At 39.5% G+C, this 144179-nt stretch overlaps 1 protein-coding gene and 1 long non-coding RNA gene across 2 annotated transcripts; one reads left to right on the forward strand and one right to left on the reverse strand.

Moving 5' to 3' along the window:
* Positions 1 to 31912: 31912 nt before the first annotated feature.
* LOC144340279 (uncharacterized) lies at positions 31913 to 101971 on the reverse strand. The gene is made up of 3 exons (XR_013416213.1): positions 101829 to 101971; positions 58324 to 58434; positions 31913 to 34133 (listed from the first exon to the last, which is right to left on the reverse strand). It is a non-coding gene; the product is annotated as an uncharacterized LOC144340279 (long non-coding RNA).
* Positions 99467 to 102295, forward strand: TCF21 (transcription factor 21). The gene is given in 2 exon segments (NM_001260958.1): positions 99467 to 99974; positions 101855 to 102295. Coding segments are annotated over 2 exon segments (540 nt in total). The 5' UTR covers positions 99467 to 99524; the 3' UTR covers positions 101945 to 102295.
* The last annotated feature ends 41884 nt before the right edge of the window (positions 102296 to 144179 follow it).

A 144179-nucleotide genomic window follows, 5' to 3' on the forward strand; every position in this document is an offset into this window, starting at 1 on the left:
ACAGGCGTGAGCCACCGCGCCCGGCCTTTTCCTGCATTTTGAATAAGGAGCCTAGCATTTTTCTTTTATAGTCAACAATTTATGTAGCCAGCTGTGGGGACAGGAGATATTACTTTGACAAAAAGGGCATGTATGTATATTTCCAGTTGAGAAACACCATTCCCAGGTTTACTTTCTCAATTAAGACATATTATCACCCAGTGGATGGTGGTGCCTAGGTGTCTTTTGCTCCAGTTAGACTTTTTTATAACTGACACGGAGAGTTACTTCTTTTCAACTAAATTAAGCTGTCTTGATACAAATGTGATTTTACTAAAATGTTAAGAATAAATATTAACTATTTTATTGCAAAATGTATTTTATATCACAATTTGAAGAATTGCATATAAGCAACTTATTCCCTAACCCTTATAATTATAAATTTCTATTCTTCGGTCTTTCTATTTCAAACTTATGTTGTTCCCCTCCTCTCACTACCTACAATACCTAAAGACTTCTAGCTTGCTTTAGAGGAAGTTCCAGTAGCTTCTAGTTGACGCTCTCGGCTTGTCTGTTGTTCAACCTCTTAAGTCTATGCCCAAGAGTTTTACTTTCTCTAGAGTGCTCTAATCTTCCCTCATGTAAATTTACAGAAGTCTCTCAAGTGTTGGGTGTCAGCGGAAAACCTCAAGTCCCCAAGAAGTAGCCCATTTAACACCAAATGCTGAGATAGCTAAGAAGTTGCCTGGGAAATGCTGAGCCACTTGGTTTAACAATAAACTCTGATACTGAAGCAGGCTATGCTGAGACAGCTTGACCACCAACAAGAAATACCAACTATTGTTCTTGACCATGTCTCAGTCTTGCCTCACTGCTTGTGTGGTTTCACCAATATGTGACCACAGTTTCATGTTTTAGGAGCTTGTTTCCTGTCTATCTGCCATGCCATGTATCTCTAAGTTTCTCCAGAGGGGGCTGTTTATCCAGCAAAGGTACAATTTTATTCCCATTATTGGTTATTCATGAGCAATGACCTCCCTTTTTCCATCACTCCTAGCCAATTAGGGATTTCCTGATCTTGTTCTTAATTCTACTCACCAAGCTTAACCTGGAGTGCCTAATCCAGCCTCCTGTCATCTGTAAAATACACCTGTGTACCCTTCACCAGCAGCAACCGACAGTCAGTTACTTGATCTTGCCCCAAAATCTATTCACCAAACCCCAGTCTACAGCACCTAATTCAACTACAGGCAACTTGCATAACACTAGCATTGAGCAAGTTGGAGCACAATGCTAGTGTGCACCCACTTCATGGGTACCCTCTGGGCCCCAGAAGAGGGGTATGACCTCTCCCCATCAAAATGAATCACAGCTCCAAAGCACAGCTTTTCAATTCTGATTTATTTCTAAACTTATGATCTTTCTAACAGGTTGCAGGACCAGAGCTCTTCTTGATGGATAAAACCATAGAAAAGTGTTCAAAATCCTTATGAGGAAGTTGTGCAAGTTGCCTCATGCTTAGAGGATGCTATCTCATTGGGACAAAGCCTACTTGGCAGACCAGACCAGGACAGCCTTTGTGAACCCAGGTGGGTAGGGTCATGTCCTTGCTGATCCACCACTGCCTTTGGATCTAACACCCAATTTCCTATAGGTGCAGATGGGAATGGCTGACAGAGAAGAGAGGGAACAATGATGAAGGCAAATTACCATTTATTTATATTTTGGATGTGAACATTATACCAGGGCCTTCTCTAATAAGCACTGGTCTTTTAAGAGAAAAGAAATTCTCAATACTACTGTATGGAAAACTCATGTTCCTGCCCAATACCCATGGTCCTGTCTAGGATCAGCTCATTTTTTTCTTTCTTTAACTATAAACATCCAGGAGCTCCATCTTCCAGACTGCCTCTATCATTAAATCAAGAGCTTCTAAAGGTCCTTAAAGCCCTTGGAATTGTATGTCAAATAATGTGTCCATGTTTGCTTAAGAATTTTTTAAAGGAAGAAGTGCAATAGATTTCATTAGATTTTAAAGGGTGTCTATATTTGTTCATTCTCATGTAGCCACAAGGACATACTGCAGACTGGGTAATTTATAAAGGAAAGAGATTTAATTGACTCACAGTTCTGCAGGACTGAGAGGGCCTCAGGAAACTTATAATCATGGCAGAAGGGGAAGCACACACATCTTTCTTCACCACATGGGAGGAGAGAGAAGAATGAGAGCTGAGCCAAAGGGGAAGCCCATTAAAACACCATCAGATTTCATGAGAACTTACTCACTATCATGAGAATAGCATGGGGGAAACCACGCCCATGATTCAATTACCTCCTACTGGGTCCCTCCCACCATACATGGGGATTATGGGAACTACAATTAAAGGTGAGATTTGGTACAGTCAAACCATATCATTCCAGTCCTAGTCCTTCTCAACTCTTGTGTCCATACATTTCAAAACACAGTCATGCCTTTCTAACATCCCTCAAAGTCTTAGCTCATTCCAGCATTAACCCAAAAGTCCAAGTCCAGAGTTTCATCTTAGACAAGGCAAGTTCCTTCAGCCTACGAGCCTGTAAAATCAAAAACAAGTTAGTTACTTCCTAGATACAATGGAGGTACAGGAATTAGGTAAATACTCCCAATCCAAATAGGAGAAATTGGCCAAAACAAAGGGGCTACAGGCCCCATGCAAGCCCAAAATCTGACAAGGCATTTATTAAATCTTAAAGCTCCAAAATAATCTCCTTAGACTCCTTAGACTCCATGTCTCACATCCAGGTCATGCTGATGCAAGAGGGGGGGCTCCCATGGCCTTTGGCAGCTCCAGCCCTGTGGTTTTCCAGGGTACAGCCCCCTCCAGGCTGTTTCACAGACTGGTGTTGAGTTCCTGCAGCTTTTCCAGGCACAAGGGTATAAGCTGTAGATGGATCTACCATTCTGGGATCTGGAGGATGGTGCCCCTCTTCTCACAGCTCCACTAAAGACAGTGCCCCAGTGGGGACTCTGTGTGGGGGCTTCGACACCACATTTCCCAACTGCACTGCCCTAGCAGAAGTTTTCCACGAGAGCTCCACCCATGCATCAAACTTCTGCCTGGACATCCAGGCACTTCCATACATCCTCTGAAATCCACGTGGAGGTCCCCAAACCTCAATTCCTGACTTGTGTGCACCCACAGGCTCAATGCCATATGGAAACTGTCAAGGCTTAGGGCTTGCACCCTCTGAAGCTATGGCCTGAGCTGCACCTTGGTCCCTTTTAGCCACATCTGGAGTGGCTGGGATACAGGGCATCAAGTCTCTAGGCTGCACACAGGAGGGGGGCCCTGGGCCCTGACCCATGAAACAATGTTTTCCTCCTAGGCTTCTGGGTGTGTGATGAGAGGAGCTGCTGCAAAGGTCTCTGACATGCCCTGGAGACATTTTCCTCATTGTCTTGGTAATTAACACTTGACTCCTGGTTACTCATGCAAATTTCTGCAGAGGGCTTGAATTTCTCCCCAGAAAATGAGTTTTGCTTTTCTACTGCATCATCATCCTGCAAATTTTTCAAACTTTTATGCTCTGTTTCCTCTTGAACACTTTGCCACTTAGAAATTTCTTCCACCAGATACTCTAAATCATCTCTCTCAAGTTCAAAGTTGCAAACTTTCCCACATTTTCCTATTTTGTTCTGAGTTCTCCAAACCATTCCAACCTCTGCCTATCACCCAGTTCCAAAGTTGCTTTCACATTTTCAGGTATCCTTATAGCAGCACCCCACTCTCTGTGGTACCAATTTACTGTTTTAGTCTGTTCTTGCACAGCTATAAGGACACGTATGAGACTGGGTATTTTATAAAGGAAAGAGGTTTCATTAGTTCCAGAGGGCTGGGGAGGTCCACAGGCAGGAGGAGAAAGAAAAATGAGAATCGAGCCAAGGGGGAACCCCCCTATAAAACCATCAGATCTCATGAGAAATTAATATCACAAGAATAGCATGGGGGAACCACCCCCATGATTCAATTACCTCGCACTGGGTCCATCCCACCACACATGGGGATTATGGGAATTACAGTTCAAGATGAGATTTGAGAGAGGGCACAGCCAAACCGTATCAATGTCCCTGATCCAAAAATGTTTTAAATCTCAGTTGAATTGTGAACAAGTGTCTTTATCAACCAAGATGTCAGCTATGAAGACATTTTAGACCAGTGCCATTCTTGTAGTCTTAGAAGACCCTGGCCAGTGGGTATCAATCAAACTTGAATCTTATAATTCATGAGCCCCCAAACTATGAACCATAGTCAAAAGTCATGTCAGGACAATCATCTGGGACAGTGGTTTTCAGAATGTGTCAATAGTGGTTAGGATTCCGTGGATGGTTCGGGATTTTCTGTATGTTTGAAAAACATAAAAACATTAGGACCAAGATGGGGAGAATCCACTTCCAGCTGCGAGCACATTAATTCTTTTGTTATATGGTTTATAGACTGCAGTTATGGTTCATTGCCAGTTTTTCAAAGTTATATTAGAGAAAGAAGGTATTAAACTTTGTTTTAAGGTTTGAAAGTTACAGCTCTAAGATATCACAGCTCGTTTTTTCACTGACGGGGACTACATAACTTCACCAGCAACCATTACTGAATTTATTAATGGATGCTACTATCAGCATATACACTACCTATGCTCACATTGGCAAATAGAATTCTTCTCATGCTGACTGTAGCCAATTGGTGAAGGACACCTAGAAGACATTCCTCAGAAGGATTCTGAGCCAGGCTGGCTCAGCAGAAAACAGGGCTAGTAATAATAATGTCTACCATGATCTCATGAAGGTATTGTGTATTTCAGACTCCTATTGTGGGTCATCTGGGGAGAATAGCTGGCCTGAGCCTGTGCCACACAAAATATGAATTCCAACATGGTTATATTGTCTCTGTGAAAACCACAACCTAACCTCATAATGATTTTTTATTGATTCCATAGACTAAGCTCCAGAGCCTCCACCCTTCTCAGCCTCACTTCTGCTGCTTTGCCAGACTTGACCTTGGGCACACAGTTATCACAATTGAAGAGAGAAACACCCTGACTGTGTTCTGCACAGAAAAGAGTATTAACTTGTAAATGGGGAGTGATGTGGCTCAGATTGTCAAAGCAGTTATTAACTCCTAGTCAACCTTCCAGTCTGAATTCTAGGGAAGTCACTTCTGACTCAGGCTGATGAGTGATTTCCTTTACTCCTCTCTGTTGAAAATTATGTGTGTGTGTTCACACGCATGCATGGATGTAATCACGTATGTCTCTCCTACTAAGCTTTAAGCCCCAGGAAAGTCTTTTTTATGTTTGTAAAAGTGATATGTCATAATTGTATATATTTTGAAGGTGCATGCCATATTTTGATACAATGTCCAATTATTAAATCAGGGTAATTGAGATACCCATCACCTCAAACATTTATCTTTTCTTTGTGTAGGAAACATAATCTTTTTCTTCTAGTTAATTTGAATAATACAATAAATTATTGTTAACTGTAATTTCTCTACCATGTTATCGAATGCTAGAGCATATTCCTTCTATCTAACTGTACTTTTGTACCCATTTAACTAACTTCTCTTTATTCCTCCTTACTTTCCTTCCTAGCCTCTGGTAGTCACCATTCTACTCTCGAGGTCCATGAGATCTACATTTTTAGCCCCTGCATATGAGTGACAACATGTGATGATTGTCTTTCTGTGCCTGGCTTATTTCACTTAGCATAATCATCTCCAGTTCCATCCTTGTTACTGCAAATGACAAGATTTTAATCTTTCTTGTGGCTGAATAATGTTCCATCATTTGTTAGTCCATTGAAAAACATTTCATATTTTGAATATTTTGAATAGTGCTGCAGTAAACAGGTAGCCCTCTGATATACCTATTTCCTTTCTTACAGATATATATCCAGCAGTGGAATTCCAGGATCATATGTTAGTTCGATTTTTAGTTTTATGAGGAAACTCCATATCATTTTTCATTTTGGCTGCACTATTTTACATTTCTTCCAACAATGTGCAAGTATTCCCTTTTCTCCATATCCCCACCAGCATTTGTTATGTTTTGTCTTTTTGATAATAATCATTCTAACTGGGGTGAGATATCTTATTGTAGTATTGATTTTCATTTCCCTGGTGATTAATGATGTTGAACATTTTTTCATATACCTGTTGGCATTTGTATCTCTATTTTGAGAAATGTCTATTCAGGTCTTTTGCCTATTTTTATTTTTATTATTTATTTCTTTACTTATTTTAAACTTTTAGGTTCAGGGGTACATGTGAAGGTTTGTTATATAGGTAAAATCATGTCATGGGAATTTGTTGTATAGATTATTACATCACCCACATACAAAGCCTACTACTCAATAGTTATTTTTTCTGATGTTCTTCATCCTCCTACCCTCCACCCTCAATTTGTCCCAGTGTCTGTTGTTCCCCTCTTTGTGTCTATGTGTTCTCATCATTCAGCGCCCACCTGTAAATGAGAACACGTGGTATTTGATTTTCCGTTCCAGCATTAGTTTGCTAAGGATTATGGCCTCCAGCTCCGTCTATGTTTGTGCAAAGACATGATCTTATTCTTTTTTGTGGCTTCATAGTATTTCATGGTATATAAGAAGCACATGTTCTTTATTCAGTCTGTCATTGATGGACATTTAGGTTGATTCCATGTCTTTGCTATTATAAGTAGTGCTGCAGCGAACATATTTGTGCATGTGTCTTTTTGGTAGAACAATTTATATTCACTTGGGACTATACCGTAATGGGATTACTCGGCCAAATGATAGTTCTGTTTTTAGCTCTTTGAGGAATTGCCACAGTGCCTTCCACAACTGTTGAACTAAGTTACATTCCGAACAGTGTGTAAGGGTTCCTTTTCATCACAACCTTGCCAGTACCTGTTCTTTTTTAACTTTTTAATAATAGCCATTCTGACTAGTGTGACATGGTATCTCATTGTGGTTTTGATTTGCACAACTTTAATGATCAGTGGCATTGAGCTTTCTTCATATGCTTGTTGGCAACATGTATGTCTTTTTTTTTTTTTTTTTAAAGATGGAGTCTGGCTCTGTTGCCCAGGCTGGAGTGAAGTGGCACCATCTTAGCTCACCCCAACCTCCTCCCCCTGGGGTTCAAGTGATTCTCCTGCCTCAGCCTCCTGAGTAACTGGGACTACAGGTGCACACCATCACGCCCGGTTAATTTTTGTAGTTTTAGTAGAGACGGGATTTCATGATATTGGCCAAGCTGGTCTCAAACTCCTGACCTCGTGATCTGCCCACCTTGGCCTCCCAAAGTGCTGGGATTACAGGTGTGAGCCACCGCACCTGGCCGGCAACATGTATGTATTCCTTTGAGAAGTGTCTGTTTGTGTCCTTTGCCCATGTTTTAACTGGGTTGTTTGTTTTTTACTTGCAATCTAAGTTCCTTAAAGATGCTAGATTTTAGGACTTTTGTTAGATGCATAGTTTACAAATATTTTTCTGCCGTTATGTCAGTTGTCTGTTTACTTTGTTAATGGTTTCTTTTGCTGTGCAGAAGTTCTTTAGTCTATTTGTCAATTTTTGCTTTTGTTTCAATTGCTTTTGGCATCTTCATTGTGAAATCTTTGCCAGTTCCTATATTTAGAATGGTATTGCCTAGATTGTCTTTCAGGGTTGTTATGGTTTGAAGTTTTACATTTAAGTCTTTAGTCCATCCTGAGTTGATTTTTGTATATGGTGTAAGGAAGGAGTCTAGTTTCAATATTCTGCATATGGCCAGCCAATTATCCCAGCACTGTTAATTCAAGAGAGAAAGGGAGTCCTTTCTCTCTTGCTTTTTATTGTCTGTTTTATCAAAGATGGTTGTAAGTGTGTGGCCTTATTTCTGGGTTCTCTATTCTGTTCCATTGGTCCATGTGTCTGTTTTTGTACTAGTACCATGCTGTTTTTGTTACTGTGGCCCTATAGCATAGTTTGAATCAAGTAAGGTAACATGATGCCTCCAGCTTTGTTCTTTTTGCTTAGGATTGCCTTGGCTATTTGGGCTCTTTTTTGATTCCATATAAATTTTTAAATAGTTTTTTCTAGTTATATGAAGAATGTCATTGGTAGCTTGATAGGAATAGCATTTAATCTGTACATTGCCTTGGTCAGTATGGCCTTTTTAATGGAATTGATTCTTGCCTATTCATGAGCATGGAATGTTTTTTGATTTGTTTGTATAATCTCTGATTTTTTGGGGCAGTCTTTTATAAATCTCATTGTAGAGATATTTCATCTCCCTGGTTAGCTGTATTCTTATGTATTTTATTCTTTTTGGGGCAGTTGTAAATGGGATTGTGTTCTTGACACTTGACTTGGCTGTTGTTGATGTATAGGAATGCTAGTAATTTTTGTATGTCAACTTTGTATCCTGAAACTTTGCCGAAGTTGTTGATCAGCTGAGAGAGCTTTTGGGTTGATTCTATAGACTATAGAATCATGTCATCTGCAAGCAAGAATAGTTTAACTCCCTCTCTCCCTACTTGGGTGCCTTTTATTTCCTTCTCTTGCCTAATTGCTTTGGCCAGGACTTCCAATACTGTGTTGAATAGGAGTAGTGAGAGGGGGAATTTTTGTCTTGTTCTGGTTTTCAAAAGGAATGCTTCCAACTTTTACCCATTCAATATGATGTTGACTGTGGGCTTGTCATAGATGGTTCCTATTATTTTGAGGTATGTTCCTTTAATACCTAGTTTATTGAGAGTTTTTAACATGAAGGGATGTTGAATTTTATCAAAAGCCTGTTCTGCATCTACTGAGATGATCACTTGGTTTTTGTCTTTAGTTCTGTTTATGTGATGAAATCATATTTATTGATTTGTGTATGTTGAACCAACCTTGCATCCCAGGAATAACCTACTTGATCAGGGTGGATTGGTCTTTTTGATTTGCTGCTGAACTTGGTTTGCTAGTATTTTGTTGAAGATTTTTCCATCAATGTTCATCAAGGATACTGGCCTAAAGTTTTCTTTGTTTGTTGTGTCTCTGCCAGGTTTTGGTATCATTCATAGAAAGAATTGGGGAGGAGTCTCTTCTCAAATTTTTGAAATAGTTTCACCAGAAATGATACCAGCTCTTCTTTGTACATGTGGTAGAATTTGGCTGTAAATCATCTGGTCCTGGGCTTTTTTTAGTTGGAAGGCTATTTATTACTGATTCCATTTCAAAGCCCCGATATTGGTCTGCTCAGGGAATTAATTTCTTTCTGGTTCAGTCTTGGGACAGTGTATGTGTTCAGGAATTTATCCATCTTTTCAAGGTTTTCTAGTATTTTGCATAGAGGTGTTCATAGTAGTCTCTAATGGTTATTTGTATTTCTGTGGGGTTAATGGTAACACCCCCTTTGTTATTTATAATTGTGTTTATTTGGATCTTCTCTCTAGTCTTCTTTATTAGTTTAACTAACAGCATAGCCTATTTTTTTTTTTTTTTTTGAAACGGAGTCTCACTCTGTTGCCCAGGCTGGAGTGCAGTGGCCGGATCTCAGCTCACTGCAAGCTCCGCCTCCCGGGTTTACGCCATTCTCCTGCCTCAGCCTCCCGAGTAGCTGGGACTACAGGCGCCCACCACCTCGCCTGGCTAGTTTTTTGTATTTTTAGTAGAGACGGGGTCTCACCATGTTAGCCAGGATGGTCTCGATCTCCTGACCTTGTGATCCACCCGTCTCGGCCTCCCAAAGTGCTGGGATTACAGGCTTGAGCCACCGCGCCCAGCTATTATTTTTTTCAAAAAACCAACTCTTGGGTTCATTGATCTTTGTAATGGTTTCTTTTGTCTTGATCTGCTTCAGTTCAGCTCTGATTTGGGTTATTTCTTGTCTTTTGCTAGCTTTGGAGCTGATTTGTTCTTGCTTCTCTAGTTCCTTTAGTTCCAATTTTAGGTTGTTAATTTGAGGTCTTTCTAACTTTTTGATGTGGGCATTTAGTGCTGTAAATTCCCTCTTAGCACTACCTTAGGAGTATCCTAGAAATTCTGGTATGCTGTATCTTTGTTCTTATTAGTTTCAAAGAACTTCTTGATTTTTGCCTTAATTGCATTATTTACCAAAAAGTCATTCAGAAAGAGGTTGTTTAATTCCCATGTAACTGTATGGTTTTGAGCAATTTTCTTAGCCTTGATTTCTATTTTTATTACATTGTGGCTCAGGAGAGTGTTTGGTGTGATTTCAATTCTTTTGCATTTGCTGAGGATTGTCTTATGTCTGATTGTGTGGTCAATTTCAGAGTATGTGCTATGTGGCAATGAGAAGAATGTCTATTCTGTTGTTTTAGGGGTGGAGAGTACTGCAGAGCTTTATCAGATCTATGTGGTCCAATGTTGAGTTCAAGTCCTGAATTTTTTGCTAATTTTCTGCCTTGAAGATCTGTCTAATACTGACAGTGAAATGTTGAAGTCTCCCACTATTATTATGTGGGAGTCTAACTCTCTTTGTAGGTCTCTAAGAACTTGCTTTTTGAATCTGGGTGATCTTGTGTTAGGTGCATATATATTTAGTATACTTAGGTCTTCTTGTTGATTTGAACCCTTTACCATTATGTAATGCCTTTCTTTGTCTTTTTAAATCTTTGTTGGTTTAAAGTCTGCTTTGACTGAAACTAGGATTGCAACCCCTGTTATTTATGATTTCCATTTGCTTGGTAGATTTTCCTCCATCCCTTTATTTTTATTTTTATTTTTATTTTTTTGAGATGAAGTCTTGCTCTATCACCCAGGCTGGAGTGCAGTGGCACAATCTCAGCTCACTGCAACCTCCACCTCCCAGGTTCTAGCGATTCTCCTGCTTCAGCCTCCTGAGTAGCTGGGATTACAGGTGCATGCCACCACACCCAGCTAATTTTTGTATTTTTAGTAGAGACGGGGTTTTACCATGTTGGTCAGGCTGGTCTCAAACTCCTGATCTTGTGTTCCGCCCACCTCTGCCTCCCAAAGTGCTTGGATTACAGACATGAGCCACCGTGTCTGGCCAATCCCTTTATTTTGAGCCTGCGGATGTCACTGCATGTGAGATGGGTCTCTTGAACACAGCATACCATTGAGTCTTGCTTTTTTGTCCAGCTTGTCACTCTGTGCCTTTTAAATGAGACATTTAGCCTGTTTACTTTCAATATTAGTATTAATATGTGTGGATTTGAACCTGTCACTGTCTTGTTAGCTGGTTATTATGCCGACTTATTTGCGTGGTTGCTTTACAGAGTCACTAGTCTCCCTCACTGAGGAAGCTTAGTTTGGATGGATATGAAATTCTTGGTTGAAGACTTTTTTTTAAGAATGTTGAATGTAGGTCCTAAATCTCTTCTGGCTTGTAGGATTTCAGCCAAGAGGTCCACTGTTAGCCTGATAGGGTTCCATTTGTAGGTGACCTGCTTTTCTTTCTAGCTGCCTTTAACATTCTTTCTTTCATTTCAACATTGGAAAATCTGATGATTATATGTCTTGAGGATGATCTTCCTATGTAGAATCTTGCAAGGGTTCTCTATATTTCCTGAATTTGACTGTTGCTCTCTCTAGTGAAGTTGGGGATGTTTCCATGGATGATATCATGAAATATATTCTCCAAGTTGTTTACTTTTTTCCCATTCTTTTCAGGGATGCCAATAATTCCTAAATTTGGTTTCTTTACATACTCTCATATTTTAGGGAGGTTTTGTCCATTCCTTTTCATTCTTTTTTCTTTATTTTTATCTGTCTAATTTCAGAGAGCCAGTGTTCAAGCTCCAAAATTCTTTCCTTAGCTTAATCTATTCTGTTGTTAATACTTGTGGTTGTATCATGAAATTCTTGTAGTGTGTTTTTCAACTCTATCAGATCAGTTCGTTTCTTTTTTATAGTGGCTATTTCATCTGTCAGCTTCTGTATTGTTTTATTGTGATTCTTACTTTTTTTAGATTGGGTTTTGCCATTCTCCTGAATCTCAATGATCTTTGTTTCTATCCATATACTGAATTCTATTTCTGTAATTTCAACCAACTCAGCCTGGTTAAAAACACTTGTTGGAGAACTAGTGCAGTTGTTTTGGAGGACATAAGACATTTTTTGGAGAACTAGTGCAATTGTTTGGAGGACATAATACATTCTGTTCATTTGAGTTGCTGGAGTTACTGTGTTGGTTCTTTTTTATCTCTGCATGTGGGTGTTCCTTTAACTGCTGGGCTGCCTCTGATTGAAGTGGTCAGGTGGGGTCAGGGTGGTTGTGCTGGAGTCCCAGGTGAGATGACCCTAACCAGTGAGGACTAGAACCTGCAAGGAGAACTGTCGGCCTCTTTTCCATGAAGTGAATGCTCTGTGCTGGGGGTCCAGACCAGCTCCTGGTCCCTGTGGACTCTCCAGAGACTGTCAACAACAAGGGCAAGGGCTGTGAAAAAGCAAAGATTGCAATCCACCCCTCCCACTGGGAATTGCAGAGCTGCTACTGTCCCAAAGGCCCCAGCAGAGTGTGCCTGGAGACCCAGGACCCTCCCAGTGAGGAGATACAAGATCCGGGGCCCATGTAACAAAAAATCTGCATGCTGGGGTTCCACTCCAGTCCCTAGTCACATTAGATTCTCCAGCACCTAAAGGTATTAACAGCGAAGGCTGCAAAACAGCAAATATACCAGCCTTCCCCTTTCTCAGGAGCTCCGTCTCAGGAAAGTACAGACCTGTTGCCAGCCTAAACACACCAGTAGGGGTGGTTGTAGTCCTCAGTCAGGAGATTCCACTCAGTGAAGAGAAACAGGATCTGAGACCCCTGTGAAAAAGCAGTGTGGCTACTCCTCTGTAGAACTGTTGCACTGTGCTGGGGGACCACTCCAGTCCCTAGTCACCTCAGACTCCCTACAGCTTGAAGGCAACAATGGATTAGGCTGTGAAACAGCAAAGATGGCAGCCCATTCTTCTCCCTGTGAGCTCCATCCCAGGGAGGTTTCAGAAACACTGCCCGCTGGAAAACACTTATGGGGGTGGCTGGTGACCCCAGTTGGAAGGTCCTACCCAGTGAGAAGAAGCAAGGTCAGGGATCCATATGAGAAAAGCAATCTGGCTGCTTTTCCTACAGCAGCTTTACTGAAGGCAACGAGGGCTAAGGCTGAGAAACAGCAAATATGGTGGCCTGCCCCTCCCTCTGGGAGTTCCATCGCAGGGAGGTGTAACACTGTTACTGTGATTGGCTGGAGTTCCAAATCAGTGGGCCTTATCCTACAAGGTGCCATGGAAGTGGGGCCTGAAGATCATTGCTGCTCAGCCCCCTGAATTCAGCCCCTTTCCTAGGAGTATTTAAAGGGGTCTATCCTCCTGCTTTGCCACGGTTGCAGCCACTTTTGCTGGGAAGCTCAGATATCTAAAGCTCCCACGACTCCAAGTGTGCCTAAGCAGCTGCTCTGCTGAGACTCCACATAGCTCTTCATGTCAGACAGCAGGCCCTGGTGGAATGAGTTCACAAGGGGATCTCCTGACCCCAGAGTTACAAAAATCCATGGGAGAAGCATGGATCCCAGAGTCACTCACTGCTTCCCTGGGTAGAGGAGGCTCCCCTGGCCCCATGTTGCTCCTGGGTAAGCAGTCGTCCTGCCTTGCTTTTCTCCATTTTCTAAGGGTTGAGTTGTTTTCTTGATGAATCCCAATGTGTGTACCTAGACGTTTCAGTTCAAAATGCTTTATTGACTTACACTTTCTATTTCTCTCTGTGAGAGAGGTACACATTAGCTGCTTCTAGTTGACCATCTTGGCCAGGTTCTTATTTATTTTTAAAAGATGAGGTCTACTTCTGTCGCCTAGGCTGGAGTATAATGGCGTGACCTTATATTGCATCCTTGAACTCTGGGTTCAGGTGATCTTCCTGCCTTAACCTCCCTGAGTAGCTGAGACTACAGGTACAGGCCACCACACCCAGCTAATTCTTTTAAATTTTTTAGACACAGGATCTCACTATGTTGCCCAGGCTGGTCTCAAACTCCTGGACTCAAGTGATCATTCCACTTCAGCCTCCTGAGGAGTTGGGATTATAGGTGCAAGCCACTATGCCCTACTGTTTTGCCCATTTTAAAATCAGATTATTTGTTTTCTTGCTATTGAGTTGTCTGAGTTCCTTATATATTCTACTTATTAATCTCTTGTCAGATTAACAGTTTGGAAACATTTTCTCTGCTCTGCCAAAGCTTTTAGCTTGATATAATCCCAATTGTCTCTGTTTGCTTTTGTTACCTGTGCTTTTGGAGTCTTAAACAAAATATCTTTGCCCAGACCAGTGTCCTGAAGCATTTCTCCAAAGTTTCCCTACAGTAGTTTCATAGTTGCAGGTCTTACATTTAAGTCTGTAATCCATTTTGAGTCCATTTTTGAATATGGTGAAAGATGGGGATCTAGTTTCATTCTTCTGCATATGGATATCCAATTTTTCCAGCACCACTGATTGAAGAGACTGTCCTTTATCCAGCATATGTTTTTGGTGTCTTTGTTGAAAATGAGTTGGCTATTAAGTATGTGTCTTTATTTCTTGGTTCTCTATTTTGTTCCATTGATCTATATGTGTTTTTATGCCAGTATCATGCTGTTTTGGTTACCATAGCTTTGTAGTATAATTTGAAATCAGATAGTGTGATGCCTCCAGCTTTGTTCTTTTTGCTCAGAATTACTTTAGGTATTTGGAGTCTTTTGTAGTCCCATACAAATTTTAGGATTGTTTTTTCTACTTCTGTGAAGAATGTCACTGGTATTTTCATTGCATTGAATCTGTACATTGCTTTGGGTAGTAGAAACATTTTAACAATATTAATTATTCCAATCCATGAGCATGAGATACCTTTTCATGTCTTGTGTCCTCTTATATTTTTTTCATTGATATTTCATAGTTTTCCTTGTAGAGATCTTTCACTTCTTTAATTTATTTTTATTGAGGTAGCATATACATATGTAATTTACATCTTTAACATTTGTAGTGTACAGTTCAGTGGTAATAAATAAATTTATATTTTCTTAATTTCCCTCCTGTCCCTTTTTCCAGGCCTCTGATAACCACCAATCTAGTCTTGTCTTCATGAGATCCACTTTTTTAGCTTCCACATATGAGTGAGAACATGCAATATTTGTCTTTCTGTGCTTGGCTTATTTTACTTAACATAATCACTCTAGTTAAAACCATATAAGAACCATATAAGAAATTAAAATGATTCTATTTCTTTTTATGACTGAATAATATTTCATTGCATATACATATGACATTATCCATTTCATCCATTGATGGGCACTTAGGTTGTTTTCATATTTTGACTGTTACAAATAGTGCTGCAATAAACATAGGAGTGTAGTATCTCTTTGATATACTGATTTCTTTTCTTTTGAATATATAACTAGTAATAGGATTGCTAGATCACACTGTGGTTCTATTTTTAGTTTTTTGAGAAACCTCCATACTGTTCTTCACAGTGACTGTACTACCTTACATTTTTTTCAACAGTGTATGAGGGTTCTTTTTTCTCAACATTCTCACCATCTCTTTTTGATACAAACCGTTTTAGCTGGGGTAAGATGACATCACATTATGGTTTTCATTTGCATTTCTCTGATGATTAGTGATGTTAAGCATTTTGTCATATACCTATTGGCCATTTGTGTGTCTTCTTTGGATAAATGTCTGTTCAGATTTTTTGCCCTTTTTTACATTGAATTATTTGGTTTTTTGCTATTGAGTTGTTTGAGTTGCATGTATATTCTAGTTACTAATCCCTGGTCAGATGAATACTTTGCAAAACCCCCATTCTGTGGGCTGTCTCTTTATTAATTGTTTCCTTTGCTTTGCAGAAGCTTTTTAGTTTGCTATAATCTCACTTGTCTGTTTTTGCTTTTGTTGCTTGTGTTTTTGAGTTCTTAAACAAAAAATCTTTGCCCAAATCAATGTTTTACAGTGTTTCCCCAATGTTTCTTCTTCAATTAGTTTCATAATTTTAGGTCTTAGATTCAACTCTTTAATCCACTTTTATTTGACTTTTGTGTATAATGAGAAGTAAGGGTCTAGTTTCATTCTTCTAAATGTAATTACCCAATTCTTTGGTTAAATTTATTCCTAAGTATTTTATTTTTTGTAGCTATTCTAAATGAGATTGCTTTCTCGATTTCTTTTTCAGATTTATTGCTGTTAAGTGTACAGAAATGCTGCTGATTTTTGTATGTTGATTTTGTATCCTACAACTTTACTAAATTTGTGTATCAGTTCTATGAGTTTTTTTAATGGAGTCTGGTTTTTCTAAATATAAGAGTATGTCATCTGCAAACAATAATAATTTAACTTCTTTTTTTCAAAATTGAATGTCTGTTTATTTCTTTTTCTTGCCTCATTTCTCGGGTTACGACTTCTAATACTATGTTGAATAAAATTGGTGAAACCAGTGCAATATATTAACTGTGTGATTATTATATGTAGCCTTTATCATGTTGAGGCATATTGTTAATAGAATCAAAAACAAAAACCATATAATTTTTTTAATAGATGCTGAAAAAGTATTCAATAAAACTCAGAAAAGTCTCTTTTGCTCACCATTTTACCTTCAGATTCTTGCATAAAACATCTTATCATATATATTCTATCCTCTTAAGAGTTACTTCTACTAACTTGTTAAAATTAAACCTTACGAAGTACAAGGGCAGACAACAGAAGGAGAGAAGATGACAACAGAAAGAGAGATGACAAAAGAGGTGGAAAATAAAAGTAAAAGCTTGACATGAGAACCTCATCTACCCACCAGAGCATGTTATCTTTAAGATGGAGAAAGATTGCTCCAGAACATGACTGGGAAAGCCTGAGCCACTCCATTTTAAAACCACCACTAATGTTCAGTTTTGTTGTTTCTGTAAGAGAATTCCCAGGGGCAACTCTGACCCTAGGTTGGCTCCAGACAAGCTGTCTAGACCTTGAAATTTTCTGATAGCCCCTCTGACTTTCCCTGAGCAGCCTAAATATTTCCCAATTTTTCCAGCCTAGCAGTTCCCTATTCCTTGGCCCCATACCATTCTGTTTGAGTTATGCAACAGGAAGTCTGAAGTCAGGTTGGGAAAGAGATAAACAATACCAAGAAAGTGGTGCCCCAGATGCCAAGAAATAGAGGTGTTTTTATGAGAGAGTAATGTAAATATATCAATGAATAGAAATTTTATTAAAAGAGATTTTTAAAAACACCAAAATTGAATAAATAATTAGAGTCAAATGGTGATAAGGGATATGAAGAAAATGAAACAGGGATGGGGAGAGAAAATGGCAAATAAAAGGAGGAGGACAGCAATGTGTTTAATCATGCAATCAGGGAAGGCCTCTTCGAAAAGGTGATGTCTGAGCAGAGATCTGAATTATATCAAGAAGTGGGAGAAGAGCATCGGCATTAAGGGAAGAGGTGTGGAAAGGCTCTAAGGCAGGAAGGAGCACAGATGGTTCGAAGAATGTCAAAATGGTAAGTACAGCACAAGTGGAGGGAGTCAAGGAGAAAGTAGTAGGAGAGATTGACCACACTAGATAATGCAGAATAACAGGCTTTATTCCAAATGCGATGGGAACCAATGAGAAGCTGATTACAGAAATGGCACAAAAGAAACATGAAGCCCAGTGAAGAGGCTATGTTGGGAGGCCAGGCCTAGCATGACAGTCAACTGTTCCAGAATGGATGGGAGCAGTGACAACAGTGAGGGGTGATCAGATTCAGGATGTATTAGAAAAGCAGAACCAACAGCGCTGGTTAACGGATTGGGTATGGAGGGTAAAGAAAAGAGAGAAATCCACTATGCTTCCTAGTTTGAGGACCAGAACAAAATATAATGCTACTTATTCAGTTGGAGAAGCTTAGGGAATCATATGTTTTGGGTAAGAATATAAAGAATTATGTTTTGGACACGCTAACATTTGAGATCTCAATTAGACATTCAAGCAGAAACTTAAAATAACCAGTTACACCCACAAATCTGAATCTCAGGAGGGAAGTCGTGACTGAAGAATATAAACTTTAGCATACTGAAGGTGTTTAAAACCATTACACAGGGCTGGGCGCAGCGGCTCATGCCTGTAATCCCAGCACTTTGGGAGGCCGAGGTAGGTGGATCACTTGAGGTCAGGAGTTTGAGACCAGCCTGGCCAACATGGTGAAACATCGTCTCTACTAAAAATGCAAAAATTAGCCAGGCATGGTGGCAGATGCCCTGTAATCCCAGCTACTCAGGAGGCTGAGGCAGAAGAATCACTTGAACCTGGGAGGCGGAGGTTTCAGTAAGCTGAGATCACACCACCACATTCCAGCCTGGGTGACTGAGCGAGACTCCATCACAAAAAAAAAAAAAAAAAAAAAAAATTTACACAGAATAAGGTCAGCTAGGAAAAGTGTACAAATGGAAGAAAAAGGAGAGCTGAGGCCTGAAACCTGAGGTGTGCCAACATTAAGAGGTCAGGGTTGGGAAGGAGCAATCAGTGAGGTAACAAATCCCAAGAGAGTGGTGTCATCTCAGATGCTCAAAGAAGGAAGCATTCAAAAAGGCGAGAGTGGTTGACAGTGCCAAATATTACACAGGGCACAAGCCAGGAGGTGACACAGAACTGACCTTTGGCTTGTCAAAAGGGGAGGTGAGTGGTTTTATGAACAAGAGCAGTTTCTGTGAAATAGTGAGGGTGAAAAGCTGATTACAGTAGGTTCAATATATTAAGAATATATTGAGTATACCCAGTCATGGCAGGAATTTTACTAAAGAAGAGCAAAGAAGTGGGCTAGACGTGGGTATGCGGTCAACAGAGGGTTTGTTTTTATTTAAGACAAAAGGCCTTATACTTGAAGCCTCATGGGAATAATTTAGTTAGATAAAATAATGATGCAAGAGAGAGATGATAGTTGTGGAAGGATGGATGGGACCAGTGACCTTAGAAGAGCACAGGACTCCTCATTTGAACAAGAGAAAAGTTGATATACAAGAACATGTAAAGGTTGGTCAATTTGGTGATGCAAGGATGAGATCATATTCTTCTGAATGCTTCTGTTTTCTCAGTGAAATAACAAATGAGGTCACCAGCTGATAGTGAAGAATGGGAAAGTGAAGTTGAAAGTTTGATGACAGAGGAGATGACATCAATTTGCCTTCTCAGAGATGAGGAAAGCGAGTACACCAGGGAAATGGAGTAGGGCTCACAGAGATCACTTTCCCTGATTCCTTTCACGGCTCATGGCCAATCCTGAACAGACTGCCCACTTCCACAAAAACATGATTGTTTTAGAAAATCTAAAGAATCATCGTTCAGAACTGAGATGGGCTTTGAGTAACCATAAGCCTCAATTTACTCATTGCCACGTGCATAGAAAACTTGTTTCTTCCTAGTTTATGAAAAGGCACACTGATCATAGGAATAATGAGTAGGAAATCCTTTGAGAGGAGAATCATCTTCTGTATGTACAAGACAGAGGTGGGATCAGCCAAATACCCTTTCTGCAGGAGGAGTATCCTTCTCTTCCTGAGTGAAATTGACTAGAGATGTGAAGTGAACAAAAAAAGGTAACCTTTATATTAACACTAGTGTATCAAATTTTTATTTTTCATATTTTTCATTTAACTAATGAAGCATGTCATGATTTGATTTCCAGCTGTTGACATTAGGGTTAAAATGAAAATGCATTTGAAGCAATTTAGGGAACTCCATAAAAAGCAGATTAAACCCCAGTACTATGTTTTGTCAACTTTTGGGGGCCCCCAAATAATTGAAATGCAGCAGTTACTGTATTAAATTTTTAGTTAGAATCAAAATAAATTTTTACACATAGAGTCATCCAGCCAAATAAGTCTAAAAGATAGGGAATAATATGATTAATGCCTTTTACATTTTTTACTTCTGGTTATATTTGGAAGATTTGAAATAAACCAGTGTCCATTATTTCTATGGAGATATGTGAGAATGTAGTTTTTAGAGGAAATCTGCCTGACTTAAATAATAAACAGACATGATATCTTTCTGTTGGGAAACGAAGAACAACTTGAGGTAAGAAGCAAACACAAAGAGAGTGTGTAAAGCCAAAGGTCCATAAATGTCCTCTGAGATGTTTGTAAATATTTTGTTTACTTGTCTGCTTTCTCTGTAACTTAGCAGTGTTATATGAGGGAAATGGCCAAAATTCCTAGAAACTGCATTATACACTCACACACATTGAAGTTTAGCAAATCTTACAATCCCCTTGGCAAACCCTTTATGTTTTCCCTTTGGAAATATGATAAACTTGTTTATTCTATTTGTCAGTTTTCGGTTTCTGAGTTTCTTCATTGAATTTGTTATCTTCTTTATGTAACCAAGCTGTCCCAAGCATTCTATGGCCACAACTGCAAAGAGAAATTAAGCATATGCATAATAATGAGGAATAGTAGTTTGCATAGCACAAGGTTTTGTTAATTGTAAACAAGATGAAGCAGTTATTTTAGCTTTAAATCATACTACGTATTACTTAAAATATGTCTTCTGAATTGCCTTTAGGAAGTACATTTTCTCCATCTCTGTGTAACAAGATGGAGTTTTTCCCCTGCACTGAATGTCACATTCTGATGCTGGGATGTGAAGGTTTGGGAGAAGGCTGGCACAGTTTGTCACCGACATGGTTAGGCTTTGTGTCTCCACCCAAATCTCATCTTGAATTGTAATCCCTATAATCACACGTGTCTAGGGAGAAACCAGACGGAGTTAATTGAATCATAGGGACAGTTTCCCTGATGCTGTTCTCATGATATGAGTGAGTTCTCATGAGATCTGATGGTTTTATAAGGGGCTCTTCCCTCCTTGCTCTTCGTTCTCTCTTGCCTGCTGCCATGTAAGAAGTGTCTTTTCCACTTCCACCATCATTGTAAGTTTCCTGAGGCCTCCCCAGCTCTGCTGAACTGTGATTCAGTTAAACTTCTTTTCTTTATAAATTACCTAGTCTCGAGAATATCTTTAAAGCAGTATGAAAATGGATTAATACAGTCACATAGGCTGGAAAGCCCGCAGACCCAACTCTCTTGGCCTTCAGGTATGCCAGAGAGAAAATGATGGTATAAGCATGCAACTAAGGCAGGTGAAAGCAGCACAGGGAAACCAGACTGGAGAAACCACAAGTCAGCTAGCCATGGCAGTGGAGACTCTGTCATTGAAGGACTTTTTTATTTTAGTAGACAAAAATGAAGATACCACTAGAAAGACCACAACATCTGTGTTTCAGTGACAGTCACAGTGAGACTCCTAAGCTCTCCTGTTCTCTCAATGGGACAACAGGAAGTAGGACAGACTCATTGGACTATATAAAAATTTCAGGGAGGATCTCGAAGTTATTGTTGGAAGAAGATCTCTGGGAAAGAAGTAAGACATTTTCTTATTCGTAGACCACATGCTCAGTCATTTAATCTAAATACTATATACCCCAAGGTGAAATAAGAGATATCAGTTATATCTGCTAACTTAGAAACACAGGGAAAATAAATTCCTTTATTATAGTAATTCAGTAAGGGTCTAATAAATAGATTCTATCTAGATTTTGTAATACATCAAAAAAGAGGATTAAAGAAGTAGCACCAACCTTCTGAATCATGGTATTAATTAGATTTCCCTCTTTCCTTTTAAGGAAAAACAATTCTTTGCACATCATGACCACTCAACATTTTTTTAACTGAAGTATTCTGAGATTTTAAAGAATTGTTGAAACACGTTGCATTATCCCTAACTAACCATCTCGTCAGCTATAAAACAATCAATCATCAAGTTTAACGAGGATATTGTTGAATAAGTCCTATAGTTCCTTGAGAAACATTTTTTTGCATCAAAATGAATCTTTATGCTTAGATCTGCATATAATTTTGAGTTTGAAATACTTAATACACTAATTAAATGTATACATTTTCTTCAGTACACAAATTAGAAAATCTTTGGATTAAGTTAATAAATTACTTCCAAAAGATAATTGTTAATGTGTGCTCAGTATTTTAGGAAGTGCTTTCACATACATGATCTCATTTGTTATTCACAACAACCTCATGAGTTGGGAATTTCCGTATTTCACAAAAAAGTTAACAAAGGCTCCAAGAAGATAATTAACGTAGACATTAGTAAGAGGCTAAATGTGGTTTCTTTGTATCCAGATGCCACGTCTTTCTTATGTTAATGCATAGTCTGACATAAAATAATGCTGTAAATATGTGGCAAAATTAAAAGGAGAACATAAGCATCCTTCTTGTAATCCCAGGGTTTACCCAGTCGTCTAGCCTACCTTGCTTTTAAGCTGCCCGTGAGTCCTTTTGCTATATGACATTTCATGGGTGATCAACCCTTGCAGTGGATCTGGATCTCTATAGTTAACATCTAATAGGACAGCTTCCCTGTCATATTTCTCTGGCTCCCTGCCACACATTTACAACTGGTAGCCCTATTCCACTGGTCCTAGCTTATTGACCCAGAGGTAAATAGCTTCTTCACGTTGAGCCCATCAAATTCCTTCTAACTGAAATTTGGAATTGGTACAATAAAAGAAATAATCAGTGTCTCCTTTACTCAACCTAAATCATATATATCTTGAACCATGGAGTGACCAAGTTCCTCCTTCTAGACTTCAGGAAGAAAGAAGCACATATGTGAATTTCATGAACTTACCCTCCTAATAAATCCCACTTTTTTTCTCATACCAGAGCTGCAGAGATTTTATTATTTGTAACTAAAATCCCAAATAATGTATCTGATAATCCACCAAATTCATCTAGTCATCTTAATCACTTCATCCTCAACCCTTGAACAGAACTTCCAAAATTCATTTAGGTAGGTGATTATGAGCAGACAATAAAAATTCAGTTACTATAAACTGTGAGAATTTTTAAATTGAAAGTCCTATAGATGAATTTGTGGTAAAGAATTTAGCATTGCCCAAAGAGAGGTCTGGCCTTGCCCATGGCTACTTGGAAGGAATCTCAGCTCCTGGAATATCATGCTCAATAGGAGTGTCTTTGTTTGTCTGGCAGACTTGAGTCATACTGGATAGCCTAACAATTTGATTTACAGTGGGGGCTGGAAACACCAGGTAGTTTTATTAGGCTACTGATTAAGTTAATAATAACAATGTCATTAGGGTAGGGACTTTGGGGTCATGTGGTATCAATTGACCTCTGGAGAGACGGGAGACTGAAATCAGCTATATGAGCAATCAATCATGCCTATAGGATGAAGCCCCAATAAAAACTCTGGACATCAAGTAAAAATCCCTGATTGGCAGTATTCCATGCATATTGTCACTCATTGACACTAGTGAAGTAATGTTGTCCTGAGTCAACCATAGGGGATAACTGGAAGCTCCCTCTTTGATGTACTCCTGTACATTTCCTATGTGTCTCTTCCTTTGGCTGATTTTAACCTGTTTCTTTTCCCTTCCAAAAACCATAACTGTGAGCATGACAGCTTTTAGTAAGTTCTGTGAGCCCTTTTCACAAGTTATCAAACCTGAAGTAGTTTTGGGAATCTGCTGAATTTGCAACTGGTATCAGAAATGACGGCAGCCTTGTATGCCCTGATCCCTCTAACTTCACAGTTAACTTACACAATGGATGACCCTACTTTACTAGACAAAGCAAGCTGTTTTCTATCACTTCTTTTAAAGTCTAAGAATAGTCCTCAAGTCTATTGGCAGTCTAGAGATCCAGAAGACTTTGCATTTTATGCATGCTTCTACAATTGATTTGATAACTGTGTTCATTGTATTTGTTACATTTCTCTCTGACCTTCTTGACTATAATGTTCTTGAAGACAGAAACTATGTCTTCTTACTCATTACAGCTCTAGTTACTAGCATAATACAGATACATAGGTGGCATTTAAAAATGCCAGGTGTCCTATGGATGAATGGCTTTTGGAAGGAAGAAAGGATGGATAGGTGGATGCATAAATGAATGGTTGGTTTCATATCACAATCTTATAAAGTTATATGTACAATGTCCCAGTGAAATTCCTGTGAGGATCAGAATAAGAGCTCTCCTCTTTTACCTTTATAGCCAGGTTTATAGAGGAACTTACTAGGGGGTATTAGGGAAAGCCTGCCCTTTAATTCTGTGCTTTCCCAGGTTCAGAACCAACCTGAATAGTGTGAGAAAAGTGAGTATTGAAACCAAAATCACTTCATGGACACCAGTCCCAGACATGCCCGTAAAGAGATAATTCAGTCCTAGACTTACAGGAAAATGCCTAAGTCAGCATTGAAAAACATTTATTTTGATTTTTTTAAAGCCCTGATATGTAACTATTTTCATTATTACTTCCAATAGCTCCCATTAATTTGCTGAATATGTTATACATTCTTATTTACTTCTCATGGCAACCCAATGGCTTCAATATTATTAGTCCTGCCCTTAAGGAGTGTATGCCCCAACATGGGAGGAGAAGAGGATGCACAGAGGATGGTCCAATACAAACCGTGGAAAAGGCTGAGCAGCAGAAGAAAGTATCACAGGGTTCCTTAAAGGTCCCTGGTTAATGTGATCAAGGAAGATTTCCTAAAGGGAATGGTATAGAAACTCATGCTTGAAGACAGAGCAAAGGGTGGCCAGGTGCAGTGGCTCACACCTCTAATCCCAGCACTTTGGGAGGCCGAGGTGAGCAGATCACCCAAGGTCAGGAATTTGAGACCAGCCTGGCCATGATGACGAAATCCCATCTCTACTAAAAAATACAAAAATTATCTGGGGGTGGTGGTGTGTGCCTCTAATCCCAGCTATTCAGGAGGCTGAAGCAGGAGAATCACTTGAACCCAGGAGACAGAGGTTGCAGTGAGCTGAGATCGTGCCATTTCACTCCAGCCTGGGCAACAAGAGCCAAACAGAAAGAAGAAAGAAAGAGAAAGAGAGGGAGAGAAAGAGAGAGAGGGGGAGAGAAAGAAAGAAAGAAAGAAAGAAAGAAAGAAAGAAAGAAAGAAAGAAAGAAAGAAAGAAAGAAAGAAGGAAAGAAGGAAAGAAAGAAAGAAAGAAAGAAAGAAAGAAAGAAAGAAAGAAAGAAAGAAAGAAAGAAAGAAAGAGAGAGAGAGAGAGAGAGAGAGAGGGAGGGAGGGAGGGAGGGAGGGAGGGAGGGAGGGAGGGAGGGAGAGAGAGAGAGAGAGAGAAGGAAGGAAGGAAGGAAGGAAGGAAGGAAGGAAGGAAGGAAGGAAGGAAGGAAGGAAGAAAGGAGAGAGAGAGAGAGAAAGAAGGAAGGAAGGAAGGAGAAAGAGAGAGAGAGGGAGGGAGGAAAGAAGGAGAGAAAGAGAGAGGAAGAAATTAGGGGTATTTAGGCAATGTATTTCTTTTTTCCTATAAAGGAATGTCTGAGACTGAGTAGTTTCTAGGGAAAAGAGGTTCCTTTGGCTCATGGTTCTGCAGGCTGTACAAGCATGGCACTTCTAGTGCCCTAAAATCTTCTAGTGAGACTCAGCTTCTACTCAGCTTCTCAGCTTCTAGTGAGACCTCAGGAAGCTTTTACACATGGCAGAAAATGAAGAGGGAGCAGGCGTGTCACATGGCAAAAGAGAGCAAGAGAGAGAGAAGCGGAGGTTCCAGGCTCCTTTAACAACCAGATCTCATGTGAACTAATAAAGCAAGAACGCTCTCATTACCACAAGGGTGGCAGCAAGCCCTCATGAGGGATCTGCCCCCAAGACCCAAACACCTCCCACTAGGCCACCTCCAACACTGAGGATCACATTTTAAAATGAGATTTGGAGGGGACAAATATCCAAACCATATCAGGCAGAATAAGCAGAATGAAGAGAATCAGTATAAAATAGAGCGTGTTAGCCCAGTTTGGATGAAGTATACAAGTGAACATTTTGAGCCAGCTCTCTTTCTCTCAGTAGCTATGTAACTTTTTCACTTTCCTGAGCCAAACTTTTCTCCAAATATCTATATTTATAAAAATAACACCTAGCTCAGGCAGTCGTTATGTGGATTAAATAAGGAAATAACAGAGTGGTGCAGACTCAATAAATACATATTGTCTTTTGTTAATGGTGTAGTCATATGAGTTCTCAACCAGGGACAGTCTTCTGCTCCCTTTTCCAAAATTTGTGGACATGTTTATTATTTTATAAAGCCCAGAGAGTTCTCCTGGCATTTAGTGGATGGGCTCAGCATGGCTAAATGCTCTATAATTCCTGGGAAGTTATGGCTCAACAAATAATATTCCCTCCCAAAGGCCAATATTGTTCGCATTAAGAATCATGGGTAAGAATGGTAGAAGAAAAAGCTAGAGATGTAAAATGAGACTAGGTTACAGTAAACTTTGAATACAAGGCTACAGAGTTCACTTTGATAGATAAGGAGAAGCCACTGAACTTAAGCAGGAAGTAATAACACCAATGCTTTCAGAAGGCTAATGTAACAGGGGCTGGCAGCATAGACTGAAAGTGAGGGAGGCTGCTGGGAATGTTATAAGTTAGCAGGTGATCACCATTGCCCCTGCATGAAGCTCTAGAGGATTGCAGTGAGCCAAGATCATGCCACTGCACTCCAGTTTGGGAAACAGAGCAAGACTCTGTCTCAAAAAATATACATATAAAATGAAAATTTAAAATAAAAAGTCTGTGAGGACAGAGAATATATTCGTCTCCTGTACTTTAACTTCATCACCTTCTGTGGTATCTGGCACCTAACTAGTATGCAACATTTGCCAAATAAAGATATAGGTGAAGCTATAATTGTGAAAAAAAAAGTGATCTCAAAAATAACTATTTAAAAAACATGTGAAAGAAAAGCATATTCAACAATAAAAAAATTATTACTTATTATTATTGCTGTTGCTACCATTTGCAGAGTACCTGTTACCTAATCTTCACAACCACACTGCAAGATTGTAGATCTTATTACCCACAGTTTAAACAGGAGGGAAATTGTGTCTCTAAAATTTACACTACTAAAAAAATTCAGGGCTAGCATTTAGCCCCCAACCTTTTGACTCCCTATTCCAAAATCTTTCTAGAACATCAACTTCTCTTCAGTGAGGGAGGGATGAGGAACCCTGACTATTGTGTTGCAACCTGGAAAGAGGGAGAACACATCAAACAGTTGCAGAGATAAGTCACGTGGCTTGGCAGGTTTAGCTTTCTAGGGTTACTTTGGTGAACAAGCAGATCTGCCTGAGAATCACAAGCCACCCCATATAGAGCCTGCGTTGAATGTCAACTTAGTTGCTTCATTCAAGGAGCCTTCCTAAGAGAGATCCCAGCTGTTGCTGCTGGCCTTAGCTTGGCCACTATCTTGCCTTAACTTTGACTCTTCTGTTTCTGATTGAAACTTCTGGCATACAATAGCCTATTACTTGTCTACCTTCTTCAGCAACCGCCTCTGCTGATGTCACATAAATGCCGTTTACCTTTCAACAATGAGGAAGATGGGTGCCTCATCAAATTAGGCTTTTGCCCATACTTCTAAGGTTCACTATGTGAGAACTCTAGAAAGTTTCCTATCGATTTTATCTTCTAAAAATCTCTTGAAACTCTCTACTTATCACTTTCTCTCCACTGCTACTATTGACAACTCTCCCCTGTACCATTTGAATAGCCCCTGATATGGTTTGGCTGTACCGGACCCGAATCTCATCTTGAATTATAATCCCCATAATCCCCAGGTGTCATGGGAGGGACTTGGTGGGAGGTAATTGAATCATGGGGGCGACTTCCCCCATCCTGTTATTGTGATAGTGAGTGAGTTATTAAAAGATCTGATGGTTTCATAAGCATCTAGCATTTCCTCTGCTTGCTCGCATTCATTCTCTCTCCTGCCATCCTCTGAAGAGGTGCCTTCTGCCATGATTGTAAGTTTCCTGAGCCCTCCCCAGCCATGTGGAATTGTGAGTCAATTAAACCTCCTTTCTTTATAAATTACCCAGTCTCAGGTATGTCTTCATAACAGCATGAGAACGGACTAACACTGCTCCTTATCTGGATTTCTGTCATCCACACCTATTTCCCTCTCTAATTTATCCTCCACGATACAGCCAGAGCAATTTTTTAAATGCTCATATGGTCTTTCTCCATTTTTTCTTAAAATACCTTAAAAACTTACTTTGGGCTTAACATAAAATCAAAATATTTAGCACAGTTTCAGATCCAACAAGATCCAGACCTGGCTGAACTCAGGGGACACATCCTCCCTCACCTTCTGTGCCATGGGCACATTCACCTTCCTTCAGGTCCTCACAGATGCTGTGCTCCTTCTCATGCCAGGACCATGATGCATGCGGTCCTGGTTTGCTGTGTGCCTGGTTGACTCCTACTCATCCTTCACATCACAGCTCAAGGGTTACTTCTTCACAAGGTTCTTCCCAATTTTTCAGCCTCAATCAGGTCTCTCAAGACTCCCAACTTATTTCCCTCATCATACAGATCGCAATCTGTGATTGTAGAGTTGTGTGTGATTATTTCATTAATGTCTAATTCCTCCACTATTGTATTATCAGTACCAGTACAGTGCCAGCTGGACCTCGATGAGTATTTGTTGAATAAGTAAATGAATGAGTTTACAATTTCAGAAAACAGAATGTGTTTCCTTAGGAGAAAATCCACACCATGTGGACTGCTTCAAAAGGACGTTCAATTTTGAATGATTTCATAATATTACTTTGTTTGTTACTCCATGAGTAATTTTATGTTAAGTAAAAAAATTTCTGTGGTTGAAAAATCAATAAATTAGTATGATTCGCAAGAAGAACAACAAAAATTTAACTTTCCAGTATTGATGAGGTTCTTTTCTGAGTATGTAACTTTAAGCTACTTTCTATTTATTAGTAAAAAGATGATATTTTAAAGTGCTTTTCTGCTTATCTAGATTTACAATATTTAAAAATCTTTGCTCTTCAAGTTTCATTTTTTCCTTTAAGGATTTTCAATCCAAAAGTTTAGTAATGAAGCATATATACAGTTCATGAACATGAACATATTTTAAGACTTTCGGGAAACACTCAAAACAAAAGCTATTTTGAGAATTAGGAAATAGCTTGTCTGAATATTGCCAAGTGAATTTGGAATAACCTTTTTGTGGGATGCAATAAAAAAGAAAGACAAAAACTTCAACATTCTCAGTTAGTTCAAGGTTACAAGAGAATGTGAACAAAAAGTATTTCTCATTCTGTTAACACTTGGACACACAGAACATAAAAACAGTGTCTTCTTTCACTTAAAAAAATTTGAAACACACACAAGGAAACTTTGACCTTCTTGCCTTTTAGCTTCTCTGGGAGAGTTCTGCATAGATTTTGACCCCTTTTTCTCCTGTCCAACTTTTTACTGTGTATTTAATGAGCCTTGGATACCTGTGCATCCCAATATATCCATAATGAGTTGGCAGTGGGAGAGGAAGAACAGGCCTGCAGATGCTGCTTGTATAATGGACAATGCTGTGGTAATGTCAGGACTTCCCTCTCAGTTGCAAATGGAAGGAGAAGGAAAATGTTTCATTCATGACACATTAAACACAAATACCATTTTTATTTGTTTGTTTGATCGTTTTTATTTTTGTAGAGACAGGGTTTCCCTATGTTGTCCAAGCTAATCTTGAACTTCTGTTCTCAAGCGATCTTCCAGCTTCAGCTTCCTAAGGTGCTGGGATCACAACTGTAAGCCTCCATGCTCGGCCAAAATACCCTTTTTAAAAATAGATGGGTGCTGGCAGAGTCAGACCAAACAATTGCTCAGGACAACAGCAAATATTTAGGCAAAGATGATTCCAGCTCTTAAGAATTAGGAGCCTTATTCTGAACATCTATATCTTAATCAAATGTTTTACTCCATAATTAAAAGTCAGAGCCTCAAGTACTATTTTGTTCCTAAGCAATCTGCTAACTAATGTAAAAGTGTTATAAGGACTTTAAATAAGTAGGTAAAATAAATTACAGATTTAAAATAAAATAAAAATGTGTTTCAGGAGTGATTGCAGAGAGAAAGAACGTTACACAATATGCACCCCAGACCCAAAGGGAATTTAGAGTTTAAACCAAACATAGTGTGGCTGGCGCCCCTACTGGACAAGTGAGGCTCTGCACACGCAGCCTGTTGGGCTTGGGCAATACCTATCTACCTGGAGAAGTACACTTGGACACAAGAAAGGGAACATCACACACCGGGGCCTGTTGTGGGATGGGGGAAGAGGGGAGAGATAGCATCAGGAGATATACCTAATGTAAATGACGAGTTGATGGGTGCCCCACACCAACATGGCACATGTATACATATGTAACAAACCTGCACGTTGTGCACATGTACCCTAGAACATAAAGTATTAAAAAAAAAAAAATTCTCGCATGCCAGTGGTGTGCATCTGAAGTCGCAGCTACCCCAGAGGCTGAGGCGGAAGGGTAGCTTGAGCCTGGGAGACGTAGGTTGAAGTGAGCCGAGATTCCCCCACTGTGCTCTGGCCAGGGCGACTGAGTGACACTGTCTCAAAAAAAAAAAAAAAAAAAAAAAAAGAAAAGAAAAAATGCCAGGACCTGGGCCCTAGAGTCAAGGTATTTCCTAGAACCACAGTGCCAGCATGGTGCAGTAGAACAGCACAGTTGCAGAGGGGAGAACTGAGAGTGAAGAAGAAATCCAAAAATTGTTGGTATGTACTGGATTAAAAAGAATTATCCCGTGAAAGCAAAGACTCCCAGCTTGTGTCTGTCTTGGAGCCGACTGGACAGTCTGCCTCTTCTTTGCCTAATGCTTCCCTTTTATAGCATTTCGGTAAACTTCCTCCTGTAAAAATACATCTCAGTTTTTAGAAAAGAACCTTACAGCAAATAATCCAGCTCATTCATTATGACCTAAACACAGACATGAGGAAAATGCGTTTATTCAATATGGTGCCAAATATTATTAAATGTATTTGTATTAGTCCATTTTCATACTGCTGTAAAGAACGTCCCTGACACTGAGTAATTTATAAAGGAAAGAGTTTCATTGACTCACAGTTCCATATAGCTGGAGAGGCCTCAGGAAACGTACAATCATGGCAAAAGGGGCAGCCAGCAACTTCTTTGCAAGTCCGCAGGAGAGAGAGAGAGAAAAGCCCAGGGGAAACTGCCATTTATAAAACCACCAGACCTCTTGAGAACTCACTCACTATCATGAAGACAGCGTGGGGGAAACAGCTCCCATGATCTAATCACCTCCTGCCACGTGGGGATTATGAGGATTACAACTCGAGATGAGATTTGGATGGGGCACAGCCTAAACCACATCAGTATTAAATATGCTACTGAATAGAAATAAATAGATTTATTTAGCATACTATTAAATGTGTAAGTCAATACATTTATTCCATGCACTATTAGTTTTATAAATTGGAAAATATACTAAAGCAAGAGACTGAAAGAAAGCTAAGTAATTTTTTTAGAAAATCTGATGACATTTTACTTATAATTCACAAAGTATGAACACTGTGTACAGTAACAGAAGCAAGCTGTGATAGGACAGAGTTAATAAAAACCCAATGATAATCTCAAATTGCCCAAACAACTATGGCAACTCATCAAAAATAGAGTATCTTCCCTAATTTTAGCCTTTTTGGAAGTAGCAGTAGGTTAACCTCTTTCAACTGATGAGAAAACCATAGCCAAGCCTCCTGGGATCACAACTACTTAAGCAGCAAAACAAGGAATAGAACTCCAGTCATGTTAAGGCACCAAAAATCAAGATCTTTACTCAACATACAGTCTCCATCCTATGAGTTTGCTCCCAGAAATCTCATTTTTCTAAAATCTTTCCCATCTTTGAAAGTGGTCATTATATCAGCTACTTTTTCAGACTTTTGTAGTACATAGCATATATATCTGTTTCTACTTTAATTATGTATTAGCATTTTAATGATTGAATAATTAATTTTCATGTAAAATAAATAAGTTAAAATCTGTACTGGTTAAAATAAACTAAACTCATGTAATCAATAGACCTGAACATTTTAGTGAGTTAAAGCAATAGCCGTTTATTTCTCACATATGTAGCAGCAGAGGGCTGGTATTCATACTAGTGGGCCTCTCTCCACAATCTACCATGTGGCTCTCCTATCTTCTAGTGATGCATCATCATCTGTATCCAGTGGGCAGAAACTGGAGAAGAGCATGGAAAACCACACAGGTACACTTATAAAAAGCCTCAGCCAGCCCAGATCTGACACAAGTCACTTTCACCCAAAAGCCAAGGAAGAAGTCTTAGCGTTTACCTGGCAATATTCCCTTCACTAAAGCAGAGAAGAGACTGGACTCAGGTAGACAGCCGACGACCACAGTCATTCTCTCAAATCCAGTACGTAAGGCTTATGTCTTAGTCAATAAGGTAAAAAGAAAATTGATAAGGTAAAAAGTCAAATCTCAGAAAAATGCTGAGGTTTTACCCTTGTACTTACTGAATCCACCCATTATTTATTAAAAGCTTGTGCTGAATGCCATAATAAATCCCTGACTTCACACAACTTATATAAATTAGCAAAGAATATAAGACTGTACAATTAAAGTTGCACAAATAAAATTTTTAAATCAAAAGCATACTCAAATTGAAATGAACTTTCAGTATCACCCAAAGCATAAAATTACTACTTAAAAAAAAGTAGTCAATAATACACATTCCCTGAGCATATGATTTGCACAAGACACTGTTCTGCAGTGCTCTGAGTACACACAAGTACAGTATTTGCATCCTAATAGTTTCTCTCTAATTGTGGAACTAATCATTGAAGGCAGTCTACGATTTGTTTTTCAATTTTAAAATCGGCAATGCTGCTGCCACACATCTGAGCTAAGGTTATTTCCTTGTTATATGTAATCCTGCTCTCTTTTCACTTTTTGCTTCTGTTTTTGATTATTTTTATTTATAGAGTTCCCCTGTCCTGAACACACTACTTCTTCATCAAATATATCAGGTATATATATAATTCAGTCTTTGTCCCTTCTATCACCACATCTTGTAGACAAAGCAAGAAATGCCACAGTCTTGGTCTAATTACTGCTTAGCCAAATGAGTACATGCTGAGCCGTGTAAGCCCAAATCAACAGGCCACCCACCAAGAGAGTAAAAAGAAGACCCTGAGTCCTCCCACAGAGACCTGGAAGAGCTTTTGATGGAAACAGGAGATAATTGTGTTTTGCCATTGGCAAATGCATATAGTACCTAGCACAGCAACACATATGTTTAGTGTTTAATATATATTACTGAAAGTGTGATAATGAAAAGAAAAATAGTGGTTTGACAGACATATAGCCCAGTGTCTTCCTCCAAACTTTCTCCCCACATTTCTGAAGGAGCAATTCTAGGAAGAAACTAGTGGAGAAAAAATATATGGTCATTTACATTAGGCCACTTATATTTGACTGAGGCTTTTCAAACTAAGATTCAAGACACATTTAAATTAAAAGGTTGTGAGCCTCTAACTGGATTTCAAAATATTAAAAAATATATACCTTTTTTCTACTATCTTGTAATGCTCTAGGCAGTTTTTCACTTCACAGAATTCCTAGTTTGTTTTTAATGTTACATTTTGCCAGTTGGAAGCAAGTAGAAACTTGGGGATGTGCTACAGATAAGTAAGTCTCAAATGTGAGCTGATAAAGAATATCAGAATCTCTGCAGAGATAATGGAGCTAGGAATGTGTAGTTTGGAAAAACTCCCCAAAATGATTCTACAACTCCCCCACCCTCATCCTCATGTAGAACTACTGTTTGAGCTGTTACTTCATAATGAGATCAAACTGCTGTCATAGATGTGGAACACCAAGACAAATGGCTAGAAATCTTGTACATGGAAACAGTGGCCCACCCAAAGTTTGTCTTTCCCTAGGAAGTTATAGAGAAATGAGGAGGTATCAGAAGATCAGTCAATAAAAGAAAAATTTCTTGAAAAGACATATGGGTGGGATGAGAATGAATGATTCTTACTTTATCTGTAGAAACTGAATTTTGCTGCAACTAAGAGAGACCTGGATAATAGTGATTTACACAAACAAGATTTTGTTCTGTCAAGAAAACTGATATTCAGCAGTCCAGCCTGATGCAGTGGCTTCATGAGCTCTTCAGCAACCCAGACACCTTCCAGGTCTTCTTTGGCAATTTTAGTGCTGGTAACTCCTTCATGTCATCATCCAAAATGGCTGCCAGAGCTCCAGACATCACGTGTATATCTGAGTTCCAGGAAACTAGACAGAGGGAGAAAAGAAGGGCATGCATGCTCACTTTAAAGAAGACTTCTAAGAAGAACCACCTAAAATTCCCCAACCTACTCCCAAAGCTCACTGGGCTGCTTTCAGGCCTGGAAAATGCAGTCTTTAAGCTGCAAAATGCTATGACAAAATCAGGTATTTATATTAAAGAAAGGAGAAGGATAATTTGGAGATAATAGCTTCTGCCTTAGAGACCTTTAACAACCTCAGAATCATTCATAAAATTAAATTTATATAACATATATGTAAATTAGAAATACATAGGAATTTGCATTCATTGGAAATCATTTGGAAAAAAACTAATCCAAAATTTGGGGTTGTATGAGATTTATATCAATCAAATGTCAATGTAAAAGACTGACATAAAATCAGTCAGGTTAGGATCAATAAGCTTATCTTCTCCTTAGCCATAAGTCTCATTCTTAATCTCAGACTTTAAATTGTTTGTAATTATTTTTTCATATAAATTCAATGATTACCATCAAGTTTTTCTAAGCATCCAAAATTGACCTGCAGCACTGATGCTTCAAAGTTAACTTATATTTCTGTGATTTCATAAGTATAAAACAGGACTTTCTCCATTGTTTAAGATAAACAATACATTCACCTTTTTGAATAATTAGGTATCTCCTATCTGATTTTCACAACATAACAATGTGACTGCCCAACACTAAACAATATCTTAAGAATATAAATAGTTCAATAGATGATGGTAAGAAGAGTGATATTAAAGATAATAATTTATAAAGGTAGCATGAAGCCAAATATTAAACAAATAAATAACCAATTTTTAACTGTCTAATATATTTAGGGACTTTAATGAGTGATTAGGTCATCTTTGATATAAACACATCTTAGTTATTGAAATAATACTCAACAAATTCCTTCCTTATTCAATTTGGCTTTGTCCATTTTCATTAGATTTGAAATCCGTATGGATGGAACTCACAAGAAATATGAGTTTAATTGAGGAATTTCAATGAAAGAAAATGCTTAAGAAAAAAATGAATTAAATAGAACAACTTCAGAGTAAAAGACTTCCAGGATCTTGTCCTACACCCTACTCATTTCCATTGACATACCCTAGCCTTTGCCATTACCAATTGCAGCCTTTCTAGAATCTCAACTTTAAGCAGCCCATTCTCTGACCAACAGCTTCTGTTTTTGCAATGTATTCCTTCTACTTCAACTTCACCAATCCATTTACAGTACCGTCTTCTCACTGTCTCTCAATGCCCCCATTTCCTCACATCTCTCCTTACCCACCTAAAATTCCATGGTTGTTAACTGTAATTGCTCCCCTGAATATACCCCCAAACACTTCATCCTCCTTTGCCTTGCTAAATTTGCTAGGAAAACCTCCAACCATGGTTATATGCATCTTTCCATCACTCCACACCTACATTACATCCAACTGAACATAGATGGAGAAAAACACACAACTATGTCAAATCTTTAGCAGCTCTTTCCCCATCCTCGCACTCAGTGGATGACCTGACTTCCATTTTTAATGAGAATAACAGAAGCAACCAGAAGTTCTACAAGCTCTCACCCCACACCCATCTATATCCACGTACTTTCCTTCCCATCCTCTTCCTGTAAATGGACTGTATGTGGTCCTTCATCTCCATCTGTGTACCACATCCCATCTCTTCTGGCCTATTAAATGACATGTCTCCAGCAATTTTCCCTTCCTCACCTGCGTCATCAATTGTTTTTCTTCTCTTGGATCATTTCATTAGCAAATCAGTAAGTGTTCACTTTACCCATCTCACCAAAAAAAAAAAAAAAAAAAAAGCAAAACCCAAACACCTTTTTGCCCCATTTCCTTCCTTAGTACATTAGTCTGTTTTCATGCTGTTGATAAAGGCATACCAGAGACTAGGAAGAAAAAGATATTTTAATGGAGTTCCATCTCCACATGGCTAGGGAGGCCTCACTATCATGTCAGAAAGCAAAGAGGTGCAAGTCACATCTTACATGGATGGCGGCAGACAAAGAAAGAGCTTGTGCAGAGAAACTCCCATTTTTAAAACCATCAGATCTCATGAGACCCATTCACTATCACAAGAACAGCACGGGAAAGACCTGTCCCCATGATTCAATCACCTCCCACTGGGTCCTTCCCACTGGGTGCCTCCCACAACACATGGGAATTATGGGAGCTACAAGATGAGATTTGAGTGGGGACACAGAGTCAGACCATATCACCCAGCTATCACTCTCTGCTCCATATTACAGGAAAGCTCCTTGGAAGTGTTATCTATATTTGCTGACTCACTCTTTTCCTACCATTCCCTCTTGAACCCATTTCATTCAGGCTTTCCTACAGACCACTTTGTCTAAGCTGCTCCTGTCATGGTCATTGGTGACCTCCACATTGCTGCATCACAAAGTCAATTCTCAGTCTTAACCTCACTTGATGTATCAGTACCATATGACAAGCTGATCATTCTTGAGATACTTTTTTCACTTTGCTTAAAGGATAATATGCTCTCCTAGTCTTCCTCCTCTTTTATGGCTGCTCCTTCTCAGTCTCATTTATTCATTGTTGGAATACTCCCAAGCCCAGTTCCTAGGCTTCTTATACATCTACACACTCCCTTGGTAATTTTGTTCAGTCTCAGGCTGATGACTCTCAAATGTAGATCCTTACCCACGACCTCTTCCTTGAACTCCAGCTCTTTATAGACAACCAGCTACTTGACAGCTCCACTTGGATGTCTAATAGGCATCTCAAATCTCACTTACCTAAACTGAGACTCCTGGTCTCTCCATACGCATCCAACACCTGCTCTTCCAGCAGACATCGCCATCTCAGTTAATGCCCACCCTATCTGTATTGGTCAGGCTCAGCTGGGTTCTGCTGCAGCAATAAATGAACTGAACACTGTACCAGTTTCCAAAAGCAAAGGTTTATTTCTTGCTGCCTGTCTCCTGTAGTTGCCATCCACATCAGCTTTACTCCAGGAGCCAGACTGACAGAGCAACTTTTATCTGGAAAATTGCTGGGTTTGTGGCAAAAGGAAAAATGACACATGAACCAAGTGCTGGCTCTTAAAGCTTCTGACCACTTCCATTGATCAAGCAAGTCAAATGGTTTCCCATTTTCCACAGGGAAGGGGTGTATTGTCCCCTTACAGGAAGGGAGCCTACATGGAGTAAAACTAAAATATTTGGTAAAGAGTAAAACAATCTAGCACACTGGTCCCCCAGTTGCTCTGGCTAAAACTCTTGGCTCCTCTCTTGTTCTCAAATCAAATCCATCAATAGATCTGCCACTCTAGGTTCGAGCGCCCTGGTCCAGACACCATGTACAGGTTTCTATCCTGTCTTCTGGTTTATACCCTTTCTCCACTAGCCTATTCTCCAGATAGTGGGCAAAAGTGAACATTTTATTTATTTTAATTATTAAAATTTTAGTTTAATAAATTATCTTCTTTTGGAATTCTACAACACTATTTGATAAGTATTTTCAACTTTTATTTTAGAATCAGGGATATATGTGCAGGTCTAATCATACCTTTGTTATAAAGGTACTGAGCATAGTAGACAATAGGTGGTTTTTCACTCCTTGCCCCTCTTCTTCCCTCCTCCCACTTGTATTCCCCAGTATCTATTGTTCCCATCTTTAAGTCCACGAGTACCCAATATTTAGTTCCCACTTATAAGTGAGAACATGTAGTATTTGGTTTTCTGTTTCTGTGTTAGTTTGCTTAGAATAATGGTTTCCAACTGCATCCATGTGGCCACAAAGGATATGATTTAATTCTTTATGGCTGCATAGTATTCCATGTTGTACATGTACCACATTTTCTTTATTCAATCCGCCATTGATGGGCACCTGGGTTGATTCCATGTCTTTTCTATTGTGAATAGTGCTGCAATGAACATATGGGTGCATGTTTTTGGTAGAACCTGTGGGTATATATACAGTAATCAGATTGCTGGGTCCAATAGTAGTTCTTAGCTCTTTGAGAAATCTCCAAACTTCTCTCCACAGTGACTGAACTCATTTACATTCCCACCAACAGTGTATAAGCAAGTGTCAAAAGTGATCATTTTAAAACACAAGTCAGATTCTGTTATGCTTCTGCTCAAAAGTCTCAAATGGCTCCCCCTCTCACTCAGGGTAAAAGCCAACATGTCTCCAACAACCTTGTAAATTCTGACATGATCCTTTCATCCATCACCTCCCTGACTCCATTGCTGCTTTTTCATCTCCAGTTTGCTCTCTTCCAGCTATGCGGACTGCTCTGTTGTCCTCAAACAGACCAAGCACATTCCAGCCTCAGGACATTCACACTTGTAGTTTCCCCTTCCTGAAATGTACTTCTCCCAGAATTCCACACAGCTCACTCTCCAATCTTCTTCAGGTATTTGCTCAGATGCCACTTTTTCAGTTAGTCTTTACCTGTCAATCAATTTAAAATTTTACCCCCATCCCTCACCCTGAAACTCCCCCTTCTCTTCCTTTCTTGTTTCCACAGCACTCATCCCTATGCAATCTTCTGGTGTATTTTCACTTATTGTCTCTCTGTTCCACTAGAATATAAACTCCTTGACTGTATGGATTTTTGTCCATTTTATTCATTATTGTAGCCCTAACATACTTTATCTGGATCAATTGACAATAACCATTTATTTAATGAATAAATTCGTGAATGATTCAAACTATAGAAAGCTTTGAGGAACTCAAACATAGAAAGATGTAACTTAAAGAAACAGAAGAAAATACAGTAAATATTAATAAGTATTGTGCATTCACACAAACCCAAGAAGCTTGCTGGGTTATCTGTCCCAAACTGGAGAAAATGAAAAGAATCTGAGTGGGGAAATAACACTAAGAAAAAGCACTAAAAATGTTATTTCTAAAACTATAATATTAATGACCAAGGCAAAACTCTAAAGTTCCCTGTTTCATTTATTACAGAATGCTTAATTTAAATTCCAATTTGAAAATATATATATTTTAACTATTTATCTCTGCCAAAGCAAGAAAGTAGTAGACTATCTCATAAATAGCCGTGCCACTCTAGGTGGTAAATCAAAACTTACTTTACTTCTGATTCCAGACTAACAGGAAAACCTTTTGGCTAGATTCATTATCTGCATCCTAGGCTGGTATTGTCTTAGTGCAGGATTTCTCAACCTCAGCACTATTCACATTTGTGAGCTAAGTAATCCTTGTAGGAGGATACTGTTCGCATTATAGAATGTTGAACAACATACCTGGCCTCTACCCACTAGATGCCAGTAGCACTTCCCCAGTTGTGACAATAAAAAATGTTTACAAACATTACCAAATATCTTTGGGGTGGAGGAGGGAAAGGGACATCATCTTCTTTTCAGAACCCTGCCCTAGAGTATGACAATGCCCATCAAGTCAGCACTCTCATATGGTTTCAAGTTGTGACCTATAAAATGCTCTGTGGGATTATTAGAAATTACGGCACCAAACTAGGCAAGCAGATTCTAGAAGTATGATGTGGGGAAACAATGAAAAGGCTCCCTTTCAAATAAAGCACTCCTGATTTTTTTTCCTTAAAATTACTTTGTCTTAGAAGTATAGAAAGATGTTGCCTGGAAGGCATACCTTATTATTAAGGCCTATTGGCCATTAATGCTTTAATGATGGTCTAGGAACAGAGCTCAAAACCAAGAGGAAAGACAAAAGAAGTTTTAACAGAGAAAATGAAAGAAAATTCTAGAGCATGAAATGGAGTCTCTACAGTAGGTAATCTTATTTAAGGAAATACATGAGGTTTCTGGCTTCATGGTAAGAAAGAGAGGATTACTTTCTGAGGGAAAATTCTGCGTGTCAACAATGTATTTAGAAATGGCTCTGCTAGTAACCTCAACTGAGGAAAAAATAAAACTGAAATTATCAATTAAAACTACTACGATAGCTTTTAATCAATATTAAATAACTAATTTTATTATTTTTATAGTCTGTACTAGCATTTCAAGTTTAAATGAATTGAAAATGAAATTATTCAAAACTGATAAGAACTCTGACATAAGTACATTAGTCAAATCTGAAATACTTTTGAAATCTTTTAAATGAACTCATCAAGTATTAAAACTTTTTTAAAATATCTTCTTAAGATTTTTATGTCTAAAAAACTTTTGTTTTCCTTTTCTAGCAACTGTTACATTCCCAAACTTAATGTTAAAAAAGGAAATGAGTAAAATAACTGTTTATGCCAGAGAGGAGCCCTTACTCTGAGCAGAACAACCAGCAATACTGACTCAATTCTTCTTCTGGAAACCACAAATAAGAGTTATTAGATATTTAAAGCATTTGAAGATTTTAAATAAATCAACTTTTAACTCTTTATAAAGTATATTATCAACGTCAGAGAAATGCAAATTAAAACCACAATGAGATACCACCTCACACCAGCAAGAATGACGCTTATCAAAAAGACAAAAATAACAGATGCTGGTGAGGATGCAGAGAAAAAGGAACCGTTACACACTATTGAGGGGAATGTAAGTTAGTACAACCTCTATGGAAAAACAGTATGGAGGTTTCTCAAACAACTCAAATAGAACTACCATTCAATCCAGCAATCCCACTACTGGGTATCTATCCAAATGGACAGAAATAATATATCAAAAAGATACCTGCACTTGTATGTCTATTGCAGCACCATTCACAATAACAAAGATAGGGAATCAATCTAAGTGTCCATCAGTGGAAGAATGGATAAAGGAAATGTGGAATATATACACAATGGAATACTATCAGCCATTTAAGAAGGAATGAAATCATGTCCTCTGCAGCAACATGGATGGAAATGGAGGTCATTATCTTAAGCTAAACACTCCAGGAGCAGAAAGACAAATATCTCATGTTCTCATTCATAAGTTGGTGCTAAAAACAAACAAAAAATGTCTTAACATGGATGTAGAGAGTAGAATGATAGATAACAGACACTTGAAAGGGTGAAGGGGTGTGAGGGAGAAGGATGATTTGGAATTAGTTAATAGGTACAATGTACGTTATTTGGGTGATGAATACCCTAAAAGCCCTAACTTGACCACTACACAATCTATGCATGTAACAAAATTGCATGTGTAGCCCATACATTTGTACAAATTACAGGAAAAAAATAAAATATGCTATCAAATTATTGACTCTGTATTTCTTTCTCTCCAATGAAGACATTCTAGCATTGAAATATGCATGGTTCCTATAATTTAAATCCATTTTTCAATTCTACATTGTAACTGGAAGAACTGGTGTAAATAAATCTAAATGTACACATCATTAGAAACTTTATTCCAGTTTCCAGAGTAATTTAAATCTTCTCAACTCCACCTGACTTTGTACTAGAGCTATATTCAAGGAGCAGAATTGATTTGCTTCATTTTTCTATCCTCATCCTGAAAAAATACACAAATTAATTACAACAAGACCAAAAGTAAAAAGTTAATGACATTTTTTAAAACTTCATATATCTTTGAGTCCACAAATTGGATAACTGTTCTCTAAAATTAAATACTAGTCACAATTATATGTACTTTAAAGTACTCTTAGACTAACATCTAAATATAAATTAATAAACCAAAAGAATATTTGCCTTCATCTGTTTTAAAAACTCTTAAAATATGCTTTTGTTTAATATACGTCACTTTTATATGTGTACTTTTTTTTTTTTCTTTGAGATGGAGTCTCGCTCTGCTACCCAGGCTGGAGTGCAGTGGCCCTATCTCGCCTCACTGCAATCTCCCCCTCCCAGGTTCAAACGATTCAAGTGCCTCTGTCTCCGAAGTAGCTGGGTTTACAGGTGCACACCAAAATGCCCAGCTAATTTTTTTGTATTTTTGGTAGAGATGGGGTTTCACATGTTGGCCACGTTGGTCTCGAACTCCTGGCCTCAAGAGATCTGCCCACCTTCGCCTTCCAAAGTGCTGGGATTACAGGCGTGAGCCACCGCACCCCAGCCTATGTTTACATTTTACACTACAGTTAGAAATCAGTTTTAAAGGGAGAAAATATATGGCTCATCCATCAGTAGTGTGAATTAAGGCTGTCAGTTTAAGAAGAAAATTATGAACACAGCCCAAGTTCTCAAGTACCCATTTACAGAGGATCTTCCATTCTTCTGCCAAAGCTGATTTTTTTTGTTTTTTGTTTTGTTTTGTTTTTTTGAGACGGAATCTTGCCCTGTAGCCCAGGCTGGAGTGCAGTGGCGCCATCTCGGCTAACTGCAAGCTCCGCCTCCCAGGTTCACGCCATTTTCCTGCCTCAGCCTCCCAAGTAGCTGGGTTTCACCGTGTTAGCCAGGATGGTCTCAATCTCCTGACCTCGTGATCTGCCTGCCTCAGCATCCCAAGTAGCTGGCACTACAAGAGACTGCCACCACACCCAGCTTTTTGTATTTTGAGTAGAGACGGGTTTCACTGTGTTAGCCAGGATGGTCTCGATCTCCCGACCTCGTGATCTGCCCTCCTCGGCCTCCCAAAGTGCTGGGATTACAGGTGGGAGCCACCGCACCTGGGCCCAAAGCTGATTTTTTAAGAAACTGTGTTAAGAAATAGAGCAAAAACAAATACGCAGCGGTTTCCTATGAAATGGCTTACAATGTGCATATTCTTGAGTGATTTTAAAAGTCTCAGCTTTTATTTAGTTGTATTTGCAACTGTTTAGTTAATATTTATTGACTTGTGCATAACTCTCAGGAATAGGAATGTATCTGTGAGTGGAGAGAAGTTTCCTGGTGCACTCAAATGAACTGTTTACTTCCTTTGCTAACTCTCATGTCTGGTTGGGGATCTAGAAGTTTCTAAGGCCCAAAACAGTCACCTGGAATACTGTGCCCAGGGGAATGGGTTACATTGTTTGGGTATGTGTCCTATTTGAATCATAGAAAGAGCTTTCTTTGTTTTATTTTAGTTGGTACTAGCCAGTTCTATTGCTTGTGGCTAGCATTAAAAACTAAGAGCCCTGAAAAAGGTACACAACATTCCATAAGAGATGAAAAATGAATGAGACCAGCCATGAGATGCGTGACACAATGCAAATACAAGTTAAGAGGATGCTGTGACTAGCTGAATACCATAGACAGTAAGGCAAAGGTAGTTTTGGTTGCATGGTGACAAAATATTTAAACTCAAAATACTTTAATCTGAATTAGCAATACGCACATCCTTGCCAAGCAAAAGCAAAGCATAAAACAAAAATAAACTTGTGCTGTGTTTCCTATCTCAGATAATATTACAAACTCAAGCCACTTTATCCCCAATTTCTAGCTCCCTAGACCTTCACAGTTATTAGTCACCATGTCTTGTCTATCATACCTCAAAATGTTTATCAAGTAAATACTTTCCTCTCTATTTTCATCATCATTGCCTTGTTTTCAGCTTTATCCTTTTTCCAGTCACATATCATGACAGTCTCCACCATGCAACCTACACTCCTGCTTCACCAGACTATTTACATGTACCAGAAACACCAAGTATTCTCTGGCTGCTCTTTGAGTTAACACTGTGTTACCTCTGTTCATCCTTCAAGATCACCCACACTCCTTACTTCTAGAAGAATTAGCCCTTGTCTTTTTAGCATCCTTCTGATCCTATATTCTCATAGCATTACCATGTGCATTACAATTAAAAGATGATAACTTCTATCTCTTCTAATACAAAATGACTTCTATTAAGGGCAGGACTTGTCTTATGCGACTTTTTATATCTAGTCGCTTTAACAAGGTTCAGCACCTGATTTTTAAAAATCAGTAATTCGTTTAGTTTAAATAATCAACTGACCACAGAACAACTGATTAACCAATAAAGCACTTAAAATTAGCAATTTGAGGTAAATCTATTCATTGATAACTTACATAGGATTTAGTTTGGTTTCAATGCTTTTCACAAGCTTTATCCATACTTTACAATGCTCTCATAGGTATCAATTCATGTTAGAAGAAATCAAGGAAGAAATTGCAGTAAAATCTTCATTCTTATCAGATGTGCTTGATAAACCACCACTTTCCTCATCTTAAACAGCAGGTAGTTCCTGGGGTTATGGACCTTACACCATCTCAGCATTCAAATGAGTGTTATTACCAAAACAAATAAATAAATAATTTAAAAAACCTTCACACAACATTTGGACAATGTCAGAAAGAAAAATTGATACTAAGAAAACTTAATAAATTCACTTCCTAAATGTTGAACCTGCTCTTAATTTTATATTAACTTTTATTTCACTAAATAGAAGGGTTTTTCATATGCCATGTACATTTATATTTTCATCAAGAATAAGAAGCATCATTTGACTAGAACTGTAATTATGTGTTCTTTTCCTCAACATGATAAAAGTGTTGAAGTAGTTTTCCTAAGTGCTGTATAAAACCGGTTAAGAAACCAGTTTTCCACCCCCTTTAGACTTTAAACGATGAGTAGCCAATATGAAGTTCCAAATATGTACAAAAATTATTTAAGAATTTACAGAGTAAACAGACAACCTACAGAATGAGAGAAAATTTTTGCAGACTATGCATCTGACAAAGGTCTAATATCCAGCATCTATACGGAACTTAAACAAATTTATAAGAGGTAATAAACAGCCTCATTAAAAAGTGGGCAAAGGACATGAACAGACGCTTCTCAAAAAAAGACACATGTGGCCAACAATCATATGAAACAAAAGCTCATCATCGCTGATCATTAGAGAAATTCAAATCAAAACTACAATGAGATACCATCTAACACCAGTCAGAATGGCTACTATCAAAATGTCAAAAAATAACAGATGCTGGCAAGGTTGTAGAGAAAAAGCAATGCTTATATACTTTTAGTGGGAGTGTAAATTAATTCAATCATTGTGGAAGACGGCATGGTGATTTCTCAAAGACCTAAAGCTAGAAAGATCGTTCAACCCAGCAATCTCTCTCTCTATATATACACAAAGGAATATAAAAATACACAAAGGATGTATATATACACAAAGGAATATAAACCTTTCTATTATGAAGACACATGCACGCCTCTGTTCATTGCAGCACTAGTCACAGTAGCAGAGACATGGAGTGAACCTAAATGTCCATCAATGATAGACTGGATAAAGAAAATGTGGTGCTTCTACACCATGGAATACTATGCAGCCATAAAAAAATGAGATCATGTCCTTTGAAGGAACATGGATGGAGCTGGAAGCCACTATCCTTAACAAACTATCACAGGAACAGAAAAGCAAACACCATATATTCTCACTTTTAAGTGGAAGCTAAATGATGAGAACACATGGACACATAGAGGGGAACAACACACACTGGGGCCTATCGAGGGTGAAGGGTGGGAGGAGGGAGAGGATCAGGAAAAATAACTAATGGGTACTAGGCTTAATACCCGGGTGATGAAATAACCTGTACAACAAACCCCCATGACACGTGTTTACCTATGTAACAAGCCTGCACATGTACCCCTGAACTTAAAAAAAAATTATCATGTCTGCAAATAATAGTAATATTTAACATTTAATACTATTTTATTATGAATGTCCTTTAGTTAATTATTTTTGGCCTCATTTTACAAATGAGGAAAATTAAGGAAAATAAAAGCTAAATAATGTGGGCACTATTACACAACCAGAAGGTGGCAGAGCCTGGATTGAAACGAAGCTATGAGTTCCAGAGTCCATGCACCTAATTGCAAAGTTTTGTATGGTAAGGGTGGGAAAGACAGGGGAAGAGATGCCACCAAGCAGCTTAACCAAATTGTATTATTCAGTAACAACATGTGTTCTCTTTCAGTGTGTGTGTGTGTGTGTGTGTGTGTGTGTGTATAAAAATACACACACACATTTATTTTACTCTGAACTATCTAGGATCTTTTTTCTAGAAAGGAGAAATATACAAATATGCAAAATGTATGAATACATTTTGAAGAGGAAAACAGTTTTCAAAGACTTTTAAGTATTCTAGAAATCTTAGAAATGACAAGTTTAGATATCATGAGATTAAAGAGAAATAACCATGATTTTTTTTTTTAATGATCCTGGGAATGAAAGAGGTGGGTCTTCAATACACTAACATTTAAATTCTCAGCTTCAGGATAAATTGAGTTTTCATTCATGCTCTGAACCCTCTTCCTTTAGCAATGAAGCCTCGGCATCCTTTTGCTTCTTCTGTGCCCTCAAGTGAGAACTGAGTTATGGCTGGCTGTCTCAGGAAGAAAATAACTATTACAAGACATAAGATGGGCTGGGGTGGGGGAGGGCTAAGGAAAGGCCTGCCATTTAGCTTGTAAAGTGCAGCAGCTGTGGCCTGTTTTCACTAATATCTGACATGTTTCTTTGGCCACTTGCCAAATTGAGCTGTACCCAACACTTCTCCCATCCTTCCTGTGCCTCCAGGATCCTTTGTAAATGCTACTTGAGACTCCAGTCTACACCAAATCAATCCCCTTGGTTCCTTCCTCCCCTTAATGCACAGGCATCCCACCCTAATTAATTAACCCAACACCAGCTTCATCCAGGACCTTCCCACACTTTGCCCCTTCACGCAGCCCAGAAACATCAGCACATTCCTGACTTCATCACTTGTCAACTCCCTTTCTGTTAAAGACCAGTGTCCCCTTTCCCTGACCTGGCCTCTGATTTGATCTCACTTTAAAGTATCCCACTTTAAGAGACAGTAACAAATGCTGCCTTTTTCCTGTTTGGTTTGTTTATTCATGCTTACCCAGTCTATTATAATTAAAGACCAAGGGAATTCTAAGAAGAGTCCAGGAAGATGGTTTATGTGTTTGATAGGTGGATAAATCCAATACTGGATTTGTAACAAAGATCACTTCACCTATTGCTAACTGTGTGAACTTGGGTGAGTTTCCTAAGCTCTTGTCATTCATTCGAATACTTATTGAGTGCCTGTTACTATGCTACATTCTATTGTAAATGCTGATGCTGCAATTTAAACAGGGAAGCAAAACCCACCCTCTGTGATGTTTATATCTTAAAGAGGAAGAATAACTGTTAATAAATAGATGGATTTAAAAACACAGACATTTAAGAAAAAATATAAGGAATGAGAGAAGGATAGGGAATGTCAAGATTAGGAGTAGAAAGGAAGGTAGCAACTTGGAATAGAGTAGTCCCTAACTTCCTGATGTGATGCTTCACCAGGCCTGAGGTCATGCAGATAGCTGAGAAAAAAGCATTCCCAAAAGAGGAAACAGCAAGTGCAAAGGCCCTGAGACAGAAGAGTGTTGCCTGGCATGTTGAGCAAAGAGACAGCTATGGCTGGCAGAGAACAAGAAAGCAGTAGCAGGTGATGTCAGAGTAACAGGGAACTAGAACTCAGAGGGCCTTGTACGTGATAATAGAGAATGTGGATTTTACTTTGATAGAAATGGGAAATCACTGAAGGATACTGAATAAGAGTAACATGATTTGATTTACCTCTAAAGAATCTCAACTAACTCCTCTGTAAAATAGTGTAAAATGTATAATAAATAGAGTGGCGAAGACCAGTCTGCCTGCTCAAATCTCAGTGCCACCATTTACTACCAGTGTGACTTTAAGCTAATTATTTAACCTTCCTAAGCCTTGATTTTCTCATTTTTCCTTTTTTTTTCTTTTTTACAGAGGTAATCAAAAGTGTTCTCATTTCTAAGGTGGAATTGATAGCAGTTCCCATTTTGTAAGGTTAAGAAAAAATAAATGCACTGAAGTGTTTAGTGCAGTGGATACTGAAGTGTTTAGTGCAGTGGATACCACACAGAAAGCCTGAGACACGCTGGTATTATCAGGCTGGAGAGAATCAAGTCCTATAATGTACGTGCGGTATTTGCTTGTGTTGCCCAGCATAGTGGCATAGTGAGCACTTACGTGTCATCTACTATTAGCTACTAGCATTACCAACTACTAACCCACTGGCTGTTTTAAAGTAACTTTGTACATTTAAAAATTTTATAATATACCACCTTAAAAGAATCAGAATAGCAAAATTTCACAGATAATGTTCAGATGTCTCTGAACCTTCTTATTCAAAGTACTCTGCAAAGCACTAGAAAGCCATAGGTACTTGGGTAAAAAAGAGAGTGCACACGCATATGTCTCTCTCTTTCCCTTTTGTTTTATCAAATATATAAAATAAAAGTTATATATACATAATTATCTATATAGTAAACATATATATCTTTATGTATATATCTTCCTCTTTAAAAATTATCAATATATGTAGAGAGAGAATTTTATAGATAATTTTTAAAGCAGGAGAAATTATCTATATATAGATAATATTTTAAAGAAGGGGAAAGAGTTAGTTAAGACAAGTTTCTGTGTGTTGCTGACCCCTGTTGGGTGGAAAAATTAAAATTGGTCTTCTGAAAGAAAGAAAAGTGAATTCTCAACTCCCTGGTCATGATCCTGACCTGGAACCTACTCTCATCCATTTCATTGATTCCATGCTTATGGCCATCAATGGAGATATTGGAGGCCTATTGGTTCTTCACAGCCCTGCTTCATTACCCAAATGTTATGCAGCTCATACCTCATTTCTTTCCTGAGACCTAGGCTACCTTAAACTGAGAGGGTGGATCTCATCTTTCTTTCCCTTGCCCACCATACTCACACACACATACATACTGACATACTCCCAAAACAAACACATGTCCCCCAAGCATAGGTCTCTTAGGAAACAACCCCATACCCTAATCTGGTCTTGATAGTCAGCTCATAAGAAGAAAGGAGAGAAAGATTAATGTAGAAACCTGCACTAAAGGCTGAGTACGGTGGCTCAGGCCTGTAATCCCGGCACTTTAGGAGGCCAAGGCAGGTGGATCACTTGCAGTCAGGAGTTCTAGACCAGCCTGGCTAACATGGTGAAACCCTGCCTCTACTAAAAATACAAAAATTAGGTGGCCGTGGTGGCGGATGCCTGTAATCCCAGCTCCTTGGGAGGCTGAGACAGGAGAATTGCTTGAAACCGGGAGGCAGAGGTTGCAGTGGGATGAGATCACACCACTGCACTCCAGCCTGGGCGACAGAGCAAGACTCCATCAAAAACAAAAAACAACAAAACAAACAAACAAAAAAACCCTGCACTAGAATAAGTCCTAGTTCTTTATTTTCTTTGAAGACAAACAAAATGCGATGTTTTAATTCTCATTTTACCTAATAATAAAGAAAGGATGTACCATTAAAAATCAAGTAGGAAATTATCCTTGTCTTATTGTCACTTTTTAAAAATTGTGCTATTCTGCACAGGACCAGTTTCTCTAGAATGTTCCCTTGCTGACTTTTCCTCTAGTAGTACCAGTTATACTGAAAATCAGTCGTACTCTTACTTTATTTTACTGGGCACCATCAAACTAACAGAAGAGGTATACAAAGGCATGGAGAACTACCACTGATACAAGGCCTCTTCCGGACCGAAACGCGCAGCCGCACTTCTCTGTTCCGGCAGTTGGAATAGGCCCCCGACCTGGGATCTCTACCCAAAAGGAGGAGGTTAGAACACAGGTGTCCTATTCCGTTGAGTCCTCCATCATTTACTAGACAAAGCCGCGCAATTAGAATAACAAAATGCAGTCGGGAGAAATCGCTAACCTCTGTAATCCCAGCATTTTGAGAGGCTGAGGCTGGAGGATCGCTTGAGTCCAGGAGTTCAAGCCTGCAGTGTGCTATGATCGGACCATTGCACTTCAGCCTGGGCGACAGAGTGAGACCCTGTCTTTAATAATAATAATAAAAATAAATCCAAAACATCAAGAAATTGGGTGTGTCTTTTTAAAATACACTTAGAAAGGGAACAGTTAGAATCTTAATTTCAGGGATACTTTACTCCTAAACCTATTCTTTTTGTTTATGCAGAGATTGACCATGCCTACAGGGACAACTGGAAAACAGAAATGAAACCATATAAGCCAAGCACTCAGGCAATCTTTGTCCTCCCAGTTGACTTAAGAACGCTTGCGAAGAAAATGTGGCCTCTTTAGATCTCAGGTAAGGGATCCGGCTGCTCTCTTTTTCCTGATACACCTCCATCCTGCAGGATAGTTGGCAGTGAGGTGTGCTGAGAAGGAACAAGTTGTCCGCTTTAACTTGACAAGGCACGCGTCCCGCCTGCCTCCTCCTTGAAGTATTCTAGTCGCTGGAATAAATGTTCAGGTGTTTTGGCTTTTGTCTCTTCCAGTTCCGCCCCTCTGTGCCTCTCCGGCAGAGGGCGCCTTTTCCACTGGGTCTCACTGTGGTCTGCTGGGAGTTTTATTCGGTTTGGACCGGGAAGGAGCTGTGTTGGATCCGCGCGCCTTGCCTGGGCGCCGCCTTTGGCCGGGTGAGTCCTGGCCCATCCCATGCAGAATCAATCGGGGCTCCTCCCGCGCCTGCTCCCCAGGGGCTGAATCCGCCCGCCCGGGGACCAGGTGCCCGTGAGATCCCAGGCCCTCCACCAGGAGGCCCTGCCTGGATCGAAACTGGCACGCGCCCAGCCCTCTTGTTACCAGTTCTCTCTGGGCTTGTGGAAAGAGTTCCCCAACCTGGGATCTATACCCAGGAGGAGGTTAGGACACAGGTGTCCTATTCCCTTGAATCCTCCATCTTCTTCTACTCTCTGTTATTCTCCTCTTTTGTTAGTTTGATGGTGCCCAGTAAAATAAAGCAAAAGAATACAAGTGATTTTCAGTATAACTGATACTACTAGAGGAAAAGTCAGCAAGGAAACATTCTAGAGAAACTGGTCCTGTGCAGAATGGCACAATTTTTAAAAAATGACAATAAGACAAGGATAAAAAAAATTCCTACTTGATTTTAACGGTACATCCTTTATTATTAGGTAAAATGAGAATTAAAACATTGCATCTTGCCCGTCTTTAAAGAAAAGAGAGAACTAGCACTTATTCTAGTACAGGGTTTTTTGTCTGTTTTGTTTTGTTTTGTTTTGTTTTTTGAGACGGGGTTTCGCTCTTGTTGCCCAGGCTGGAGGGCAGTGGCGCGATCTCGGCTCACTGCGTCCTCCGCCTCCTGGGTTCAAGTTGTTCTCCTGCCTCAGTCTCCCTAGTAGCTGGCATTACAGGCATGTGCCACCACGTCTGACTAATTTTTGGATCTTTAGTAGGGACGGGTTCCACCATGTTGGTCAGGCTGGTCTCGAACTCCTGACCTCAGGTGATCCACCTGCCTCGGCCTCCCAAAGTGCTGGGATTACAGGCATGAGCCACCACTCCCAGCCTTTTTGTTTGTTTTGTTTTTGTTTTTGTTTTCGAGACGGGGTCTCGCTCTGTCGCCCAGGCTGGAGTGCAGTGGCGCTATCTCGGCTCGCTGTAACCTCCACTTCCCGGGTTCAAGAGATTCTCCTGCATCAGCCTCCAGAGTAGCTGGGATTACAGGCACTCGCCACCACGCCCACCAACCTTCCCCTTCTTGCTGCAATCTCACCAAGACCGCTCTTCTCTCCTGAATAGCTGTGGTCTGCCCTTTTCTTGGATTCCTTAAGATCGGCCAGGAGCGGGGAGAGAAAGCGTAGCTAGCCAATAAGGAAACACGAACTGAGAAGTATTTCTGAAACATCACTCCTGTCAGCGTTATTAGAGTACTGATGGCCCATATTACGGTGTCGCTGGTTGTATGTCTTCCCCGGCACAGTGTCCAGTGCACCCTGAGGACAGGACTGCTTTTACTCTACCTTTGAATCCTCAAAAGGTACAGCGCCCAGCCCAGTGCTTGGCACAGAGTCTATTGATGATTGGTAAATAATAATCTACGTCAAAATTTGGATGAGGGTTCTCATCTTTGTGTCCTTACTTTTATTTGAATTTGACCTTATAATTGGAAGTGCAGGGGACAAATATTTGCTACCATGTTGAAAATCTTAATACTACAACCCTACTCATTGACACAAATATTAGTAAGACTATGCTAGCTAAAGCATCTGACTACATGTTGATTGCTATCAGGATAGTGATGGAGTATTTTTGCTTTCTAAAAAATTTAAAGCTTTCCAGAGAAATCTGTCAAAATAATTATTGCATCCTAACACCTTTTATTTTTGTGGGGGAGGGAGGCCTAAAACATCAGAAATTTATTGTCTTACAGTTATAGAGACCATAAGTCTGAAATCAAGGTATCAGCAGGGACATGCTCTCTTAAAGGACCTAGGGAAGGATCCTTCCTTCCTTCTTCAGGCTACTGGTGTTTGCTGTCAGTCCTTGCCATTCCTTGACCATAACTTCAATCTATGCCTCCTTCTTCACATAGCCTTCTCCCCTCTACTTGTGTGTCCAGATCTCTAGGTGTGTAAGGACACCAACCATTGAATTATGGCCCACCCTAATCCAGCCCCACTTCACTTTAACCTGCTTATACCTGCAAAGACTTTATTTTTAAATAAGGTTACATGCACAGGTCTGGGTAGACATAGATTTTGGAGGAATACCACTCAACCGAGTACAACAATTATATTTGGAGATTTTAACACTCCAGTTTCAGTAATCAAGAAAATAGACAAAAATCAGTAAAGATATATCAACCAACTTGATCTAATTGACATATACAGAACACTATAACCAACAGTGGCAGAACAGCCTTTTTAAGTGCATCCAAAACATTCAACTAAAAGGGCTATATAAAAACCAAATTACAATCAATTCCACAGGATTGAAATCATGCACGGTATGTTTTCTGAGAATAACAGAAAGAAAACAGAAAACACAAACAAAAAGAAATATATAAAAACTCAAAATACTTGAAAATCATGAAAAAACCTAATAAGACATTTCTAAGAACTTTGGAATTATACAACAAACTTCTCAATTTGTCCTGTATCCAAAGAAGACATCAAAAGTAAAATTAGAAACATGTTGATCTGAATGTGACTGAAGACAATGAATGTAATATCTGTTTTTATAAACATGTCTGAAAAATGGCATGTCATGAATGCTAGAAGTCAAAAACTGTTGAAGGGATGAGGGTATGATGGTGTCATACAACTGCAGTTAGATAACCTACCTGTAGGTCAGTTGCTTGTTTTAGACACATTCTTATTTCACTAATATATTGATTCCTAAAACTCAGTACATCTACCTGCCTTCTATGGAAGTAAACAATCCTTAGATGCAACCAAGATTTCTGAGCTTTCAACTACTTGAGGAGATTTTAAAGGAAGTTTTTAAAAAATTAAATATATGTATATCCTATAGCATATACAGTGCATACATACATATCTATGAACATGTATCTATATCAGTTTGTCACAGGGCTCTCTAACCTGTGATCTATAAACTTAGAGACATGATGAGAGCTTTACTGAATATTCAGATTTTTCCATTGTGTGTGCCTTTTTCTGGAGAAGGCTATACAGCTTTCATTAGATTCTCAGAGAAACCCGTGAACCCAAAACTTTAAAAACTGGTCTTAAAGACAAAAGTGTATTTCAATACTATTCTTTACTCTTGATAGTATCTCTCGAATAGGGACCCTGTAGGGTCTTGGTTTGTTATTGAGATTTTGGATGCCCAAGTAGTGAACATTGCAAAACATTAGGAATAATCCTAATGCAAAGAACGACCAGATGTGATAACGTAACACAGCCCCGTTTGAGATTCTTGATGTGTTTAAAATTTAAGTAGCATTATATCTCTTTACAGAACTAGCTTAAAATTAAAATGGAAACAGTTTTTATGCTGTCTCTGAAGCCAAAAATATAAATTCAACTCTGCACGTTTTTTATTTGAAGGCATTCACAAATGACATGCAAGGAATAAACGCTGGCCAAAAGCCATAGCTAAGCATTGTGTAAAAAAAAAAAAAAAAAAAAAAAAAAAAAAGTGTGTAATTTTAAGCCAAAAACTATTTAGGAATCAGTTTCTCATGTCCTAATTATTAAATTAGGAATAAAACCAGGAAAAAGATGTTTAAAGTGGCATGCTTTAAATATTAAGTATTCTCTTTAGGTTTAATAACAACTTTTAAAAATCAAACAAAAATCAAACAAAATTGATTTAAAATTTTAAAACTTTTAAAAATCAAACAAAATTGATCAACAGTCATGCAAAATTGTAAACAGTCATGCAGGACTGAAGAAGACTTCTCTATTTAGATTAACAAGAAAATGGTGCTAGAGGCAGCTTGGTGAGACACTGAGAACTAAAGTCAACAAAACAAATGTGTACTGGGAGAAATGATTTACACACATGTTCTGAATGCTTCTGCTTAGATTAATATTTTCCTTCAAATAAAACTGGTCAAGTTCAATAATGCAGCTATAAAGATGTAAGCAAGTCATCTGGTCATTCAGAGCCAACATATAAGAGTTATTCTAGAAAAGTATAAAATAACCAAAAGTACTTTGGAATCTCTAACTATAGCATGTATAAAATTTTTTGCATGTATGACAGTGTATAATGGAACCTCCAAACAAATCCAAACTTACAATGTCTTCAAGATGTAAGTGTCAGCATTATAAAGTATGGGAAAAGCAAGTACCTTATTTGGCATCCCATTTAAACCATATATGGCTTTTCTTTGCCTCTTGAGAAAAATGTCCTGCCATTTACCCTTAATTGTCATGCTAACATCCATCTCAGAATCCGCTTCCATCTTGGGAAAGGGTTAGTAAGATGCACATGAATAGGTATCTCTAACAAATCTTGATAATTTGCCTTCAGAGGGGATACTCTAGAAATAACATCACAGCTAAGACATCCTCTTGACTTTGAACTCAAGTCAAGACTTAGCAATGCATTTTTCACATTGTGGATTAAACGTGCTTTCTTCATGGTGCTGTCAGAGTTAAAAATCAAGTATAAATAACTATATAAATGAATATAAGTGGAAGGTTTATGAGTCAAGGGAAAAAAGACACTTAGAAGGCAATGTTACCTCCTGCTGTCTAAAACTCGTCTCAGGAAAGCCCAATGAGCCAGAGCCATCTCCTCTGCTGCTTTCTCTTTTCTGACTATCCAGGTATCATAGGATTGACAAATCCACATTTGTTTCCTAACTTAGTCTGACACTAAGTGCTCGAAGCTGTTGTTTAGGAATCACCCTCTCACTCTAATAAGAACTTCATTATTACTGAGTAATAGCTCAGTAATGAGGTTTTTTTCACTCTTCAGTAATGATTCCCAAATGACGTAGTATAGGAGGAAAAGAAGCATTCTGAGAAGACATTCTGAGAAATGGTGTTTGGTGATCCTAATTACTATCAATGAAGAATCACGCTCTCACTGTTTCATTGTTTGGGGCCAGTATACAGAAGTTGCTAATTCCAAGGCCTATGGGGCCAGGTGGTTCTTGTGAGATCAATGGAGAACAAATTTTGTGCCCCTCATAAATGGGCAATCCGTGTCCCATTCCACCTGTTACCTCAGGAAAAGAACATGAAGTATGGCTTTTCAAGATTTTTCTCAAGATAACTTAGATATCTGGATTTTTATATGAATACTCCTGATTGTTAAATGCAGACACAAATCCCAAATTCTTAAATATTCATAGGCCTGCAGACCTGACATAGCAGCCAATGTTTCACAAATCTGTGACCTCTAAGAAAAGAACTTCTTGAAACCAGGTTTAGCCATGTAGCCATGTGAACTTGGACTCATGACCTCATAGCTAGGGCTTCAGTGACTTCATCCACAGGATGGAGGAGAAGACTGCCCTAGCAGCAGCTCTGGAGTTCTTTACAAGCTGAGCACTCAACAATTCTTGAGTTATAATCATCCTCCCCACACCCAATTTCAGCTCTCAGATGAGGATGTGGCTTCTGACCTAACTGCTGACAAAGTATAAAGTGTACCTCAATCTATCAAGATCCAGTGTGGCTAGCTTTCTATACTCAATTCCAAAACATGAATTATTTTTAAAATTTATTGTACTTATAAAATCAATTAAGATTCACTGTAGAAAATTTACTAAATACAGATATACAAAGGGAAATCTCCTTAAAACCCACCAAGTACCTTGACGTAAATCCTTTTAAATCTTTTCCTATGTGTATATTGTTTTTAGAAAAATGACATCATATCTAATGCATTTTTTATAGCCTGCCCTTTTTAATGAATATATTTACTCAATAAACACTGATTCTTTAGAGAAGTAGAAATATAACTCTTACAAGATTAATTTCAATTAGGGCTGGGCACAGTGGCTAACGCCTATAATCCCAACACTATGGGAGGCTGAGGCAGATGGATCACCTTGAGGTCAGGAGCCTGAGACCAGCCTGGCCAACATGGTGAAACCTTGTCTCTACTAAAAATACAAAAAATTAGCCAGGCATGATGGCGCACACCTACAATCCCAGTTACTTCTGCCTCAGGAGACTGAGGCAGAAGAATCACTTGAACCAGGGAGGCAAAGGTTGCAGTGAGCCAAGATCGTGCCACTGCATTCCAGCCTGGGTGACAGGGCAAGATTGTTTAAAAAAGAAAAAGATTAATCTCAAATCCTTTTTTTCAACATAAGCACAAATATGTCCAATTTGTCAATAGTATAGGATTTAGGATTAAAAACACAAAACTAAACACCAAATGCAAAGCAATTCTTCCCAAAAAAAACAGCTTTCCCCAAATCACTCAGTAATTTAATGATAGAATTTCCAAAATATTAAGAAATCTAGGACTATTACCCTGTAATAATAAAGCCCTCAAAATCTAAAGAAAAAATAGACCAAAATACATTTATTATTGAGATGTAAGGACAAAGTATTGGAGACTATAAGTTGTTAATAGTCTGAATAATGAATCTAGAGAAAATAGGAGGAAAACTGTGGGGGTCACTGCAACCAATTCTGAAAATTCTAGAATACATATGTGATCGAAAAGAGAAAAAAAAGTACACTTCATCTATATTTATATATTTAGATAATATATTAATATACATTAAATAGATTTAGATAATATATTAATATTAAATATATTTATGTTTATTAAATTTATTAAATATATTTATATTAGTATTAATATATACTAAAGTATATATTAATAATACAAGTAAAATGCAAAGTATATCGAACTCTCTACTAAATCTCTTAATTAAAACCTAACTGTTTTATTACTTTAGGATTCAACAGTGGTACAAATTTAAGTTCACATTTTCCTGGAGGACTTAATTAGTGAAATAAATGACTAGAAGACTAATTCATAGTAGAGAAATAAGAACTTGGCATTTTCGAATGTGGTATCTTTGTTGAATCTCCCTCTATTTCTTGACCTTCTCTTGCACAGTCTGACAATGTTACGAAAGTACATAGCCAAGAGTGAGTGAGGCACAGAGCAAATGTGAAAAATGCTCTTCTATTATACAGCAAGACAGTGAAATGTTTTTCTTAGAAAAAAATTCTCTCCCTATCAATAGTTCCAAATACTAATGCAGACTTTATTTCCAAATAAGTTTCTTATGTCAATCTGTTTTAAATAAATTCTGATCACTTTAAAAGCAAAACTTGGGAGAAAATTACTTGTTAGTGGCTTTGATCTGTTCAATAGTCTCACAGTGTACTCTCAAACTTGGGTGAACCAGGATTAAATTCCAGTAGTCTTACAGAAAAAAGACACAAAAATCTACTAAAGATGCCATATCACTAGTCTTACACTCATAATGAGAAATTATTAGGCCCATCCAAAGATGATAGAACTTGCCATATTTTCAGTCGCTTCATGTTTACAAGCCACAGATAAACTTCCCTGCAAGGCATCCTGTTCTCCATTCCTGAGATTAAATAAATCAATAATAAAAATCATCTTGCAATGCAGATGCTTCCTTCCCCAACCGAAATATTCTTATAAAAATTTAACAAGAAAATTTTCAAACATCTCATAATGTTGTTTTTACAAAGCAACTGTTAGTTATAAACAAGTCTTTTAGGTCTCAAGGAGATTTAAGATACTTCAAAGGCTTGGTCTAAACCCTCTAAATCCAGGTTGCTTTCATATAGTTTCTAAAACACAGTATGTTAAATTTAATGTTTTAAAAAATGTTTTAAGTGTTTTGTTATGCACTGGAAAAATTTAAACAGATCTTATTCTAAGAAATTAGCATTTTCTGGAACTTCCATTTTTCCTAATTCCTTTATAAGAAATAAAGAAACAAGTACCTATGTTAACTGTTTTTCTGTAAATGTTTTCAAACTTATTAAAGAACTAACACATCTCATCTACCCAAGGCAGTGTACATTAACATATTTTTATGTACATTTAAAAAAGAAATTCCTCACACAACCTAGTTGTTGCAGATGTTCCTCTTAGTGACTCTTCTTTAGTTGTTGCAGATGTTCCTCTTAGTGACTCTTCTTATCAGGATAGAGACTGATCTGTCTTCTTTTACTATATCCTATAGGTCAGTGGCAAGAAAAAACAAATAAAGGCCATTTTAATAATTATTAGAAGTCTGTGCAAATATTAATTACAAAAACCTGCTATTCTGAATTGTTCAGTTAATATTGAATGCTACATAATTTTTAAATTCTGACTTGAATAATTTATAAAAACATGCATAGTGGTATTTATTTTGAACTAAAAGTTATAGTATACATTTTTTTTCCTGTCAGCTTTAAGTGATGGTGTAGATTGGGCTTACCCTGACAGGTTTGGGTTATCTGAAATAAAAGAAGTCACAGTTTCTTAGAGCGGTATTTTTTATTTCGTGAGAGTGATTCAATTGGACTGAATAAATAATTTCTCAGTTTTCCACTGTTCTTTCCTGGGAAAAAAAGAGTTGTATACAACAATAATTTATTATTTCTTGTTTTAGTACATATTTTGAAAGTTTAACAACCAAAAGGAACACAGATAATTCTTCAAAGGTCCATTTCCTCTGAAATAAAACAATGTGTAGCTCTTACCACCAGCTGGACGTATTTCCCTTAATTTCAAAATAAAAGAAGCAAATGTTGGTCTATTTGTTATACTTGTTATTATTTCTGTTTATCCATGCAAAATGACAGAAGCTTTAAGAGACATTCATTTACATCAATTTTGCACAATGAGATCCTGTAATCTTTCTGTTGCATGTGTAATATATAGAAGGTGTTAATTACTTAGCACATTGAATAGGCAACCATTAAAAAAAGAAAGATAGTTGTATTATGAGATTTAATCAGAATTGAGTCATTGTTATAATTATCTGTTACTTTATGCTTCCTGAATTTTCAGATTGTTCCAAAATAGATTAAATATGCATATTTTTAAAAGAAGGAAATTAGGATAATAGTTTTTAATGTTCCAAGGACTTGTCTATTGATCTCCTAACCCATCTTTTAAATACACAAAGACATTAAAAACACAGGAGTAATAGAAACCAAAGAGTTCTTTCCTTGAAGGAAAAATTATGTAATTGATTTTCAGTTGTATTTTGTAAGGATTGCTGCTAAAAAAAATACTGTACTATAGTTAAAACTGAGTTTATTCTGTCTCCTATTACAAAATTTAAAATTTAATAATTTTCTCTGTTTGTTCTTCTAACAATCCTAAATATGAAATTTTATTTTGAGTACTATGTACCTAATTTTGTTAGTTACTACAGAGTGGCAAGTTCAAGGTCTTTTAAATCTCCTTTTTTCACACACATGTGCACACACACAAAAGCACAGAGTTGTATATCTGAACACAGATTGTATGTGTATTACTGAACACATAGTAATTATTCAAGCAATCATTGGACATTTACTGGGCACTTATGGTGTTAGACAATAATAGAGCTCGGGTTCCTAAAGTGGGAAGGTCAGTGTTTACCACAGTTGCTTTGTCCTCTGTATTTTCATCAAGATCCAGCCCCCTCCCGTTAACACAGAATCTACAAAAGAATTAAACTAAAACATTTTAAATTTCCAATGAGATGCATGCTTATCTTCCAAATATTCATTCCCTCTTCCCTAGAATATAAGCCTTGAAAGCCTGTGTAGTAAAATAGCCCAAACTGTTTAACTTTCCAGGTAGTAATAATAGTAACGTGTATTCTTATAGTGCAAGGAGACAAGAGAGAAGATGATAAAATGCAAATTTCCGAATTAGATTCAAAAGTCCATGATAAATTTGTTCTTCTCTCCTACAAAGAAAACAGATACCTGGATTTTATAGTATATTTATTCCATCATTCATTCTCTTATTTATTCACTTATCTTTGTGTCTTTTAAGTTTAACTGGACACCATTAGACAGTCTATATAATGGTTTTAGAAAGTGATTTGCATGCTACTAATGTCAAAATATCTATAGTTTAAAAAGACATATGCACATGTATGTTCATCACAACATTATTCATAATAGCAAAGACATGGAATCAATCTAGATGCCCATCAATGGTTGACTAGCTAAAGAAAAGGTGGCACATATACACCATGGAATACTGTGCAGCCATAACAAGGAATGAAATGACCTTTGTAGCAACACGGACACAGCGGGAGGCCATTATCCTAAGTGAATGAATGCAGGAACAAATAACCAAATACCACATGTTCTCACTTATAAATGGGGGGTAAACATTGAGTGCAAAGAGGGAAACAATAAACACTGGGGCCTACTTGAAGGTGGAGTTGGGGAGGAGGGAGAAGTTCAAAAAACTACCTTTTGGGTACTGTGCTCACTATCTGGGTGACAAAATCATTTATGCAACAAATCCCAGCGACATGAAATTTGCCCATGTAATAAATCTGCACATGTATCCCCTGAACCTAAAATAAAAGTTGAAAGAGAAAAAAAAAAGAAAACATAACCCAATTAATTTGGCTTAAAAGAGTTACAATACCAAATTAACTTTGACCTTCCTAGAAAATTCAGATGGAATAGTTTCTATCATATTAAATATCCACCAACTAATTTGTAGTATTTGTAAGATGCTATGCCTTTATAAAAATCACAGAAACCTCATTTGAAACTGATGGTTCATTTATAACTTTTCATCATTTTTTTCAAAAGTCATTATTAAAGAAGTGTTTGTTCAGCCGGGCACAGTGGCTCACGCCTGTAATCCCAGCACTTTGGGAGGCCGAGGCAGGCGGATCACAAGGTCAGGAGATCGAGACCATCCTGGCTAACACAGTGGAACCCCCATCTCTACTGAAAATATAAAAAATTAGCCAGGCATGGTGGCAGGCACCTGTAGTCCCAGCTACTCGAGAGGCTGAGGTAGGAAGATGGGGTGCACCCGGGAGGCGGAGCTTGCAGTGATTGGGCCACTGCACTCCAGCCTGGGTGACAGAGTGAGACTCCGTCTCAAAAAAAAAAAAGTGTTTGTTTTCACACACACACACACACACACACACACACACACACACACACACACAAACATTAATTACTGTATTCTATTCTGAGGACAGTTCGTCAAGATGCTACTTGTCCTATGATATGTAAATAACAGATTTATGTTATAAATTGCTACTTGTCCTGTGATATGTAAGTAACATATTTATGTTATAAATTTCTGTGTCATTAAGAAGATAAATATACACAGCTATAAGAAATATTACGTTTATTTATATCCATGAAAGGAAGTCAGGTCTCTTTTCTTGCAAAGAAAATTACTAGAGAATAGTTGTGCAATGAAGAAGCTTATGTCTGGTGTGCCCAAGTACCTTGTCAAACAGTTCTGACATTCTTCATTGCACCAAAGCACCTTCCTACAGTATTCAACACCCAAATATCCTTGGTTCCATGTAGAAGCACACTTGGAACCAAGCTTTCCAACACTCAAGAGAATGTTTGCTGTGTAGAGTATCTTTTGAAGTGCTAGTCAGTAAAAAGCTTTAGCCAATAAGATGTCAACTGAGTGAAGTATCCTCACCTGAACTCCATACCACAAGAACCATGCTACCATATTTAAAATTCTGTTCTTAGACAACTAGCTGTACCCAATTCCAAAACACACTTCTTGCCTATACAGGTTTTTAAAAAGCGACTTCGAGGTAAGGGATTAGCTTGCATCAAGGTTTAGAATACAGATGCATTTAATCAAGATCACACATGAGAGAAAGGGAATTGGAAAGCTCTAAAATCCTGTTGAATCTCATTGCATTAACTGTACAGCTTACACAGTCCAGGAAAGCCCATATTCTCTTTCAAACAAGATATAATACTGGGTGTGGACTGCTGAGATTATAAAAGAGTCAAAGACATCTTTTTCAGGGGTTATTATTTTAACCCTGATGCCATAGTTGCCTGAATAACTAGAATCTAAGATTCTTTCTTGCTAATTGAAAGAGATCTACTTTATTTCGTTTGAAATATTATATATGTTGAGATTTTTGGCCAAGCACAGTGGCTCACGCCTGTAATCCCAGCACTTTGGGAGGTCGAGGCAGGCAGATCCCCTGAGGTTAGGGGTTCAAGACCGGCCTGGCCAACATGGCAAAACCCCATCTCTACTAAAAATACAAAAAATACAAAAAATAGTTGGTGGCACACGCCTGTAGTCCCAGCTCTCTGGAGGCTGAAGCAGAAGAATCACTTGAACCAAAGAGGCAGAAGTTGCAGTGAGCTGAGATCACATCACTGCACTCCAGACTAGCTGACAGAGTGAGATTCGTCTCAAAAATAATCAAAAAACAAAACTAAACAAACAAAAAAAACATATACATTGAGACTTTTGCAAAAGCGTTGCTGATACTACCAAAGTAAGTTTTCTGAATTATCTGCAATTATTAATGTGTATTAACTATATAGTAATAACCACTAGCTCTATAATTCACTCTGTGCAATGTAAACCTTAATTCAGTTGGAGTTACATTCATTATTTCAAAGACAATAAACTGCTGTGTGCTACAGATCATGTTCCATGTAACTTTTGAGTTCCAAAAAGGTCTCAGATAGTCTAAGAGGTGCTAGGTGAATCTGTATAATAAATAACACTTTTATAATATCCTAAAGCAGAGAGATTTTAATAGCTATAGTTGGAAATCAATAAATATCTGTTGAATGAATGTATAACCCCTTTATACAGAGAACATGTATAAGTGCTAACAGCCGTTCATACAATCCAATATCATACCATGTTATGACCCTGGAGTTCTACTTTGGAAACATTGTTTTAAAATACGTGGTGGAGCCAGATTCATCACCATTGCAAGACAGAATACCAGAAGTATTCTGTTAAACCTCCTAAACACACACACACACACACACACACACACACAAATAAGCCTGCTGCCATAGAAATCAAATATTCCTAGATAGGATCAAACCAAAAAAAGGTTAAAGAAGCTATGCTTACCAAATGGAATAGAATATTACATAAAGTGCAAGATGCATATTCTATGGGAATATAGATACTCCTTGACTTACGATGGGAGTTACCTCCTGAGGAACCCATTGTAAGCTGAAACCATCATAAGTTGAAAATGCACTTAATACACCTAATATACCAAACAGTATAGTTTAGCCTAGTCTACCTTAAGTGTGCTCAGAACACTGACATTAGCCTACAGTTGGGCAAAATTATCTAATGCAAAGCCTATTTTATAATACAGTGTTGAATATCTCATGTAATTTATTGACTACAGTGCACTGTGTAGTATCTGTTGTTTACTGTTGGGATGGTGTGGCTACCTGGGAGCTGCACTGCCCAGCATCAGAAGAGGGTATGGTACATATCCCTAGGCCAGGAGAAGATCAAAATTCGAAATTCAAAGTGTGGTTTCTACCGAATGTATATTGCTTTCACACCATTGTAAAATTGAAAAATTGTTAAGTTAAACCATTGTAAATCGGGGGCCTTCTGCATAGGAAGTACAATAGCAAGCATTCAAGAAATGGGTATTAGTAGGCCGAGCACAGTCTATCCCGCCTGTAATACCAGCACTTTGGGAGGCCGAGGCGGGCGGATCACGAGGTCAGGAGACGAGACCATCCTGGCTAACACGGTGAAACCCTGTCTCTACTAAAAATACAAAAAATTTTCCGGGCTGGTGGCGGGCGCCTGTAGTCCCAGCTACTCAGGAGGCTGAGGCAGGAAATGAACCCGGGAGGCGGAGCTTGCAGTGAGCCAAGATCACACCACTGCACTCCAGTCTGGGCGCAACTGAGCGAGACTCCGTCTCAAAAAAAAAAAAAAAAAGAGAGAAAAGAATTGGGGATTAGCAGAATAAAAAAAATAATCCAAATTGTACCAGATGGAAAGTCCATAAGCAAATATAGGTAGTTCCTAACACTTGAAAGTAACTTAATTTGGTTAATTATATTAATTTGCCTAGATGCAAACAATACAAATATTTTTCTGTTTTCTAGATCCCTTGTTTCCAACTGGTTCAAATAAATAGACAACTCTTCATTCCTATGGTACTTCTTAGAGATAAACCACATGCATGTATCAGAGAAAACAACTCTCAACCTGGTAAAAGAACAGGAAAAACTTGGATTAGAATTCTACTTCTACAAGGTGGGGAGCAAATTTCCATAATATCACATGGACATACAGACCAAGTCATGCTTGGTGCTATCTACACAATCAAGGCAGAGAACACAAAAACTTGGCCATGAATGTTCACAACACCATTATTGATAATAGTCAAAAAATGGAAACAACCGAAATGCCCACCAACTGAGGCATGAATAAACAAAATGTGGTGCATCTATTCAATGGAATATTATTCAGCCATTAAAAAGGATAAATTACTGATACATGCTACAACATGGATGAACTTCAAAAACATATGCTAAGTGAAAGAAGCCAGCCATCAAGGACCACAAATTGTATTATTCAATTTATATGAAATTCTAAAGTAGGCAAATCTATAAAGACAAAATAGATTAGTCATTGCATAGGGCTGGGGTTGGGAGAGGAGAATGGGAGTGACTGCCAATGAGCAAGAGGTTTCTGGTGAAAATGTGGAGAAGAGGTTTGAATAATTATCTGAGATTAGATTTGTTATTTGGAAGCACCGTTACCTACTTAATTTCCTTCACAATTCAAATTCACTAGAAAACTACTGTTGGCTGTACTTTTTTGATAATGTAATTCCTGTATTTCTAAACTGTTTTTAAGGTTTTTCTTAATCTCTCCCTTTAGAAAAAAAAAATACTGAGACAGTTAAAAGTACAATAGACTTTTGTAAATTTTACTTTCAAAAGAAGATAATCAAAAGTGATATAATTATCACAATTGGCGTTAAATTATTGTTTTGATCTTAATATTTTATTCCCCATTCATTTGTTGTTGTTTTTTGTCTGTTCTAATGCTATAATAACTTACCTCAACTTTAACAAAATGAAACTTTGTTTTCATGCTTTATTAACCTGAAGCTAATAATTTTACCTTAGGTGTTATCAAAAATGACTTATTTTTAGGATAAGTTAATATCTCAAGCAACAGTGTTATGCTCTACCACCTACCAAACTCTGGAGTGAGAAAATCCAATCAGTTTAACTGACCTTGCACAATTTAACCATCAAATAAATTCCATATGCGGGCTTGGTGGCTCATGCCTGTAATCCCAGCACTTTGGGAGGTCGAGGCAGGTGGATTACTTGAGCCCAGGACTTCAAGACTAGCCTAGGCAACATGGTGAAACCCTATCTTTTCTAAAAATACAAAAATTAGCCAAGCATGGTAGCGTGCACCTGGGAAGGCTAAGTTGGGAGAATCCTTGAGGCCAGGAGGTTGAGGCTGCAGTGAGCTGTGATTGTACCACTGCACTTTAGTCTGGGTGACAGAGTGAGACCCTGTCTCAAACAAACAAACAAACAAAAAATCTATGATGGACAATTTAGAAATCTAATTTGATAATCCTAATCCCTCATGTTCTCTAAAAGGTTCAAGAAACAACAATTGTAACACTGACATCTAAATGTAATTTGTAAAATATTTCTTATGCTCTCCCTGGTATTCTCCTTAAAATCATTCTAGCTTTCCCAGAACCTAGACGATATTGTCTTCTAGTTAAAATTTTCATATGCTGATGTTTTCTGCCATTTCTGTTTGGCAGAAAAGCAAACTGGAAAACTGGATAAATGAGAAAGACCTCAAGTAACAAAAATTATATGTCATTCTTGGCTCCACTAACAGTTCCAAACCTCTGAAATGTGGTAGATCTTTTTCCAAAGGAAGATCTTACTAATTCTCAGTGTAGATCTGTACCTTATCTTTATCACTGTTTAAAATCCATCTCTAAATAACAAATAGGCCAAGATCTCCAAAATCGATAATGAGGCAACTGCTCAACAGTGTTCCATAAGTAAGAGTGATGCTACAGTAGAAAGTAAACCATGAGGCATTATGCATCTTGACTGAAAATTCCACCCCACACTCACCGAGCTAATCTGAAGCTGCCATAGCAGACAGAGAAGTTGGAAGTAGAGACCTTTGCATAGGCCATCACCCCTCACCATCAATCAAAAGGAATTCTGTGAGCTTCTACTGAGAGCCTAGAACTCTGCTCAGTAGCATAAAGACAGAGCCAGGCAGAAACTCCAGAGCCACACCTCCTCTGAAAGACAATTGTCAGGTGAGATGTTCAAATAAAATCACTGGGGATTATCCACTATCTCCCCAAGAAATTCAAATGTTAGGAATCTAAACACAACACATACATTTTTTCAGTATTTTATAAAGTTCAACAGTTTTGATGATAATCGCATGTATGCCAAATGATTTGTAAAGTGTAAAATTTGAAAAAGATCAGATATTAAATAATAAATTGAATGAGAAAAATATAACAATAAAAAAAGTTATTAATGGACCACCAGTTTTTGCTCTTTTGAAAAAAAAATATTATAATAAGGTTTTTGGTTCAAATAAAACCTACTTGACACTCTTGCAAATGTTTAGGGAGGGAAAGTGTGTCTCCCTTTTATTTACTGTTTCTCTCTGAAGCCAATTTCATTTGTTTCAACATCCTGGCCATCTGCATTCATATAATGTGGTTATTTTCATGGATAATTCACTTTATATATGAAATGTAAAAGACATCTGGAATAAATTCATTGCAAAATTGATGTTACCTAGTAACATCTAGTAGTAGTTCATCTACTAGAAGTAGCATCTTCCTAGTAGTTTATTTTCACCAAAATAAAATGAGTGAGATTTGCTGCTTTCTTCTGATTTTTTTTTTCTACTTCAGTAACAGTTTTAGAAGCAAAACTGCTTCTAATTAAAAGATAATTATCTTTTACTTCAGATATCTTGAAGTTTGCTTGAAGTCATTCTGGACCCCTTTACAAAAGCTACCTGCGGACCAATCCTGGGGCTCATATTAATTTTACAGACGTCGGGCACCCAGGGTTGCCCCGAGTAGAGGAGGGAGGAGCGCTCGATGCCACGTGTAAGTTAGCAATCATCGGCTCTATTAAAGCGGTTCCATATCTTCCAGCCCCGCACTCATGATTCACAATAATGCCTAGTGTTAGCACTCACTAATCGACAATTTGATGGGGAAGGTGAGGAGGAAAACGACCCTGGAAGCAGAGTGCTGGTTTCACACCCGTTGGGTATCTGTTACATGTGAATTTCCTCTGGCGCCAGCAGGTATTTTGAGCAGGCAGCTAGAGGGATCCCAGAGGGGAAAGATGGGAGTGCGTAAGATGGAGCTGTAAACCTGCGGATCAAAGCTTTAAAGATCCCAGAGGAAATCGGTAACATCCGGATTGATTGGCCGAAGGGGTTTAAGTGGAATGTGAAAGATAATTCGAATTTCGGAGGTTTAGAGGAGCAGGGGGAAGAGGGTGGAAAGGTAGGGAGTAAACAAGATCTCAGAGGAGAGCCCATATTAGACAGGCGCACATGGAAGGTGGGAGGCTTTACCCTCGCTTTTAACCTTGGGGACCCCAGAGGGCAACTCCAGTCAGCAGATAGTGCCAGCGTACAGGTGGTGGGCTGCGACCGCTCCCAGTGACCCTACGAAACCCGGAGGGGAGGCTGAGGCTCTGAGGCCAGACAGGGGAGCTGAGGATCGCGGAGAGGCCGCGGCGAGTCTTCCCCGGAGGTCTAGGAGGCAGAGCCATTAAAGCCAGGCTGCCCGCTGAAACGCACAGTAAAAGTGACTGCGATTTATTTGGATTAGTCACTATAAAGGTCTGGGGAGACAGCTATTTATTCGATACGGGACCTTGACAAATTGGGCAGTGCAAGAGAGGACAGTCCCTCTGACCTCAGGCGGTGCTGGGGCAGAAGGTAGGATCCTCCCACCTGCTGCTGACCCCAGGGGGCGTTCATGCCCCGCGGGAGCGCATCTTCACCTGCGGACGCGCGGCTGCAGCCCTGCCGGCCCCAGCCAGCCAGGGTGCCCCCTCCGGCTTGAGGGGCTTGAAGGGTTCGGACTGCTGCCTCCAGGCCTCCAAGGGAGATTTCCGCTAACTCTCCGTGGGTACCTTCTCCCCAGCTTCTGGGACGGTCACCAAATCTGAGCTCCTGCCCAGTTACCTTGCAGGTGACCCAGTACCCGCGAAGGGTTCACCTGGATAAAAGGCATTTGATCTGGCAGCAGCCGGGTCATAGATCTGAGAGGTCGTTTAGAAATCTTTTCTTTTTTTTTTTTTTTTTTTTTTTTTTTTTTGCGCTGACAAGTGATTTCAACGTGAAATTTAATTCCACTTAATATTAAAGGTAACTAAAATATACTGGTTCCTAACAGCAGATAACCCTTGGTGTCAGCGACTCTGCAGTAGATCCGCTCCAAAACCCTGCAAGACTTGCTCCTAATGTGAAAAGAACAAACCACCGCCAAATTCATTCGTTCTGTTTTTCTGAACTTTATTTCTGTTGTTAGCATATTAGGTGATACATTAAAATCCTTTGAAAACAAAGATATTTGTATTAAATATCTACACACAAACATAAATAGGTAAATTTCTAACTGCAATGCAATCAAAATGAATTATTTTTCCGGAAGTCTATTACTTTTAATGTAATTTATTGCTGCCTCAGCTTTAAGGCCAGTGCTGTTTTATCAGAATATGCAGCCTTAGATACCTAAAATACGTAGTTCTGAACAAGAACTCCCCTGTTGATAACAAGTAAACCTAATCACTTTGCTTTCAGGATCTTAAACAGCACTTTTTAGATAGGACAATATCTAAAAAGCTGCGCATGAAGCAGTGAGGTTAATTTGTTTAATTGTTTGCCTTTATTTTGGTTAAAGACCTAAGACCGGGAGAATAAATTGAATAAAATACATTCTTATTCAGTAAAAGGAATCAGATCCCTTGAGTTAAAAAGATGAAAGTTCAATGTGGCCAGAAGATGAGGGTTTTAGCCCTTTTGATGGAGACTATTTGAACCTGAAAATTTTGCGTGGCTATCTATCTTGCTAAAAGTCAGGGTGAGATAAAGTGTAATCTGGCTCTGATTTCGGCTGGAAAGAAAACATTGAAATGACTGCTCATTTATCACTGTGCCCACCCTCCCCCTCCTCCACCTTGGTTTAATTGACAATGTAACACCGAGCTGTTTGTGTCTTCCCTTGACTGTTGGAAATGAAACCAATCCGGTTGAAGGGAGAGTTCTAATTATCGGGTTTATTATGTAAAGAAATTATAAGAAAAAAAGTAGAGGAAGCAATTGTAAAAACTCTACTGTCTGCATGAACACTGGAGAACCATCTAAATTTTGTGAAAATTCATCAGGCTTTCCTTCTTGTATGACTGCTTGGGGAATCTGCACATATAGGTTCCCGACAAAAGCAGCGATTTAAGAGATTAGTCAAGATACTGTTTGTGGCACTGTTGTTAAACTGATTGCAAGACTACCTACTTAATGATTATGGAAAGCAAAATGATCAGTCCAGATACTTATTTTAGCCAAGTAGGCACAGCATTAATTTCTTCTAAATAGATGCCTAAACTCACAAAAGAAAAAAAAAAAACCCAATATGCATATATATTAAAATTCAATCTCAATTGTAATCATTTATGTAATATTAAAATAATAATATTATCTTTTGAGTGGTCTAATTAGTCAAAATTTCCTAATATGTAACACACAATATTGACAAGAATTCAACGAAAGAGCCACTCCCAAATACTGTTTGAGAATGTGTAAATTAGAACCACCTAGGAATGTCCAAAGGCATTAGTGAAAGACTTTAAAATGCATATACCCTTTAAATTTAGCAATTCTGTTTCAGGGAGTTTATTTGATAAAAAATAAGGATAGACACAAAGATTTTACTTAGAGAATATTCACAGTAATAAAAAACTAGGAATAAATATATACAACATGAAAAATTGTTTTGTCATCAATTATGTCATAGAAGAAAATTTTATGACATCCAAAGATGTTTATGATGTTAGATGACAAAATGGATTATCATAAAACATAATTCATTTTTTGTGAAAAATAAAATCATAAAAAAGATCTGAGAAGATATATAGAGAGGTGGTTTATCACAGGATAATGATGTTCTACATTTTTGTTCAAAAGTTTTACGTGTATATAATTTTAAAATACAAAATGATTATACGATAGAAGTATTTTTCCTTTATCCATGTTGCAATTTAAGTTGTTGGCTTTTTTCTTATTGGTTTGAAAATTTCTTGATAGATTAAGGAAATGAGCTGTCTTTCTATCATATATTTCCAAATGTTTTTCTACTTGAAATGTGTCTTTTTATTTTTACACATATATGTAAACACATTTATCAATCTTCTTTCGTGGTTTTTAGGTTTTATATTTGCTAAGAAAGCTCCCTCCCCTGCATACACACACAAACGATAAAATTACATTTTTAAAAACTTTTCTCACTTTCTTCTAGTACTTTTACAGTCTTAATTTTTTACTTTTAAATCTTCCCCTCCCCTGTATACATACACACACGATAAAATTACATTTTTTAAAACTTTTCTCATTTTTCTTCTAGTACTTTTATAGCCTTCATTTTTTACTTTTAAATCTTCAATTCACTTAGAAATTATTTGGGTTCAAACAGTGAAGTAAGGATACAGTTTATTTGTCCTAACACAATTTATGGAATATATTTTTCCATTGATCTAAAATATCAGCTATCCCATAAATTAAATTTTTATTTATATTTGAGTTTCTAGGCTCTTCACATTGGTTGAATAATGTGTCTGTTTACTCAGGTGTCAACACATAATTATTTAAATTAGTATATATATTAGTTAATATATATACTAATATATATTAGTATATATGCTAATTATACTAATATATATTAGTGTATCTATATACATAAAAAAATTCCTCCCTCATTACTTTATTACTTATTCTTTTCTTTAATGTTTCTGGCAATATAAGAACAAGTGTACCTAGCTTTAAAAAATGTACATATATTATGATTGAGATTGCACTGAATTGATTAATTAGATAAGGATAATTGGTGTCTTCAAAATATTGAATCTTCTTACCCAAGATCAACTATGGTTTTATGGCAGAAGGTTTTCTCCCAAGTTATGAAAATGCTCCTTGGTGAGATTTAGATTATACAGGAAGAAGTATATTATACTGATTAAGAGCATAGACTCACGTTTATGAGACCTTGAGTAAGTTGCATAAACACTTTGTACCTCCATTTTCTCACAAACAAAATAGAAATAACAATAGCACCTGCTTCAGAGAGTGGTAATAAGAATGAAATGAATTAAAAGAATTTAAAGTTCCATTCACTCTGTCACCAGGCTGGAGTGCAGTGGCACAATCCCGGTTCACTGCAACCTCCACCTCCCAGATTCAAGTGATTCTCCTGTCTCAGCCTCCTGAGTAGTTGGGACTACAGGCACAAGCCACTACACCTGGCTAATTTTTGTATTTTTAGTAGAGATGGGGTTTTACCATGTTGATCAGGATGGTCTCGATCTCGTGACCTTGTGATCTGCCTGCCTCAGCCTCCCAAAGTGCTGGGATTACAGGCATGAGCAACCATGCCCAGCCCGTATGTCATCTTTTGAGAAGTGTCTGTTCATGTCTTTTGCCTGCTTTTTGATGGGGCTGTTTTTCTCTTGCAAATTTGTTTAAGTTCCTTATAGGAGCTAGATATTAGATCTTCGTCAGATGCGTAGTTTACAAATATTTTCTCCCATTCTTTAGGCTGCCTGTTTATTCTGTTTATAGTTTCTTTTGCTGTACAGAAAATTTTAAGTTTAATTAGATCCCATTTGTCAATTTTTGCTTTTGTTGCAATTGCTTTTGGTGTCTTTGTCATAAAATCCTTGCCCATTCCTATGTCCAGAATGATATTGCCTAGTTTGTCTTCCAGGGTAGTTATAGTTTTGGGTTTTAAATTTAAGTCTTTAATCCATTTTGAGTTAATTTTTGTATATGGTATGAGGATGGTGTCCAGCTTCAATCTTCTGCATATGGCTAGCCAGTTATCCCAGCACCATTTATTGAATAGGAACTCTTTTCCTCATTGCTTCTTTTTGTGAGCTTTCTCAAAGATCAGATGGTCGTAGACGTACGGCTTTATTTCTAGGCTCTATATTCGATTCCACTGGTCTGTGTGACTGTTTTTGTGCCAGCACCGTGCTGTTTTGGTCACTGTAGCCTTGTAGTATAGTTTGAAGTTGGATAACACAATTCCTCCAGCTTTGTTCTTTTTGCTTAGAATTGCCTTGGCTATTTGGAATCTTTTTGGTTTCATATACTTTTTAAAATAATTGTTTCTAGTTCTATGAAGAATGTCATTGGTAGTTTGATTGGAATAGCATTAAATCTGTAACTTGCTTTGGGCAGTACAGCCATTTTAATGATATTGATTATTCTATGCATGAGCATGAGATATTTTTCCATTTGTTTGTGTCTTCTCTGATTGCTTTGAGCAGTGTTTTGTAATTCTCATTGTAGAGACCTTTCACCTCCCTGATGAACTATATTCCTAGCTATTTTTGTGTGTGTGTGTGGCAATTGTGAATGGGAATGCCTTTTTTATTTGGCTCTCAGTTTGGTTGTGGTTGGTGTATAGGAATGCTAGTGATTTTTGTACATTGACTTTGTATCCTAAAACTTTACTGAAGTTGTTTATTAGTTGAAGGAGCTCTTGGACCAAGACTGTGGGGTTTTCTAGATATAGAATCATGTCATCTGTAAACAAAGAGAGTCTGACTTCCTCTCTTCCTATTTGGATGCCCTTTCTTTCTCTTGCCTGATTGCTCTGGCTAGGACTTCCAATACTATCTTGAATAGAAGTGATGAGAGAAGGGATCTTTGTCTTGTGCTAGTTTTTAAAGGGAATGCTTCCACCTTTTGCCATTCAGTATAATGTTGGCTGTGAGTTTGTCATAGATGGCTCTTATTATTTTGAGATATGATCCTTCAATATGTAGTTTATTGAGAGCTTTTAACATGAAGAGATGTTGCATTTTATCAGACGCCTTTTCTGCGTCTATTGAGATAACCATGTGGTTTTTGTCTTTAGTTCTGTTTATGTGATGAATTACATTTATTGATTTTTATATGTTGAGCCAATCTTGCATCATGGGATGAAGCCTACTTGATCATGGTGGATTAGCTTCTTGATGTCCTCTTGGATTTGGTTTGCAATTATTTTGTTGAGGATTTTTGCATCAATGTTCATCAAGGATATTTGCCCAAAGTTTTCTTTTATTGTCATGTCTCTACCTGGTTTTGGTATCAAGATGATGCTGGCCTCATAGAATGAGTTGGGGAGAAGTCCCTTCTTCTCAGTTTTTTGGAATAGTTTCTATAGGAATGGTACCAGTGCTTCGTTGTACATCTGGTACAATTCAGCTGTGAATCCATCAGGTCCTGAGCTTTTTTCTGTTGGTAGGTTATTTATTACTGATTCAATTTCGGAGCTCATTATTGGTCTGTTCAAGGAATCAATTTCTTCCTGGCTCAGTCTTAGGAGGGTGTATGCAACCAGGAATTTATCCATCTCTTCTAGGCTTTCTTGCTGGTGTGGTTAGAGCTGTTCTTAGTAGTTTCTGATGGTTGCTTTTATTTTTGTGGGGTCAGTAGTAGCATCGCCTTCATCATTTCTAATTGTATTTATTTAAATCTTCTCTCTGTTCTCCTTTTTTAGCCTAGCTAGTGGCCTACTTATTTATTATTCTTTTCAAAAACCCAACTCCTGGATTCATTTATCTTTTGAATGGTTTTTCCTGTCTCAATTTCCTTCAGTTCAGCTCTGATTTTTGTTGTTTCTCATCCTCTGCTAGCTTTGGGGTTGATTTTTTCTTGCTTCTCTAATTCTTTCAGTTGTGAAATTGGATTATTAATTTAAGATCTTTCTAACTTTTTCATGTGGGCATTTAGTGCTATGAATTTCCCTCTTAACGCTGCCATAACTGTGTCCCAGAGATTCTGGTATGTTGTATCTTTGTTCTCATTATTTTCAAAGAACTTCTTGATTTCTGCCTTAATTTTATTATTTACCTAAAAGTTATTGAGGAGCATGTTGTTTAATTTTCATGTAATGGTATGGTTTTGAGCAATATTCATTGTGTTGATTTCTATTTTCATTTCGCTGTGGTCCAAGGGTGTGTCTGGTATAATTTTGCCTCTTTTACGTTTGTTGAGGACTTTTTAATTTCCAATTATGTGGTCGATTTTAGAGTATGTGCCATGTAGTGATGAAAAAAAATGTATATTCTGTTGTTTTGGGGTGGAGACGTCTGTAAACATCTATCACATTCATTTGGCTCAACCCTAAAGTTAGGTCCTGAACATCTTTGTTAACTTTCTGCCTTATCTGTCTAATACTGTCAGTGGAGTGTGGAAGTCACCCACTATTACTGTGTGGTAGTCTATGTCTCTTTGTATGTCTCTTAAGACTTGCTTTATACATCTGGGTGCTCAATTCATCAAGAACTCATTATCCTGAGTTGGGTGCATATATATTTAGGATAGTTAGGTCTTCATGATAAATTGAACCCTTTACCATATGTAATACCCTTCCTTGTTCTTTTTTATCTTTGTTGATTTGAAATTTGTTTTTTCTGATATTGGAATTGAAGCCCCTACATTTTCCATTTGCTTGGTAGATTTTTCTCCATCCCTTCATTTTAATCCTGTAAGTGTCATTATGTGTGAGATGTGTCTCTTGCAGACAGCATACCATTGGGTCTTGCTTTTTTGTCCAGCTTGCCATTCTGTTCCTTTTAAGTGGCTCATTTATGCCTGTTTACATTCAAGGTTAGTATTGATATGTGTGGATTTGATCTTGTCATTGTGCTGTTAGCTGGCTATTATGTTGACTTGTTTGTATGGTTGCTTTACAGTGACACTGGTCTGTGTGTCTAAGTGTGTTTTTGTATTAGCTGGTAGCAGTCTTTCCTTTTTATATTTAGTGCCTCTTTCAGGCTCTCTTGTAAGGCAGGTCTGGTGGTAATGAACTCCTTCAACATTTGCTTATCTCCAAAGGATCTTAGTTCTCCTTCACTTAGGCAGCTTAGTTTGGCTGAATATGAAATTCTTGGTTGAAGATTTTTTTCTTTAAGAATGTCGAATATTGGCTCCTAATTTCTTCTGGCTTTTAGGGTTTCAGCTGAGAGGTCTACTGTTAGTCTTATGGGGATCCCTTTGTAGGTGACAGGGAGCCTTATGGGGATCCCTTTGTAGGTGACGTGCTGTGTCTCTCTAGCTGCATTTAACATTCTTTCTTTCATTTCAACCTCAGAAAATCTGACAATTATGTGTCTTGGGGATAATCTTCTTGTGTAGGATATTGACGGAGTTCTCCACATTTCCTGAATTTGACTGTTGGCCTCTCTAACAAGGTTGGGGAAGTTTTCATGGATTATATCCTGAAATATATTTTCCAAGTTGTTTGCTTTCTCCCCCTCCCTTTCAGTGATTCATAGATTCACTGATTCATAGATTTGCCCTCTTTACCTAATCCCATACTTTTCAGAGGTTTTGTTCATTCCTTTTTATTTTTTTTCTTTATTTTTGTCTGACTGTCTTATTTCAGAGAACCAGTCTTCAAGTTCTGAGATTCTTTCCTTGAATTGGTTTATCCTGCTGTTAATACTTGTGATTACATTGTGAAATTCTTATATTGTATTATTCAGCTCTGTCAGAACCACTGGTTTCTTTTTTATACTGGCTATATTGTCCTTCAGCTCCTATGTTACTTTATCATGATTCTTATTTTCCTTGGATTGGGTTTTGCCATCCTCCTGAATCTTGATGATCTTTGTTCATATCCATATTCTGAATTCTATTTCTGTCATTCCAGCCAGTTCAGCCTGTTTAAGAACTCTTTTTGGAGAACTGGTGTAGTTGTTTGGAGGACATATGACACTCCGGCCATTTGAGTTACTGGAGTTCTTTGTGTGTGAGTGTTCCTTTAACTCCAGTGTACAGAGTATGGTCAATAGACTTCTTTTTTGGATGTTTTCACTGGAACAAGGCTTTATGTAGGGTCTCTATTTGAAGCTGACTTCTTGCCTCTGGCTTCAGAGGTATGTCAGTGAAGTATTTTTGGTGTTGAAGCCTTTGGGTGTGATCCAGTGGGTGACACCGAGGCATATTGTTCAGTTAGTAGACTCTTGCCCAGTTGTGTGGCTCCCCTATGTTTCCTCACAGTTGCAGCCATGTTCCCTCTCAGTTCTCTGAAAGTGTGGATTCCTCTCCCCCTTGAGTGCTGCCTGTAGCTCACAACTTGGCACTCCTGGGCTGCCCACTGTAGCTCTGGGACAATCTCAGTGTTTATATTCCTTCCCCAGCTTAGAGGCAGCAGAGGAAGAGATCTTAGTAGTGGCTGTGGCCATGGGCCATTTGGTTGTCTCCTGAGAGCTCCATCCCAGAGAGATGCAGGTCAGCAATCACACAGTTCATTCAGCAAGATGGAGGGTTTGTGCTGTGAGTTCAAGCCAGGGGTTCCCTGTCTAGTGATGAGCCAGGGGGAATGTGTGGGACTTATGGGAAAGGGACTGGCCTCCTCTCCTTAGGTTGACTACAACTTGTTGGAGGTATGGATAAGGCACTTAGGGTCTTTGCTCTTTCATTAGTCTGAGGTGGCAAGGACAGTTCCACCACAGGGGGAGTGGCCAAGAGGCTTTCAATTGCCCCTGAAGGCTCCGTCCAGATAGTTGCTGAGTTGGTACTGGCTCAATAGCTCTGGCAGGAGGTGGCTGGGGGCCCAGGCCTGAAGGACCTGCCTGGTAAAGAGATATGGGAATAGCCACTCATGTAACAGTCTGGCCACTTTTCTGTAGAGCTGCTGTGGTATGGTTGGAGCCCACTCCAGTCTCTAGTCACCTTGGATTTTCCAGAACCTAAAGGTGTCACCAGTGAAGACTGCAAAATCATAAAGATGGCAATCTGCCCCTTCCTCTGGAAGCTTTGTCCCAGAGAGTTACAGAACTGTTGCTGGCCCAAAGACACCTGTAGGAAGTGGCTGGAGATCCTGGATGGGAGGTCCCACCCAATGAGGAGAACTGGGATCAGGACCTGCTTTAAAAAGCAGTCTGGCCATGTTTTGCCACAGCATCTATGCTATGCTGGGGGTCCACTTCAGCCTCCGGTCACCTCAGACACTCTGAAACCCAAAGGCTGATATGACGCCCAAACAGCAAATATGGTGGCCCACCTCTCCCTCTGGGAGAGCTGCTCCAGGAGGAATTCAGATCTCTCTCAGCAGGAGAACTCAGGCAGGAGTGTCTGGAGGCCCTGTTTGGAAGGTCCCAACCAGTAAGTAGCAACAGGGTCAGGCACCCACTTAATGCAGCAGTCTGGTCCCATTTTGGTAGAGCAGCTGTGCTGTGCTGGGGATTCCTTCCACCCCAGGTCGGCTCAGACTCTCCAAAGCCCAAAGGCTAGAACAACTAAGTTGCCTAAACAGCAAAGATGGTGGCCTGCCCCTCCCTCTGGACGCACTGCCCCAGGGGAATTCAGATCTGTGTTGGCTGGAGAGCTTGGCCAGGGGTAGCCGGAGGTCCTGGTTGGGAGGTCCAGTCCAGTAAGGAGGAATGGGATTGGGCACCTACTTAAAGCAGCAGTCTGGCCATGTTTTGGTAGAGCGGCTGTGCTGTGCTGGGGGATCCCTTCTGCCCTGAGTCGGTTCAGACACTCCAAAGCCCAAAGGCTGGAACAGCAAAGGAATCGGGGCCAGATACCCTAAACCATCTCTCTAAGGTTCAAAGTTCCACAGATGTCTAGGGCAGGGGCAAAATGCTGCCAGTCTCTGCTAAAGTATAATAAGAGTCACTTTTGCTCCCATTCCCAACAAGTTCCTCATCTCCATCTGAGGCCAACTCAGCCTAGACTTCATTGTCCATATCACTATCAGCATTTTGGTCAAAGCCATTCAACAAGTCTCCAGGAAGTTCCAAATTTTCCCACATATTCCTGTCTACTTCTGAGTTCTCCAAACTGTTCCAACCTCTGCCTATTACCCAGTTCCAAAGTCACTTCTACATTTCCAGGTATCCTTATAGCAGCACTCCACTCTATCAAAACCAATTTACTGTACTAGTCCATTATCATGCTGCTATGAAGAAATACCTGGCCGGGCGCGGTGGCTCACGCCTGTAATCCCAGCACTTTGGGAGGCCGAGGCAGGCAGATCACAAGGTCAGGAGATCGAGACCATCCTGGCTAACATAGTGAAACCTGTCTCTACTAAAAATATAAAAAATTAGCCGGGTGTGGTGGTGGGCGCCTGTAGTCCCAGCTACTCAGGAGGTTGAGGCAGGAGAACGGCGTGAACCTGGAGTCAGAGCTTGCAATGAGCCGAGATGCGCCACTGCACTCCAACTCTGTCTCGCTTTGAGACAGAGCGAGACTCTGTCTCAAAAAAAAAAAAAAAAAAGAAAGGAAAAAAGAAATACCTGAGACTGGGTAATTTATAAAGGGAAGAGGTTTAATTGACTCACAGTTCCGTAGAGCTGGTGAGGTCTCAGAAAACTTATAATAATGGCGGAAGAGAAAGCAAATACGTCCTTCTTCACATGGCATCTCGAAGGAGAAGAATGAAAGAAGTGCACAGCAAAGGGGGAGAGCCCCTCACAAAACCATCAGATCTTGTGAGAACTGACTCACTATCATGACAACAGCATGAGGGAACTGCTCCAATGATTCAGTCACCTCCCATGAGGTCCCTCTCCCCACACATGGGGATTACAATTTGGATTACAATTCAAGATGAGATTTGGGTGGGGACACAGAGCCAGACTGTGAGGGTTAATACTGAGAGTCAACTTGATTGGATTGAAGGATATAAAGTATTGATCCTGGGTGTGTCTGTGAGGGTGTTGCCAAAGGAGATTAACATTTGAGTCAGTGGGCTGCGAAAGGCAGACCCACCATTAATCTGGGTGGGCACAATCTAATCAGCTGCCAGCGTGGCTAGAATATAAGCAGGTAGAAAAATGTGAAAAGAGAAACTGGCCTAGCCTCCCAGCCCACATCTTTCTCCCATGCTGGATGCTTCCTGCCCTTGAACATCAGACTCCAAGTTCTTCAGTTTTGGAACCTGGACTGTCTCTCCTTGCTCCTTAGCCTGCAGACAACCTATTATGGGACCTTGTGATCATGTGGGTTAATACTTAATAAACTCCCATATATATATGTATATACACATATACATATACAGCGAAGGCATCAGGGCCAGATACACATATACATATATATATATATGTAAATACACATAGACTTTTATATATATATATATATTCCATTAGTTCTGTCCTTCTAGAGAACCCTGACTAATGCACAGACCATAGCAATGACTATGTGACTTTCCTGACATATGAATATAATGAGTATGTTAATAGATAGTAGAGTGCCTGATACTAAAACATCATTTTCATACACATAAAATTGTATAAATGTACTTATATGTATCATATTAGTCTGTTCATATGTTGCTTCATTCTTTTTATAAATATTTTGGTTAGGATTTTTGCAAAGATTTAGATGAAAATAGGCCACAGTTCTTGGATATGGTGGATGGTTGGGTATACGTATGCACAGGTTCAAGTGCACTAGCGTTCTTAACATTTGGTATCAATGTTATACACACTTCATAAAAATAATTTGGAAACTTTATTTTCCCTCTATCCTCTGAAACTGTATAAGTAATAATGGAGTTATCAGTTCCTTAGAGATAGAATCCCATGAAAGAAACATCTAAGCTTGTTGCTTTTCTGATGAGGGGACAGTGGAAAGTCTTGACAGCTTTTCAATTCTTCTAAGAACTGTTAGGGTTTTTTCTTTTCTTTTCTTTTCTTTTTTTTTTTTTTTTTTTGTCTCTTCTAGTTTAAGTTTTGCTATATCATATTTTTCTCCAAAATAATCGGTGTTTACTCTTTAAGGAGAAATTTCTTTAAAGTAATTTAGTAATTAATCTCTTCAAATGTTTCTGATTCCCTAATTATCTGTGATAATTTTCCCTTTCTCTTTTCTAACTTAAATCTTATTTTAACATTTAAGAACAGTGATCTTGCTCAGTTCTCATTTATTGATCTAAGTAATGGCAGTTCGGTAAAATATTTTGTGTAAGTCTTTACGAGATTTTGGCTAACTACTAAAGAACCTAATGAAAACAGCTCTGAGTTACTGAATACCTTTTATGTGCCAAGCTCTCCAAAGCAGAGTTTATATGTATTTTAATCCTCACCATAGGAACTGTTGGTGTCCCTACTTTCCAGATGGAGACATCGAAGCCCAGAGAGCTCAAGTAGGTTTTCTAGTGAGGAAGTAGCAAAACAAGCTGGTTTCAAACATTGGCAGTCTGACTCCAGGAAAGTCTATACTCTTTATACTGTACTTCCTATCTATCACGTTGGTCTTATAAGTGAGTTTTAGTACTAATATGATCGCTCAGAAAATTATCTACAAAAACAAGTTTCACCTTCATAGCAGGTAATAGTAACTTTTCATAATATTAAACCATGAGAAAACACATTGAAGGCACTACTCATTTCTATATATTTAAAACACTAAATAAATAAGTATATGTGCCACACTCAGTCTATCTCCCACCAAAAACCAGTATTGGTTTTTGCTATAGTTTTAATGTTTGTGTCTCCCCAAAATTCATATGTTGAAACCTAATCTCCAATGCAATAGTATTAAGAGGGGGCCTTTAGGAGGTGGTTAGGTTATGAGGGCTCTGCCTTAATGGATGGGATTTGTTCCCTAATAAAAGTAGCCAGAGGGAGCCTCCTTGCCTCTTCTGCCTCATGAGGACACAGAAGGTGTCATCTATGAGGAAAATACACCAAATCTGCTGATGCTTTGATCTGGGACTTTCCAACCTCCAGAACTGTCAGCAATAAATTTCTATTGGTTCTAAATTACTCAGTCTGGGGCATTTTGTTATAGTAGCCTGGACGGACTAAGACTGTTCCCCTGGGAACAGGAGTATCTCAATTTTTAAACTCAAGTAAATAGAGACATAATTAATAAGTTTATATATATATATATATATTTTTATGCAATTAGTAGCTATCTACACATGTTACAAAGATACTAAGCCAAGTCCCTAAAATAGTTTGGGCATCCCAGCACTTTGGGAGGCTGAGGCAGGAGGGTCACTTGAGGACTGAAATTCAAGACCAACCTGGGCAAGACAGCAAGACACCGTCTCTACAAAAAATTTAAAAATTAGCTAGATGTCGTGGTATGTGCCTATAGTCCTAGCTACTCATGAGGCTGAGGCGGGAGGATCACTTTAGCCCAGGAGTTAAAGGCTGCAGTATGCACTCCAGCCTAGGTGACAGAGTGAAACCCTGTCTCTAAAAAATAAATACATAAATATTTAAAATTTTGTTGATAAATAAGTAAAATAAAATAAAAATGAAATAGTTTGAACAATTCTATAAAGATCCAAGAGTCCATCTCTGAGAGAACATCAGTCCCCCTAACAAATAAAGGAATTTGGAAGTTTTTCTACTAAGAAATATTTCTACAACAAGCAGATAATTAGGAAGTGGTGTGAGGCAATGGGAAATATCACTCAGAAAGACTTGGATTTCATCAGCTTCTTCCTGATTTGAAAGAATGAACTTGAGTAAACAATCTTACTAAGTACTGGTTTTATGTGTGTAAAGGGAGATATTATCTACTTAGAAACATTATTATGAGATTGAATATGATGATGCATGTAAAGCCCTCAACCCACCTGGTACACAGTAAATCTTTTCCTTCAAATTACAGGGTTTTTTGAATTGCTAAATTTGCTTTTAATAAGCAAGTAATTAGTGAATATAAAACAGCTAATTCTGTGCAACTTGGTACAAATTATTTTACCACCTTTTATATGAAAACAATACTTTTGGAGGCTAATATTGAGAAATGAGCTTGTACTATTGTAAATACTTAACACCAGATGCAGAAAGAATTGTTACAAAGGATCATATAAAATTTATATTTGTATGAAATTACCAAATGTGTTGAAGAACTGTAAAGTATAATATTATCACAGTGAAATATGGCCATTAAAGAGGCATGGGATTCAGATTTTTCAAATATATTTCTTTGCTTTTAACTTCTTTAAATGTAGAACGGTGTTTTTATATCTGTCACATGTATAACACAGCTCCGTAGTTTTACCAAAATTATGACAACACTGTGGATCTAATTCTTTTATAGCAAAAATTCAAGTATTTTAAAATCTCAAATATTTTGATTGCCTTGAAATTCACATTTTAGTCATTGTTTATTAAAATACATAAATTATATGGGTTTTATAATCATTTTGTTATATAGAGATTTCCATGGTAACTTTGTTTGCTCAAGCACATAGAATTGGGATTGATAGCTGACAATTCATTAAAAGTTCACATTATACAGAGAATGATGATTTCTCTAGAAAGTTTAGATTAAGGTATATATTTAAATAAGTGAAATAATATATTTTACTTAAAAAAATGGCAGAAAAAGACCTCTAACCTGGAACATACAGGAAACACAAATAGAGCATGTAATAATGAGTTAATACTTATTGAGTACTTAAAATGTGCTAATTTTTGTGTGTGTGTTTATTTGTACAACCTCACATCATTCTCAAAACAAGCATATGAAGCTACATAGGTTAATTATGCCCAAGCTCATGCAGCCAGAAAGGAGCAGACTGATCCATTCATCTGGCACCAAACCTAGCTGTACTATTCTGCCTCTCATAGACACTCATTTCCCTCCAGCAGCTAGTTCACTGAAAGAAGAGAAAGGTCACTATAAACTAAAGATCCCCTTTTGCTTCAGACCTGGCTATTTTGCAGCCAAAAAAACTCAATTGTTTTATTTAAGGCACAAATCTAAATTAATAAAACAGACTAAAACAGGAAAATATGACAGTTCAAAATGTGCGTTAAATGAAAGGAGAAAATAAATGCCCATTCAGCATTTCATCTGTTGATTTGCAGCTTGCAAGTACAGCCTGCTGGCTGAAACAAGATGCTGTGCCTTGTATTTCAACCCAAAGAATAAGATGGAAATGGAGATGAACAAGAGACATGCAAACCATAAAAGTCCACAGATTCTTGTACATTACTTGATACATGGAAGGTACTAATAAATATTTGCTAAATGAAAAAGGAGCTTGAGGGGCAGGCAAGAAACATGAGTTGTTATAGGTATTGATAACATTATTTTATATATTTAAGGAGAGCCCTGCTTGGACAGGAATAATTCCTATTGTTTGTACTTTTTGTATTGATCAACTTATTGATATTATGGTTTTATTAATGCAAACCCTACTTATACAACTAATAAATCAAAATTTATAATTTAACAAAATACCTAACATTCAGTAATGATTTCAAATTAATTCAATCAAAATTCTCTCAAATATTTCATTGAAATCCCAGTTATTTCTTCTTATCAAATAGCCAAGTCTTCCTTCTCATCAATGATCAATGCTGACATGTAGCAGTTAGTTTGAAAGAGAAAGTAAAGAGCTTAGCTTGGAGCATGCTGCCTGTGAGACAAGTGCATAAGGAAATGACCAGAAAGCATTTGAAGATTCATTTCTGAACTGCAGGATTTAAATCCAGAAGAAAAACCTAATTGGACAACCATACATGTACAACTACTAACTAAAGACTTGGAAAGTGATATAGCATTATTTGAAATAACATTTTTAAAAGTTAACCTAAATGCCTATCAATCAGGAAATGATTAAATCATGATGTAATACCACAGGATATTACACAACCATTGGGAAAGGTTGTGTAATATCCTATGCTTGCTACCATGGAAAGATTTCCAAGCCCTATTATTAAATCACAGAATAACATATGTGTGGTTAAGTTTCCAAATATGTAACAAGAAAATTTAAAACATTATAAAATATATGTAAAATATATACTCACAAACATGTCTATATATCTATATTGATAGATGATAGATATTCATAGACTACAAGTATTTGGTGGACTTCAAGCTTGGCCACCACATGGAGAAAAAAGGAGCGTAGGACAGCAGTGTGAAGTGAAACTTTCTCATTTTGATTCTGCTTTATTTGAAGCTTTACCATAAAAAATATACTTATGCATTCTTTGTGTAAACTGGTGGTAAACACTATAAAATGTTTATAATAAACCAATAATAAGCCAGCTACCAATGCTGTACGAAAAAAACAAAAAGGATGAAAACCAAGAAAAAGGCCATTGGTATTTTTCATTAGAAATGTGACAGTGGCCTTACAAAAGCAAGCTCAGAATACTGGGAAAGAAAGAATTCTGATCACAAGAGTTAGTATAGGTGAAAGTGGGGGTCAAAGATATGACATGAAAACATTCATCTGTGCCTGGGGGAAAGAGTAGAGAGAACAAGTAACCTACAGATTTGTTCAGGTTTAAGTCTGTGCTGTCCAGTGGGCCTTTCACAGCTGCAAACCTTTTGCTGGAGCTGAAAGAGAAGAGCATTCCCTCTTCTTCCCACCAAGGCTATGCCTGGGAGGAGGTCTGGACCATCAGGCAGTGACTCTAATGCCGTTTGGAGCCTGACACAGAAGTCAACCAGCAGAAGGCAGAGAAGACCAGGCACAGTGGGTCACACCTGTAATTCCAGCACTTTGGGAGGCCAAGGTGGGAAGATCGCTTGAACCCAGGAGTTTGAGACCAGTCTGGCTGATATGGCGAAACTCCATCTCTACAAAAAATATAAAAATTAGCCAGGCATAGTGGCGTGCATCTGTAGTCCCATCTATTTGGGAGGCTGAGGTGGGAGGATCGCTTAAGCGTGGGAGGTTGAGGCTACAGTCAGCCGATATCGCACCACTGCTCTTCAGCCTGGGCAGCTGCAGTGAGTTGTGGTGGTGCCACTGCACTCCAGCCTGGGCAACAGGTGACAGTCTCTCTCGAAAAATAAAGATTAAAAAGAAGGCAGAGAGAAATGTGGACTGATTTCTAATAATTTAAGCTCTATAGTTGGCAACTATATCCTTGGACTTTTGACCTATACAGGCCAATAAATTCCCCATTTCTTTCTTAAGTCAAAATGGGTTTTCTGTCACTTGATGCAGAACCCATCCAAAAGGGCTGTTTTTATTTGTAACTCTATTTAAAGAACACCTTTCAATAGATAGTGAGTTTCACAGATAATCCAAAGTATTTGGTATGGCTATTAATTTCAGAGTCTGTCCCATAACTCTCACCAGTACAGCTTGCTAACCAACACTGAAATAACATTGAGCGTTTTGAATTTCACCTCCTCTCCTTCCCTTTCCCTCCTCTCTAATGGAGGTGCTTAATGAGTAGTGAAAAATCTCAAAAGGTGAATGGAAAAAATAACTTAACAATCAGTCCCAAAGGCTAACGTGGTAAACCCCAAATATATTCAGTCAAGTGGGTAAAAAAAGTGTTTGGTCTCACTGAAGTTACCACTTTCAACAGTTTATTCTTCCTGGCATATGGCTGGAGAGTGGACTGTAGATTTTCTTTTGAATGTTAACAATGGAAATAATTCAGTACTATGAAAGAATGGCTATCATCAACATAAATATAAATCAGTTTCTACATTATTCCAGAAGGTATAATTAATGATTTTATAAAACTTCTGAGGTTATATTGAGTTTCATGGTTTCATATCATACAAGTACAAAATTACACAATATTTGATCCACACAAACACCTTAGCCACCATTCATTTAAAACACCCAGAACCACCATTCAACACCTAAAAACTACATTGCCAACACCTATAAATCTATTTTTGTGCTCCTCCAATCACATACCCCTGAAATCCCAGATAAAATCATATTCTGAATTTTGTTTTCAACAATCCCTTATGTTTTTATATAGTTTTCTCACACACAATATACAATATACAATCATATTGTATGTAGTCTATGGCTTGATTTTTCATTCAATATTCCTATGATTAAGCACATTTCTATGATTCATCCATTATGTTGAATATAGCTGTAGTTTGTCTCAATATCCCTGGTGCATAATATTAAGCTTTTGCTTTCTATCTTGTATTGTTGTTCAGTTTTTTCCTCCTTCTTCATACCTAACGCAATCCCAGAATAGAAGCGGAAATAATATATCCAAGCCAGTGTCTGCATGAAAAGATCATGGTAGTAACATAGTTTCTTTCTCAGGAATTACTGATAGAAAGAAAAAGTTGGTCTATCTATTATAACCTTCCCACAACAAATTACAGTGTTGTAAGAACTGGAAGAAGTAGTCATCACACTCCACTGTGGTTTTCAGAAGTGAAAGGAAAGTACTTATTTTGTTTCTCTTTAAAACACTTAATATATAGTTCTTAATACTAAAGTCAAAACTGCTGTCCTTTAGCTGAATCTGTGTTTCCATAATATGCCAAATATCTGGTTAAAAATTGAAATGCAAGAATACCATGCAACAATTAAAAGGAACAAAATACACATACATATATGCCATAATATAGATGAACCCCAAAAACATGTTAAGTGAAAGAAAGAAGACACAAACGATTACATACTCTGATTCATGTATTTTATAATTTCTATAGTATGTCTAGAAAAGGCAAATGTTTAGACACAGAAAACAGATCAATGACTGCCTGGGGCTAGGTAAGTGAGGATTAACTGCAAATGGGCAGGAGAGAACTTTTGGGGTAATGGAAATGGTCTAAAATTGGACTGTAGTGATGGTTTCACAACTCTAAAAACTTACTAAGATCATTGAATTGTAAGAGGTAATTTTATGGTATGCAAGTTATACTTCCATAAAGCTGCTAAAAAGTGAAATTCTGTCATAATATCCCTAAAATACTAAGTCTGGTTAATTTTTTCTTTTCAGTCAATTAATGCAATCTATACGCTGTTTGCCATTTTGAAGAAAGAGCTCCAGTGCTAAACTGTAATATTTACACACTCTGTTTATGTGCCCATATTGAAGTGAAAGTAGAATTTTTAAAACACAGCAATTTGAGAAGACCTGCTGATGAAGATGGTATCTGAGTAAGAATGAATTGGACCACTCGCTAAGGGGCCTAGAATATGGCGTTGGAAAGATAACCACTATTCCACATAGAAGCAGAGAAATCCAACAACAGCAGCAGATTTCCCAAGGGATCTTATGTCACAATGAGGAAGGATTACAGGAAACTTCTACTAACACTTTATTTTCCTTCCTGGAGCTTGGGGAGAGGTTTCAGTAACTTGGTAGACAGGTCAATAGCTACTTACACTATAGAGTTACCCACAGCCCTCATGATAACTTTTGCCTTGCCCACCTTTTTAAAACTCCTTTTCCCTTTTGTCAGAGGCATTTAAGTTTTTTTGTTTCCACAAGTTTACAACTCTCAGTCGAGTTTGGTTGTGGAGTGGTAGCTGTTAACTGAAGTTAACATTGTGCATGTCATCAAAGGAAATCAACTATAGAAACTAGAAATAAAAAGATGATTTGGACAAAGTGATCCCACTATTTTGGATGTAATTGTAAGTGAAACAGAGCATGTTTACCTCAATCTGGCCCAGACCAAAAATTAAAATATGAGAAAAGAAAGCTAAAATATTTTAGAATATTTAAGAACTTACAATGATTGTGAAGCAGAGGGAGGAAGGAAGGCAATTGTTTAGATAATTTAAGCTCTTTCCCAAAATACCAGTTTGTCTGTTATCTTTATATTTTTGGAGAAAAAAAATTGGCATGGATTATCCTAACGACGAAAATTCCTCTGATGGTTTTGCATATTTAGAAACAATGTAAGTGAAGCATGTTAATGTAGCTTATTTAACATTTCAGAAACAAGCAGTCAAAAAAGATATCGTCCCTCTCAACATTTTTCCTGTCGAAAAAATCTGTGGGATGACAAAGTATGCTGCCATCTTACAAACAGCCATCAGCCTGGTGTATACTACATTTTTCTTTCATGTCACGAAAACAATATTTTTTGAAAAATAGACATCAGTCACTTGATATAAAAATTCATGAGTATTCTAGGATGTGATAAAGAATGTTTTATTCCTATTTGTCATTTTGTATAGGTGAAGGACAAAAAAAATCTGCAGACGCTTTGAGATAAAATTACTCTCTAACTCGTTTCACATGGTATGTGTCAGTAACACTTTCAGTATGAAAGATGGAAGCCCCTTACAACGTGAGTTGTTTTTATATGTCAATGTTTAATTTTTGTAGAAAAGAAAAGAACACATCTTACCAAGCATATTATATTCATGTTGTCTTTTAAGGATTTTTTAAAAATTTACAACACAAATTGAAAGAGCCCAAGGGGAAAAGAAAAGACATCTGTCAGATCAAGAGTCTCTTCCACAGTGAGAAAAGTTATTTAAAAATAAGGGGGAAAAATGGAAATGCTGCCTAACCTAAATGGTTTATGTAAAATTTCTAAGGCTAATTCTTTATTGCTTGGGAAGTCCATGAAGCTTTTATCTAGTGGATAAAAGTCCACAAGGCATGAGGAGATAAACTACAGTTATTCTAAGATTATTCATCATTAAGATACTGACTTTGAACATTTTGTAAAAGATAATTAAAGGGGGAGAAAAGGATGCAAAATAATCGGAATCAAGTAGAGTCACTTGGTAGAAATAAAAAAATTGAAGGTGAAACATTTAAGCCTTTCAATGCTTTTTATGACATAACAATATACTATAATTTTTAAAATTTCTTCTTAAAGACAAAATGATAAACAATACATGCAATAACTGATTTGGTTCTCAGGTGATTTTTAATACTTGAAAATATATATGAATATGAATGCATATATGAAAATTAAAATAAAATGTATATATTTAAGTGAGACTGAAATGGATGCTTAATGATTCTATTATCTGCCCCCATTTAATGGGAAATCATATGTAAATATTATTATTAGAGGGGCATGGATTATTTATTCCTTCTTTCTAAAAGTTTAAAGTTTTTATTCAATAGCATCATTTTTCTTTTTTGGAGAGCGTTTTGCTCTGCCACCCAGACCGGAGTTCAGTGGTGTAATCAGAGCTCACGGCAGCCTCAAACTCCTGGACTCAAGTGATCCTCCTGCCTCACCCTCCTGAGTACCTGAGATTACAAGCACACGCCACCACACCCAGATAATTTTTTTATTTTTCACAGACACAGGATCTCACTTTGTTGCCCAGACTGGTCTCAAACTTCTGGCTTCAAGTGACCCTCCCACCTCAGCCTCCCATAGTATCAACAGCATCATTTTAAAAAGCATTTTTGTTTATTTGGTTGGTTTGTTGATTGAGGGCTTCCCTCATCAGCAATAGCAAATTTGGCTCCATTTTCCATAAAAGATCCAATGCAAGTCTATGTTTTTTCAGGATGCAAACATATGACTATCATCTTTTACTCATTTTGAGTTATTATTATTATCTTGTTATTGCTGAAAGTCTTATGTTCTATAAAATCTTATCCCTGCTATAGTCTATAAAATCTTACCCCTAGCCAAAAATGGAAATGGAAAAAAATGGAATGTTGCTGTTAAAAAGGGCCTAAGAGATGGCAACAACTACCATTACAGCAACCACCAGTATTTATAAATGTTTACTACATGTTAAGCACTAAACAAAATCCCTTTGTATGTATCATCTCAATTAACCCTATGGAACCCATCCCTGCTGTCAGCACATTAAAAAGGACACTGAGACCCAATGAAGTTAGAGGGCTCAGTCCAAGTTCATGCAACTAGTTACATGTATAAGCAGAACTTGGACCTGGTCCTTTGGTTCACAGTCCAGGAGTATTTTCCCACCGCAATAATTTAAGAGAAAAATATAAAATGAACAGAAAATCATAATTCTATTAAGGACTTTCATGTTTTAAAATTTGATAGGATGTAAGCTTTATACTTTCCATCCAACATTTAGTTTACTCTTCCACTCAAATTCATTTGAGAAGTGTGAATCCTATCCTTCCTGGGCAAGTTATTTCACTGTAGATGGCTTTGCAATTAGATTGAGAGGAAAAAGAATTCACTTATTCATGTGAGAGGAAGAAGTGTAGTATCTGCTTAACATTCTAGCTTAAAATAATATTGGCTTTATCCAAAATATGTCAGAGTGACCAGTTGAAAAGACCCCAGTGCAGTCCATCAACTGTTTGTTTTGTCTATGGAGTAACCTACCAAAATCATTTGGCAAATGTTATTAGTAAATTGATCTAACCCATGTCTATTGCTGTGTGGGAGCAGTGTGGTATACTCAAATGCCCTAGATAAAGAATTCCTAAAATCTTCTACTAATGGTTCTTTAAAATTCATTTAGAGCTTCTAACTAAAGAATAGTCCTCCTCTCTCTGCAAATTTTAGGAATGAGAATCAGATGACCTCCCCGCCCCCATCATAGATCATGAATCTAGATGTACAGTTCATCCTAATGATTCCTCAAAAAGGAAAATCAAGACAGCCAATGCTTGAGGATTATTGTTGTTGCCATTATTGCCAATGGTATAAAAATCTACAGTAAATATTCAAACAAGAGAAGAGTCCTAAGCACATCTTCTCTTAATCCTGAATAGGCGGAAAGTTGGGAATAATAATAAAACAAAAACATTGTTTGGTTATAATTTCTAATAGTGAATTTTATGGGTTGAATTGTGAATCTCCAAAATTCATGTTGAAGTCCCATCCCCCGGTGTAACTGTATTTGGTGATAGGACTTTCAGGAGATGATTACACTTAAATGAGGTCTTAAAGGGGGTTCCTAATTCAATAGGGCCAATGATGTTATAAGAGGAAGAGATTTCTCTCTTTCTCTCTCTCTCTCTCTCTCTCTCTGCCTGTCTTTCTCTATGCACTCGGAGGAAAGGCCACATAAGGACACAGTGAGAAGGAGGCTGTTAAATGAAGTTAAAGTTAAAGCTAGGAAGAGAGCCTCCACCACAACCTAATCGTGCTGGCACCCTGATCTTGGACTTTCAACATCCGGAACTGTGAGAAAACAGATTTCTGTTGTTTAAGCCACACGGTATTTTGTTATGGCAGCCTAAACTGACTAGAACAGCACCCTACTATCAAACCTTGAAAATATGTCAGGCCGGGTGTGGTGGCTCCTGCCTGTAATCCCAGCACTTTGGAAGGTCAAGGCAGGAGGATTGCTTGAGTCCAGGAGTTTGAGCCCAGCCTGGGAAATATAATGAGACCTCATCGCTACAAGAAATTTAAAAGTTAGCCACGCATAGTGGCACACACCTGTAGTCCCAGCTACTTGGGAAGAGGAGGTGTGAGGATCGCTAGAGCCTGGGAGGCTAAGGTTGTAATGAGCCAAGATTGTGCCACTGCACTCCAGCCTGAGTGACAGAGCAATTTTTTTTAAAGAGCTGCTCTCAACTCTTGTAAAACAACTTGGAGGGCTTTAGTGAGTACCAATGATTGTTAGTAAATATAACCTATACATTTCTACTGGTCTAGCCTCAAAAGTAGTAATTTTATAAAGCTTTTATTTTGAAGGTAAGTTAATGACAACATTCGTTGGAATGCCTCACATTGGTGTGTGACCTCAAACATGTAGCCAGAGGTGAGTTGTTAAATGTTTTTCAACTGATTCTGAGCTCCAAATGAGACCTGAAGCCCATTAGCACTAGATTTTGACTAATTATAATTTCACAGAGAATTGTCATCTGCATAAAAACAATAAAGCTAGCTTATACAGAAAGTAAACTTTACATCAGGGTCAAACAAAAGATTCAGGTCTTTACATTATAGTTAACTTTATCATTTATGCTATAAATACACTGGCAGATTCTGTGAACAGGCTCCTCTTCTTTTTTCTAATAGATTCCCCCTAACCCTAAGTTTTAGCACAGCATATTTAGAAACCATATTTCCAAATTCCCCTGAAGCTAAAGAAGCCAATGGATGGGGGTGGAACTTATATGTATAACTTTCAGATCCCATTATTACAAGGAATCTGTTTGCCTCCCATCCTCTTTTCCCACCTCCTCAGGGCTGGTGAAGGTAAGCTGGCTTCACTCAGATATGTCACCCCCAAAGGATGACAGACTAACAAGGTAGAAAAAACTTGGATCCCTGGGTGTCCTTGCGGAGCAGAGTCACCCACTTGCCTAGGTCTGCACTGATATGAAAGAGAAAAGTAAATCTGTGGCTTGTCTGAGCCACTGTGTTTTGAAGGTTTGTTAGTACCCTAAATAATTATTATACTTTACAGTTTACAGTGTACCTTCCAAATGTGAAAATCTAAAATACCTGACATTGGGAGCTGAGTAATTTTTTAAAAAGATAAGATATTCATTCATTCATTCAACAACTATAAAGTACATATTATATATTAGCCCTGCTTTAGGTTCTGAGTACCCAACTGAGCAAGACACATCACGTCCCTATACTCATGAAGCTTTGATTATAGTTAGAGAGGGGTTGGCAGAGAGATAATAACAAAGTCAACAAAATTTTAAAAAATAATAATTTTAGAGCATGGTGGTTTAAAGTGAAGGCTCAAGAGTCAGATTGTCTGTGTATTAGTCCAGACTCTGGCATTTATGCACTGTGGTAACCAACTTCCAAGGATGACCCCCACCCAACCCCCCACTTCCCCCACTGAACCATATCTGGTATTCATGCTCTTATACAAGCCCTGCTTTTGAATCTGGGATGGCCCCAGAACTCGCTTTTGACCAGCAGAGTGAAGCAGAAGTGACGTTGTATAACTTCCAAGGCTAGGTCATAAGAAGACTTCCATCTTCCATCTGGGTCTTGTGGGATGCCCACTCTGAAGGAAGCTGGCTACTGTGTTAGAACTTCAGCCACCTAAGATTGTCAGGTTGAGGAAGCCACATGGAGAGGCTGTCTGGAGAGAGATGCCAGCCCAGAACTAGCTGCCCCTGCCATCCCAGCTGAGGCCTGGATGTGTGAATGAAGAAGTCCCCTTTGATTTCAGTTTAGTCCAGCCTTTACATGACTCTAGCCGTGTAAGACGCCTTCTGGTTGCAACACTGTGACAGTCCCCACGTGGGAACCACCCAGCTGTCTAGTCAACCCATAGAACCAAGAGAAATAATAATAACTTCAGTCACTAATTTGGGTATTACACAGCAATAGACGACTAGGACACTAATTTTATGAATTAAATAAGTTTCTTAATTTCTCTGTGTTTGAGTTTTCTCATCTATAAGTTTTCTACCTTATAAAATTGTTTACTAGGGCTAAATTTGTTAAACTGGAAAGGGCTTTATAACAGTGCCTGGTATGTAGTAAATAGTAAATGTTAGCTACTGTTTTTTATTATTAATAAATAAAGTAGAATCATGGAACAAAAATATTCTTCATTGGATGCTCAGGAAAGTTCTCACATGAAAATGACAGTTGAGCTTAGATCTGAAATCTAAGGGCTCAGCCATGCAGAGAGCCAGACAAAAACATCCAAACAGGAAAACCAGCAAGGCAAGGGTGCTGAGGGAGGCACGGGTGTGGTGTCTTGGAGGAGCACAGACATGGCCGGCGTGGTTAAAGGGTAGCAAGCAAACCAGAGTCACCCAAGCCACAATCGGAAGTGTGGACTTTATATTAAACACAATGAGAAGCTTTAAGAGATTTTAAGCAGGAGAATGACTTGAAACACTTTATTGACAATAGATTTTAAGAGGACAAGAATGGAAACAAAAAGACCCTTTAAGAGACTGTTATCATCTGAGTGACTTGAGTGACTTGATCCAGTGTTTAGCAGAGGAGATGGTGAGAAGAGGGCAGATTTGGGGATATGTTAGTTGAATGAGTGGCCCTCAGGTGGCCCATCAGGTTTCTACGGTAGAGAGGAGATTTCTATTTTAACAAAGTCCTTCTGGCGATTACATTACTTAAACCATCTTAGACAGGGTTCTAAGCATTATATCCCAGGACAGCTCAAGTCTATCTCGTTTTGTATAATTTAGGGATCAATGGTTACATATTCTAAATAGGGAATAACAGAATAGAAACTTTCTCACATTTACTATAATTATTCAAACAGCAAAAACCATTCATGGCAATGTGACTCAGTGGAAGGAATAATACGAGGCAAATCAGGACGCAGGGTTAGGTGGGCAGTACTGTCCCTGACATCTCATTGGAACAGAGTTTGTGATTATTTACCGCCTCCTTGGTCCTCAGCCCTATCCAATTCTGACAAACTATTACTTTGTGTCTCTATTTTAAAATGCTTCATTGCCTGGAAATATTTCATCTTCCTAAAGTCAGGATTCACACTCAGTACTTTCCTGCGACTCTTGGTTCCTCAAAGCTGAAAGCACCTGCCACAAGGAAATAATCCCAAAGAGATAATCACCCAAAGGAGCCTTTGATTCCAGTGCCTCCATACAGGAAGGAGGCTGACAGCAAGTTGGCCTGTATTTTTTTATGCCCATCAATAAACTATATGTAACATGTACGTGCACTAAAGGGGTCTCCCATACAATCTAGAAGATTTATTCTTTTTGGGAAAACTTGGGAGGTTTTGCTTTCAAGCTTTATTTTAAGATACAGAATAGTCATCACTCAAGCCAGTTTTTCTAAAACTTTATTACAGGGGAAAGCCTCTGGCATGCATTTCTAATACAATATTCATTTCATGTGGCAGCTCTTTCTTTAGTAGTGCCAACAGAAAGGAGAGAAAATACATGAAACAAGAGAATGGAGGCAAAGGTCCTTGCATGGTACCTGACTCAGGAGTCGTTCAGTCCTTTTCTCTCTCTTTCCTAACACTGACAGGGTCTAATAAAATTATTCTAGTATTAGAAAACTTAGGAGGACATTAAACTGGCTTTGCAAAATTTTTAACTCTCTTTGTCTGCCTGAGTTTTCTCTGGCCCACTTACACCTTAGGGTAAACTCCGACTTTCAAGCACATAGGCTTGGCTGCTTTCAAAGCTGTATAATGGAACATGTGAAATGCAAGATTAATTCTTGGATTCAAAGAACCATGCAGAATCTTTCTCTAGACTTTACTGTTGTTATTTGCCAGCTTTAAATCTTAGCACTGTGGCATCTTATCTACAATTCACTGAATTAAATGTGAAAAAAGGGCGTTAGGGTATACTGAACACGTGGAAGACTTCTGATTACTGAATGGATTTATACCATCCAGGATATATACCATCTCCCAGCTGGTGCCAGGTAAAGGTAGCAGCAACACCTAGCATCACTATTATTGACCTTCTTAGCTAGCCACCAAGCTCACTAGTGCTATATTCACTTTGGCTGCCAAAACATAACAGGCCAGCACCACTGTAATTTAGAATGAGCAAAGAGAGGTAATGCTCACTTTATGAAATAAAGTTAAAATTTAATGAAACAAAGTCAGATTTTGATAAGCATATAGGTCGGAGATAGACAATAATCAATCAGCAGCCAACAAAGGGTATGGAGATAATTATGTAAAATCAAAAAAGAGGCACCTGGCTGGACATGGTGGTTCATGCCTGTAATCCCAGCACTTTGGGAGGCTGAGGTGGGTAGATCACCTGAGGTCAGGAGTGTGAAATCAGCCTGGCCAATATGGTGAAACCCCACCTCTACTAAAAACACAAAAATTAGACAAGCGTAGTGGCAGGCACCTGTAATCCTAGCTACTCGGGAGGCTGAGGCATAAGAATCTCTTGAACCTGGGAGATGGAGGTTGCAGTGAGCCTAGATCGTGCCAATGCACTCCAGCTTGGGCGACAGAGCAAGACAGACTCCATGAAAAAAAGAAAAGGCATCAACTTGCATAGAAAGTTGGCAAATGTTTGAAGTGGTGGTAGTTACCATCAAACAAAATCAATAAAACATCTGGAGGTGCTAATTAGAAATGAAGAAAAAAGAGAATGGGCAGTTTTGCCGATTTGCCAGCCTATGTTTCTCCTGACCAAATGATGAGTAGAAAGAGAAAAGGATTAAAATTTAAATTTAAAGGCATATTTTTCCCCTGAGAAAGATTATGTAATGGCATGTGAAGTCAGTTCAAAGGAAGCCTATGATGTTTTCCTTCTCATAAAAAAGGAAGCAAATTATTCCATCCAAGTGCAACTGAATCAAATTTGAACTTCCTGTAAATGTATCAGTTGATAAACCAGGATTTAAGTTCAAGGGTACATTCCATGCCTAATCTTCATTTTACAGCTTTTGGAGATAAAATTTCCTTAGCACTAAAATCTTTCAAAGATAGTCTTTCTTGCAAAACAAATTGTTAGAAGTGAGCAGCAAATTGGCCAGATGCCTCTGGGGCATAACTGTTTCTTAAAAGTCAGGTAAGAACTTTTAGAAATGATCTCATACTTTCAAATCACTAGTTTTCTGTTTCATGCTTTGGAACAGAAATGGTCAATGTACCAAAAGGGTTAATACAGCTTCTCCAAAGTGCTTCTCTTCTCACAGAATATAGTTTACATTTTGGGAGAATTTGGCACAGCTTAAGTTACAGCTTAACTGATTTGCTCAGTAGAGTCCAACAAGAAGTCATTTGCCCCACCCATTTGTCCCTAAGTGTTTATTAGCAGGGATAGACACAAAATTTTAAAAGAAAAAAGTATTTTTCATATGAATATTCTTTCTCCAAGACTTCAAATCAAGATACATAAGCAACAGCATTCTTCAAATCTTACTCCCAAACTGGAAGCCATCTTTTACAGAATTTTAGAAACACTCCAAAATGTATTATCAGACCACTAGCCTTTCTCAGCCTAAACGTCTCACTGCAAGATAAATGGACATGCGACAATTATTTCTTATATGGCTATAAAGAAAAATAATTGCTAAGCATAAAAACAAGCCTATGACATGAGGCTGGTTTTACATGCTTCCAGAAATTGGTACTTTTAAGTTTCCAACATTGAAAAATATACAGACAACAGAAATCTTTTCAGTGGTACATATTACTATGATTGTTATCCCCCCAGACAGCCTGAGCAGTCCATTAACTAAGGTGTAACAGAGAACCAGAGCCAAAAAGAAAAAAAAAAATGACTCCAACAAGAAAAATCACAGCTTAATAGCCTGGTATGTAGTAAGGCCGTAGTTTGGATTTTTATAATAATTATCACATTCCAGAGCCCAAATTAATTATTTGTAGTTATTTTGCAGATATCTTAGTAGCTACGCGCACACACACACATTTCACAAAGTATTGGCCAATGCCCATTTTCATAGAGCTCTTTACTCTAAAAATAACTTTAACTTTCATGTTTTACCAAGACTGAGAGAAGGGAGAGCAAATCACAGGAAACTAGTTGGGGAATTAGTAAAGAAAATTTTAACAGGCCTGCTGGGTGTTCTCTTACTGCTGTCTTGAACCTCAGATGAAATTATTATACTTTCTGTGTTGTAGTACTGGGTCATTTGTACGTGAAGACAAAGGCAACTTCAACTTGATATTTCTGTCATCCCTGCTGTGGGAAGAGTCCTTTCCTGGTTTATAACATCAATCATTCTCACAATAAATCTTAGGGTGGATGTGGTCATTTAAATCTCCACCTGCACAAACAACAGAAAATAAGAGAGCTCATAAATCTTTACACTGGTGATTAACAAATTTTGGATCCTCAGCGAAGATATTATGGAAGAGGGGTCACTAATTCATTAATAAAGACTGATTTGCTGACAACCTGTTTAGTTTACAGCATAGGGGGAAAGCAAACAAGACCCTGCTAGCAAAACAAAGCGTTAGAGGTTAGTGAATTCCCAGCTGAGCCTAGGATTAGAGATATGATATCTTAATGTAGGAGAAGCCTTCAGACCCTAAGACAACCACTCAGAAACCACTCTCACATTTTGCTCCAGCCCAACTTCAATGCCTATCTGCAAGGGAAGAAAACCTGGCAAAGAAATTGTAAGAGAGATTTACACCTTCAGTTTCCCTGGTTTCATTGCATCAATTTCATCTGGTCCCTAGGTTCTGGTTCCCTGTGATTTTCTACCTACTTCCCAGGAGACTTTGTTATTCTCTAGGAAAGATGGCTCGAGCTGGGGTTAAAGATGGAAAAGAACCTTTCTCAAAAGGATAATCTTGCTTTGTGTTTTGTAGTGTCAGCTTCATGTGAGGAACAATGGCACCAAAGAGGCTGGAAGAGGACAAAAACAGCAGCATTGAAAGGGATGGTGCATCACAAAAAGTGCCAGGCAAGGTGATGTCTGAGAGCAACTAAGACTCTCAAGGCAATATTAAATGCATTTCTAGAAAAAAAAAAGAGGAGAAAGTTTCCACTTATTAGGAAAAGATGATCAACTAACATAATATTTTCCACACACTCATACTGCCCTATCTCATTCTCTACCCACTCCCACTAAGCTGTGTGTGTTGGGTTTGAGTGTGCAAATCAAGTAGGTTTGTGTACACATAGACAGTCCTTTGATGTCTTGAAAATGATCAGGTGTAGGTGAAATTTTTTATACTTACTTTTCCATCACCATAAAGATTCTAGGAAGCAATTGTCCTCATTTATCCAGGGGAAGGTGGAAGGAGATCTTGGTAAAGCCTTGGAGTCTTATGAGGTGTTGGCAGGATGCAGTTGATATTCCCTGTATTTTAACTTGTGTTTTCTTGGGAGGAGAGAGGGAATGGAGTGCTTGTGAGATTCGTAGGTGGAAGGCCCAGAAAGAGCCAAAGGACCTAGTCGTTTTTCTAAAGTTCTCAGTAACAACCAGCTGTGATGTCTTAAGAGGGAAAGGCCTTTTAGAGATGGACAGGACATGATTCTCCTCCGCCGGCCACAGTTGGGAGGAGGTGGCTGGTAAGTACATGATGCAGTTGAGTTGATTTACATTACAAGTTGCAAATTAGGGTCTGTGCAATGAGTTTCCCTCCGGTTGTGAAAGGGGTCTAAGCGCTTTGCTGGGGCCTGGCAGGCCCCTCCCCTGGGCTGCAAAGATCCGCCCCTCTATTCCCCAGATAAATTCCTAGTGTCCACCAAATTCCTCAGCGCTCGCTCACACTCCTCTACGGCCACGACTCTGGGAGTGGGGAAACAGAGAGCCGGTTCCTCTGCTGCAGAAGTCCTCTAGGTTCCTTCTCACAACTCTGCGAAGGGGAAAGGGTTGTGAAACCCAACCAGACCCCAACTCCAGCTCCCAACAGGAGGTGGCTGCGCCACACTCGGGAAGCCCCTTGCTTTCAGGGTCTCTCTCTCTCTCTGCCTCTCTCTCTCTCTCTCTCTCTCTCTCTCTCTCTGTCTCTCTCTCTCCCTCTCTCCCTCGTCCACTCCCCCAAACATGTCCACCGGCTCCCTCAGCGATGTGGAGGACCTTCAAGAGGTGGAGATGTTGGAATGTGACGGGCTGAAAATGGACTCGAACAAGGAATTTGTGACTTCCAACGAGAGCACCGAGGAGAGCTCCAACTGTGAGAATGGGTCTCCCCAGAAGGGCCGCGGCGGCCTGGGCAAGAGGAGGAAGGCGCCCACCAAGAAGAGCCCCCTGAGCGGGGTCAGCCAGGAGGGGAAGCAGGTCCAGCGCAACGCCGCCAACGCGCGAGAGCGGGCCCGCATGCGAGTGCTGAGCAAGGCCTTCTCCAGACTCAAGACCACCCTGCCCTGGGTGCCCCCGGACACCAAGCTCTCCAAGCTGGACACGCTCAGGCTGGCGTCCAGCTACATCGCCCACTTGAGGCAGATCCTGGCTAACGACAAATACGAGAACGGGTACATTCACCCGGTCAATCTGGTGAGTGCCTTGGGGGCTGCTGCTGCAGTCCAGGCAAGCCTGCAGTCCAGGCGCGCCCGCAGTCCCGCCAGCGGTGGGCGCGAGTGCGCGCGGGGCTGGGAGTGGGGTTGCGGGCGTGGCGGTGACTTATACACCTCGGCCACCGCGGGCCTAGAGCCTCCAGGGACCAGAGGCGGGCGGTCTAGACATGACCCTCGCTCTCTGCCCTACCAGCCCAGTGATTTATGCAAGGGTTTGACGTGGCAGCCCAATTAAAGGTTTGCAAGTGTATTGAGCTGGCACAGAGGAGGGATCCCCCGAGCCCGCTCCATCGCCATCCTCCCTGGGGTAGAGTGGCTGCTGCGGAACTGAGAACACTGACAAGACCTCACGCCGAGGAGGCATTTTATTAATCCTTTTTTCTTCTTTTAGCTGAGAGTGGATTTTGATTTTCCTTTCCTTGTAAATAAAAACACCCACCTCCGTTTCTTTCACAAGCATATTTAGGACCATTATATAAGGACACATCTATGCCCCCCTAAATTGTCAATGTAAGCCCCCAACCACTTAAATGTTCTGTGCTTCTCCTATAAGTGGATTAGTATTTTTAAATCCTAGAAGTTCCAGTAATTATCAGCAAAATCAGTAAATCCTCACTAGTATGAGTTTAATAAATATTAAAACAGGTCACTCTCATTCAAGATTTAAGAAAAGTTACCTTTTGTCTTAAAAAGTAATGCCCATTGAGTCTAACTTTTTTAATACAAAAAACTGATAATCATTGAGTCTACTTTTTTCTCAAATGCATTTTACTGTTTAAGAAATACATTTTAATTTTTTTATTTGATTTTATTTTAAAACTTCTAGGATCTAAAGAAAAACAATAACAACAACTTACTAGGGCCTCTGTTTGTATATGATAAGAATGAGAGATTTTTCCTCTTAAAAGGCAAGTCTTATCAGCCAGCACTAGAGCAGTAGTGAGAGAGGTCTGAATTGTCTTCTCACCGAATTGGTTTCTGGAACTGAGGGAGAAGAAGATGCAAAACCACATTTTGCCATGAAAAATAGTTTTCCCTCCAACTGAAAGTTTGGGTTGTTTTTTTTTTTTTTCAATGAGTAAATAGCTTTTTAATATCTTCACCTAAAATGAAAGTGCTGCCTCGAATATTTACAATTGTTACTCTCTTCATCTTTAAATAAGAAACTTAAATAAACTTTATTATAAAACAGCCCAGAGAAAGGAAGAGAAAGCATGCTTTCTCAGTCCAGCACGAAGACGATCTTAAATTAAAAGTCAATGTAGTTTTTTTAGCTTTTTTCTTTTTTCCCTTAAGAGATGGTGATTAATTTAGAAGTTGTAGTCAAAGTCGGTGTTTGCGATGGAAGAAACGAAAGTCGGGGCTAGGGAAATAGATGGCGATGAAAGACGATGAAAGCGACAGGGCCCTGAAACCCGACCACCGCCTCAGAAGAGAGGCCAGGAGGCAGCTTCGCCCCCAACTCGGTGCCCAGCAGGCACAAGGTCATTCTGGGCTTCCCCGCTCAGGCTGCCAGAGCGTCTGCTTCCAGGCAGTGCCACAGCACCACCCACTCTCGGCTTGCCCAGGGCTTCCTGCATTGGGTCTCACAAGGAACCCAGTATGAGCCCTTTTGGCTCTCGTTCTAAAAGACCACCATCAGCACCACCACCACCTCGAGCTGTGACTTGGCGCCAAGGCAGCTTTTTGCTTTATGCAGCCGCAGGGTGCGCTAGGACCGGGAGAACATTGCTGAGATAATCGGTCTCTCCAGCGCACTGTCTGCCCCCACCGCCCCCACTCCTTTCATCTCTGGCCCGGAGCCCACCCCACCCCCTCCGCCACGGCTACTTACCTCCTCCACCCTCTTCTTTCCCGCAGACGTGGCCCTTCTTGGTGGCCGGGAAACCCGAGAGTGACCTGAAAGAAGTGGTGACCGCGAGCCGCTTATGTGGAACCACGGCGTCCTGACCTTGGAGGTGCGAGTCTGGGAAAGGCGCGCTCCCGGGGGGAGCGGGCCCCGGGAAGTCGACCCCTGCCCTCCGTGCTCTCTGTCTCTGCTTCCCCCTCGCAATGCTCCTCTCTCTGTCCCACCCCGCGAGAACACTTTACAACGACGAGGAGATTCGTTTCCAAACCAGAGGAGATCAATTGTACTTGCAAAGATTCCCATCTATTTAACTTTATTAACTTCTACCGTGAATGACTCTGCAAGCCTTGCTGGTCCAAGTGCAATATGTAATTATAAATGTATAAATAGATAAGAGCCTATCAATGTATCTTTTGTACAATATGTTGTAAAATGTAGATCATAGGATAGCTGACTTTGACAGTCACATTTATAAAGTAATTCACTTAAAGATATATATTTTTTTCAAACAAGTTTTGCTACTTTTGAAAATAAATCTTTCTTTATATTGCTAAAAGCTCTGACATTTTGTGTGATTTTTAAAAATATTTGGAATAGAAAAGTGGGAAACTATAGGGAAGCTTGAAAATGATTCTTTTAAACATCAATCTAAATTCTAGAGATAGAAGAAAATTGCATATGAGTTTCATAATGAAGATGCAGATTACGTTTTTTACTGAAACCTTAAAAAAGAAATATGTCGGTTACTTTTAAGGACAATAGAAATTATGTAACTGTAAACAAAGAATGGGCAGTATTAGAGTTATCCACAGTTACACAGTTCAAAAGTAAAAACGCACCAGAAAAAGGAAATCCAGCTTTCATGGATTCCACAGTATGACTGCTGACACGGTCGAGAAAGTAAACTCCACCTTTCGTCACCTTCCAGGTGTGGGTATGGCTGCAAACTAATGAAGAAATAATAGAAGCTATGGAAGATGTAAATTCCATAACCCTTAGGGTGTGTTTCAGGATTTTCAGAGTTCTGCAGCATACATTATCTACATTTCTTATTAATAACCCATTAATTAATTCTAACAACAAACCTGCATGCCTGCCTTTTGGTTGCGGTTAGCCGGCGCGTTTAGCTCCCACCACGACTTCCGGCGGACTGGGTTTTAATTTAAACATTTTCCAGGCTACGGAACAGCTCCTAGGGGAAGATTAAGTTGAGATAAACAGAGAAGCAAGGCAGAGGAGCCTGGGACCCGGCTCTCTCACTGCCCCAGAGCAGCCCGCGGCAGCCGATGCGCCAGATGCCACCGGGGCTGTTTAATGTTCGGGGTTATGACCGCAGTGTTTACAAGACGTCTTCGGTTATTTATACTGTTATTCCTTGCAGAGAGCCTTGAAACTTCCGCTTCATTTGCTCTTTCTTTTCGATTTTTTACCCTTTTTTCTCGGCTTAGTTTGGTACCTGGAGCGAGAGCTTCTCCGCCCTTCCACCAACCCCACAGGCCGCTTCTCCCTCCTCGGGTGGAGCCCTCTGCCTGGCCATAGAGGAGGGATCCTGCTAGGCTGGTCCTGACTGGAGAAGCTGCTCTGCCAGGTGTGCTCTCTGTCAGTTACAGTGACCTCATTACCAAGGGGTGGCGACCACATTACCAAGCGCAATTCCTCATTCTCCAAGGGCTGAGAACTTCGGTGACTTCTCCGCCTGTCTATTTGCACATGGAGGACTTCTCAAGATATCAGGATACCCTTCCATCACCCCACCACCGCCACCCCAACTTGACTTTCAAGAACACATTTCAAGCTCTGGCCAGAGTCCCCTTCCTCAAATTCATGTGTTCTGTCCTTTCTACCAGAGGGGTAGAGCCCATGCCTCAACCTATCCAGAGTTCAAATCAAAGAGTCCCTAGTGTGATTCAATTGTTTGTCTTTCAAGTTTCGCAAATTTTCCAATCTCCCACTCACGTTTTTACCAAAAAAAAAAAAAAAAAAAAAAAAAAAAAAAAAAAATGCGCTAAATTCTGAGGATTCCAGGCAGGCCGTCCATAGAGAAATAGCTTTTTCTTGCTCATTCCCTTACAATGCCAATCTACACATGGGTTTTTAGAAAGCCTTCATGGCTGTCTATAGTTGCCTATCAATAATTTGAAGCCTTTGTTTTAAGCAGGAGGCATGTGGCTATGAATAGGGAACACGTAGATTTGACCCTGGTTCTGCATCCATCTAGCTGTTTCTTGAAAGAGCCTGGATCCTCAGTTTTCCCATCCCTGCAAGCAGGGATAAAGGTGATGAGAATGATAATAATCATTATATGCAGACCTTCCCCTTTCATCTTACAGAGCCTTAGTGGGGCTCAAATGAGATTATATCTGTAAAATCCCTTGGTAAAGGTAAGATTAAATGAAAATGTCAGTTACTTTTACTAAGTTGCGGGTAGTGAACTATCTGTGCCTAGATCCAAACTGAAAGTATCTCAGGCAGGAAGCTCCAAGGGGTGTATGTTTATAGCGTCCAGGCAATGATCTTTTTTTTTTCCATGAACGAAAATACCTCTTTTTGGTATCTATTGACTCTTTCTCTCTCTCTTTCTGTCTCTCTCTCACCTTGCACCTCTCCCCAATGTTCTCTAAATTTGTCCAGAACTTTCTTTTTCCTAGAAATCCAGAGAGCAAAGTCAGGGCCTGGCACCTGCAGGTAGGTTGACACTGGTGTCTGATGATGAGGCTGCCCAGTCCCATCAGGAGCCTCAGCCAAGGAGAGACCTGGGCACACTCAGGTCCCCATGGTTGCCCATTGAATGGAGTGAGGATCAAGGTGGGAATGACTGGGTGGTGGCTGCCACTAGCCCAGGAACATGACAACGTGACCACACCACACATACCTCCAACACTCACTCACAGTCTAACCATCTCTTCTTCTCAGCGGGCCCTTCTCCCATTCCAGATCATCAGCACACCCACACCCACCATAGGTGTCTCTCCTCTGGTCTTCCCAGAAGGGTAAAACTCCCAGCCTACCCTGCTCCAGCTCCAGCCCAGGTAGTTGGTGTGTCTCAATTTGAATAGGGGGTGAGTAGCTTCACAGAAAGAATGGGGAACTCCCCTGACCTCTAGCCAGTATAGTTTGGAAGTTGGGAGTGGGGGGTGCTAAGGGTGGGGAGTATCCTGCCTGTGACCTCTAGGTTATGAAAACTATCTTAGAAGGTGCTTTTAGAAAGAACCAGGAGAACAACCAAAGCATCTTACAGATGCCTGAACGGAGAATGAAGTGTTTCAAGTAAGTGAGTCTGCAAGTTCTCAGCAGCAGACAGATATCCAATCTGGACTGTAGCCAGGGAAGTCCTCTCTCTCTCTCTCTCTCTCTTTCTCTCTCTCTCTCTCTCTCTCTCATTGCTTGTATGACTTTACAAGCAACTCAGGATCCTTCTAGCAGGCTTTCCCACTGTCAAACAGAGACTTCATTCTAAAAGGAGAAGTGATAAACAGAGCTCCAGCTCCGCTGGCTCTATATGTTTACTGATTAGTGGAAAACACTGACCAAGGAGACTTTTAAGCCAGTGGTTCTTCAGAATCACCTAGACGCCTCCACCCTCCAGAGATTCTGAGTCCAGGAGTCTGAAGTGGGGCCCCAGGTGATGCCAGTGCTGCTGGTCCCAGGACCACATTTTAACAATCAATGTTTTCAGATTTCTCATGAGGAACACTACTTAATGCAGTGGGAAAGAATATTTCAGAGGGAATTTTTTTCTTAAAGAAGTTGCATATTCTGGACTCCAATTTAGTTTAATTTTCTATTCACTCCAGGATGGCACGCAGTGGATTCCTAATTCTTAAATGCGATTCAGTCTGGACTTCAAATCACTTGTCTTCAGAAAATAAAAGATTTGTTCCACTCGGGTGTGTGGACGTGGATGCGCTCATCCTGTGTTCTCAGACAGATTTCAGTCATTAGATGATGTTTTTAAGTCCTGAGTGGATTAAAGCCAGACTTCTGTTGGCTGCGTTGCGACCTCTAAGGGAGAGAGAAATCTGGGCGCCCTGGAATCACGTCCCCTGCAGGAGAGTCCCTTTGTCCATTCTCAGGCCAGAAAAAATCTCCCCATCACTCCATTGCGAGTGGCTGACTTTGCTCTGGTCCGGCACTGTATACGTCGGGAAGTCGGCCTGGAGTTCGGGTTGCAGGGAAGCCAGGGCTGGGGGCGAGGGCAGCAGGAGTGCTTGGGGAGCTCGCGGGCAGCGGGAAGCTGAGCGCAAAGGCAGAGGAGCGAAGCAGCCTCTGAAGCTTCCCCGCCTGGGAGAAGAGTTTTTGGAAGGAGGCGAGACGGGGAAAGAGTTCTGAGCCCCAGCCCGAAGAGCCTCCTTTCCGTCCCTTTCCGGGTGCAATCTCCGGGCCAGCGGGCTGGTGTCTCGCCGCAGATCCGCTGGCTCAGAGATGAGGCGCAGGGCAGGTTCTGGGTTACATCCGCACACCGCGGGGAACCCAGGTGCGAGCGGGGCACAGCTGTCCTGCCAACATCCTTTCTTAGCTTTGCATCCTTCGCTCCAAATGCTGGCTCTGCCCTTGGAAACTCGCTGGTTGCCAACAGCATTCTTCAGAGTCCGCCGGGTTTCCTCCAGGCGTCTGAGAGGAACACGCCTTTGATCTTCGGGTCTGGGCAGGCTGCGCGGGCCCACCCTCCTTCCAGTTCACCGAAAGATTAACCACCTCCAAGGGCTATTTAAGAGCCCCTCCCAGGGCCGAACGGGGAGAAAGGGTGGGAAAGGGAGGAGAGAGTATCCGTTTAGAACGCCCCAGAGTGATGAGAACAGACTTCTCAAAAACAAAGTCAGGCGGTCTTTTGTACCCAGCACTCAGTGTAGTGCCTGACACCTCAATAAATGTTGAATCGTGAATGAATCATTAACTCTTTGAGGCTCTAAGATAGAAAAGATAGAGAGTAGTGGGGCAAAATGGCAATGGGGCTGTTGTGGTTAAATTGAACTTGAACTTGAACCTCTTACCTTGAAGTCTGGGTGCACATTTGAGAAAAGAATAAAGCAAGTAGGTATGATGGGACTGGGCGAAATCAGGTGGCGGTGGATTGTTGGCAGCACTCAAGAAATACGCTCTCCCGTTTTCCAGTAAAATATATTACTAAATGTTAATTTACATGGCCTGTAGACTAGAATCTTTAGTTTAAAAGGTTGTTTTATAATGAAAATGATTTGAGGCATTAAGTAGTTCACACGATCTTATTTTAAAATTAATCCAGTTGGTGATGAGGAAATAGCGTATTGCTTTTCACAGATATAGGTGAGACCCTGGTATAGTGGAAAGAGCTTTTGACTAAGTCCTTGGACAAGATACTAGACCTTTCAGGACCTTGGTTCTTCCATCTCTAAAATTGGTATAATAATGACTACTTTTTTGAGATAATGTGTAATTGGACAATGCCTGGAGCATAATAGACACTAATTAATATTGGTCCCCCCGCTTCTTCTGGTCACTAAGTTACAAAAGTGCCTGAAAGGACGATATGCATTTCCCCTAGTTAGCTAGACAATAGTAAACAATCATTGAATGCTTATAATCCAATAGCATCAAATCACCTTGAGTGTGATTAAAACAGATTATCATTTAGATCTCTTCTTTCTTTAGTGAGATCTCACCACCTTATCTACTGTAGGTCCTGCCCTTATTTCTGTATTTCAGCACTTATCAACTTAGTGATAATAGGTAATTGTTATTTTCTTTCCTTTCTGTTTTTCTCTATCTCTTCTAGCTCCATGAAAGCAAGAACCACGTCTGTTTGGCTCCCTTGGTTTTCTCAGCACCTACCACAGTCTCAGGTACACAGCAAGTGCTCAAAAAGGAATGCACAAAGCTTAGTGATAAGCTTCTTAGAGATACCTGTGTCTGCTGAGTGAGGTTATGTTGCACTTCGAGGACCATAGAGTGGCTTAAATATATTGTCTAATTTTAATTTCAGAATTTGGTTATACACCTTAATACTTAAACATTTAACAGACACTTATTCCGTAGTAAAAATAAATCTATACTGGAAAAAAACACGATCAATCTTGTTGAAGGGGGATTAATATGAAACATTGGTCCACATGACATGACACATGGATTCTTTTTTTCACAATAAATCTCAGACAAGGGTCCATAATAAGCACTGTGTCCTTCAAAACAATGTGTCTTCCACTCTGACCATTGCTGAGAAACAGTCACCTCTAAAGTTTTCTGCTTGGTTCTTGGGATCATTTACTAATGAATCTCATCTAGCATCATTCATCTTTTGTAGTTTATGTGAATGCCACCATCTTCTGCTGCCCTCAAATCTCTTAAGTTTAGGCACCCATCTCCCACTCAGTAGCTTCTTCCCCTACCATTTTTTTTCTTTTCTTATCTCTTCTTTTCTTTTTTTCTTTTTTTTAGACGGAGTCTTTCTCTGTCACCCAGGCTGGAAAGCAGTGATGCAATCTTGGCTCACCGCAACCTCCACCTCCTAGGTTCAATCAATTCCCCTGCCTCAGCCTCCCAAGTAGCTGGGACTACAGGTGCACATCACCACACCCAGCTAATTTTTGTATTTTTTTAGTGAAGATGGGGTTTCATTATTTTGGCCAGGCTAGCCTCAAACTACTGACCTCAGGTGATCCGCCCATCTTGACCTCCCAAAGTGCTGAGATTGCAGGCAAGAGCCACTACTCCTGGCTCCCCCCCCTTTTTTTTTTTTTTTTCTTTTCTTTTTCTTTTTCTTTTTTTTTTTTTTTTTTTTTGGTTTTTTTTTGTGTGTGTGTTTTTTTTGTTTTGTTTTTGAGACCAAGTTTCACTCTTGTTGCCCAGGCTGGAGTGCAATGACGAGATCTCGGCTCACTGCAACCTCCGCCTCCTGGGTTCAAGCGATTCTTCCGCCTCAGCCTCCCAAGTAGCTGGGATTATAGGCGTCCACCACCACGCCCAGCTCATTTTTGTATTTTTAGTAGAAACGGGGTTTCACCACGTTGACCAGGCTGATCTCAAACTCCTGACCTCAGGTGATCCACCCGCCTCAACCTCCCAAAGTGCTGGGGTTACAGGTGTGAGCCACCGTGCCCAGCCTTTTTTTTTCCTTTTTTTTTTTTTTAACAATCATACTTATCCTACCTAAAAGAAAAACTCTCCTTTTCTATACAGTCACAACACTTCTGACACCAAATGTGTGGAGTTTTCCCCCTTACAAATGGATTCTCCAATTCTCTATGGACACCAACTAGGAGTCCTACAATTCCATTCTGATGCTAACTCCTCACTAATTTGCTATAACAGCTCACAAACACTTATTTACAGTTACTAGTTTATTATAAAGGATATTACAAAGGACACAGATGAACTAGTTTATTATTTACAGTTACTAGTTTATTATAAAGAATATTGCAAAGGATACAAATGAATAGCCAGATGAAGAGGTATATAGAGCAAGGTTTGAAAGGGTCCTCATCGTGAGATCTTCTGTTCCCATGGGGGCAGAGTGTCCCACCCTCCCAGTAAGAGGATGTGTTCACCAACCCAAAAGGTCTCTGAGCCTTGTTGCTTAGGGGTTTTGTGGAGATCCCACTACATAGTCATGATTGATTAAACAATTGGCCATTAGGGATTGAACTCAAATTTCCAGTCCCTTTTGCCTCTCTGGAGGTGAAGTGGAGCTGAAAATGCCAACCCTCCAATCACAAGGCTTGTTCCTCGGGCAACCAGCCCCTATGCTGTAGCTGTCTATGGACCATGCAGTGATTCCAGCCACCATCCATCTCACTGGCATGAAAAAAAAAAAAAAAAAAAATTCTTATCACTCAGGAGATTCCAAAGGTCTTAGAAGCTCTTGTGCCAAGAACCAGGATAGAGACCAAATCTATATTTTACATTATATCACAAAATAATATTCTCCAACAAGGAATAAAAGAAATCTAAGACATCTCTAAATCCAGGAGAATTTTTAAAAACTAACTGGGTCATATAGTTACAAGGAATAAAAATCCATACAAACTGGCTCAAAATAAAAGGGGAATGAGGTATTGTAAAGATAGTCCAGGGAATCTGGCTGACATCTCCTGGCAGAAAATAAATTGTAACTGGGAATTAGGGAATATCTCCTGGGAAACTGAAAAGTTAGGAGGGAAACTCTCTCCTCTCTGAGCTGGAGCTCTTTGGGCCTTTGTCTCTGTTTTCGCTGCCAGTCTTCTGCATTTTGTCCTCTGCAACCTAATTTTCTGTGCTGGCTCACTTTCAACGGCTTCTGAACTCTCTGTTTCACATAGGTTTGGTTTATTAAGTTGCTGACTGCGGCCCCAATTCTACAAGAACTGAATTCAGTTGCAAACTCAACTATCCAAAGCTTACATCTCCACATCTTTTGAATTTGAATTTTCAAGATAGGGACCACTATTGACTTCTTCTAGAAGGCTCTGATTAGATTCTTCAGGCAGTTGTATGCCTCTTATCCCATCAGCTGTAGTTGGCATGAGATGGATTGGCTGTTGGCTGGGGCAGCTTTTTGCAATGGAGGCTTTGAATGCAACAAGAATCCCAAATCAGTTTGCTACAAACATAATATAATGCCATAAGGGCTGGGATGTCTACATATGGACCACCTGGGTTTATTCTGCTCCTCCAATGGGGAGCAACATGTTTTTGGAAAAAGGCCACGTTCTCAGGTCTTATTGTGTCTATGATGTGGAGAAGGAGCAGAGATAACAACAACAACAAAACAAATTCATATAACCTAAATGACCTACTTTACGGACTAGAACAATTTTATTGAGGAAATCAGTAGCACTTTTTAGCCAGTAAAATGTTATTATAAGGCACATTTAAGAAATACCGGGACAGACTCAGCTTTCTTAATCTTTTTCATCCATTTGCATTCACAAAGCACATGTATAGACGCTATCATATTTCATCTTCAAAACAACCCTGACCCAGAGGTATTATTATCCTCACTTTTTTAAATAGGGCAACTGAAACTCAGAGATGGAAAATAAGTTACCAAGAGCTATATAGTGAAAAAGCAGCAGAAAGCTGAGTATAGAATTCTTGTATTTTGTTGAAACTGCTTTGAATGTAGGAGGGCCCCCGAATAAAAGAAATTTTTAAAACTGTAGCCGTACAAAGGAAAGAAATATTTCCAAGAAAAGCATGACATTAAGCCTTTTTAAAATTAGAATTTGTATTTTATACTTTCTTAAGGATCCCTTTTAGACTTATTTATAACTTTATTTTAATCCTATATTGCCATTCAGGATACATAAAAGGAAAATGTATGCAAAATAAACTAGTTAAAATATTCCAACAATTATTTTATATTCAGAGCCTAATTCATTCTGAATCATTTAGTCAATCCCAGTCATGAAAGTCTTGTGATTTTTTATTATGTAACAGTTTCTGTCATAGAAGAAACCACTCTCAAACCCAATGGCTTAAAAGCAATGCGCTTTAGTTGTTACTCAGGAGTCTTTGAGTCAGTTAAGAGGGTCTGCTGATCTGAGCTGAGCTCTACTGTTCTTGCTGGGGCTTGCCCATTCATTTTTGGCTGGCTGTCTATTTGGCTAGGAGCTAGCTGGTCAAGAATGGCCTCACTCACATGTCTTGTGGCTGACTGGTTACTGGCTAGGGTATGAGGAAAACTGAACCACGCATCTTTTTTTTTTTTTTTTTTTTTTTTTTTTTTTTTTTTTTTTGACAGGGTCTGGCTCTGTCACCCAGGCTGGAGTGTAGTGACACAATCTTGGCTCACTGCAACCTCCACCTCCCGTGCTCAAGCAATCCTCTCACCTCAGCCTCCCTATTAGCTGGAACTACAGGCACATACCACCACACCCAGCTTTTTTTCTTTGTTAGTAGAAACAGGGTTTCACCATGTTGACCAGGCTGGTCTCGAACTCCTGACCTCGAGCAACTCACCTACCTTGGCCTCCCAAAGTGCTGGGATTACAGGCGTGAGCCACTGGGCCCAGCTAACCCATGCATCTCTAATCATCCCATAGGCTAGTTTGTTCTTGTGACAACTAGGGAGAGAACAGAAAGACAAGGCCTCTTGGGCCTAGGTTTAGAACAGGCATAGTGCCACTTCTGCTGTGTTCTATTGGCTAAAGCCAGTCATGAGGGCATCCCAGATTCAAGAGATAGGGAAATAAATTTTACCTCTCAATAGAAGAAGCTGGCCGGGCGCGGTGGCTCAAGCCTGTAATCCCAGCACTTTGGGAGGCCGAGACGGGCGGATCACAAGGTCAGGAGATCGAGACCATCCTGGCTAACACAATGAAACCCCGTCTCTACTAAAAATACAAAAAAATTAGCCGGGCGAGGTGGCGGGCGCCTGTAGTCCCAGCTACTCGGGAGGCTGAGGCAGGAGAATGGCGTAAACCCGGGAGGCGGAGCTTGCAGTGAGCCGAGATAGCGCCACTGCACTCCAGCCTGGGTGACAGAGCGAGACTCCGTCTCAAAAAAAAAAAAAAAAAAAAAAATAGAAGAAGCTACAAACACACTTTGCTTAGAATGTGGAGACTGTGTAAGTATGGAAATTTAGAACCATTTTTATAATTAATCTACCATACAAAAGTTTTTTTAAAAAATTCTTTGGCCCTACTGAATAATTTTCCACTTTGAAATGTGAATATCTAGTGATTTATCACCCATTTTTATCTTCTGGTTTATTAAGAACATTTCTTAGAAGAGTTCTCTGTTATCTCTGTAATTTTCTTCCGAGCAACTTGATACCCATGCTATAGTTCGAATATTGACTCTTTCTTGATATTTTTGGCAGGGATCATAATGAAAATGCCAACATAAATTAGTCACACCAGGCTTTCTTTTACTTATTCTTACAAATTTGGAGGTTTCCCTGACCCCAGTTGCATTGTTTGGCCTGTGTAGTGGGCTAAATGGTGGCCTCAAGGAGACCAGATTCTAATCCCTGAAAACCACAAATATTACCTTAATTGGAAAAAGGGTCTTTGCAGTATGATTAATTATTTTGAGATGGAGAGATTATCCTTGGTTATTTGGGTAAGCCCTAAATGCCATCACAAGTGTCCTAATAAGAGAAAGGGAGAGGGGGATTTGATGCACAGAAGAGAAAATGGTGATGTGAAGACAGAAGTAGAGATTTAAATGATGTAGCCACAAGCAAAGAAAGAGTAGCAGCCACCAGAAGCCAGAAGAGGCAAGGAAGAGATTGTCCTGTAAAGCCTCCAAGGGAGCGTGGCTCTGCCTACACCTTGATTTCAAACCAGCAAAACTGTCGTTGAACTTCCAGCCTTCAGAACTAAGAGAAGAGTACATTTCTGTCAGTTGAAGGCACTAAGTTTGTGGTAATTTATTAAGGCAGCCACAGGAAACTAACACAGCATGTGTTAGGCAATCCTTTGTATCTCAGTAACCAAATATTACAGGATCATCTACTTACTGTTTACTTTTTTTTCTTATGCCCCAAAAAGCACTTGGATGTTAATTTGTGAGAAAATCTGGAATCACGGATATTCTTCCAATGGCAAATGCCTTTGTTACTACACATTACTTTGCTATTTCCATTACTTTCTTTGCATAAAATAACTTTTTTTTAAATGTGGAATCAGAGTATCATCTTTGTAAAGACATTCTTTAACTGCAGTTAATTCCATTATAGGTCCAACAATACAAATCATTGAAACAAAGAGACCAATGTTAAGATGCACCCTGGTTTTAGAAATGTGAAAACGGGCCAGGCATGGTAGCTCACATCTATAATCCCTGTACTTTGGGAGGCCAAGGCGGGTGGATCACTTGAAGTCAGGAGTTTGAGTCCAGCCTGCCCAACATGGTAAAACCCCATCTCTACTAAAAATACAAAAATTAGCCAGGTGTGGTGGTGTGTGACTGTAATCCCAGCTACTCCAGAGTCTGAGGGAGGAGAATTGCTTGAACCCAGGAGGCAGAGGCTGCAGTGAGCTGAGATTGTGCCACTGCACTCCAGCCTAGGTGGCAGAGAGATACTCCATCTCAAATTTTTTTAAAAAGTGAAAATGTGGGGAGAAAATGCATCTTAGAATGATGATGTATGGTACCCTATTTCACTCTGAGCTGGGCTCTACTGTTATTGCTGGGGCTTGCTCTTATATCTGTGGCCGGCTGGCTATATGCATCATCACTGAGTGGCCACTGTATGCATGACCCTGTGCTACGCATTGGAAGTAGCTGAATGAGAGGACATGTTCCTGACTTCCAGCTTGGGTCTTCCTCAGAAGACCCGATCACTTTTCTGCAAGGACTTGGCAGGACAGGGCAGTCTTGTGTTCTGAAAACTGCCAGCTGTGCCAGTTTCCAAAAGGGTCAGCTACCAGGACATGCTGGCTGCCCATCTCGTACTCTAACACTAAGCTACTGACACCTCAGCCTGCCATTCATGCAGCTAGCCCAAAATGGAGTACTCCCACCTGCCTCTATCCCAGACTAATCAATTAACCAACAGTGGGCAAGTATCTGAAGAAGTTATTCCAAAAGGTCCCTCCCTGTATCTAAGGTAGTTGTCCTGGAGGTTTTTATTTTCCCAAGGCTGAAATTGAACTCTGGCCATTTGGAGATGAGCTATACATTGTGGGCCATCATTCTGCTACATGGATATGGGCAGCCATCTTGTAAATATGTTCTTTTGGTCCTAAGTGAAAAATTTTTTAAGTATGATAGCTGTATTCACAGAAACTTACCTCCATTACTAGAAAATCAATTCAAAACCTATGAATGACAGACCATCAGAGTCAGAGCTAACTCAGTGATAGCTGAGCTTACTTTTCATTCCCCACCTACCAAGGCCCTCTGGACCATCTTAGGGATCATCCCCTCAAACAGTTCATCAACTTTCCAAACCTTTTTGTCTCTAGAACCTGTCTTTTGCTTTTTCTTCTCTTTTGAATCTTATACATTAACTCATAAATTATATAATACTGAATTCCACTATCTTTCTCAATATTTCATATCAGGTACATTCAAATTTATTAGAATAAGGTTTTTAAAAAGTAATATTTCCCTTTTTTTTTTTTTTTTTTTTTTTTTTTGAGACAAGGCCTCACTTTGTCACCCAGGCTGGAGTGCAGTGGCAGGATCTTGGCTCACTACAGCTTCTACATCCTGGGCTCAAGCGATCCTCACACCTAGCCACCCAAGTGGCTGGGACTACTGTGTGCTACCTTGCCTGGCTAATTTTTTAATATTATTTGTAGAGACAAGGTTTCTCCATGTTACCCAGGCTGGTCTCAAACTCCTAAGCTCAAGCGATAAGCCCACCTTAGCCTCCCAAAGTGCTGGAATTACGGGCGTGACCCACAACACCAACCAAAAAGTGGTGATTTCAAAAGCTCTTAGGCAGACTTGAACATGGAGGCTCTGCCATCTAGCTGCTCTGACCCCAAGCAAATCCTTTAATGGAAGCTGATCATAATCCCAAAAGACACAATCCCAAATGCTATAAACCTGAATGTTGGAATCCCAAAAGATCAAAACCTCAAAAATATAATTCTGAAAAATATTTAATTTTTTAAAAGATTTTTACTTATACTTTTAAAAGGGGATTTACTTGAGAAGCATAAAAATGCAACAGAAGACTTCATAGGCCACTTTACATAATAAAATAGGCCATAATAATGTATATATTTTTGCAAGCATAGACACTCAGGTATACTAACAACAGTCACATGGACAAAACAGTTATGAGCAGACAAATTGTATTCATAAAGAAGTAGGTCAGAAAAGGAAATGGATCAATGCATATCACTATGGTTGGTAGTTGAGTGTACCCAGCTTTATAACTGTGGTCATCTGAAATACGATGATGAACAACCATAATCTTCTGATAAGATCAATTAAAAACCTTGATGGGTCACCACCACATACATATACAGTTACCCTAAGAGCTGAGACCTTGAGAAATCTTATCTTTCACAAATGCAGATGTACAAAAGAACATCTATTCATTTATTGAAGAAGTTTTAACATTTGTATGTACATGCACAACGCTTACATACAAAGGCAACATTCTGATAATGGACCTTCAGGGAGTCAAATTTGCAAAACATGTATAAAACAAATTAGAATGCTCTAAAAGTCTCTATACAATTTGTACCTCCAATACTGAAATGATGTGAAGATTAAATACATAGCATGTAGAATTATTAAAAAAAATGCTGACAATTTAAAATAGTGAAATTTTTTTTAAAAAAAGGAAAAGAAAATTTGAAAACTAAAAAGAAAATTCAGCATATAAAAAAGTATAAAATAGGGATAGATTTGGGCAATTTGCATGGAGATGGTTCAAAAGAGCTTGTCAAATATGATCCAACTATCCTGTGATGGTGATTTTGGGGATTTTAGATATTAGAAGTTTAGAGTTTGGGGATTTTGCTCTTTCAGGATTTCAACATTAAGGATTATGGTATTCAAAAATGTGTCTTTTGGTATTATGATCCAGACTGTCACTTAATCTCTCTGTGCCTTGTTTTCTTCGCCAGTAAGATTTCTAAAGTTCCTTCCAACATTAAAAACAATTTTTTAAAAGTCATAACTCTAGAGAAAAATCCCAAGGTTTTTGAACCAGACTATTATTTGACCTGGTAAATACCCCACCCAGTCTCAACTGTATGCAGCAGGAAGTCTTAAAAACTAGTTAGGACCAATACCAAAAAGAGCATGAGATTGCTTCTAAGACTGTCTCTCTCTCATTAGAATGAATTCGTTTTCCACATTACATAATATTTAGGGAAAATCCTGAAACGAATTATACATTCACATCTGTTTAGTTACTGTTATGACCCTAGTGAGAGGTGACAATGTGCTAGCAGCCCACACTCTCGGCACCTCCTCGGCCTCAGCATCCACTCTGGTGGTGCTTGAGGAGCCCTTCAGCGCACCACGGCACTATGGGAGCCCCTCTCTGGGCTAGCTGAGGCCAGAGCCGGCTCCCTTTGCTTGCGAGGAGGTGTGGAGGGAGAGGCACGGGTGGGAACCAGGGCTATGCGTGGCACTCTCAGGCCAGTGCGAGTTCCGGCAGGCGCAGGCAGGGGCTCGGCAGGCCCCACACTTGGAGTGGCCAGCCAGTTCCACAGGCCCCGGGCAGTGAGGGGCTTAGCACCCCGGCCAGCAGCTGCAGAGGGTGTGCCAGGTCCCCCAGTAGTGCCAGATGCACCACCTTTAAGAACTGTAACACTCACCGCGAAGGTCTGCAGCTTCACTCCTGTCAGTGAGACCATGAACTCACCAGAAGGAAGAAGCTTGAGACACATCTGAACATCTGAAAGAACAAACTCCAGACTACCATCTTTAAGAACTGTAACACTCACCGCGAGGGTCTGCAGCTTCATTCTTGAAGTCAGCGAGACCAAGAACCCACAAATTCTGGACACATTTTGGTGACCCAGATGGGACTATCGCCTATTGCCAAGCAGTAAGACTTTCGCCTATCACAGTGAGACTTTCACCTATGGCCAAGCAGTGGGACATTGACTATCACCGAGTGGTGAGCACCAACGGACCCCTTTCGCTTGCTATTCTGTCCTGTTTTTCCTTAGAATTCAGGGGCTAAATACCGGGCACCTGTCTGCCAGTTAAAAGCGACTAGCATGGCTGCCGGACTTAAGACATGGGTGTCAGGCTTTCTGGGAAAGGGCTCTCTAACAACCCCTGCCTCTTGGGAGTTGGGAGCATTGGTTTGCCTAGAATCAGCTTCCGCTTTTCCTGTACTTCTGGGCTGAGCCAAGAGTCCACTGAGAGGAAAGCCATGCAGCTCCGGAGTCCTGACAACAAGTTGGTTGACCCTGTGGCCATGAGCGGAACTCTCAAAGGCATGTCGCCCAAGCGAGACTCACCCATCTATTCTATCTACCCTTACTCTTGCCCCCTGGGTCCTAATGCCAGCCAGACAAACTTCTTCTCACCTCTCTTCTCTGAGGTTAGTCCCACTTCTAAAAATCACTCCCTGTCTCTGGTGCTTTTCTAGTTTCTCCTATAAGAATGACTTCTAGTATAAACTCCAAGACTCTGTTACCTTCTTTAGGCATCTGGACTCACCAATCAGAAAGACATAATTTTTGCCCGAAGCCCCATCATAAGGGGACTACCTGGAATTTTAGGGTGCCTCCTTAGACTAGCAGGCCTAACAAAAGCTGTTCCTGAAGCTAGGATATGGGGATCCTCGGCAATTTTATCCTTCGTATGCACATAAGTGAGGACAAAAGGTGTAACTCTTCCGACCCTGGAGATCCCTTCCCTCCCTCAGGGTATGGCCCTCCATTTCATTTTTGGGGCATAACATCAGGACAGGGGTAAAGTCCCAATACTAACAGGAGAATGCTTAGGACTCTAAAAGGTTTTTGAGAATGCATCGGTAAGAGCCACTAAATCTGATTTTTCTCGGTCCGGTCCTCCATGTGGTCTGGGTGGACTGGCAAGGGTGCAGGTTTTTGAGAATGCATCAGTTAGGGCCACTAAATCCTACCTTCCTCAGTCCTCCATGTGGTCTGGGGGAAAAACTAGTGTTTCTGCTGCTGTGTTGGTGAGCGCAACTATTCCAATCACCAGGGTCCAGGGACCATTGCTGGTTCTTGGGCAGGGGTTGTTTCTGCTGCTGCATCAGTGAGCACAACTATTCCGATCAGCAGGGTCCAGGGACTGTTGTGGGTTCTTGCACAGGGGGAGAAACAAAGCAAATCAAAACTGTGGGTGGTTTTGTCTTTCAGATGGGAAACACTCAGGCATCAACAGGCTCACCCTTGAAATGCATCCTAAGTCATTGGGACCAGTTTGACCCAAAAACCCTGAAAAAGAGGTGGCTCATTTTTTTCTGCACTATGGCTTGGCCCCAATGTTCTCTCTCTGATGAGGAAAAATGGCCACCCGAGGGAAGTACAAATTACAGTACTATCCTGCAGCTTGACCTTTTCTGTAAGAGGGAAGGCAAATGGACTGAAATACCTTATGTCCAAGCTTTCTTTTCATTGAGGGAGAATACACAACTACGCAAAGCTTAATTTACATCCCACAGGAGGACCTCTCAGCTTACCCCCATATTCTAGCCTCCCTATAGCTCCCCTTCCTATTAATGATAATCCCCCTCTAATCTCCCCTGCCGAGAAAGAAATAAGAAAAGAAATCTCCAAAGGACTACAAAAAAAACCCCAGGCTATCAGTTATGTCCCCTTCAAGCTGTAGGGGAAGGGGAATTTGGCCCAAACTGAGTACATGTCCCCTTCTCCCTCTCTGATATAAAGTAGATCAAGGCAGACCTTGGGAAGTTTTCAGATGATCCTGAGAGGTACATAGATGTCCTACAGGGTCTAGGGCAAACCTTCGACCTCACTTGGAGAGATGTCATGCTATTGTTAGATCAAACCCTGGCCTTTAATGAAAAGAACGTGGCTTTGGCTGTAGCCAGAGAGTTTGGAGATATCTGGTATCTTAGTCAAGTAAATGATAGAATGACAACCGAAGAAAGGGACAAATTCCCTACCGGTCAGCAAGCCATCCCCAGTATGGATCCCCACTGGGACCTTGACTCACATCATGGGGACTGGAGTCGTAAACATCTGTTGACTTGTGTTCTAGAAGGACTAAGGAGAATTAGGAAAAAGCCCATGAATTATTCAATGATGTCCACCATAACTCAGGGAAAGGAAGAAAATCCTTCTGCTTTCCTTAAGCGGCTATGGGAGGCCTTAAAAAATATAATCCCCTGTCACCCAAATCACTTGAGGGTCAATTGATTCTAAAAGATAAGTTTATTACACAATCAGCTGCATATATCAGGATAACGCTCCAAAAGCAAGCCCTGGGCCCTGAACAAAATTTGGAGGCATTATTAAACCTGGCAACTTTGGTGGTCTATAATAGGGACCAAGAGGAACAGGCCCAAAAGCAAAAACGATATCAGAGAAAGGCCACGGCCTTAGTCATGGCCCTCAGACAAACAAACCTTTGTGGTTCAGAGAGGACAGAAAATGGAGCAGGCCAATCACCCAGTAGGCTTTGTTATCAGTGTGGTTTACTAGGACACTTTAAAAAAAGACTGTCCAATGAGAAACAAGCTGCTCCCTCATCCATGTCCACTATGCCGAGGCAATCGCTGGAAGGTTCTCTGGGTGAGAAGCCCCCCAACCAGATGATCCAACAACAGGACTGACGGTGACCGGGCCAAGCACCAGCTCATGTCATTACCCTCACTGAACCCCGGGTATGCTTAACCATTGAAGGCCAGGAAATTGACTTCCTCCTGGACACTGGCACGGCCTTCTCAGTGTTAATCTCCTGTCCTGGACAACTGTCCTCAAGGTCCTTTACCATCCAAGGAATCCTGGGACAGCCTGTAACCAGGTATTTCTCCCACCTCCTCAGTTGTAATTGGGAGACTTTGCTCTTTTCACGTGCCTTTCTTGTTATGCCTAAAAGTCCCACACCTTTATTAGGGAGGGATATATTAGCCAACGCTGGAGCTGTTATCTACATGAATATGGGGAGCAAGTCACCCATTTGTTGTCCCCTCCTTGAGGAGGGAATCAACCCTGAAGTCTGGGCATTGGAAGGACAATTTGGAAGGGCAAAAAATGCCTGCCCAGTCCAAATCAGGTTAAAAGACCCCAACACTATTCCTTACCAAAGGCAATATCCCTTAAGACCTGAAGCTCATAAAGGATTACAGAATATTGTTAAACATTTTAAAGCTCAAGATTTAGTAAGGAAATGCAGCAGTCCCTGCAACACCCCAATTCTAGGAGTATAGAAACCAAATGGTCAGTGGAGACTAGTGCAAGATCTTAGGCTCATCAATGAGGCAGTAATTCCTCTGTATCCAGTTGTACCCAACCCCTATACCTTGCTCTCTCAAATACCAGAGGAAGCAGAATGGTTCACTGTTCTGGACCTCAAGGATGCCTTTTTCTGTATTCCCCTGCACTCTGACTCCCAGTTTCTCTTTGCCTTTGAGGATCCGACAGACCACACGTCCCAACTTACGTAGATGGTCTTGCCCCATGGGTTTAGGGATAGCCTTCACGTGTTTGGTCAGGTCCTGGCCCAAGATCTAGGCCACTTCTCAAGTCCAGGCACTCTGGCCTTTCAGTATGTGGATGATTTACTTTTGGCTACCAGTTTGGAAGCCTCATGCGAGCAGGCTACTCTAGATCTCTTGAACTTTCTAGCTGATCAAGAGTACAAGGGTCTAGGTCGAAGGCCCAGCTTTGCCTACAGCAGGTCAAATATCTAGGCCTAATCTTAGCCAGGGGGACCAGGGCCCTCAGCAAGGAATGAATACAGCCTATACTAGCTTATCCTCACCCTAAGACATTAAAACAGTTACGGGGGCTCCTTGGAATTACCAGCTTTTGCTGACTATGGATCCCCAGATACAGCGAGATAGCCAGGCACCTCTATACTTTAACCAAGGAAACCCAGAGGGCAAATACTCATCTAGTAGAATGGGAACCAGAGGCAGAAACAGCCTTCAAAACTTTAAAGCAGGCCCTAGCACAAGCTCCAGCTTTAAGCCTTCACACAGGACAAAACTTCTCTCTATATGTCACAGAGAGAGCAGGTATAGCTCTTGGAGTCCTTACTCAGACTCGTGGGACAACCCTACAACCAGTGGCATATGTAAGTAAGGAAATTGATATAGTAGCAAAATGCTGGCCTCACTGTTTTGGGGTAGTTGCAGTGGTGGCTGTCTTAGTGTCAGAGGCTATCAAGATAATACAAGGAAAGGATCTCACTGTCTGGACTACTCATGATGTAAATGGTGTACTAGGTGTCAAAGGAAGTTTATGGCTAACAGACAACTGCCTACTTAGATACCAAGTGCTACTCCTTGAGGGACCAGTGCTTCAAATACACACATGTGTGGCCTTCAACCCTGCCATTTTTCTCCCAGAGGATGGGGAACCAATCGAGCATGACTGCCAACAAATTATAGTCCAGACTTATGCCACCCAAGATGATCTCTTAGAAGTTCCCTTAGCTAATCCTGACCTTGACCTGTATACTGATGGAAGTTCATTTGTGGAGAATGTGATACGAAGGGCAGGTTACGCCATAGTTAGTGATGTAACTGTACTTGAAACTAAGCCTCTTCCCCCAAGGACCAGTGCCCAGTTAGCAGAACTAGTGCCACTTACCCGAGCCTTAGAACTGGGAAAGGGAAAAAGAATAAATGTGTATACAGATAGCAAGTATGCTTATCTAATCCTACATGCCCATGCTGCAATATGGAAACAATGGGAGTTCCTAACCTCTGGGGGAACCCCCATTAAATACCACAAAGAAATTATAGAGTTATTGCACGCAGTGCAAAAACTCAAAAAGGTGGCAGTCTTACACTGCCAAAGCCAACAAAATGGGAAGGAGAGGGGAGAATAGCAGCATGAGCAGCTGGCAGAGGCAGCAGAATGGAAAGAGACAGAAAGTCAGAGAGAGAGAGAGAGAGGAAGAGAGAGAGACAAAGAGGGAGAGAAAGAGAGAGAAAAAAAAGAAGGAGGCAGAGAGGAAGAGACAGACAGAAAGAAAGTCAAAGAAGGAAAGACAGAAACCGAGTCAGAAAGAGAGAGACAAAGAAGAAGTCAAAGAGAAAGAAAAAGAGAAGTAGTAAAGAAAAAACAGTGTACCCTATTCCTTTAAAAGCTCCCGGGTAAATTTCTAAATGTCTACCCAGCCAAGGCATATTCTTCTTATGTGGAACTTGAACTGATATCTGCCTCTCAGTTTGCAAGAAATAACAAAATCTATCCTTACTTTACAATCCCAAATAGACTATTTGGCAGTAGTGACTCTCCAAAACCACTGGGGCCTAGACCTCCTCACTGCTGAGAAAGGAGGACTCTGTACCTTCTTAGGGGAAGAGTGTTGTTTCTACACTAAGCAGTCAGAGATAGTATGAGATGCCGCCCGGTATTTACAGGAAAAGTCTTCTGAAATCAGACAATGCCTTTCAAATTCTTATACCAACCTCTGGAGTTGGGCAACATGGCTTCTCCCCTTTCTAAGTCCCGTGTCAGCCATCTTGCTGTTACTAGCCTTTGGGCCTGTATCTTTAACCTTCTTGTCAAATTTGTTTCCTCTAGAATTGAGGCCATCAAGCTACAGATGGTCTTACAAATGGAACCCCAAATGAGCTCAACTAACAACTTCTATTGAGGACCCCTGGATCAACCCACTGGTACTTTCATTGGCATAGAGAGCTCCCCTCTGGAGGACACTACAACTGCAGGGCCCCTTCATCACCTCTATTCAGCAGGAATTAGCTAGAGCAGTCATCAGCCAAATCCCCAATAGCAGTTGGGGTGTCCTGTTTAGAGGGGGGATTGAGAGGTGACAATGTGCTAGCAGCCCTCACTCTTGGCGCCTCCTTGGCCTCGGCGTGCACTCTCGTGGTGCTTTAGGAGCCCGTCAGCCCGCCACGGTACTGTGGGAGCCCCTCTCTGGGCTGGCCAAGGCCAGAGCTGGCTCTCTCTGCTTGCGGGGAGGTGTGGAGGGAGAGGCGCTGACGGGAACCAGGGCCAAGCATGGCACTCACAGGCCAGCGCAAGTTTCGGTGGGTGTGGGTGCAGGCTCAGCAGGCCCCACACTTGGATCAGCCGGCCAGCGCCGATGGCCCCAGGCAGTGAGAGGCTTAGCATCCCGGCCAGCAGCTGCAGAGGGTGCGCCAGGTCCCCCATCAGTGCTGGCCTGCAGGCGCTGCACTCAAATTCTCACCAGGCCTCAGCTGTCTCCCTGCAGGGCAGGGCTCAGGACCTGCAGCCCGCCATGCCCAAACACTCCCTGCCCCGAGGTGGGCTCCCGCGTGACCCGAGCCTCCCTGATGAGCACCGCCCCCTGCTCCATGGTCCCATCAACCACCCAGGGGCTGAGGAGTGCAGGCAAGGCTTGGGACTGGCAGGCAGCTCCACCTGGATCCCCAATGCAGGATCCACTAAGTGAAGCCAGCCAGCTGGGCTCCTGAGTCTAGTGGGGACTAGGAGAACCTTTATGTCTAGCTAAGAGATTGTAAATACACCAATCAGCACTCTGTGTCTAGCTCAGGGTTTGAAAATACACCAATTGGTACTCTGTATCTAGCGAACCTAGTGGGGACTTGGAGAACTGTTCTGTTTAGCACTCTGTGTCTAGCTAAAGGATTGTAAATGCACCAATCAGCACCCTATCGAAACAGTCCAATCAGCTCTCTGTAAAATGGACCAATCAGCAGGATGTGGGTGGGGCCAGATAAGGGAATAAAAGCAGGCTGCCCGGGCCAGCCAGCAGCAACCCACTCTGGTCCCCTTCCACACTGTGGAAGCTTTGTTCTTTTGCTCTTCGCAATAAATCTTGCTGCTGCTCACTCTTTGGGTCCACGCTGCCTTTATGAGCTGTAACACTCACCATGAAGGTCTGCAGCTTCACTCCTGAAGCCAGTGAGACCACGATCCCACTGGGAAGAACGAACAACTCCAGACGTGCTGCCTTTAAGAGCTGTAATACTCACCGTGAAGATCTGCAGCTTCTCTCCTGTCAGTGAGACCACGAACCCACCAGAAGGAAAAAGCTCCAGACACATCTGAACATCTGCAGGAACAAACTCCAGACTACCATCTTTAAGAACGGTAACACTCACCACGAGGGTCTGCGGTTTCATTCTTGAAGTCAGCGAGACCAAGAACCCACCAATTCCGGACAAACTACGTCTGGGAGCCATCTCCACTTTGCTTATGGCTGCATAAGCAAAATGGGGCTGAGAAGAGAAGGATGATGGCCCTCTCTGAGAAGAGAGCATGGTACTCTGAGAACTTGCTAAACCTTCAAAATATTCAATATTTTATCATATTTTATTGCTTCCATCTACAGTTTAGCTAACTATTCCATGATTTCCAGGTATTTAGGTTGTGTCTGATTTTGCAGTTTCACCTGGGGCTGGGATGCCCATCTTAGATCCTTGTCTCCATCTTCCAGAAGTAGACTTCTGGGCCAAAGATCATGACCAGTTTTAGGATGCTGATACACATTTCTAAATTGCTTCTGATTTTATGCCCCACTAGCAATTGCTTAGTTCACAACTTGGACTTAATTTTTAATTTAACTTTTTTTTTCTCTTGCCACAGACGGAAGTCTAACCATTCTGCAGGTTAAGAGAATGATTGGCTGACATGAATGAATTTGTTTCCTCTCCACTGATTCATACCATGACCACTTTTGCATCAATTTTCAACTTTTTAAAAAACGTTCTTGGGCAAAGACTGAAGGAGAACATGAAACAATGAGAACAATTAAAACCACCTCTATGGGGGAGTGAATAAACTGGCTTCCAACTTCTTGCTTTTCCAGTCCAATGCTAAGAATCTTTAAAGACACAGTCCACGATGAGAGGCTTCTACTCCAAAACCAGAAACCCCAAAAACAGACTGTTGCCAAATTAAAACAGATTCTGTTAACTAATTTGATTTTCTAACCATAAAAATCATTGTGATTATTTTAAAGCACTTGGGAAGAAAGGGTTTACTTCCAGAGACATAGAGGATAAACATAACAAAATTAGGTTAATATTGTATATGCAGTTTATATTCTACTTTTGTCACTTTATATTACAGAATAAGCTTGTTGCCACGTCATACGATTGTTTTGGAAAACATTATACTAAAATTTTTTAAATATCACATTTAATGCATAAATACTAATTTATTTTTGAACATTTAAGATGTTTCCAATCTTTTTTTTTTTTTTTTGAGGAGTTTGCAGGGAATATTTTATTCCATCCTTTTTTAATTACACTATAAGCTCTAGGGTATATGTACACAATGTGCAGGTATGTTACATATGTATACATGTGCCATGTTGGTGTGCTGCACCCATTAACTCGTCATTTACATTAGGTATATCTCCTAATGCTATACCTCTCCCCTCTACCCTCCCCACAATAAGCCCCAGTGTGTGATGTTCCCCTTCCTGTGTCCAAGTGATCTCATTGTTCAATTCCTATCTATGAGTGAGAACATGCAGTGTTTGGTTTTCTGTTCTTGCGATAGTTTGCTGAGAATGATGGTTTCCAGCTGTACCCATGTCCCTACAAGGGACACAAACCCATCCTTTTTTATGGCTGCATTCCATGGTGTATATGTGCCACATTTTCTTAATCCAGTCTGTCACTGATGGACATTTGTGTTGACTCCAAGTCTTTGCTATTGTGAATAGTGCCTCAATAAACATACGTGTGCATGTGTCTTTATAGCAGCATGATTTATAATCCTTTGGGTATATACCCAGTAATGGGATAGCTGGGTCAAATGGTACTTCTAGTTCTAGATCCTTGAGGAATCGCCACACTCTTTTCCACAATGGTTGAACTAGTTTACAGTTCCACCAACAGTGTAAAAGTGTTCCTATTTCTCCACATCCTCGCCAGCACTTGTTGTTTCCTGACTTTTTAATGATTGCCATTCTAACTGTGTGAGATGGTATCTCATTGTGGTTTTGATTTGCATTTCTCTGATGGCCAGTGATGATGAGCATTTTTTCATGTGTCTGTTGGCTGTATGAATGTCTTCTTTTGAGAAGTGTCTGTTCATATCCTTTGCCCACTTTTTGATGGGGTTGTTTGTTTTTTTGTTGTAAATTTGTTTGAGTTCTTCGTAGGTTCTGGATATTAGCCCTTTGTCAGATGAGTAGATTGCAAAAATTTTCTCCCATTCTGTAGGTTGCCTGTTCACTCTGATGGTAGTTTCTTTTGCTGTGCAGAAGCTCTTTAGTTTAATTAGATCCCATTTGTCAATTTTGGCTTTTGTTGCCATTGCTTTCAGTGTTTTGGACATGAAGTCCTTGCCCATGCCTATGTCCTGAATGGTATTTGCCTAGGTTTCTTCTAGGGTTTTTATGGTTTTAGGTCTAACATTTAAGTCTCTAATCCATCTTGAATTAATTTTCATGTAAGGAGTAAGGAAAGGATCCAGTTTCAGCTTTCTACTTATGGCTAGCCAATTATCCCAGCACCATTTATTAAATAGGGAATCCTTTCCCCATTTCTTGTTTTTTCAGGTTTGTCAAAGACCAGATGGCTGTAGATGTGTGGTGTTATTTCTGAGAGCTCTGTTCTGTTCCATTGGTCTATATCTCTGTTTTGGTACCAGTACCATGCTATATTGGTTACTGTAGCCTTGCAGTATATTTTGAAGTCAGGTAGCGTGATGCTTCCAGCTTTGTTCTTTTGGCTTAGGATTGTCTTGGCAATGCGGGGTCTTTTGTGGTTCCATATGAACTTTAGAGTCGTTTTTTCCAATTCTGTGAAGAAACTCATTGGTAGCTTAATGGGGATGGCGTTGAATCTATAAATTACCTTGGGCAGTATGGCCATTTTCACAATATTGATTCTTCCTATCCATGAGCATGGTATGTTCTTCCATTTGTTTGTGTCCTGTTTTATTTCACTGAGGAGTGGTTTGTAGTTCTCCTTGAAGAAGTCCTTCACATCCCTTGTAAGTTGGATTCCTAGGTACTTTATTCTCTTTGAAACTGTTGTGAATGGGAGTTCATTCATGATTTGACTCTCTGTTTGTCTGTTACTGATGTATAAGAATGCTTGTGATTTTTGCACATTGATTTTGTATCCTGAGACTTTGTTGAAGTTGCTTATCAGCTTAAGGAGATTTTGGGCTGAGATGATGGGGTTTTCTAAATATACAATCATGACATCTGCAAACAGTGACAATTTAACTTCTTCTTTTCCTAACTGAATACCCTTGATTTCTTTCTCTTGTCTGATTGCCCTAGCCAGAACTTCCAACACTATGTTGAATAGGAGTGGTGAGAGAGGGCATCCCTGTCTTGTGCCAGTTTTCAAAGGGAATTCTTCCAGTTTTTGCCTATTCAGTATGATATTGGCTGTGGGTTTGTCATAAATAGCTCTTATTATTTTGAGATACGTTCCATGAATATCGAGTTTATTGAGAGTTTTAGCACGAAGGGCTGTTGAATTTTGTCAAAGGCCTTTTCTGCATCTATTGAGATAATGATGGGGTTTTTGTCTTTGGTTCTGTTTATATGCTGCATTACGTTTATTGATTTGTGTATGTTGAACCAGCCTTGCATCCCGGGGATGAAACCCATTTGATCATGGTGGATAAGCTTTTTGATGTGCTGCTGGATTCGATTTGCCAGTATTTTATTGAGAATTTTTACATTGATGTTCATCAGGGATATTGGTCTAAAATTCTCTTTTTTTGTTGTGTCTCTGCTAGGCGTTGGTATCAGGATGATGATGGCCTGATAAAATGAGTTAGGGAGGATTCCCTCTTTTTCTATTGATTGGAATAGTTTCAGAAGGAATGGTACCCACTCCTCCTTGTACCTTTGGTAGAATTCGGCTGTGAATCCATCTGGTCCTGGACTTTTTTTGGTTGGTAGGTTATTAATTATTGCCTCAATTTCAGAGCCTGCTATTGGTCTATTCAAGGATTCAACTTCTTCCTGGTTTAGTCTTGGGAGAGTGTAAGTGTCCAGGAAATTATCCATTTCTTCTAGGTTTTCTAGTTTATTTGTGTAGATGTGCTTATGGTATTCTCTGATGGTAGTTTGTATTTCTGTGGGGTCAGTGGTGATATCCCCTTTATCATTTTTTATTGCATCTATTTGATTCTTCTCTCTTTTGTCTTTATTAGTCTTGCTAGCGGTCTATCAATTTTGTTGATCTTTTCAAAAAACCAGCTCCTGGATTCAGCGACCTTTTGGAGGGATTTTCATGTCTCTGTCTCCTTCAGTTCTGCTCTGATCTTAGTTATTTCTTGCCTTCTGCTAGCTTTTGAATGTGTTTGCTCTTGCTTCTCTAGTTCTCTTAATTGTGATATTAGGGTGTCAATTTTAGATCTTTCCTGCTTTCTCTTGTGGGCATTTAGTGCTATAAATTTCCCTCTACACACTGCTTTAAATGTGTCCCAGAGATTCTCGTATGTTGTATCTTTGTTCTCATTGGTTTCAAAGAACATCTTTATTTCTGCCTTCATTTCGTTATGTACTCAGTAGTCAATCAGGAGCAGGTAGCTCAGTTTCAATGTAGTTGAGCAGTTTTGCTTGAGTTTCTTAGTTCTGAGTTCTAGTTTGATTGCACTGTGGTCTGAGAGACAGTTTGTTATAATTTCTGTTTTTTACATTTGCTGAGGAATGCTTTACTTCCAACTATGGGGTCAATTTTGGAATAAGTGCTATGTGGTGCTGAGAAGAATGTATATTCTGTTGATTTGGGGTGGAGAGTTCTGTAGATGTCTATTAGGTCCGCTTGGTGCAGAGTTGAGTTCAATTCCTGGATATCCTTGTTAACTTTCTGTCTCGTTGATCTTTCTAATGTTGACTGTGGGGTGTTAAAGTCTCCCATTATTATTGCATGGGAGTCTAAGTCTCTTTGTAAGTCTCTAAGGACTTGCTTTATGAATCTGGGTGCTCCTGTATTGGATGCATATATATTTAGGATAGTTAGCTCTTCCTGTTGAATTGACCCTTTTACCATTATGTAATGGCCTTCTTTGTCTCTTTTGATCTTTGATGGTTTAAAGTCTGTTTTATCAGAGACTAGGATTGCAACCACTGCCTTTTTTTGTGTTCCATTTGCTTGGTAGATCTTCCTCCATCCCTTTATTTTGAGCCTATGTGTGTCTCTGCATGTGAGATGGGTCTCCTGAATACAGCACACTGATGGGTCTCGACTCTTTATCCAATTTGCCAGTCTGTGTGTTTTAATTGGACCATTTAGTCCATTTACATTTAAGGTTAATATTGTTATGTGTGAACTTGATCTTGTCATTTTGATATTAACTGGTTATTTTGCTCTTTAGTTGATGCAGTTTCTTCCTAGCATTGATGGACTTTACATTTTGGCATGTTTTTGCAATGGCTGATACTGGTTGTTCCTTTCCTTGCTTAGTGCTTCTTTCAGGATCTCTTGTAGGGCAGGCCTGGTGGTGACAACATCTCTAAGCATTTGCTTGTCTGTAAAGGATTTTATTTCTCCTTCACTTATGAAACTTAGTTTGGCTGGATATGAAATTCTGGGTTGAAAATTCTTTTCTTTAAGAATATTGAATATTGGCCCCCACTCCCTTCTGGCTTGTAGAGTTTCTGCCGAGAGATCTGCTGTTATTCTGATGGGCTTCCCTTTTTGGGTAACCCGACCTTTCTCTCTGGCTGCCCTTAACATTTTTTCCTTCATTTCAACTTTGTTGAATCTGACAATTATGTGTCTTGGAGATGCTCTTCTCGAGCAGTATCTTTGTGACGTTCTCTGTATTTCCTGGATTTGAATGTTGGCCTGCCTTGCTAGGTTGGGGAAGTTCTCCTGGATGATATCCTGCAGAGTGTTTTCCAACTTGGTTCCATTTTCCCCATCACTTTCAGGCACACCAATCAGACGTAGATTTGGTCTTTTCACATAATCCCATATTTCTTGGAGGCTTTGTTCATTTCTTTTTACTCTTTTATCTCTACACTTCTCTTCTCACTTCATTTCATTCATTTGAACTTCAATCGCTGATACTCTTTCTTCCAGTTGATCAAGTCGATTACTGAAGCTTGTGCATTTGCCACGTAGTTCTCGTGTCATGGTTTTCATCTCTATCAGTTCGTTTATGGACTTCTCTGCATTGATTATTCTAGTTATCCATTCTTCCATTCTTTTTTCAAGATTTTTAGTTTCTTTGCGCTGGTTACGTAGTTCCTCCTTTAGCTCTGAGAAGTCTGATTGACTGAAGCCTTTTTCTCTCAACTCATCAAAGTCGTTCTCCATCCAGCTTTGTTCCATTTCTGTGGATGAGCTGCATTCGTTTGGATGGGGAGATGTGCTCTGATTTTTTGAATTTCCAGTTTTTCTGCACTGCTTTTTCCCCATCTTTGTGGTTTTATCTGCCTTTGGTCTTTGATGATGGTGACATACTGATGGGGTTTTGGTGTGGGTGTCCTTTCTATTTATTAGTTTTCCTTCTAACAGTCTGGACCCTCAGCTGCAGGTCTGTTGAAGTTTGCTTGAGGTCTACTCCAGACCCTGTTTGCCTGGGTATCAGCAGCAGAGGCTGCAGAAGATAGAATATTGCTGAACAGTGAGTGTTGCTGTCTGATTGTTGCTCTGGACGCTTCATCTCAGAGGTGTACTCAGCCATGTGAGGTGTGAGGTGTCAGTCTGCACCTAGTGGGGGATGTCCCCCAGTTAGGCTACTCAGGGGTCAGGGACCCACTTGAGCAGGCAGTCTGTCCCTTCTCAGATCTCAACCTCCATGCTGGGAGAACCTCTGTTCTCTTCAAAGCTGTCAGACAGGAACATTTACATCTGCAGAGTTTTCTGCTGCTTTTTGTTTAGCTATGCCCTGTCCCCAGAGGTGGAGTCTACAGAGGCAGGCAGGCCTCCTTGAGCTACGGTGGGCTAAATTCAGTTTGAATTTCCCAGCATCTTTGTTTACCTACTTAAGCCTCAGCAATGGCGGGTGCCCCTCCCCCAGCCTCGCTGCTGCCTTGCAGTTAGATCTCAGACTGCTGTGCTAGCAGTGAGGGAGGTTCCGTGGGCATGAGACCCTCCAGGCCAAGTGTGGGATATAATCTCCTGGTGTGCTGTTTGCTAAGACCCTTGGTAAAGTGCAGTATTAGCGTGGCAGTTACCCGATTTTCCAGGTGTTGTGTCTCAGTTTCCCTTGGCTAGGAAAAGGAATTCCCTTCCCCCTTGCTTTTCCCCAGGTGAGATGATGCCTCACCCTGCTTCAGCTGTCGCTGGTTGGGCTGCACCCACTGACCAGCACCAACTGTCCAACATGCCCCAGTGAGATGAACCCGGTACCTCAGTTGAAAATGCAGAAATCAGAAATCACCCATCCTCTGTGTCACTCACGCTGGGAGCTGGAGGCTGGAGCTGTTCCTATTCAGCCATCTTGGGCACCCCTGTTTCCAATTTTTCTATAAGTAATTCTGCATTGGACAGCTTCATACATCCTTAATCTTTGATTGCCTTTCAAATTATTTTTCTTTTTCTTTTACTTTTTTTTGTTTTTTAGATTATGTTTTTTGTAATGGAATCTTAGTAGTAATATTTTATGAATACATATTACAAAATTGCTTTACGAAAGGGTTGTATCCATTCAAACCCTCACCAGCAGTATACAAGAATGCCCATTACAATAAACCCTTATCAACACTGAATATTATTCTCTAAATCTTTGTCTAAGATATTTCATTGGCTTCATTGTTATTTTTCCAGATTGTTTTCAAATCAGGTTTTGGAAACTTTACTTATAGATCTTGTACTGAGAAAGACAGACAGAAAGGGAGACAGAAAAAGAAAGAAAGTTTCCACTCCCAGAATTGTCCAAGGATTGCTCTGAAAGGCAAGTTACTTCCCTTTGTGGCATTTGAGTTGAGTAACTACTGATTTATGTAGTCAGCAGAAGTTAGACACCACCACCCCACCATGTGGTCTGGTCATGTTTGCCTCTCGATGAACTTTACCATTACGAAATGTTGAGAGACATGTAAAGCAAAGGCTCAGTCATGCCCCTTGGCTTGCGTGGACTCAGAAGTACTTTGAGAAATAACTTGAGCTCTGTTTACAACTAGGGGTAAGGAACATGCAGATCTGATAACCTGTGTATCCCCAAAGGAAACTGGAGTGGAAGGAGGATAGGGACGGCCTTAAGAAAAACACCACCATGAGTGAAAAGGACTGGAGTGGAGTAGGCCAAGCTGCTTCACAGGGCCTGGATAATGAAGAGAGCATTTGTTCCAGGGAGAGTGAGCAACTGAATCAACCATCCCCTAAACTATCCACTGAGAGCTGAAAGAACAGTGTCCCAGAAAAGCAAACTGCTGTGCTGTAAGAACCCTCTTTTAAAGAGTGAGTCACAGAATCGAAACTAGGAGATTTCCTATAGCTAACGGGAAAAGAACACCAGGAAGCTGTTCCCAGAAGATCAGCAGAGATAGGGGCAGGAACCCACAGGAGGGGAGGGAGATAGCTGTCCCAAAGAAGCTGACATTGTTTCAAGTAGAAGAATGAAAGCTTTCAACAAAGCAGGAAGGTAAGAGGAGCCAAAACTGACCCAATGGAGCCAGAGCCACCACTTTGATAACTTTAAGGGAGTAGCTCCAAACTTCAGCCCAGCCCTTGTCCCTTATTCCTCAGGGATTCTTACATTTAAAATGACCCTAGACAGGGTCATTCTCTTAGGAATTCATTAATCAAAAGGCCACAGCTTGGCAGTGAAGCCAGTGGGTGCTCGGAGCATTGAGATGTGTGGGGTGCAAAGGTGAACAATTATTCTCATCAATCAATAAAGCCTTTTTCATCTTTATGAAATTTATGGGCATGCTCTTATCTGTCTGGAAGTGTACAACCCATTGTTTATAAAGGAAACGTTTTTGTTTCTCAAATGTAAAACATGTTGGTTATTATAAATTCCAACTTTAGAGATACTATTTTGTGACTATTGTTAATAATGGAGTGTGGATCCTTCTAAATAGTTTTCTTCCCTTAGAGAAAATGTAAACATATAAACTAACAAGAATATACAAACAGATATATACAAACATACGTACAGTGCATACATGTGCATATCACATGTTGATTAACAGCTTCAACTTCACACGAATAATTCATAAACCAGTTTCATTTTTCTATAATCTATGCTGTGTCAAATCTCCTTTCCTTAGTGTGGAACAGATCCCTAATAATATCTTGGGCTGATGCCACAGCATTTTCCAACACCTTATTATTGAGAGATAAATTCAATAATTTCCAGTTGACCACTCAGATCTCATATGTGATGTAGATTTCATCTCCTCCACTGACTGTGGGCCATCCCTCCAGGGACCTGCAGTGGGTTTGCTCTTCAGCTTCTCCACCAATTCATTCACTTTGGTTGAAGTGGAGGGCAAAGGAGCCTGGAGTCTAGCTTTTTTTTTTTTTTTTGAGATGGCCTCAATCTGTTGCCCAGGCTGGAGGGCAGTGGTGAGATCTCAGCTCACCGCAACCTCCACCTTCCGAGTTCAAGCAATTACGAGTAGGTGGAGCTATAAGCACCCGCCATTGCACCCAGCTAATTTTTGTATTTTCAGTAGAGACAGGGTTTTGCCATGTTGCCCAGGCTGGTCTGAAACTCCTGACCTCAAGTGATCCTCCTGCCTCGGCCTCCCAAAGTGCTAGGATTACAGGCGTGAGCCACCACGCCTGGCCAGGAGTCTGACTTATCTTTTCCTTTACCTTCTTCAAGGTCTTATGTCTCTGGTGTTGGGGGTTGAAGGGAGTATGAGACAGAATTTTTCTTTATTATTAACTGCCCACTGGCCTCATCCTCTGTTGGTTGTTGCCGCTTCTCACTTGCTCTGGCTAACTTTTAGATAGCAAGAGTCTAAATATTTCCTCTCCCGTGGGCTCAACAATAAGTTCTGCAGGCCCTTTTCCAGAGGGGAATGGACAGGATGCCTTGGAGCCGCCCTTCTGCACAGCTCTCTGGAATGGAGTTTGTCTCTGTATCTTTGTATCCAGCTTTCACAATCCCGTCAGCCTCTGTGCTCTTGCCATCAGGGTCCTCATCCCATGGCCAACTCTCATCTGTCTGCCATTTGTCTCCAGTTCTGTCTTCACCTGTTCATGTAGGTGCATAGTTGATGAAGCAACTACTTAGGCTAGCATCCAAAAAATTCCTTTAGGGAACAAGATGCCAGTGTGAGATTTTTTTTCAGGTACCCTCAATGTCTTAAGCAATTATCATGCCCCTCTTTTCCTCACTTGATTTGTGTACAGGGAGAAGCATCCCCTCACCCTTTTCCATGGGAAACCAACGGAGAATTAATGGGATTTTCATGTATACCAAGAACATCTGACTCCACAGATATTTTTCGCTACCTTACCACTAGCCAAGGTCTCCTGCTTATAGGGCTATTGGGGAGCACTGGGGCAATGGTTGAGACTAGAGGAAGGAGGATGCACAGGGATAATGAGTGGAGGTAGTAGTGCCAATTTGCCTCATTGCTTATAAGCTCTAATAGAGTTGTCAGCCCACAAATGTTTGAGCTTTCTTAAAATAGGACACTTGATGTCTCTCTGTCCACAGTTTATAGCCTTAGTTATCAATTTTAAGAAACATACAAAATCCTACTCAACAATTTTCATTTTTTAAAAAAATGGGAAGGGCCAGTGTGGTGGTTCACACCTGTAATCCCAGCACTTTGGGAGGCCGAGGCAGGTGGATCACTTGAGCCCAGGAATTTGAGACCAGCCTGGGTAATATGGCAAAACCTTATCTCTACAAAAAATACAAAAATTAGCGGGGCATGGTGATTCATGCCTATAGTCTCAGCTACTAGGGAAGCTGAGGTGGGAGGATCACTTGAGCCTGGGACGGTGGAGGTTGCAGTGAGCAGGGATAAGACCACTGCACTTCAGCCAGGGTGACAGAGACTGACCCAAAATAAAAAAGGAAAGTGCTATATATGGATACGATAATTAATATATTTTATATATATTTAAACTTTTCTCCATTTAGAGAATATATACACATATATTCTTTATATACATTATTTATAGCTAGATTGCTTATTAGTTTCCCTGTTACAAACAATGCTAAAGTAAACATTTTTATTCTTAAATCACTGATGTTAGTATTTGTATAGAGTAGATCCTTACAAGTAGGATTCCTGATCTTTTTGAATTTTGGGCATTGCTCTCTTCCAAATTTGAAAAAGTTCATACTCCTAGTACTGATTTCTTCACACTCTTGACAATATTCAGTGTTATCAAACTTTTAAAATTTTCACTGAGGGCATCTGCTTCCAGGAAACTGAAGTAGATGTATTTTTCTCTATTCGGACTGCTAAATACCACTAAAAACTCTGGACATAATATATATTAAGCAAACATAAGACTCAAACCAGACAGTGACCTTGGAATCTGAGGAACACATGGAATGATTTCATTTCAGTGTCAGTGAAGACCAAGTGAGGAAACTGAACTCCCACCCCCACTCAGCAGCAATAAGGTGGCCCTTCCTCTCCTGGCTGGGGTGGTATTAAAGGAGGTCTAAGGGAGAGTCAAGACCATCACCTAACAGTAACAAGGCCCCCTTCACTGCACTGTCAGTGGAGACGATACAGAAACCAGAATTCCTACCCTTGCCCACCCCACCCTCAGTTGTCGCTGGAGGACAAGCAGGACACCTGGACTTTTACCTCTGCCTGGAAGTAATAAGGTGGCTACCACTTGACCCTGCCAGAGGAGTGTTTGAGAAAGCTAGCTGAAACAGAAGTTTTAAATAGAACACACCATATCATGATACAAAAATGTTCAGGTTAAAATTAAAAATTATCCCAAGAACCAGGAAGATCTCAAAGTGAATGAAAAAAAACAATCAATAAATGCCAATACTGACATGACAGAGCTGCTCTAATTGTATAACAAATATTTGAAAGCAGCCATGATGAAAATGCTTCAATGAGGAACTACAAATATGGTTGAAACAAATGAAAAACTGTGAAGCCTCAAAAAAAAAATGGAATGTCTCAGCCAAGAAGAAGAAGAATGGAGAATGGAGAAGGAGGAAGAAAGGGAGGGGAAGGAGAAAGGGGGAAGAAGATATAAAGAAAAACTAAATGGTAATTTTATTTTATTATTTTATTTTATTTTTGAGATGGAATCTCATTCTGTCACCCAGACTGGCACGCAGTGGCAAGATCTTGGCTCACTGCAACCTCTGCCTCCTGAGTTCAAGTGATTCTCCTGCCTCAGCCTACCAAGTAGCTGAGATTACAGGTGCCTACCACCACACCTGGCTATTTTTTGTATTTTTAGTAGAGACAGGGTTTCACCATGTTGGCCAGGCTGGTCTCAAACTTCTGACCTTCAGTGATCTACCCATCTCAGCCTCCCAAAGTGCTGGGATTAAAGGCATGAGCCATCACACCCAGCCCTAAATAGTAATTTTAGAACTGAAACATATAGTAACCAAAATATTAAGCTCAGTTGATGGACTTAATGGCAGAATGGAAGGGACAGAGAAAAGAATCTCTGAAGTAAAAGATAGGACAATATAAATTACCTAATCTGAACAACAGAGAGAAAGTACACTGAAAAAAAAATGATTAGAGCCTCAAGAATCTGTGGAATTAAAACAAAGGATCTGATGTTCGTGTCATCAGAGTCCTATAAGGAGAGAAAAAGAGGACAAGACTACAAAGTACTCAAAGATATAATGGCTGAAAACGTCCTAAATTTTCCAAGAAGCATAAAACTACATATTCAAGATTGTGAGTGAACCCAAAACAGAATAAACCCAAAGAAATACAAGCTGAGATACATTATAATTAAAATTCTGAAAACAAAAGACAAAAAAAAATCTTTTTTTTAACTATGCTTTACTTATGTGGGTAAACAATTTGAATAACAATGTATTTATCATCAGAAACAATGTAAACCAGAAAGAAGTGACATGATAATTTCTAGGTGCTGCAAGAAAGAATTGTCAAGGCAGCATACTACACCCATAAAACATTTCTTTCAGGAATAAAGGGAAAAATAAAGACAATCTCAGATGAAGGAAAACTAGGAGAACTAAGTTTTAATTAGTAGTTTCTAGCAGACATACCCTTAAAAAATGGCTAAAAGACTGGTCATGGTGGCTCACGCCTATGATTCCAGCACTTTGGGAGGCTGAGGCAAGCAGACTGCCTGAAGTCAGGAGTTCGAGACCAGTCTGGCCAACATGGTGAAACCCCGTCTCTACTAAAAATACAAAAAAATTAGCTGGACTTGGTGCCATGCGCCTGTACTCCCAGCTACTCAGGAGGATGAGGCAGGGGAATTGCTTGAACCAGAGAGGTGGAGGTTGCAGTGAGCTGAGATTGCACCACTGCACTCCAACCTGGGAGATAGAGTGAGACTCCATCACAAAAAAAAAAAAGGCTAAAGTAAGCTTTTTTAAGTAGAAAGAAAAATGACAAAAGAAGAAACTTTGGAAACTCAGGGAGGAAGAAAGAACAAGATAAGGAAAAATATAGATGAATACAAATAGACTTTTATTCTCCTCTCGAGTTTTCTAAGTTATGTTTGAGTGTTGAATCAAAAATTTCTAAAACACTGTCAGATGTAGTTCTAAATATATGTAGAGGAAATATTTCAGACTGACAATCATATTGCAAATGAAAAAGGGGAAATGCACATAAAGAGCAGTGAGATTTTTATACTTTACTTGAACTGGTGAAATAACACCAGTAGACAGTAACATGTAAGGTAATGCCTAGAGAAACCACTAATAAAATGATACAAAGAGATGCACCAAAAAGCACTACAGATAATAAAATAGAATTCTAAAAATGTTCATGTAAGCTACAGGAAGGTGGGAAAAGAAACAAAACCAAAAAAACTAGAATAAACAAAAAAGTAAAATGACAAGTTGGGCATGGTGGTGTATGCCTCCAGTCCCAGCTATAATATTTGGGAGGCTGAGGCAGAATGATTGCTTGAGCCCAGGAGTTGGAGGTTTCAGTGAGACATGTTCATACAACTGCACTCCAGCCTGGGCAATAGAGTGAGACCCCATCTCTAAGAAATATTAAAAATTAAAAAACAAAATGTCAGACTTAAGTTTGTTACATACCAGTAATTACATTAATGTAAAATAGTCTAAATATATCAATTAAAAGACAGAGATTGCCAGAGTGGATTTGAAAACATGATCCAACTATATGCTGTCTACATGAAAATTTAAATAACATAATACAGATACACTAAAAGTAAATAGATGAAAAAAGACATAACTTGCAAATATTAATCAAAAAAGCAGAAGTGACTATAATTAATATATTAAAAATAGATTTTAGAGCAAAGAAATTCACCAGAGACAGAGAAGGATATTATATAATGATAAAATGGCAATCCATCCAGAAAACATAGCTTAATCTTAAATGTGTATAAACTAAACAGCAGGTCTAGAAAATATATGAAGTAAAAACTGATAGAGCTTAAAGGACAAATAGGCAATCTTTAATTATAGTTAAAGAATTCAATACTCCTCACTCAATAATTGACAGAAAAACTAGACAGAAAATAAGCAAGGATATAGAAGAACTTCAATAATAGGGTGTGTTCCACATTTATAAAATGCTCTACTCAACAACAGCAGAATACATGTGCTTTACAAGTGCATATAAACATACACCAAGAAAGACCATATCCTGGATCATATGACAAGTCTCTCAACATATTTAAAAGAATTAAAATTATATAGGTTATGTTCTTTGACCACAACAGAATAAACTAGGAATTAGTAAATTAAAGATAACAGGAAAGTCATCAAACACTTGGAAATAAAATAAATGCCTCACTTACAAATAACCTATAAGTCAAAGAGGAAGAAAAATAAAAAATACATTAAACTGAATAAAAATAAGAATACAACATATGAGTATTTGTGAAATACAGCTAAAACAGTGAGAAGAATATTTGTGCACTAAGTTCATACTTTAGAAAATAGGAATAGTCTGAAATCAATAACCTAAGCTCTTCCTCAAGAACCTAGGAAAAGAGGAACAAAATAAACTGACCTCCAGCAGAAAGAAGACAGTAATAAAGATAAAAGCAGAACTCAATAAAATTTAAATCAGAAAAAATAAGCAAAAATCAACGAAACAAGGAGTTGGTTCTTTGAAACAATACAGTGAACAAACTCCTGGCAAGACTGACAAAGTAAAAAAGAGAGAAGACACATTAAATAGACAATACAGCTATACCTGCAGAGCTCAATGGGCATAAAAACGGATTCCTGGACACAACTCTACAGACACATACATTTGTCAACTTACATGAAATGGTGAAAGACTGAATGTTTTCCTTCCTATTATCAAAAACAAGGCAAGGATGGTAGTGATCATCACTTTTATTCAATATTGGGCTAAAAGTTCTAGCCAGTGCAATAAGGCAAGACAAAGAAATAAAAGTAATGTGGATTGGAAAAGAAGTAAAACTGTCCCTTTTTACATATGATACAATTGTCTATGTAGAAAATCCCAATCTATAAACAAACAAAATCTCATAGAACAGAACTCATAAGGGAGTTCAGCAAGGTCACAGGATACAAAATAAACACACAAAAGCCAATTATATTTCCATTTACTAGCAATAAACATGTAAACACTAAAATCAAAGATATAGTATTTACAGTTACTTATAAAAAAATTAAGTGTAACTAACAGAACATGCATAGGACTTGTATGCCAAAAATTACAAAATGTTGATAAAAGAAATCAAACATCTAAATAAATACAGAGACATACCATATTCATGGATTGGAAGATTCAACATGAGATAGTAAAGATGTCAATTCTCTTCAAATTAATACATAGGCTTAAAACAAGTACTCTCAAAATACCAGCAAGATTTTGATAGACGTAGGCAAGACAATTTTAAAATTTACATGGAAAGGTACAGGAATTAGAATAGCTAAAGTAGCTTTGAAATAGATGAACAAAATGAGTGGAAGCAGTCTACCTGATTTTACAACCTACTTTACAGCTATAGCAATCAAGGCAGCATGGTACTAGCAGAGGGACAGACACATAAATCAGTGGAGCTGGAATAGAGAATCCCAAAATATACTAACACAAACATATTCAACTGTTTTTTGACAACGGAGGAAAGATAGTCTTTTCAATGAAGGATGCTAGAGAAAATAAACAGTCACAGGCAGAAAGAAAAAAAGAATCTAGACCAAAGTTTCCACCTTATACAAATTTAACTCAAAATGGCTCATGTACTTAAATGTAAAATATAAGACCATAAAACTTTTTGAAAAAATAAAATAAAATAAGAGAAAATCTTTGTGATCTAAAGCTAGACAAAGAATTCTTAGACTTACATCTACTATAGACTGAATGTTTATGTCTTTTTAAAATTTTTATCTTGAAATCTAATCAACAGTGTTAAGAGGTGAGGCCTTTGGAAGGTGATTATGTCATAAGGGCAGAGCCCTTGTGAATAGAATCAGTACAGTTATAAAAGAAACCCCAGAGAGCATCCTCTTCCCTTCCACCATGTGAGAGCTCAGGGAAAAGACAACATCTACAAACCAGGAAGTGAGCCCTCACCAGACACCAAATCTGTCAGTGACTTGAAATTTGACTTCCCAGCTTCAAGAACTGTGAGAAATAAATTTCTGTTAAGCCACCTAGTCTATGGTATTTTTGTTATAGCAACCTGAACAAAGATAACACCAAAAACGTGAGTCATAAAAGGAAAAATTGATAAATTGGGCTTTATCAAAATTAAAACTTTTGCCTTTTGAATGACCCTGTGAAAAGGATGAAAAGACAAGCTACTGAGTGGAAGAAAATACAATTGATCCTTGAATGACAGGTTTAAACTACACAGGTCCGCTCATACACAGATTTTTTTTTCAGTAAATACCATCAGCCCTCCATATCCACAGGTTCTTTATCCACAACTAAACACAGTTCAAAAACACAGTATTTGCAGGATGCCAAATCCTCAGATGTGGAGGGTTGATTTTTCATATCCAAGATGTAGGTTCTGCAGGGCTACTGGGGGATTTGAGTATGCCTGGATTTTGGTATTGGGGATGATCCTGGAACCAATCCCCACTAATACTGAGAGACGAATGTACTTTCAAACCACGTATCCAACAAAAGACTACTATCTAGGATTTATAAAGAACTCTCAAAACTAAATAGTAAACAATTCAGTTCAAACACAGACATGAAGAGACATTTAACCAAAGAAGATATACAGATGGCAAATAAGCACAAGAAAAGATATATTATTAGTCATTTGGGAAATGCAAATTAAAACCACAATAAGGTATCACTGCCTACCTCTCAGCATAGCTAAAGCATTATTTAAAAAAATAGTAACATCAAATGCTAGTGAATATGCAGAGAACTGGATCGCTCCTACATTGTTCTGGGGAATGTAAAATGGCACAGCCATTCTGGAAAAGTTTGGTAGTTTCCTCAAAAACTAAATATGCAATTACCACGCACTGCCAGTCATTTATCTCAGAAAACAAAGGCTTGTGTTCACACAAAAACTTATACATTAATGCTTATGGAAGCTTTACTCATAATAGCTCCAAAAATGAAAATGCTACTCAAAATTTAAAGTTTGTTTTTTTAAAGAGTGAAAAGGAGGTTCAGAAGTATTAAATAATTCATCTGAGGCTGCCTCACTAACAGGATTAGAATTCAAACCTCATTGCTAAACAAACTCTGGTACATCTACTACTCAGCAGTAAAAAGGAATGAGATTTTCGTTCACATAACGATCTGGATGAATCTATAGAGAATTATCTAAGTGAAAAAGCCAATCCTAAAAGTTTACATAATGTATGATTCCATTACATAACATTCACAGACAAAGAAAGGTCTGCTGTATTGGCTGGAGTAATTTGTCCTGATCACCAAGGGGAAACTGGGTTGCTACTATGCATAAAAGTAAAGAAGAATGTACCGTAGATACCCTAGCGCCATCCCTTAGTACAGCCAATTCTCGTTATTTGTGGTAGTTATGTTCCATAACGCAGCTGCAAACACTGAATTAGCAAATATTGAACCATTACTCCTAGGGTGTGTGTTCCTGTATATTTCATATTTGTGCAAGCATAGCTCACACAGACTATAATCTTAACTCCTCAAAACAATTTATCCTTCTGGATTCTATTTTCTTTATTTTACAAAAGTGAAAACGCTATCTCAAAATTAAAAGTTTGTTTTTTTTAAAGAGTGAAACAAGGGTTCAGAAGTGTTAAATAACTCGCATGAGGCTGCCCCACTATCAGGGTTGGAATTCAAACCTCATCTGACTGACCATGAAGCTGGAGCTTCTTGCACTACACTGCACTGCCCCCTACTGGCTGCATCTTCTGGTCATCGCTGTATGAAAGCTGAGATAGGAAAGCAGAGCGTTGTCTTGTTAATAACCTCAGCGGAAGTCATGTTCTGAAGGTAGTTGATTCAAATTTTTCTCTGCTCTGTGTATGTCCCTTGAATGACCAAGAAACCCTGCATTTCAGACTTGCCTAGCCAGCCCCCACAATCACATAAGCCGATTCCTCGCAGTAAATCTCTTAAAATATATATTTCTCCTACTGGTTCTGCTTCTCTGGTTGAAACGTGACTGACATACGATGGAAAAGGGAAGTAAGGCTCCAGATGGAACCTACTAATTAGTTGTAGCTGACTTTAAGATAGTGCAATAGGCCGGGCGCGGTGGCTCAAGCCTGTAATCCCAGCACTTTGGGAGGCCGAGACGGGCGGATCACGAGGTCAGGGCGGATCACGAGGTCAGGAGATCGAGACCATCCTGGCGAACATGGTGAAACCCCGTCTCTACTAAGAAAATACAAAAAACTAGCCGGGCGAGGTGGCGGGTGCCTGTAGTCCCAGCTACTCGGGAGGCTGAGGCAGGAGAATGGCATGAACCCGGGAGGCAGAGCTTGCAGTGAGCCGAGATCCGGCCACTGCACTCCAGCTGGGGAGACAGAGCGAGACTCCGTCTCAAAAAAAAAATAAAATAAAATAAAATAAAAATAAGATAGTGCAATTGTCATGGATTGCCCAGGTGGGCCCAATTCAATCACAAGGGTTTTTCACTGTGGAAGAGGGAGGCAGAAGAGTCTTTAAAGATAGAGACCACAGGCCAAAATGCTGGTAGCCTCTAGGATGTGGAAAAGACAAGGAAACAGATTCTGTTAGAGCTGTCAGGAAGAATGCAATCCTGCTGTATCCTGATACCAGTTTAAAACTTCTGACCTCCAAAACTGTAAAATAATAAATTTCTGTTATTTTAAGCCACTACATTTGTGGAAATTGGTTAGAGCAGCAATGGAACTAATATACCAAATCTATGAAAGCTGTCTTAAAATTTTCTTAGAATAAAAGAGAAAAAAGACTCACAAACCTAATGTATTAATATGTATAATTTGTGTTTACATGAATATGTTTCATTTATAAAAATATGTAAACATATAAATTTTGATACAAAAATTATAACATTAGCTTAATTTATGCCTTATAAAAGAAATTCAGAAAAAAATTACCATTGGGATTAGCCTTTATGTAAGAGAATGTTCACACTGAAGTTTTTTTGTGTTTTGTTTTTTGTTTTTTTTTTTTTTTGAGACGGAGTCTCTCTGTGTCTCCCAGACTGGAGTGCAGTGGCGCGATCTCGGCTCACTGCAAGCTCCGCCTCCCGAGTTCACTACCATTCTCCTGCCTCAGCCTCCCCAGCAGCTGGGACTACAGGCGCCCGCCACCACGCCCGGCTAATTTTTTGTATTTTTAGTAGAGACAGGGTTTCACCGTGTTAGCCAGGATGGTCTCGATCTCCTG

The sequence above is a fragment of the Macaca mulatta genome, chromosome 4 (genome assembly GCF_049350105.2).
Source record: "Macaca mulatta isolate MMU2019108-1 chromosome 4, T2T-MMU8v2.0, whole genome shotgun sequence".
NCBI classification, from domain to species: Eukaryota; Metazoa; Chordata; class Mammalia; order Primates; family Cercopithecidae; genus Macaca; species Macaca mulatta.